The sequence below is a fragment of the Melanaphis sacchari genome, unplaced genomic scaffold, assembly GCF_002803265.2.
Source record: "Melanaphis sacchari strain LSU unplaced genomic scaffold, SCAv2.0 Contig32_pilon_pilon, whole genome shotgun sequence".
Taxonomy (NCBI): Eukaryota; Metazoa; Arthropoda; class Insecta; order Hemiptera; family Aphididae; genus Melanaphis; species Melanaphis sacchari.
This window is the reverse complement of record NW_020271199.1, coordinates 3,652,640-3,793,011: the sequence shown is the minus strand read 5'-3', so window position 1 is coordinate 3,793,011 and position 140,372 is coordinate 3,652,640. Positions and strand designations below refer to the sequence as shown.

The following is a 140,372-nucleotide window of genomic DNA, read 5'->3' as shown; positions in this document are numbered from 1 at the left end:
GCCGCGTTTGGACGCCGCGGCTGATCGCTGCAGAGAAAACGTACCTTTAGTCATAACTCATAATACGTATACAAAATTAAAATACTGTAAAAAATTTATTGACCGATAATAGTTCATTTTATAAATTTCAAGTTTGATATGAGACATTCTGTTCTAATGTTTAGGTTTACAACAAAATATGGATTCTAATGGAGGCAAATTTGATGTACTATACTTATACTTCTATAAGCTGGATGTGATATGCGTCAAACTTCATATATGTGCCCGCTCACGTTCAATAAAATCTTTATTGTAAGATTAATATTTTGTGCCAGTAGAGAGTACCTATTGAGGTGTTCATTGAACATGAGTAGATAAATAATTAATTGTAACGGTTAAAGATATAGTTAATAAAAAGAAAACATGCTTTCATAAATAAGTCGCGGTCGAGAGAAAAAGTTAATACCTACGGGTAACAGTCGGCACTCGGTGGTGACTTCAAGTTGTACCACGGCGGTGTCGCCGTGTCGACCGATGAGAGAGGTCATATAATTTATATTAAATATATTTAAACGATTTAAATATATTAAAATCATAAAAATAGTGATGATTCAAATTATTTGTTATTCATAAAATGATAAGATACTGTATAATTTTAATATTTCCTTTCTCTATAAAATATTAATTTCAAAATTTTTTTTTTTTTTTATTCAAGTATATTATTAATGTCATTTTTGAAATAATATAGTTGGTATTTCTTTGTTATTGAATTATCTTTAATTCATTATTTGTTTATAACTTATATAAGAGTATGTATCAAAGTATATGTTTTTGTATACAATATTCTATGATAATAATCATGACTTGTACTTTTAAGATGTTTAAAACTGATTAAATAGGTCATTTTTATATATTATAATACTAGTATTACTATCATACTGAATTTTGTTATCGATTATAAATTAAGTAATATAAATTTGAAGTATTTAATTTAAGCTTATAAAATATTATACATTTGAGTTACTGTACTTAAAATGGAGGTTGTATTTACATATTTTGTCTCTGTTTAACTAACAAATAACTCACCATAATATATATTCAAAAGTTTTATTTTTGTATATTTAGCTTAAATATTAGATTGCGTCTATTTATCATTAAATTTATAGGTTTGTACGATTTTTTAATATCTAAGTTAGTTGTGAGTATGTAAAATATTAATATTTAAAAATGTTTATAAATCACTAAACAATTAAAATATCGTAAAGTCAAAAAGAGAAGAACAGAGGTTCCTTAAGCAATGTAGGGACGCATCATTGAAGGGTTTTTCAAAATTCAACCTTTAAGGAGGTAAAAGGGTTTTTTTTTAAAGTTTGTATAGATTTTATATGCTATATATACATTTTTTAACCGAATGTTAATCGTAGTATATTACTGGTATTAATAAAACCAGTTGAAGGTTATCTGCGACCTGTGATTACAACACATAATAGGTATCGGCGGTAGATGGTCTAGGTCCAAAGATAATGTGCAATGGTGAAAACGTGCTGCGTTCATCTACTGTCAATTGTCATTCGTAGTGTAGTTAATAACTTTCAACTTTAGATCTCGATTCTGAACATCAATTATACTAATAAATACCTAAAGTTATTTAATTTGTTCTACAAACTCTTGGTAAGTATTTAAAATAAAGATAGTACACACTTACAATATGTAAGCTGTCTTTAAAAAAAAGTGTTATGAAATAAAAATATATTAATATATTTTTGGAAAAATATTTTTTATAGGCATTCAAACAAAATTTTTAATCAAAATAATAATAAATTTATAATAATCACTGAGATATTTTAATACTTTAAATAACCAACAATTTAAAAAAATAACGAGTATATAAGTAGGTACATATGTAATCCTTAATCTCTTAGCATATTTATTATTAAGCTTTTAAATATAAATTTAGAAAATCAAATTCACTCTTGAATTCTTAAAAAGTAATGTACAAGTTCTTCATTTATGATGGATAAAACTTTTTTGATTTATCCTTAGCATGATCTAACAATAACTGACAAGGTTTGAATGGTAGACCATAATCGTTTTGGAATGTTTGCATTTTCGACACAAGTTTATCAGCACCATACCAATCAACCCATCTGAATGGACCACCTGAAAATGGAGGGAATCCAAGACCAAACACAGCACCAATATCACCTTCAGTCTGAAATATTTTATCGCAACAAATATAATAACAAAATATAATATCACAATTATTTTAATATTTTATAATAATTTCATGTTTTTAAAAAACTTAACAAAAATTAAATTCATTCAAAAGTTAAAAGTAGCAGATTTTTCTTGTTTTATAGGTTCAAAATTTTTTTTTTTATTTTATTTTTTATTAAAAGAATATTTACAATTTGTATACATTATTATACAATAAGCAAATTATGAAGGGTTTAAAAAGAAAACAAAAGACATGTAGACTTGAGAGAAGGAGGCAACCGGTGACACCATTTTAAATTTCATTACTCATCAATTGGTTAGTTTAATTAAATATTTAATAGATCTCTAGGTCAGTAACGTTTTAATCGACGTAGTGGATTGATTGGGTTAGTTAAAGAATGGAGATTGGAGATAAGTGGATTTTGATGGTTAATTGTGGCTGTGTGTAGTTTTTTGTAAGATTGAGAGGCTATTCAGGAAGAGTTGGAATTTTCAGGTCATTATGAAGGGACTGATTGCTGACGAACCAAGGAGCACCTGCGATGATACGTAAGTTTATAGATTGGAAGGATTTTTACTATTTTTATGAAAAAAATATTTTAATAATTGTTATCTTTTAAAATGCAATTAAATTAATTTTAGTTGCAATCGTAGAAATACAAAAAATATGAATGTAAGGAAGTTGTATTGCTATTTTAAAAAATGATAATTCTAAACTAAATAAATCATAATATTGATAATTGAGTGTTATTAAATTTATATTTATAATTATTAACCATTTAAAACCATATAAAAACCATTTTATTACGTATTCTTTTCATTAAGAAACAGGAAAATTATTTATTTAGAAATTTACAAGAGCTTTAATTATATTAACTATTTTAGTTACTAATTTATATGCGAGTAAAAAATGTGTATGGTAAGGTATTAACAAATAATAATATATACTTAACAATGTATTCTGTAATAAAAAGTTAATGAAGGTTTATAACAAACAATTGAAGAAGTTTAAACAAATTATAATGATATCATAAACATAGTTAAGTCACACATACCGGATTATTAAGAATTGATTCTTCCAAACATAAAACTGCCTCATTTACAAATCTGGATACCATACGCAGTTGTTGATTTTCAACAGACTGTTCTCCTAGAGGCTGAAGCTTGAATTTTTCCAATAAACTGATAGCTTCAGTATTTTCTGGTCTACTTTTGGTACCAGCTTTGTACACAAAGTAACCTTTACCAGATTTTCTTCCTGAAATTATAAAATAAAATTAAAGTAAATACAACTCGCAAAATATTTTGACATACATCTTTTATTTTATTATTTTTATAATTAACATGTCAGTGGTTTAGTCCAATGATTCTCAACTGAGATGCTGTAAACTAAGATTAAGGATGTTTCAAAAATATTAACATTGGTACATATTTTTTAGTTTATAAAATTAAATAAATAATAATAAATTAAAAATATTAGGAATAAAGCCTAAATATTGCATCATTAATGCTTAATTTGTATTTTGTTCTTATTAGAATATTTTATTACCTATATCATTGAATTCTGAGTAGAATTAATTATTCTGATTAATGTATCGACTTAACAGTAATGTATTTTTTATTATAAGTATTCAAAACATTATACAGCTATTATTACGGCAAGATCACAAATATATGCAATTATATTTTATTATAATTAAAATTTTATAAAAATGTTTATTTTAATACCCAAAGCTTGGCAATTAAGTAAAATATTCAAGTTTTTTTTTTATTCATATTTGGACTAATTTTAAGCTTTTTTTCTATTAATGATAATTACAATTTTTATGCTTAGTCAAAAGCTATTCAATTTAGAAATATCTAAAAAACAAATGCAAAATTTACTTTGTATTAAATTTGTCAAAATTATGAATATTAGAAAATTTTGTTGTTGTAAAAGTTTATAAGTTAATAAGTTGGTCTTAAAAATATTGAAAGTATATACAAAATAATTTTCTGTCATAAATATTTGATGTTCAAATTTTAAATGGAAAAAAAGAATTTGTTCTGTAAGCTTATACTTATACAGTTAACAGTTAACAGCTAATAATTATTATGTAATATATGTAATATTTTTGGTAAAAAGATCAACATACAGTGTTGCCTATTCTTAGAAAAATAAATTACAAATACTTTTATAAATAAATTATAAAATATTTTTTGACATAAATACTATTTGTGTTTAGAATCTTTGTTTATATGGTATTATTTATTATTGAATTCAAATTTAATACAATATCTATTTAGTGACCTACTAAATGACAAAGAACACTTTAAATATACTTATACAGCAAAGCTACTTCTCAGTTTGTAATTTAAAAGATTAATAACCTTTATATGTTAACAACACTAGTATGATTGTAATTTTGATATACTTTCTAATTTTTTTTCATACTATTAAAAATTATTAAAGAAATTTTTGTAAAATTTGGTTCTAAGCCATAATGTGCCATAACCCATTTTACTACAATTTATTTTATATTATGATTTATATAAAGTATTTAACCAATAAATAAATTTAAATTTAAAATTATAATATTATTTTGATCATACAAATATATGTAAGATAAAAAAAATAAAATCTAATATATGATTTTAAATAATTGAATATAATATATAAATCAAACAGCAATTTTGCATATAAAACATAGGTAATTGTACATTTATCATCTCATGCAGCTATTAATTTAATTTTTATTATCTCAGTGAATAATCGTATTTTTACTTAAATTTTTTCATTTTAACTACGATAATAAACTTTTAAATTAAAAATTATAATTAGTAGTGTAGTGAAGTCATTTAAGGTGAATTGATTTATACCAAAAAATATAAGAATAGGTTTGGAAAAAAAAAATTTAGATCTTCACCAAAATCTCTTACCTAAGAAACCACTATCCACCATGCTTTTTAAGACATTAAGATCACCACCACTGAATCGTTCACCAAAAACTTTTGCTAAATCAGTTGCAATATGATAACCAACATCAATACCAACTTCATCTGACAATGTTGCAGCACCAACTGGGAATCCAAAACTTTTAGTAATTGTATCTAATTGTTTTGGATTTACACCTTCCTAAAATTGAATTTGATTTTTATTGTATGAAATAAAAGAATTATTATTATTACATTTATTGTGTTAAAGAACCATACCTGCAATAATCGCATTGCTTCAGATAACATAGTACTCAAAATACGTGTGGTATAGAACCCTGGGCCGTCTTTTACAACGATTACAATTTTTCCTTGTTTTAAACCTAAGGATACAGCAGCAGCAGCAGTTTCTTTAGACGTCTTATCAGTCGTTATAATTTCTAAAAGTTGCATTTTGTCAACAGGAGAAAAGTAATGCATTCCAATAACCTAAAAAATAATACTATATGCTTAATTTTGATAAAATAATTATTTTGTATAAAACACATATAAAAGGAATACATTGACATTTTTGGTTTGAACATTTTTTTTTTTTTATACATTAGGACAATGTGAGTTATAAAAAACAAAAAGACATTTATAGAATTTGTATTATTGTTAATTAATAATCAATATTATAAAAATGATTTTATTAATGATCAGCTAAAATATGTTTTTCTTTATTTTTAAATTTTACTTATACTATACTATCTAATCACATTTTGCTATGAAGTTGAATAATGATATAATTTAATAAAACGCATTGTTCATTATCTTGAGATAATTTTATAATAAATTAATAATAATTTTCAGTAAATTTACAGCTTAATTAAAAAGATAATTAAATAATTTTCCAGTTTGTATACTCAAATTCTATTTCAAATATTTAAATTAAAATAAAAAATAAACAGACTTCTATTTAGTTTAATACTTGTTAAAAATAATAAATGGATAAAGTTAATAACAATTAATAATTAAATTTAAGAAAAACTTACATTTTCAGGACGACTACTGCCCTCTGATATTTTTCCAATTGGTATAGCACTTGTGTTAGTAGCAATAATACAGTGTTTTGGTACAACTTGTTCGAGTTCTTTAATAACTTGATGTTTTATCTTAATATTTTCAAATACTGCTTCAATGACGATATCAGCTTTTGAAAAAGATTCATATGATAATGTGCTGGTTAAATCAGATACATATCTATCTTTTTCTATCCTGTAGTAATTATAATAAAATATGTATGATATAAAACTAGACAATACAAACAATTTTTTTTTTTTTAAATAAAAATATGAAATAAAATATTGTAATTACACAATATATATTAATTCATCTAAAAATCTAAGTATAATTAAGAAATTTTATAATTATTTGAAATATTTTTAATATTCTAAGCTCTAATTCAAAATATATAAAATATATGCCATTAGTTTTACAATTTAATAATATTAATAATTATGAAAATATGGTCAATGATGCAAGTTAAAATCAATATTAGGTATTGGGAATAAAAACAACTTAATAAGTCATGTATTTGTAAGTGTTGTAACACTTTATATAAGAAAATGTTCACCCTATAGTTTTAAGTGGACGCTATACAAACATTTGTTGTTTCTGTCTTACAAGTGCGTAACATAGACAATTTACGTTCATCAGATTAGGTTTAGCTTCGTTAGTTTAAAAATTAGAGTAAATCGACCTATAATAAAACTTGATGGTAAAAACATTTTGTGTTTGTATAAGGGTTTTTATGATAATTCAATTTTTTAAATGAGTTATGAACATTTTTAATTTACTATATTTTATATATTCAAAACTCACTAAAAAATTGAACTATAGTAAAACACACCCATATACAAACATGGATAATCTTTTTACCATCAAGTTTAATTATAGATTAATTCACTCTAATTTTTAAACTAACGAAGCTAAACCTAATTTACTGAAAATGAATTTGCTATGTTACACACTTGTAAGACAGAGACAAAAAATATATGTGTAGCGCCCTTTTAAAGTTAATATTTTATCTGTCCTCTTAATATATATAGTAGCTTACACAAAAATAAAAAATTATAATATTTACTCAGTTAATTTCTTGCGTTTAACAGCACCAGTAAGACCTTTTTCAATTTGTGCAATACCTTTAGCAAGACCTTCTTTATTTGTGTCTTTAAGTATTACTTGTAAACCTTTATCAACAGTCACATGAGCTATTCCAGCACCCATTAAACCAGCACCCAGAACACCAACAGTTCTATAAAATAAATAAATTATGATTAAAATATTTTGTACATGAAAAATCTGTTGATAAGCATTAAACACAGTAACAAATATATTAATTATATCTATTAAAATAAATTAATTTTTAATTAATAATCATTTTTTTTTTTTTTTTTTTTTACTCATAATTATGAAACAAATTTACAAACTTTAAAGCAACTTTAGGCTCTCCAAATTTGTTTTTCTTGCATTCAGTTTGTCCTTGAAATAATCCAATTAAACCTTTGCTTTGTGGTGTCATGGCTAATTCGGCAAAACCATTACTTTCTGCAGCATATCCTTTTGTACTTCCTTGAGCAATTCCAGTTTTGATAACTTCAATTATCTAAAATAATCATATTTATTTTAACACTAACTTTTTCACGTATTAAAAAAAGTTTATTTGGTTTTTAAAAAAATATGTAAAATTACTTTTAAAGGAGCAGGATATAGACCTCGAGTCATTTTTAAAACCTTGCCCTTGGCACTATCAAAAAATTTTTCTCGTAGCCATTCTTGTTGTAATGCTAAATCAATTACTTTATCAACTAAAGTCTTGTTTTTATTCCTTTTTGCTAATTTTTGCCCAGAAGCTAATTTTTTGGCTGCATCAACAGCAATTTCTTCTAAATACTCTAATGTTCTGTAATAAATGTAATGTTATTAACAACTAACAATTAGGTATTTAAGTTATTTAAAACTATAACAAAGAATCAAACCTTTCTGTTGGTGTGCTTAAACCAGGCCCAAGAGGAGTTACAAGTTGATCTATCAAACCAACTTTTAAAGCTTTATCAGCTCTATATGATTTACCAGTTAGAGCCATATCTAATACAGTAGGCATAGCTACTAATTTTGGTAAACGTTGAGTACCACCACCACCTGGTAATAATCCTAACATAACTTCAGGAAGACCAAGAGCAGTACTTTTACTTTTTACAGCAATTCGGTAATGACAAGCCATTGCAACCTAAAAAACAATTCATATTATATGACTGATTATAATAGAAACCCATTATAAATTAAAATAAATGAAAATCTGTAAATTTTAAAACAACAACAATTATTTATTAAATATTTATAATTTTTTTTTATATAACTGAATAAATTAACTTAGAAACGTTTATTAATTAATAATTAAAAATACAAATCTTACTTCAAGACCTCCTCCTAAACACGCACCCATAATAGCTGCTACCACTGGTTTTGTTGATCTTTCAACTTCATTGAGCATGCTTTGACCATCACGGGATATTTTATGTACTTCTTCAGCAGTGCGACATGCCTGTAGCATAGATATGTCAGCACCAGCAATAAAACAGTTTGGTTTACCAGATATGATAACACTGCCTTTAATTGTTGGATCTTGAGAAGCTTTATTTAAATTGGTTTGTAATTCATTCATTACATTTTGAGACAAAGAATTTACCTACAATTATTTATAATTAATTAGTTTTTTAACAAACATTTTTTTATATATTTATAAACTTACTTTTGAGTTTGGGGTATTTAAAGTTATAACTAAAATATCATCAATAACTTTTGATGAAGTATGTTTAACATCGTGACTCAATAATCTCCGACCTATAAAAATAATTAATTATTTCCAATAAAAATTGTTAATAAATTTTAATACAATGTAATTATTAGGAAGTTAATTTTTATATTTAAAGAAAAGTAATACATGTATTGTACTTTTATATTGAGGAATAAAATTTATTCATTAAAAAATGAAAGACTAAATAAACAATCAAAGAAATTTGGTAAGGTTTTAAAATAATTACCAATTATACAATAAGGAAAAACATATATTGTAGTATTTTAATTATCGTCATTAAATTATTTATAAATAATATAGTAGAATTTTTATGCTAATATGATTTGTATTATAATTTTAATATATTATTATATTTTCTCAATTATAAAAAAAGTCATTATATTTAAGTTATTGTTGGTCATTAAAACCATTATAAACTTTTTTAATATATTAAATAACTTTTAATTTGTAATAATAAAATAAGATAGATATTTAGTTTTGATTCATTGTGTGATTCACATTAAATGTTTATGGTATTTACTTATCTATAATCAAAATTAATCAAGATTAATTAAAAACATTGATAATTCATGTCTTATACTAGTTTTAACTAATTGCTAGGAATTTATGCATTTAAATATTATTATGGAATAGTTAAAACAATAAAATTAAAAACTATAAATTTGAATTTTATCAAACAAGATTGCTAAATTGTATTAAAATAATAAAATGTTTTTTTCACTTTTGGAAATATAATGCATACCTTGACAAGCTTAACGGTATACTTAATAATAGATTTTGAATATCTATCATAATTTTCAAATTTTCAAATATCTTGAACAAGTCTTTAAAATTTTTAGTAACATTTATAGAATAAAGGATTTAATTTTTGATTAACTTAGTTGTTTTAAAAATTTTAATTTCATAATAAAAATGGACAATGTACATGTATTGATAATATCTACTGTATATCATTATTATATGGCAATTATTTTCATAGTTATGTATTATACTATAAATACTATAACTATTGTACAGCAAGTGAAGAATTAAGATTAATATGAAAATATACCAAAATATTTTAAATTCAGGGTGAAGTTATAAAAGTAATGACTTTTTTTATCTATGTAATATATACACAATAAATAATCAAAAAATGTTTCTTTGAAAAAATATTGTCTGTATAATAGATTAGATTTAATTTAAACTCTAGAGAGGTTAAGACTTGCTAAACATTTTTAAAAATAACTGGAAAAAAATAAGGAAAACTATTTTTACATAAATTTAGTTTTTGAAACAATTAAGTAATAACAGCAACTCAAAAACAAGTAGAAATATAAAATTTGAATTTTATTTTTTAAAAATGTTGATAAAATTATTTTTGTTTGTTCAAAAAGTGTGAACATTTAATACAAGATTCTATAAAGGTTATTCTCATAGAAATATAAAAATATTTTAAATATACAAAGTTCATCAAAATCATAGAAAAATACAAATTATTTTACAGTTGAAAATTTATAAATTGTATTATTTTGATAGTTCAAGTTTGGAAATTCAATACAAGTACTTCATACTGAAACCAAAAAAAAAAAATAAAAATAATTTTTTTTAAAGACATTTTAAATTAAAATTTAAACAAAATTAAATATTTAAACTATTAATGATGTTATTTATTATTCTGTTAAAGTTTAAAAACATTATTCATGAGGATATAGAACTTTTGTGTATATTATTAAATTGTATACACCCTTGGACTAATGTAATATTTTTGAAAAAAATTAATTTAGCTCACTGTATTACTAATAGTAAAAAATATATTAGGTACTTTACCTAATAACAATATCAAAAAACAGCTTAAAAAATGAGATACAGGCTGATAGACTGTTTCTACTCAGATGATCATTGAATTCAAATTTAACATATCCATCACACTGAACTACTTGACACTTACTATGCAATTGAGTAGTAACCACTTATCCAATTTTATTTAATTACATATTTTTTAATAGACTTATACCGAATTTCACAAACAATTATTTAACATTTTAGGAATTAATAGTGATCTAATGGTCTCGTAAACATGATTTAATGGATCATGATTAATGAGCCATTAAATTGATAAAAGTAAAAAATAATAAATATAACTGAAAATGAATCAAAATCAATAATAATTATTTAAACAAAATACAATAATACATATTTTATTTATTTAAAAATTACTTTTTAAAACATTGTATTAACTTATTGTTTTATTATTTAGGTATTTACATAAAATTCTATAGATATCTTAATATCTAACTATATAAATAAAATTATTGTCTCCTTTGTGATGCTATACAATAATTTATTAATGACAATTTAAAACCAAAATAGGTAAAATACTTTCAAAACATCAATAGAAGCTTATATTTTTTTGTTTATCATGTAAATTATTATTACATACAGGAAAGACAGAACCAACAAAATATTAACTTTTTAAAAGCTCAGGACTTATACTAATAATATTACATCTGTAACCATAAAATAAAAAAAATATTGAAGCTGATTTTACTATAATATTACTTATTAATGAAAAATTAATAAGCACATTTTTATTTATAATCATAATTGAAAATAGAATTATTATTAAACTAGTTTCAAGGACTTTTCAAACACAACCAGGAAGTTAATACAATGATTGGATGATCATTTTTAGATGACCCATAAAATCTATTTTAACTCATTAAAATTACCTAATTAATTTCCTAAATCATTTAAACAAAAAAGTTTTTATTTCATTTTTTAATTACAGCATTAATAATTTTAATATAGATGATATACCTACTTACAGAAAACCCAAGGAGGCCTAAAACTATAGAAAATATAAAGATTTATTTAACCTACAAGTGGCATATAATGAGTAAAAAATTATATTATACAATTTAAGATTTCATATTATCACGACTTAATAACTTAATTTACTGTTTGTATAATTGTTTAAGTGCCCAACAAAAAAGTAAAATATTTAAAAAATTAATTGTTCAAATAAATAGTATTGATATTAAGTAGATATGAAAAACATTTTGATGATTTATAGTTCCTTGGACTATTTCCCCACAAACTTTATCCTTTTAAGCTCCTACAAATTAAATTTGATATTATTTTATTGCTTAAATAAAACAATTGTGTATGCTAAGAAAATGTTATGTATTTAATGCCATCAATTACTAAAGGAATATGTAACATTAATTATTAAAAATCACTGAATACATTTTGATACATATTGAATATATTTATATAAATACTTAGATAGATAGGTAGTGTATGGGTATCATTTAGTTTTGTACAAAGTTATGATAATTTTGTTAGGTTTGGCAATTGATTGGTTCAAATTAATAATATTGCAGATATTAGAAAGAGAGCAACAACAACGGCATCTCAATATTATATAATATAGATTATTGTTGTTATATTATATTCAGTCCATAAATACCTGTTGTCAGAGCTCGCTTGACGTTGATCACCGACATTTCGTTCGAAATACCCAAAAGTCTGCACAACGCCATCGTGTATGTGTGTGCGGGCACGCTTAACGATCAAATGGACCGATAGACGGAAAGAAAAAGAAAGCTGCCCCAAAAAGAATTACAGCAATGTCATATGAGACAAATGAAACTGAAGAAAATCACGCACGCACGCACACAAGTCTTGTAACTTTGTAAGACCAACAGCGTTATCATTTATCACACTACACAACAGTCCACATATGCGTGCCGTAGTTGATAATGATAAGAAGAGAAATTTTTATCGCCCTGATAACACACGAACGTGCGTGCCGCAGAAGTCGTGGTGGGGCGAGTGGTGATGACCGACGACCGATGGCGCTGGCATTCGGACATTTGGACGTCTGACTTTGGTCGGCGGCGGCTATCGAAACCAGGAAGTGATGATCTAACTAACGAAACAGTAAACAACAATAATAATGATCGATAATTATTGTCCTTGTCTTAACGTTACGAAGTCCGTCGTCGACGTGATTATAATAATTTTGCCATGGATAATAAATGGTAAACACTAAATAATAATACGTCCCTACCTAATAGCCAATGACTAATAACAATAAAACATAACAATATACCAATAATGACATTAAATTATGTTAATAATTTTTTCGATGAATATTCTTAAAAACAGAATGTTTAATAAATTTTCTTCAATAACTGTTCAAATTTCATGGAATTAGCCTATTATAAAATGTTTTTGAAAAATTTACCCCACTCAGTATATTCTCATTTGCTTACAACACTACCTAGTACTAGTAGTACTTATCCATTAACTTCAGCCTACCATAAAAATTAATAATTAATATTATTTAATATGTGTTGTACCTTGACCGACATTATGTTAACTAGGCACTAGTAGACACTCGCCGAGAAAAGTGATAAACGTTTGTGGAATGTCAAAGAATATAATGATAATCGCTCGTTAAGCATTGATTATTTGATTCGTTCTTTCTGAAGCTATGTCTAATTATAATACAACGACTTAATTTTCACTACTGTCCTTGTTTTTGTACACACTTTAATTCAAATAATTCAAATACCTATGTATTAATGATAATTATAATCTGTAATCGAAAAATGTTCAATTAATCACTCAAATGACTCAAGACGAACTAAAATAATATGCTGGGAAAAATTTTTTTATAATTTTTAGAACATTTTTATTTTATGCCAAAAATGTAGTAAAAAAATATAAAATTCAACAAGTATGTTATTTTTAAATTATTAAAACAAATCCTATTTTGTAAGCTTAGTATTATAGTTTAGTTAAGCGTTTAGTTTCGATTGTGTATCAATTGTGTAGTTTTAGCTACTTGTCCCACAATGAAACTGCTAGTGTTGTTAGTATTTTTTAGCACATATTTTTTATTTTACTCCTTGTCAAAGCGATAAGTGTGACATTATTATTTTTTTTTATTTTATTGATTTTAAAATGATGTATGTTTTTTATACACAATAAATAGTGGAAAAATTCATTAATTTCTATTTTGTTTTTAAATATTGAATTAAATCTAATTTGTATTTTAAAAAGATCAAAATCAAGAAAAAAAAGTTTTACATAAATCCAGTTATTAACAAAATTGATTTTGTTTTTTAGGTGTAATATGAAAACAAGTAATCTCAGATACTTGAATTTTTGTCCAAATGTTCATATTACCTATGTTTATTTTCTGCGCATCATAACATTCATAATATTTTAAAAATATTTCGATTCTTTTTGTGTTATTTAAAGACCCAAACTCTAGAACACGTGTCACATATTATTACGAAGCACTGGTAGTGTAAAAGCCCATGCATAGTCGATTTTGATAAGTGTCGATTAAAGATTATTAATTAATATATTGTTTTCCGTCTTCACATAATATTGAATTGAATGTGTTCTTAGTTCTTATTAAAAAATATTTAGGAACTAATGTCTATAATATGATATTCATTATAATTACTTCTATGTCTACAAGACCTAATCAAAAACATAACTACATTTCAAGGAATAAAAAAAAAGAATTTTTTTTCAATGAAATAAAATAAACTGTAATAATATGTATTATTGACTATTATGTAGGTAATAAAAATATAAAAATTTAACAGTTTTCAATTCATTGTTTTTATTGTTCAAAATTTTTTTCAAAATAAGTAGATATTTAAGTTTATTGTTTATAAACATTTTATTGTGTAGGAACAACAATTTAATGATATTCATTTCACAATGTTTTGATAATAATTTTAAATTAAATAATTGTAATAAGCTTTATTATTATTTATGCGAAAAAAAACAAGAAAATATATTTGCACTCTACGTTAATAAATTAAAAGTTAATTAATTAGTCGATGTACGAGTAGCCTTACGGAGACAAAAAAATATTTTCAAACGTAACTTAACTACGTTAAAAAATATGTGTTCAAATTGATAGGACGCAATAGTTACCATCTGATTCTAGTCCGAGCATTTATCACCATTTAAGTACTTATATATACATGGTATAGCGTAGTACTTAAACATAATAATATATTACACCTATACCTATTCACTGCAGATAGTTGTTACCGTTACGTTTATATTGTATGAGTTTAGGTACACCGTTTACAAGCCGCGTGCAGATGATGAGTAATGTATTATCGTCGCAGGCCAAACCAAAACGATTTGGGGACTGAGATATTATGCCATAATATATATTTTATACCTACGTATATAATATTGTCTTGCCAAGAATATTGAAAATGGGAGTGTCTGCGACGTATAAATACGTGTGTGCGTACTCCCCGGCAGTGTGTCGCGTTGATTTCAGAAGAGCGTATCATATATTATATATATGTTTTAGAGGTCCACGAGTCACGATATACTCTCTCCGAGTTTGTCGCGGCGGTAAGAAAATGATTACCCAGAGGGACAATTTCCGTTTACTGGACGCCAGGGGACATTGATGGGGCGTTTTCTAAAGTTTTTTTTTGGTTTATTAAAGTTCTCTCTCGCATCTTGACAAATGTCCGAACACATTATATATGTGTGTGTGTGTGTGTGTGTGTGTGTGTGTGTGTGAGTTAAAGAGTAAAAACTCATTCTTGTCTGTGAACACGCGCTGCACATTTATATAATAATCGATAAGACAAGTATAACATTGAGTTTCGAACGTGTGGAATAGCGTTGTTAGCAATATGTATACTGTGTACTATGTGTCTATATATTACCTATTATGTACCGATTTAATCTATATTACAGTAAAAACTTGAATACTATATAGTTGAACTTATAGAGTATAGGTTTTACTTGACGAGTATCCGAAGTACATGATTTAATTAACACATCTCTTCGCATAAGATAATACCTATGTTGAACTAATTTTTGACAAAAACGAATCGCTTATACTATAATATAATATTATTGCATAATATATTTTGTACCGACTATATAGTTGTACTCGCAATTGACTGCACTACTCTACTGAATGCTTCTTCTTGTCTGCTTATAATTTATAAATAAATATAATACTACTACTATAATGGCTGTTACTAAGTTTTGAGTAAATATCATATAATAAAATGTACAGGTTCGAGGTATAAATAACTTAATAATTTAGAATAATTAGTTTAAATGTCTTAACAATTTATATAGTGTATTGTAAACAATGATTTGTGTGATGAAAAGTTTCTAATCCTTACGAATAATATTTTTCGAGTATTACAATACGATAAGTAAATTAATTTTTTATTTTTAATGAAGTCAATTTAATCAAAATTAGAACTTAGAATAAGTGGAAAAATAATTGAGTGTGATATATCTAAAAATTATATATAATATATAATATATATATATATATATATATATATAAGTCACTGCAGTAAGAACAATTTATGAGGAATTTCGTATTACATTTTTAAGCTTTAGATAATAATTGAACCTATTGTATACATAACAGTGTTATGGGCTACGAGATATGTTAATAAATATAAGTATATTATAATATAATAATATGTAATATTGCTAGAAGTATTAGCAATAGTAATATAGATATATATAATATGTGGCCTAATGTAATAATATAATATATTATATGTCTATAATATATACGAGATAGTAGATTCATATTTCTATGAATCTTGTTTTAAAAACATCATAATAAACATATCAAAATAGCGGTCGTGTGCCGAGGTCGATAATAAATATATTATTGCATGTCCACGAATTGATCAATTGGGAACAGAAGACATCCTGGAAATTGTTGTTATCGATAAAACAAGTGTGAAAACAATTCCAAGAATTAATACTAATTGAAAGGTAATCGACTACAAAAACAAGAGACTCCTTCGTATATAAGGGAGTTCAGAGACCAACGAGGGCAGATGTACCAGAGCCACGAAGACCTGAGCAACTTCACAACACTCAGCCACTTTTTGTATTAGTTACATGAACTTTATTTATACATAATAAAACATTATTGTTCTTAAGAGTTGTAAATTTCATTTAAATAACACCCTGGATCTGGATCTGATATTGGCACGTAACAACAGTCATAACACTGATTCCTATGTTGAATAACATAATATTATACAATATACATAAATAACATATAACATTTTTATTATTTTTGTTATTATATACTTGTGTTTATACTGTTAATACTTTAATGTAATTTATCGTTTTAATATAACCGAGTTTATTGGTTTATATCGGTAAATATATTATACAGTCTTATAATTTACATTTATAGCCGGCAGGTACGTAAATAATATATATAGGTATACACCTTTACATAACAAATATATATATTAGGGTTGTAGGTATTTTAATTTTTAATTACTACCTACTATAGTAGTTAAATACATTTATCTGAAATTAATAATACATGCGTTATAATAGCTGTAGATCGTGTCACAAAAATATTAAGTACAACAGTGACGCAGTGTGGGTGTGTCTTGTACGTGTCAATTGTATATACTATATAAATACATAAACATATTACATACTATAATATATACATACTTATATATCTATATATGATATATGTGTAGATGTATGTGTGTGTAAGTACGTATGGTTTGATTTTGTACTAAATCGAGACTAATAACCAAACCTAAGTGCATTTGAAAATGACACAACGGGGAATTCGAAGAAAAGTAATTTTGGATAACTAATGGGTCCAAATAATGTCGTTAATTCATTGTGTGTTATATATCGTTTGGTTCCAGCGAGAGGCGTGGCCGGTACATCCTCTCCCGAATGGCCAAAAGCCATTAAACTTTAACGCTTCAAAACCAACAATGAAATCCCATTGCCTGCAGTTTCAAAAGAACGTACACGCGCACATTTATATGTATAAATATGCGTTTCGAACATTTCAAAAAATATAAAACTACATAGTATTATTATTATTATTATACACGAAATAATATAATATATTATTTTATTATATACATGATACAATTATTGTAATAATACGTGTGCATTTCCAAGTTTTCCATTTAACAGAATATTATTGTTATTATTAGGGTTGGGTTAGGACGTTTGTACACTTAAAAATACTTGAACATACACGATGCACACTTTTATGCTAAAAATAGCAACATTTCATTTAGAATATCGAATAATCTATTTCAAAATAATTATTATGTTTAATTTAATAGTAATTAAACTATTCACTAATACAGGAAAATGTTGAGCATTGTATTTATTTTAGAAAAAGTAAGCTTTTATACCAATTATACCATTGGAAAACTAATGTGATTATTATTTAAAATTATATCTACGTTTACAATAAGTATAAATTACTTTACGAGTAAAAACTTCAGAAATTAAATCATTATTGTATATGTATTACAGACTAGTAACTACCAATAACTAATAGCTATGCATAAGTATATAACCAAGTATACATTTTTAAGTAAAATATATTTTAGATCAAATTTGTAAGATTATTGTATATTAAAATAATTACTTGTAAGTTGTAACTATTACGTTAAAATTATAAATTAGTAAATAAGCTATGCTTTGTAGTTTTACAGTATAGTTATAATTATGTTTATTTTTGATTTTCTTAGTTTTTTTATTGCATTTTATAATTGTATTCGTTAATTATTTACTAGAATATAATATGATTAATTCTGACCAAATAACGAATAATTTTTAGAAAGTTTTATTATGAGTTTATTAGTTGAATAGTATTAATAGAGTTAAATGAAAAAATTAAATGGGTATCTTTTATTAAAAATGTAATATACAGTATATACCTATACCTATTTTTGTTTTATCATGTGGTTGTGCAGATTACAGAACAAGTTCCGTAATATTACATCTTCGTATCCATTTTATTAAAAGTTATCTATGATCGCATAATCCATATTGTGTAATCATGTGATGCATACAAATTTATCAAGTCCTATTTCATAAAATGTACATCCATTTTACGCAACGGATATCAGAACGTCAACATTTTTTGACATATTATGTCTACACTCAGCTTAAACTCAATTAAAATAAATTGTAACTTAGTCTAAAATGTTATTTTCATTAATGAATTATATATAACAATCGAAATAAATAAATTCGAGTTCTTCGTAACTGTATCACGTACTTACCTATGTATTGAAACACGTTTGGAGTTAATATAGTTTAATTGCAAATTATAGAATAAAAATTTTTATTCTTTTCCTCCTCCAAGTTCATCAACCATGCTTATGTTTACAGTTTTTTATGTTATACTGTCATACCGTAGGAATACACTTGCTTGTATCCAATATACGACTAGAATAGACCACTAGTAACATTATAATATTTAACAATCCTCTTAAACCCAACAAGATTTGAACAATATTATGTAGTACACCATTGACGTATAAATCAATTTGTAGAATGCACTTGGTTAATTTCATTATAGTTTAGTTTCCATATTTTTTATTTTATTTTTAAGTTCATATAAATTATTAATTTTGTACAGTATTTTTATATAGTATATTACAAACTTAGATAATGCACAAGTACCGCAATTCTTTCTACAGTATGCATGTAACATGTGACGATTATAATTTATATTATATATTTTATAATGTCTATACACAAAACTATATAATATAATAGTTAATATGAAATATTAAAATCTATTTGATTTATTTATAGAAGATACTTAAGAATAAAAATAATATAATCAATTATTACCTAAATGATAAATATTTACAATGCATATTTAAAATTCAAACGTATACATACATATAATGTGTTTATCGCTTGACATTATTTTATTAAAAAAAAAAGAGAGAACAGGATTATAAAAATATTTGTATACTTCCAACATAATACGTATTTTGTATAATATATGAGAATAGGTACTAGGCACGTTTTCTAGTAGAGTGTATTGAATACAACCGTTCAATATATTTTTCATTTTTACATTTGTCTACCATGTTCTAAACTAATCAGTAATCACCAATATACTATTTGTATGTTTTTGATGATAATTGATAAATCTCATCAAAAAAAATTATCTGTTCTATTTGTAAAAATGTATACCTACCTAAATTTAAAGTATAAGAACTTGTATTTGTAGTATTTTTATAAATAAAAATCACAATGTTAATAACTAATAAGCTACATAGTTACGTATATAAAATACAGTTAACTTAATTTGATAGTTATTATTATACAGTACAAATTTCAATATTCTATTATATATTTAGTATTTAAATTTCATATCTAGTCTATCCGGAGATTCAAACTTTCGAAGTGATGACAATATTATGATATAAATTAAATTCGTTGAGCTCAAACTCTTTGGTATTTTTAATAATGTAGAAATTCTTTGTACGAAGAGTTCAAGACTAATAGTTCTTTATTCAAAAAAAACTGTGCTTCAGTCATTCCTGTATAGAACTAATAGGACCAATGTACACGTTGTGAGGAAACAAAAACTTATTTCAAAATTTATTTTTATCGGAGTATACACGTCGTAACATTTAACTTTTGATATTAGCTAGAATACTATAACCATAAAATGAGTAATGCAATTACCTATACTACTATACGAGTGCGGAGTGTTTGTGTGTTAACTGTTAAAATCTCTATTCATAAGAATTGTAAATTTCTTGTTAACTATTATAAAAATATGTACACAAATTGAAAATAGCAAGGTAGGTAGATTATAAATGTCTACTTACAATATTTCTTAAATTATATAGTATGCCTAAATTTGGAAAAAGCATCAAGCTCTAACCTATTTTAAACTCGTCTCAAATAACACTGCCCAAAATAACTTATAACAACATTATATGTATAGGTAGGTGTATGTTCTTATGTCGAGATTTGAATTTATTATTAATATTTTGTGTTTTTTTTTTCCGAAGTTTGCGCTTTTTCATAATCTATAACTTATTTTTTACACGCAGTTTAATATATTTGTACAAAGGTCGATCTCGATGGCTACGGTCCGGATCTGACTACAGAATGGCGGACGTGTACAACTGCAGTCGACTTTTGATTTTGAATTCCGCGTCACTGTCGCGCCGGAGATGCGCAAAGCCTGATGCACATTTCTCCAGCTGTTGGTGTCGGCTCCGCACTACGAACCGATTGACGTGTACCGGTATAGGCACGACAATTTTTCCCGCTCCGCCGCCGACCACGCCGTTTGGACATTTCGAGCGGCCACGCATCGCGTTCACGTTGGCATTGCTCTTTTGGCCATCGTTTCCGCATGCATTTCCGGATAACAAGTTAGCCTTGACCCGTTTCCACTTCGCTCGTCGGTTTTGAAACCATATCTTCACCTGTAGGTGTAAAGAAAGAGAAAAAAGTATCAATTATGAACGAGCAATTACATTATAAATTTAACAGTGGAACATTGTCGTCGAAGACATATCTTAACCTATGCATACACCGTAAAAATGTATATTTTATAAGGTTTAGAACCACTTGCTAAATTTTACCAGTTACCGCCTAAATATTGCACATCTATCCTACGATTATAGCTCTATCAGCGATATATTTAGATTTAAATCGTTATCTCTAATTTGTCGTTTTATTAACGAACTAATTGAGGGTGTTATTGATGTACCTCGTTTGTTAGAATGACTCGTTATTCGTGTTCCTGAGATTGCCAGGTTTAAGAAGTTATCCTACCTACTAATAAATCAAATTAACTTTTTAAAATGTTTTTTTCAAAAGCCGTGTGGTGTTAATTTTAATAAATAAAAAATTAAAAAATAAATATTTTTCATTTTTTGAAAATTAAATGATATTCATTTTGAAACATTTACATCAAAAGTACGCACTACACTCACCTGAGTTGGTTCCGGCTTACAAATGAACAACATATCAAATATTTTATGTTCAACAGTTCCGATTTTGTGTAATAATCTTTAATTATAGAAGATTCCTATTGACTAAAACCTATAGAGGGAATAGAACATTATCTGTGCTTTATCGTGAAATGGAATTTTTATTTAAAGCTAGTTATAAGCTTATTTATAAAATATTAGAATTTAAAATTTTCATAATTCGATTAAAAGTTAAAGTATTGTAAAAAAAATTATGAAAAAAATAAGGATAATTTTCTTACCTTTAAGTTTGATAATAAGTCAATTTATTTAATTATTAAAAGTTACCACTCAAAATTGGAACTCCTGAACCCAAATTTGATATATATCGTACGTTTGTAAACCGAAACAACACTTATGGGTATGCCGTTCTTAAAAAAAAAAAAAAAATTAAGAATCTGAAATAGATAAACAAAATAATATAAATTAACGACAGGGAAATTGTCTGGATTCAAAACTGCTCATGAGTAAAAAAGTAATTAAGTTGTCTGCCTAATCATTTTTCTATGTTTTGTATTTGTTTAATCAACAAGTCCTTAAATAACAAGAAAAAAAGGCAAATTAATGAAAAATAAAAACCACTATAATATAATAAATTAGATACTGATATACATAATATAAGTTTTTGATTAACTTTAAATTGAATAGCTGTATAAAATATATCTACATATAAGTGATGAAGATTATTAAAACTGTACAATAAAATTAGGTTAAAAAATAATTTAATGTAATGATATACATAAGTACAATATTATGCAATCTATTTATAGGTAAAACAACCGTCTCTTAAAATTGTCGAGGCACTTTTATGAGATATTGAATTTATAAAACGTTTATGTTGTTTCCTGACAATCATAATATTAAAAAGCGGATGTCCTCTGATTATGCTAATTCCACCGCACGACATACATTACCACTCAAAGGAGGGTGCAGATCGTATAGTAGTTGTCTGAAGGGTAAACTTTTATTCATTTTAATACCGGGTATTCTACGAGTATTTTATTTATACAATTGTAATAGCAGCTATACAAACGATATAGTATTATTCAGTTTTTATAAATTCTCGTGTTGTGAAAAGTTTAAACATCCTGTAAGGCTGTAAGTCATATATATTGATATGGTTTTGTGAAAGAAAAATAGTTAGTATTTCGAACGTAAAAAAAGCAAATTTATTAGAAGGCGTGATTTTCTAATGTACTCCAAGAAATAATATCACGTACTTCATGTCATATTTCGGCGAATCAAAATTCAGTAGTTATATATACGTTCTTAATGATAATGCGATATAAAATAAAATATATTAGAGAAACATGAGATGCGTTTTTACTATTTTTATTTTACTTACTTATACGTGTTGTATGTACGATAAATGACTGCATGTATACAATATTAGTTACTGAACTAAAAAATTTAGAATCTAAAATACTAAATAATATCTAAAAGAGAAAAAATATTTATATGATTACAGAATTAAGGTATACTACTTAATGTTTATAAATAAGTAAGCCTACGCAATAGATAATAATGGATTATTAAGCTAATTGAATTAAATATAAATATAGTATTTATTACAATAAAGAAGAGAATTCTTATAAACGTAAACACAATCATTATCTCAAAAAGACTTATCATTTTTTAATTAATTTGAAGTTTTTATAAAACAAAATTTTAGGTAATACTGACAATAATAAATAATACTTTTAAATTACAACAAAACAGCAAAACTCATTAGTTTTTGTTTAAATATATGATTTTTTTTTTTTTAATTTGAACTTGAAATGTTTAAAAAAAAATATGCATTGTGTCTTCAAAATTTTTATTGTACTGTAAGTTAAATTTATGAAGAACCGTGTACAAAATTGTCAAGCCTCATAGCCCATAGGTATTAAAGTTAAAAATTAAATGTATTTTTACTAAAAAATAATTTGTTATTTTACGTGATTTTGACGACTTTTGTCAAAATTTGTAATTCAAATACTTATGAAAAAAATATTGTTCTATGTATTTTTAACGTATTCTAATTGTTAGATAAATTGCGATTGTATTACATAATTTTCAAGCTGTTAGGTCGAGCGTAAAAACAACTTTATTAATATTTATAGGAAAAATAATAAATAAATTAAAAAAAGGCGAAAGATTTTTTCGTTTTGAAAGGGAACCGGAGTTCTTGTCTTATGACAAGAGAGGACCCCCCCAACTGTACTTCCTGTGGTGTCCAACTCACCATCAAGCACATCTTCACAGAATGCAGAAATAACCAACAAGAACGTATGGAAACCCTTGGAGCAACCCACTTACACGAAATCCTCAGCCCGGAACCAACCGCAACTCAAAAATTATTTATTTTTCTAAAAAAATCTACCTTATTCAAAGAAATATAACCTGTATATTGTAAAAATGTATGTAAATATGTAGCTATGTAATTTATTTTAGTCACTGTCTGACCAATGGCCATAGCTGCCGCGGTCTTTTGTTCTTCTAATAAAAAAAAAAAAAAAAAAAATAAATTAAAAAGATTCAAATGTTTGTAAAAAGCTAAAATTCAGTCTAAATATTTTGGAAGTTTAATTGTATTTAGAAAATGATTATTGAATTAATAGTGAAATATTTTAAGTTTTTGCGATTAATTTCAACTTATCGAAAATCCCGTATTCTTTTAAACGTGAAATAGCTTATTACAATAGCCAATAGTCAATATGTAAACTGAATACTGAATACTTCTCTCTTTAGTATCTTATTTATAAATAGGCGATGATGATAATTAATAGTTAGAAATAAATTATGTAATATGTATAGTATGTATCATTAAACAAATAATGAAAATTATGCGTTTTCTGTCAACATCAAATTCCATGTGCTCTAGCTTATAAGAAATTTTTTAATAAATATAAAATTAAAAAAATATATGTGTTATAACATAAATCTTAAATATTTCCGACTTAATTGTACAAATGCTTTAATTAGAAGTTTGTTTATGCATCAAATTAACAAATTATTTTCAAAATTCTTAAAGAATAGTATCTACCTACTCAGTGCATGCTGTAACTTTTATACACTATACAGACACAGTATATAATAGAATACATCATTTATAGGTATGCAATATTTAATTTATGAAAATAGCCTTATGTATTTTTTAATAATGTTTAGAATTTAATTATCATTAAGGTCTGTTATATTGAGGTTTTCACTGTTTGAAATTTGAAATATACGCGTTTGCATATACCTACATCACGTTTCCAACAGCTGTGATATAACATATAGTTGGTTTATTGTTCATTATTTAATATAATGAAAACTCGATTAGTTGTCAGTAGAGTTTTTAATGTAGTAATGGTTGAAGATTTTAAGACAATAAAGAAAAAATACGTATATGTAGTAAATGTGTGATTTTACTAAGAAACAAAATTAGGAGCAGTCATAAGATTAACGACCAGAAATATATATAAGAGGCGTTTTAGTTAGTTGATTAGAGTCAGATTAAAGGGCTTTAATGGAGCACTTTAGTTGCTTAGATTTATTTTTATTGTAGTATCCTTAAAAGCTATTTTATTTTTAAACAAATAAATAGTAATTTATACGTAGGTTTCTCAACATCTTTATTTTACATTTTTCGAACAACTTTTGCATTGGTTAAAGTTAAAAGTATATGATGTCATTAATTGTACCTATTTTTTTTAGAATAATAATATATGAAATAGTTTTAAAATTACTTATACACTTATTAAAACGATAACGTTTAATATTTTAAATTACAAATACATTTGTAATTATGTTTATTTAGATTAGATATTGATCATTCTTTTTTTTTATTTTCTTTTTTTTTTACAATTATTATTAAATACAATCTGTAATTATTATTTTACAATAAGCATATGCGACGGAGATAATAAATAACATGGCTTGAGAGACAGGAGATAAGAAACCACTCATTGGAGGTACTTAAAGGATTAGACATTTTAAATTTTTTATTTGTCTATAGTAAGTTATAAAAAGTTAAACCCTATTTATATATTATGTCACAAAGATTAAATTGTGACGTATGTCTTATCTGATTGTTTTCAAATTCAAAACTGATTTACGAGATGAATATATTTATCTGTAAATTGTTATACGTATGTACCTGCCTACTAACTTATTTTATTTATTCGTATGGTATACAGTTTAGTTTCTTAATAATTCGTCATTACATAATATCACATATAATATGCATGTCTAATGTTCATTCACACAATATATACTACCTATGTGTTAATTTGTATAACATTATCATCATTTATAATATCAATATTACATAAATATTATTACCTGAACTTCACTTAGCTTTAATGAGTTTGCAATTTCAGATCTTTCAGTTAGGCTTAGGTATTTTTTAGCTTGGAATTCCCGCTCCAATTCTAAAAGTTGACCACTCGTGAATGCTGTTCTTCTTCGACGAGACTTGTTTTCATTTGAAGACTGTGCCATTGAATTTTGTTTTGTTTGTAGAATTCCATTATCATTTAGGCATTTTCCTGGAAATATTTAAAAAAATAATTATTAAAACTGTATGTTTGTTATTTATATATATATTTATTTCATTGTGTAATAGTGTATAGATAACATGGTTGGAATTTTGGACACGAGGATGTAGTTATTTTTACTCCAAAAATAATCTGGAGATACAAAATTATAATTCCCACACTCGCGTAATTTATAAAAATGTTAATACGATTTTGTGTTACAATAATAATAAATTTGAAAGCGATAAATTAAATATTAGGTTCATTAAATTAAACCATGCAGAAATCGTTAAAAACCGTGTTTTCTTTCATTTTTCAGAATTTTTTCTAGAAAAGTTCTGGAGTGATATAAACGTACAAAATTTTTGAACCTAATTAAACTTTTAAAACTATTAATAATACAGAAAAATAATCTATTTAATGGCAGATTTATATTTTTTAGATTTGATTTCAGGTTTTTGAAGGTAGTATTAGAAACTTTTTTAGAATTTTGTTTACTAAAATATGTGTTCACAGAAACAAAAAAAAATTTTAAACACAAGTAAATATTGTTGTGAAAACAATAAACATTTCTCGCTTGCATTAAAACCAAAAAACGACAAAAAAAGATCAGCCCAATCTTTATTTCTCACCTTTATAGATCCATGATTCGTTATGCCAATTAAGTTGTTAATAGATAATTTGAATAACTAATTCATTTTACCTACAACATTTTTCATGGCAACGATAACACTATATACTATAAAATAACTAATTTTGTTAAACTAAAACTCAAACACATTTTTATCTTTATTTAATAGACATTTTCTTTATTGATTTTACTATTATTTGTTTTTCATTCATAGTTTATTTATGATTTCAAATAAATAACTATAATGTGTCTATTGACTGGAAATCGGGTAAGTATCCGGTAGATTATTTTTTTCAAAGAGATAAATTTACTTTGGCATAAACAATTTGGGGTTTTAAATTTTATTTTGAAAAGTTAAATGAAATATTGATCAATTTTATTTATTTAAACCATTTTTATAAGCAAAATATAATTTAAAAAATTAAAATAATCCCAAAATTTTATATTTTATACAAGTTTTTTCAACTATAGGTTTGATGATAATGTATTTATGATTCATATATTTACTTAATCATTAAAAATACAATATATTATATATTATTATTATTATTATGTATAATTATATTGTACAATATTATTGTATTTTATTTTCTTGTTCTATAACAAACAAGGAGCTTATAATAAAAATGTATTTTTTTTTTTGTGTGTTAAGTGAATGAGAATTAATGGAATTCAAATATTTTAAACATTTTTATTTATAGTTAATAAATTTTAATAATCAGGAAAATGTTTTTCATTGTTTGATGAAATTTGATTGTTGTTAAAACTTTACATAATTTGATTGATTAATTTGTCTTTCACAGTGATTATAGATGAAATAAAAGAAGATATGTATTGAACTTGCTTAATGAATCAAAAATGTATATATGACTTTCAATTTATGAAAATCTTTCAGCATCTAAGTCACTCTCATAGTCTTGTTTGTTGTCAATAAAAATTTAGTCATTTAGTCATAAAATGGTCGATGGCTGAAAGACGGAAGTGGGTGGTAAATAAAATAGAGAGAGTCATAAAAATAGTCAACAATAGTTGACCATATGTGGGAATATTGCGTGACCAGGCAGTAGTCAAAAATATAATATTAGTACAATAGACATATTATTATAGAGAGCAAACTATCCGGGAAACTGAATACTCGAAAAGAAAAACATTTAATGCAAAACAATAAAATTTAGATATGTAGTTTTTAGTTTTAATGCATATTTTTCCAATTTTATAAATATTGAATAAAAATATTTTTAAAAGGTGATTTAAATTTTTTTTTAAAAATATATTTTTAAGTTATAAATACAAGAAATATTTAAAAAAATAAAAATAAAACAAAATATAATAATAATTGTATATATGTTAATATATAACATTTTTAATAACAAATATATAAGCTTTCATATATATCAACACGAAGTAAAATATAATGAATGATCGAGTATGTTATAAAATAATATTTTAATTTATAAACAAAAAAATTAGTTTATTTAGTATCATTATAATAATTTAAATAATTAAATTTATTTTAGTTATCGAGAATTTTGTGCAATAATTAGATATTTCAACCTTACATAACTTTTCAGGTATCTCAACTTTCATAAAACTGGATTATTATTCAATTCAGAATAAAAGTGTTTTTCTTTCATTAATTTTAATTCATTGGATTTAAGCCATTTAACTAAATGGTTTCATCCAAATGTTCTAATGACACACTTATTTTATGAAAATAAATTCATAAAATACGATAGTCAATATGTAAAATAAAAATAGATTATGTTTTGTTGTAAAACGAATGTTGTAAAATCGTACGTTCGTCTACCAAACATCACACATTCAAAAAACGTATAATTTTTTCTCAAAAAATACTTGATTGGACATTTTATTTGCCAAGAATTTTTCAAACTTTTGCTTAAACAGTATCTATAAGCTCACACTAAAGGTATACGCATAGCAAGAACGTTTTATACTATACAGTCTATAAACCAATATACGGGCAATACGTCACGGATGAAACGCGACGGAAAACACCGTTAGAAGTTTTTGCAAACATTAAAGTTTACCTATTAAATATGTTGAAATGTAATATAATAACACGAGAACCACTAACCAAATTTTAACGAGTAGTTTATCCAGGTATGGATATAATCGGTATAAATCATAATAGGCTAATAGCCAATAACTAAGATTACAAACTCACCGAACCGCGAGTCGTCGTCGACATCGTCTTCGTTGTCCTCGTCGTCGTCAATGTCCCGGCCATTGTCTCTCGCGCAGCCGCCGCCGTTGTCATCGTCTTCGTCATCGTCATCGTTATCGTCGTCGTCGTCGTCGTCGTCATAGCCTCCGCCGCCATCGTTGCCTCCATCGGCGACGGCCGACGTGCTGCAGGCGTTTGACGATTCGCGATTTCCGGCGTTTCCCGAGTCCGCGTCGTTTTCGGTGGCGGCGGCGTTGCATCCGAAAGCGGCGGCGGCGGAACGTCCGCTGGACGTCGCGTACATTGCCGCCGTGGTAATCGTGGTAACACAACGGCGGCGGCTGTGGCGGCGGCGCCCCGGCGCGCGACCGCGTCGCCTCATGGCCACAGTGACGCGGGTCCGATGACTTGCCGACGGCGGCCGCGGCGGGCGCGGCTGACTGCAGCCGTAACACGTTCAAATAATCAAAGTTCAACATCGCGACGACGGTTCTAACGCTGACCGTTGCTGCAGCTGCATCGCGGCCGCGTCCGCGTAATACGGCGCCGGCGGAATGTTCGCGTCGGCCACGGGCGGAGACGTCTCACCGCCGCCGCCGCCGCTGCCGCTGCCGATCAAAGATTCGATGGAGAACGATTGGAATGCCGTTTGGTACTTGCGACTCATTTCAGCCGCAGACTCGCTGCAGCCTGCGTCCGACAGAGGCCCGGCCGACGACGACGACGGTTGCACTGCCGCACGCGCACCAACACTGCGTTTGTCAGCCGTTGTCATGTCGGGCGGGTGGTCTTCTGCACAACTTATGATGGTTTAGCCCACCTTGAACGATATATTATTATTATTATTATCATCATTATTATTATTATTATTTATAAACGTAGCTGGTGTACGATAGGTACCGTGCGGGGAAAACTTCAATAACACTATTGATTACTGCAAGCGTATACAAACCTATAATAGTTATAATAATATAATATAATACGTACATGCGCGTATTACTGCGTAGGTCAAATTTTTAACGCACCTCTTAATAATCGTCAGAGCCGTGGGCCGAGAAGTTAATAGTCTTCCGTTTCAACGAATTCGAAATCAGCGAAATTCGATTAAAAAAATAATACTATTCTAAGCACGGGATTTTCGACTTGAGTGTGTATAGGTAACTGTTTTTTAAATATATATTTTATCGCGTGTTTCTTGTAATATTGTTCTTATGTTTTTATACTACTTTACTAATTATTAATCACTAGGTACTATTTACTAGGTATGTCTATTATGTTTTTGAATTATAGTCAAATATGATGCAGTTTTTGCTGGAAATACCAAAAATGTTATAACATTTTAAAATGTATACTTATTTCTGAATTGTACCTACTCCATCAATCCATCATCACCGATAAGAGGATATCCCCAGTGGTGAGATGGGTCATACACCTATGTTATATTTATTTACTTATTAAAAATTGTAATTTCTTGGCCAAACCTGATACTCTTTGAGTTATGAGTTATAGGATATTTTACTACACAATTATTTTATACGTTTATCGTAGCATTCTCTTTAACTATAGCGTAAATAACGTTTGATAATATTATCATACAGTCTTGTGATATAGGTACCAAATATAATTTCTAATTTTTGTGGTTGCTAAAAAATATATAAAGTTATCAGAGTAAGGTATTTAGGAGTCATTACTGATTAGAATGTACATTTGAATAATAATGGTTATACGTTTAAAACGTTTAAAGCCAGTTATTTTTAAAATATACAAACAATATGCGCTGTACCTACACTATGTTATGTATAAATCAATTATTCAACATGGCTTAATAAAATTATGTAGATAATACAGATAATGCAATAAGATTTTTGAAAATACAACAAACTCATGTAGTAAAATTTTGTTTCAGTAAATATGATCTAAAAGGCTCTAAAAGTATTATCAGTTAGGTTACTGTATAAACAATTTTATAAATTAAATATATCATTCATTATATTAGTTTTAAACATGCTAGTATGCATGAGATTAGAAATTATATAAAAAGCTTTTGTAAAATATTTTCTAGATTACTTAGGTTCGTCCAATTTTAATGTAATCTCTTAGTATTAAAAAAAAATATATATATTTATTTTAGAATTTCAATAAAAAATCTATTTGTGTAATAAAACTTTATTATAAACTGGTTGTTAGGTGAACTTTCATTTAAAATGTTTAAAATAAGTTGTATACAATTGTATATATGTAAATAATTTCAAAATTTAAATTTAAGTACGTTTATAATTTATTTATTTGTTAAATAGTTAATGTCAACGAAGGGCAAAAATACAAATAATATAATTCTAAACAAATCATTATATAATATTTCGAAGAATAGGTACATTATAATTAATCATCTACAATACATTTAAAACATAACGTTTTAATTTTGCCTTATCATCTACAAAAAATTCAACATTCTTTAACACGTTACATAAATTTAATATTCGATATAAAGAACTGCTTAGTACAAAATTGTTAACTTGAGCTTTAATATAGAACCCGTAGAAATTATGAGTGAAATTGATGGTACGCTAAATGAAATATTTTGCAATAATTACGGACTGTTGGTGAAATCATTCAAAAGTTTGTATACGAAATATGCATCTATAAAATTATGTCTAGATTTCAATAAGGTCATATATGTATTAAAATGCCGCTCTACTTCCGAAATAAGAGAACTATCCAGATTAAATTTAAGCCTATTATACGTAGGAAATGTCTTTATACTTTTTCAATTTTATTTAGCCTATTTTTCTATAATTCCAAGCCACTGTACCAAATTTGAGCCCAGATCGGGCTAATGTGTTATCCAAAATTTTTAACAATATATATTTTTAAATTGTTTACCATTCCGTTTAATAAATCCTAAATTTCTGTAAACTTTTGAACATTTAGTGCTCATGTGTGTATTGAAAGTTAGATTAAATGATAAAAAATTCCCAGGTTTTTAATAATTTTAACCACTTCTAATTTTAGACTATTAATAAAATATTTATTATATATTTATGATTATGATAAAAAAAAAATGTGTGATATTTGTTAATGTTTACACATCAACTATTATTTACACTCTATTCAATAAACCAATATAACAACTTATTTATTCCATCACTAGCTAAGTTTCTAGGGATTCATTTTTTTTTTTTAATGCATTTTACTTTAAATATTTAAATGTAATGTATATTAATATATTATATTATTATAAAAAATTTTGAAAGAAAAAAATAAATATTTTTTCAAGTAATTTTCATTTTTATTTTGTAAGTCTATTTCATCTTATTTTTTTATAAGAAAATACAGGTATTAATATTTACATTTCTTTACATAAGAATTTAGTTAATTTATTAGTATATTTTAGCAATATACTCACCTATAATTCAAAAGTTATATTATTATATTTATTTTTCATGATTTCGTATATTTTAGAATTTTTAGTACAAATACCTCTACATTTTTACTGTAAACGGCCCTAACGCAATGGATTTCGAATTGTTGTATAGTGGACTAAATTTACATTCCTGATAATAATAAATAATATACCTACCTATAGTATAATAAGCAAAATATCATATTAATAATTTTTAATTACAAAATGTACCTATTTAAATAGAAAGTATATGGTTTATTAAAATTATATTATATATTAGAATAATAATAATAATAATAATATGACAGCACTTATCTGCGAGGTGAATATTAAGTGCATATACATCGCAGAACATTAAACAATACTTGAACGTACATACGTATACATTTTTACGTTACAAAATGTTTTTTCTAATGCTTATACCGCAACGATTGTAATGCTATTATAAAATCAACATACGACATAGCAAATTATCAACTACAGTAGATACTTTACATATGGTAAATTTCATAATGTCATATACATTATTGTTGTTATTTAAAAAGAACAATCAGATAATTTAATAGGTAGTTAAGATGTAATTAAATAATAAGTATACATACTTTGCAATGGTTAAATTAATCTTCATATCTTTTAAACTTTATGTAGATAATAAAAAATAACAATTGAATTAATTTTTCTAAACTAAATCATACTTGTTTATAGGAACTTATACGTAAAAATAGATCTCATTGTATCTGTGTACAGACTACAGTCTACAGATGTAATATAATATATTATATGGTTCTATGTAATTAATATTATTTTCTGATAACTGTTTTTATTTCTATACTACAATCGTAGACCTTATAAAATATTATAAGGTCTATAACTTTAATGATGTCCTACATAATATAGAATAGGTAAATATATCATCACTATAAAATAATAATTTATGTAGTTTTATAGTTGTCATTATAATTTGTAAAAGTAATTAAAATATTAATATAATTTAATTGATTTTAAGTAAAACTTAAAACAAATAAATCTATTTGTATAGATAAATATAAAAAAAATCTGTATTTAAATAGAGATTGATTTAAAACCCTTGTATGATTTTGATTAAAAAACAGATTGTTTTTATAAGAATCCGTGAAAATAGAATTCTATTTGACTTTAATTATTGCTTGAAATAATTACATTATATTAATATTTTGAATTAATTACTTATATATTCATAATAAAAAATAGCTTGAAGTCATATTATATCATATAACTTTAAAATAATTTTTAATAATAGATCCCTATTTAATATTTTATTTTGTATAGAAATTATAATAATGTATATATAATTTATAAAAGTGATATGAACAAAAAGGTACTTATCACATCTTTCTCTTCCTCTCTCGCTTTCTCTCTCTCTCTATGTTTGTATATTTATATATTATATGTACCTGCTGAATAGCCACGAAACTTTCGATGCGGCGAGTGAAGTCTACTGCACGGAACGATGAGCACCAGTCAAACGCACTAAGGTTAAATATTTATTATTACCAACGAATAACGATGTACACTGTTACAATGTTACAATGTGTGTATCAGACACCCGCGGAGGAGTTCGCTAACGTCACTGACATGTGCAAAAGACTTTGAGCGAATTCGCGCTAACGGGACGGCGAGCGAGCCCACGCCCACCCTGTGCGATCATGGCTCGCAGTCATTGGTCGGTTTCCATGGCCCGATATATTATGGCATACCTGTATTATTATAATTATATTAATGTAGGTGGGCCTAAGTCATACAATTTAAAATTATTATATATACTGTTTTGACGAAATCTCTGTCACGGTGACGTGATATCCAATAATATTTAATATTAATCATATATTGTATATTACCTACGTCATATTTAACAGCTATAGGTATGTCATTATAGTTTAATCGAATATAATATAATTGGTCGACAACACGATGATAAGTATATGATTTATTATAAAATATATAAATATAATACATACATGTGTTAGATTGTTACGGTAAAAGCAAGAATACCGGTAAAATTTAGGATTATAATGGGAAAATTTTAGGTTTTCCCGATTCCTGTCGTAAACGTTCGAATTTGAGATTAATTTTTACGGTTTGAGTTTTTACAAATGAGATTTGATAAATCATATAAGATAAACGATCAGTGTTAGTAAAAGTCTGAAATCTTAAACCAGTTCTATATTTTTTTCACTAGATTTATACTTGTATATAGTTACAAAATACAATATCATACATTAACTTAAGAAAAATAAATATTTAAGTGGGTATACTCAGTACTGCGTTGGTTATTTATATTATTATTACATGTTTATTACATAAGCTTAACTATTATTATTTAAATGTATTAGACATATTTTTGTAACAAAAATTATAATTTATTTGCATAGACTTGGCCATTGTAATATTTTAATTTGTTCAGTACATTTTTGGATTAGTACTTATACAGATTTATAATACACTTTTATTCCTTTCAAGTAATTTCACTCTGTTGATTCATGTTCACTAGTTAGAAAGAGTTTGTGATATTGATTGATGAATGTTTGACTAGAATTATTGCCGATTTAAAAAAAAAAATTCTTTGCATAGTATGATAAACTGATTCCGCGTGAAAAATTTGAAAATTCCCATTTTTTCCCGTAGATAAAAGTTCTCATCTACAATTTATAACACTGCAGCTAGTAATGTGCGAATATCAACTTTATTTCATTCAATTTTTGGAATTTTAATTTTGACTGTTTTTCCGATTGATAAATTTAGCGTTTGTTTGATATTGTTTTAATTTTTCTGGCGTGAATTATAGTTCAATAATAATCAATAATATTTCTTCAAATCTATTTTGATTACTATAAAGTTTCACCAAGTTTCTTACCAACTTCGACTTCTTTATCTATCTCACCTAATTAACTGTAATGTAATTTGGTTTTATAACCAATCTCTAAATATCTTTCTATTTTAGTTTAAATAGTTTATTTTTTGGAACAATTGAACTTGCTAATTCTATTTTTATTTTAATCTCAAACATTATTTCATACATGAAGAACGTTAGATTCCTAAAACCGTTATAATTATAAAACATATATTAAATATTTAAATGTAATATTTAATCATTATTCAATAATAATTTAATTTTAAATGCAATCACCGAAATCATTATTAATTAAATTAACTAACTGTATTTATTTAACTGAATCAATATTAATAATTTCTTTTTTGTATTTTAAAATACCAACTTCAATACAATAAGTATATGCACGATGCACCAGAACAAAAAGTTCCGTTATTCATAGCTTCTATAAATTTTAAAGACTGACCATTTCATCGTTTTATTTGTCTTTATTTACGTAGTCACAATAAAAATAAATCTTTTAAGATATTTGCCAAATTTTAAATGGACTTCACTGAATCAATTTAATTTTGAATTATTTAGCTGAAAACTGTGAGGTAGTTTTTAGAAGCAAATCGATTCTAGTTGGTACTTTGGGAGATTTAAAAAAAAAAAAATTCCAATCTATTAATAATCGAGAAAAATAAAAAACGCAAATTTTTACACCAAATCAGTTTTTGATGAAATTGATTTTTTTTTTTTTGTTACAATTCTAAACCAATAACCGTAAAAACTTGAAATTTTCACCAAGTGTATATATTGTTATTGTGTATTTTTGTATACATAATAGTATAATATTTCAAATATTTCAAATGTTTTTTAGGCTTTTTAAAAGCATGAGAAATTTTCAATTTTTTTTTTTTTTTGTTTATACTGGTAAAACATTTTTCACTAGGTAAAATTCGTAAAAATGTAATACAAGATTCCGCATAAGTTAATTGACTTTTAATACTACATGAAAATGTTAAAATAGTTTCGAAGAATTAAATTTCTTTACCAGTTTTCTTATTCGCTTCATAGATGAAAGTACCTACTAAGCAGAATTTATAGGAAGAGTTAATACCGCTATAGTGATAATTATACTAATGTGTACTTATTAGGTTATATGTTTTTTTAAATGTTAAATTTAAGCCTTCTTGCACAATCTAAGTTTTGCCACGAATATTTGTAATAAAGTTCTTTGTAATAGTCATTTTTGAATTTAGATTACAAGAATTACATTTTTTTAATAAATGCCAAAAATAATTTTAAATCTAAAACGAGAAGTTAAACAATTACTCATTTGAAAATCACTTAGTAGTGTTCAATAAAAAAAATTATTTTCATTGATATTCATTATACAAAGTTATCAATATTGATATCCATTTCAGAATATGAAATAAAAATATTTTATTTAAATTTACCATAACTGAGAACTATATCTATAATTTTGAAGTAATTACCCAATAATTAACTATAATCCACATATAATCTTTATCTGTATCAATTTCAAACTTATACTTCACGTACTAGTGGTAATTAATAATACAAATAACTAAGTTCTTTTAGTTTGTCTTTTATCTAACCTCTAAATATTTTAAATTTAATAGATGGTATTTAAAATAAAGTAAAAGGTTGAAAAAAGTATTTATTTTGTTCTGAAATACGTTGAATCAAGGAAATGTTGTGCTGTGCAGCAACATTAAAACAGTATAATTAGAAAAGTATTTGACGAGATTAATTAAAAATTTAATAAGGTAAGCTCACTCAGCATCCCCAACTTATTAATTATTATTATTCTTGTCACAAGTTTTACATGCAAAAGTTTTTTTTGAAAATGATAATTGTAAAAACTAAACTTAGTAGCATCTATAAATTACGATAATACAAGAACTTTTAATTTTAAATTTCTACAGAATAACAATTAACAAGTTGCATAAACACGTATTTTGTCAACGAAAAGTTAAATACAATTAGTAGTTAGTACCTCATAGGTACCATATTAGTATATTATAATAAATATACAACAGTATTACATACATTTAAATTAATTAATAATATGTTATTACCTATCTAAAAACGAATTTGACTAGTGCTTGGCACTGCCTGTCCTAATGTATATTATAATACGTAAATTATATCTTTATAATATTAATTATATGAATAATCTGTGCATAATACACATAGATGATAGATACATTAAGTATCTACCTAGGAGTATGCTACAAAATCAGTATTTCAAAATTGCAAAACCTATGATTCAAATATAACATATTAAGATATAATTAAAGCAATATTATCCACGGAACGTGCCTAATAAATTATTACAATCTGTATGTGCCTATATATATTTTTAACTACTATAAATTTAATTCAATTTTATATCTTTGCAACGTTATCAAATTCTGTTTAATGTACATACGACACATGACTTATAAGGCCCTGTACGCAGCTATGAAGTTGCGTAATTTGTACCTACCCTTCTATATACATAATATATTGTTCGAGTGCATATTCTTTTTTAGTGTGTTTCGCGATGGCAATAACCTAAGTTCCGAGCATATTCATTACTATTAAAGGAATACGATAACACAAAATATTCATACCACGACGACAGCGGTAGTGGCGCGTTTCGAATCGTTGTGATCAGGGGCGCGCTTAAGTGTTTGACGACAGTTCTTTTCGCATTTCCGCCCCTCGACTGCCCTTATCCATTCCAACCACAATCATGACTGCCTTTCCACTCCTCGTATACCCCCTCCACGGGGCCGCTGACGCAGTCGCGTGCACGCGCCTCAGCCGTCGTTCCGGAGTTTTCGCTCGGTTGCTCACGTTATATTCTCGGGGTGGTTGTCAATGCGTCAAACTATTACGCGTTTGACTCCATTAACTCGGCATTTGCATAATAAACTTGCCGCCGCCCGATGCATTTACATAAACGTTTATACATCTATACATATACACAAGTATATAATATTAGCCAAACACGTGAAATGTATCACGCATAATAATTTATAATTTTCGTTCCCAGAGCTCACAAATATCTACACAATATTATATATATATACATATAAATATTATATTCAAATGGTTATGAATATTATTATCGCGTATAATAAATTGATACCGTAACGACTTTAATTGAAAGTGAGTGCTCGCGAATAATAAGCGAGCTTGGCTGATGGTTGGGTATTGTGGGAGGAGGGTGTAGAATATGACAATGATTATGAGGAAAAGGAGAAGACTGAGGGTAGAATATTAGTAGTAGGAGTAGCGGAGTAGTAATAGCAGCATGAGCAGCAGCAATATAGTAGTATAGCGTTCAAGAAGGAAGCAATGGTGGATGAGGACGACGAAGACGACCGCATTGTATATAATACATAATATTTTTGACTGTGCGCGCTATGTATAATATATCATTATTATATTTATACATAACTAGTCGTATAATGTAGTTGATTCGGTGTGGTGATGTGGCACGTGGCGACAACGGAAGTGATTTGAAGTGGCGGTGGTAGCAGTGATCCTGCATGACCCGCCGCCGCTCAACGTCACAGTCGGAGGGGAATTATTGTTACAATCGAAATCCGTCGCAAAGGCTTTTCGCAAAAAAATAAAAGAACGAACAATCGTAGACATAATGGATAATAATTTATGATATAATTGAAGTATTGTAATCCGGCGCCTCGTGCTCCCCTCGCATAAGAAAAAATGGTATTCTGTTACGCACGTTCTAGCTACAAAATTTGTGATGAAAATACGATTGTTATTATGGTACTATAATAAAAAAATACTATAATATTATTTATTAAATCTAAATTAATCTGTTTACTAAAAATTATAACTTCGATGTAATGTTTATTATACTAAATATTTTTCGTGGTTCATAATAATTCTAAGTATCTACATATTTTCAAAATATAATAGGTATTATTTTAAAATTGGATGTGATAAGAACATTATTTTTTTTTTATACAAGTTTGATTTGCTCAATTAATTATTTAATTATTGAATGGAACTCGGAAGTATTAGAGGTATAGCGGGTGTCATGTGTAATCGCAGAAATAAATAAATTGTGAATTTTCTACCTTCTTTCTAATTACGCAAATAAAAATAGCTGTAATTGATATAAAATAATTTTTGCTGATGATAATGAGGGTCAGAGAATTTATTATATTTATCATTTTTAAAAATATCTTTCCAATCAGTTATACTGAAAATAAAGATAGTACATTATGTCATTATATTATTACCTATGTGGTTTTTAACTATTTTCTCATTACGCATTGACCATTGCCTGTTTATATTTTCCTATTCCGTTGTAAGTAATATTTAGTTGTTACGATTAATGAATGTTATCGTTACATTTAGTAAAAATTAATCATTTTGCATTAAACTAAGAATAATAATAATATTAAACAGACGCTATCACTTTAATCTAATTATTTGTATAGCTTTTTAAGGGTTGTCATTAGATGAGCAAGTGAATATTATCTGCAGCTGTACGCCTGTACATTCCAAGTCGAATGAGGGTCATTGTATGATTGTGTTAAATTTGAATTCTATGAAATATAACTGTATACGATCGTAAACGGTCTATAATATCATAAAGTATCTTTCATGATATTATTTTTAAAATAATTTATTTTACTACCAGTGTTACGGTAGTTAGTATAGTAGGTATGTTATGTTGAAGTATGAGCATAAAATTCTAAATTTATTTGTTTTGGAATGATGATCTAATAAATATTATTTTTCAGAAGACCAAGATTTTTCATAGACGAAGCAATATATATAACCTTCCGATCTAATGAAAATACGTCTTTATTTTTATTATAAGGAGCAATTCAATTTGAAATTTTACTTTTTAAAGTTGATTTTATTTTAGGCATGCTTTTGACGTTGGTATTTAAAAATTAACGGTGAACACATACACTGTGCAGTAATACAAATAATACAGACACAGACACACCGATGTCTACGCTGATTGGCTTTTAAAGCTGCGATAGTGCAACCGGATGATACTAATATTATCCATATCGTCTATCGGATACTACCGATGATAATTAAATAATGTGTATATATTGAATAATAATGAATAAAAATTAAATTCTTAATAATGGCTTTGTGATACAATCAAAATGTATCTGCTCATAAAGAAAACTGGGTAAGTCATAGTTGCAATTTTAAATGATAAAAATAACTAAATTAGATATTTTGTTCATTTAAATCCACGCAATTGTAAAAAATTGCATTATAAAATTAAATAGGCAGAATACTAGTGTATAAAATCGACTATATATTGCAAAAATTGTTCCAATATCAATTAAATCCGATTTTTAGTTATAAGTTATAATTTAAAAATACTTATTTTTCCTAGTACCTACTTACCTAATAGTATTATTTTTTTTTTAATATTATGTACTTACATTTTTATCAAATTATTTTTAAATTGAAATACAACAGACTATTTGTATTTAGTTTTCATGTGTTAGGCTTAATATTGATTTTTTTTCTTCATAAAATGTTAAACTTTATATAATTATTTGATATACATAATTTATTATAGGTGCAAAGATTATAATCTCAAATATCTAATAATATGTTTATTTTTATTAGCATAGGTACCTAGGTACCTAAATAAAATACCAATATTTAAAAAATATACTGTTTATTTAATAATTTACTATAAATTATAATAGGTATTTCCTTTAAAAAAAATCTAGAATCTATAGACTTAATTTAACATTGCAGTATTGAATTATGTTTTCTTTTTCTATATCTATGTGTTATGAAGTTATTTCAACAATAATTATACACCAAGGGAAAATAGTTAAACCAGCCTTATGAGATTTATTATATTTACAATGGAATAAGTGGCATTTGGCAAACATACCTACTAGGAGATGCAGAATTTAACTACTTACATATCGTAAGAATAAGATTGAAAAAAACTGGCATTGATAAAACAAAATGTTACCTATTGAAAAAACAGTAGGTACACTCGTGAACCATGAATTTTTCTTACTCTACTTTATCTCATATCATAATTGTATGGATAGACATTATTTTGAAACGTAACTATAATGGTTTAAATAAAATATAAATGTGATGATCAACGGAAATACAATACTGAATACATTATAGAATGTTTAAGTGAAACATACACGTGACGATTAAAGGCAATGTTTCGAAAAAAACAATACACTTGGTATCGAAAATTTGCTATATTGCATATAAGACGGAGATAACATAAGAGGATTCCTCTTAAAAACCACTCTATCTTGCAATATTTTATTTTCTGTGTAGTTCTAAAGATGACATTAAACTATTGAACATAAACAGATAAAGTTTTGGTCTTTATTTATGTAGTTAGACGAATAATAAATGTTTGATGAAATGATCATCCATTTTTATATCGATAAAACTATAACCATATACTACTACGTATTTTGATAAATTGTATATATATTAGTATATTTATGTGACATACAGATTTAAGTAATTTAACGTTTATTTTACTTTAATACACAGAATGTATTATAGTATTAATAATTATTAAGACTACTGTATTTCTAAAAATTATATAAATAAATTATAATTATAATTTGAATAAAATTTTTAACTGTATCGTTGGGCGTTGGTCATTCACATGATTACCAATATTTTTCCCGAATGAACTTTTTCCTGAACGGTATATTTTATACGAAAATCCGAAACCTTTAATTCCCGGACGACTTTTTCCCGGCGGTTATTGTTCCCGAAATAAAATTTTTTTTAAATTTAAAAATGTTGTTATAACTATGAGCTGTAGTGACTACAAGTATGTATTTTCTATACACTATATTTTATACCTATAACTAAAATACAGCTATTGCTATACATTCTAATCTCGATCTTTACTCCGCTCTTGGTGAGATCCGAAAAGAACAGCTGATGTAGAGATAATGATCACGGAGCTGCAGAGTCTAAGACGAAAAGTAAGAGATCTACTTGCAAAAAGAGAATGGCAGGATTTTCATAAGTGAATTACTACTGATTTTAATACACACCAGCCGACAGCCGTTACAATTTCCGAGGGCAATCATGAATAATATTGTTTTGTAAGTCACGAATATTATATTATTAATATTTTTGTGTAGGTATTATAATTTATCGATTTTATAATCGATTCGGGTAAAAGGTGTTCGGTAAAAAAAGTTTCGGGTCTACGGACTTTCGGAAAAAATGCCATTCGGGAAAAAGTTCATTCGGGAATTTTGATTCGGGAAAAACGGCTGGTACCCATTCACACACACGTATCGCAACAAAACGTTCGACATGACCTGATAGCGTTCCATTTCCAGACGGAGGTAGAACGGTATAATATAGTGTGAGCGAATACCAGGGGTTCATGAAGAGTGCGCGTGTTTTTCGCCAAAATCGGGCGTTGTCGGTCAAACGATGTGGTAGATTTTCCTTCACGTTAGTACGAAAAAGTCGCTTTGACTTTTGAATCCCTACTCCTTCATTCACCGATTTACGTTGGTATTTCTATTTCAAACATTAATATTATTTACAATTTTATTTTATTCATTTTATTGTTTTCGGTTTCAATTTTTATTGAGAATTTTTATGACATGCTTTAATCAAAAATTTGTCAATTATTATAATTTTTAGTGTTAACTTGCCCCGTATAGTATGTATATATAGGTAGTATACATACTAATTTTACAAGATAGGTACTGAATTCTGTAAATACTGATAATTGCTATATATACCTATACTAAAATCAGAACTATGATAAATTTGAATATTATGTTTATCGTTTTAAATTTTTAGAAATCTTATGTTCTGAAAGTACCTACATAGCTAATGTATTGTGTACAAAACTTAATTGTGTAAGTACATGTCTATAATATGTTTATTATAGTAAACAATAGGTAATAGGAAAATATTAGGTAAAATAATATGTTGTAAGTCAGTGGTCTCAAACATACGAACCCCTTCTATGTGGCCCGCAATAAAAATACATTTTGAACAAAAATATGAAAATAGTGCAGCTTAAAAATAAAAATAATCAAATATTCAAGCTATTTTTAAATTTTAATTATAATTTTTTTTTAAGTTAACGATCATTATATTTTTTCAATGATAATTTTGTAGTAATAAAAAGTAAACAAATGGATTTTGTATGTATTTTTGCCTTCATTTTGTCTTTAGTTTCTAGTGTATAAATATAAAAGTGACACTTAAAATTTGGCCCGCGAATTTTTTTTGAAAAAATATATGGCCCGTAGGTAATTTGAGTTTGAGATCACTGTTGTAAGTTTTTCCAAACACGAATACAGACAATACAGTAGATACTGTATGATGTATTAGAACATTTTATTGGAATTTATAGTAGGTACCCAACTACCCACTCACTAATAGCTTAATTAACTCTAAAATCTCGGGAAGAAAGGAGAGTGAAATACTATAATGTTCGTAAAAATAAAAAATTCACGGTGGCTTTAAATGGATTTCATTGGTTATTTTTAATATAAATAATAATAAATAACAAGATGATTATGTTTACTTTAGTTTAATTTTAGATTCTGAGTGGAGATGTATTAGTTTTTAAATTTTAAATTTTTAGGTGGTAGTAATGATAATATAATGTACCTTTTGGCTATTATCATAGATTAAATATACTAGTATATATTAGTAGATTTAATCTATGTTATTATCCAAATTAGTAATTACTAACCGAAAACAACTCTGACTTGATTTTTTATGGTAAATATTTGATTTCATCAAAATTTAAACTTAAAATGTCTATGAAATAAAATTGTGTAATAATTTTTACATCTTTAAGTTTAAGTAAGCACTATACCTGCTTACGAAGAAACTTATATTACATTTTTAAGCCATAGTTATTTAAATTGAACATTTTATACGTTTTAATTTACTAAATAATCTACTAATTTTCATGAGTTTGTTAAAATTTTAATTTTTAAACGTTTGTATAAAAAATAAATCCACTTACGTAATATTCTTAATACATTTTAATTAAGAGGACGTTACATTCGCTTGCGTTGTTTCTGTCATACAAACACATAGGATAGTAAATTGTTTGATCTGAAGATCCACTTAACATTCTGAAGCTGATAATTAGTATTATTAACACCTACACATAAGGGCGTATTAAAGGTTAATATATGGAGGGGACAAAATTATTTTGCGCCCTTGGTTTATTTTATAAATATATATATATATGTATATGTATAAAAGTATGAACAACTTAAAAAAGTTTTCCTCGCTACGCTTGGTGTTGCAGTTGATCATTTCCTTTCATACAAATATTATAACTACGTAAAAATCTTTTTTTTATACTAAATAGTTATCGTTTATTTGGAACAATGATCTTTTTTTTTAATAGTACTGTAAGATGGAACGTTTATAATTCATTAACTAATATAAATATTAATTAACTCCTATATTTTTAGTTATTTATGGAGTATATATTAAACATTGATTTGATTTTAAAATAACTTTTCAACCTCATACAGCTAGAAATGCAATTGATTTGATTTTATCTTTCTTTCGCTTGGCCAAATTTCAAAATTTTGCGCTACTTAGTTTTCTTTTTTGTTCGCAACACCCGAGACCCGACATAGTTTATAATAATTTATTACAACTCAATAATAAAAATATTTATCTTTATCTGTATGAGCATTTGTCTTGAACAAAAAAAGCAAAAGAACGAGAATTTAAAAGACAATATGTATTAATATGTTTATCATGCTACTGTTAGGTACCTAATAATCTAACATAAAGGTAGGAAATATATTTAGGTACAGGGCATTAAAATGTTTTTATTAAGTTATGAGTAGGTATAACATTAAACTACTATTCAAAAACTTTTTTATTCATTTTAAATTTCTTATTCCAAAGCAAAGTTTGTTTAAAGCGTATTATTTTTTTTATTTGTAAAATCTAATATATAATTAAATAAGCATAATAAGCGTGAGTTCAGGAGAAAAAAAATATTTTAGAGTTGAATGAATTAAGGTGCTTCTCATAAGTGTAAAGTGACACTTAGTTTGGAAAATATCAAGAATAAAAATCGAATTTTTAATGAATAATTTTTGAGTTTTAAGTAGTTAAAGAATAGATGAAAGAAGTGGAATGGCACAAGGATATTGCTAAAATTATAAGTATACTAACTCAATTTGACTTTAAATACAAGATTTATATACTAGATACTTAGTACTTAGTAGTAAAATAATTATAAAATTATTTAAAACAAATAAAATGACTGTAACGTCACATAGAATTATCGATTATAAATTATAATAAATAATAATATTTGAAACAAATTAGACAAGTTTGATATATTATCTTCCAAAATAACATTTTCAACATCTGACTACGAGTTAGATCCTTACAAATTACTTTGACTCGAGTATTGTATTCTAAATTGATCTTAAGTAATTTTGGAAATATAGGTCAGGGATAGTTTTCAGATTTACAAAAAATATAATTTTAACTTTAACATAAATAAATAAAAAATGTAGAATTGAATGAATATATAATTATGATAAAAGTGTTCTATACTGTCTAAAAACTCTGACACATAATCCCTAATATATAAATGTTTTGAATTTTATTTTAATATTTTTAATATAATATGATTTAAATATATAATAGTTTGTCATTAAGGGATTTTATTAACAATTAAAAAAATAAAATACAGTTATTGTCTTAGTAAAATCCTACTGTTTATAATAATTAATAATTTTAATTTTAGTTGTGTTTAACAAATATAAAACATTAATACATCTATTATTAACTGACTAATATATTATATGGCTTATAACAAATTTGTATATGCAACAGAAATATATTCCTTAATATTTTAAGCTAGCTAGTAACTACTGTAGACAGTCCGGCTCGATGGTTTTCTGGGCCCCATGTATATTAATTATTTATAAATATTTATATTTATTTTTTTTTTAGGAACTTACTATATTTTTATATATTTTTGTACCGTCATCGATGATAAACAATTTTACAAATGCATACGTGTAATTGTATAGCTATTATATATAATTTGTGTACTACTGAGACAATATTATTATGTTTATTAATAGATTAAAGTGGTATTCGTAATACATAATTTGTGGAGCCCCTCACAAGCGCGAGGCACTAACTGTAGATATGTATTTAGAGTTGTCTCGTGCTAATAAATTTACATCTATAAATAACGCTGTTAATTATTTTGTTATAAATTAATTTAACATAATAACATATTTCAGTGTTTATGAATTTTAATAACTAATCTAGAAAATATATAGAGCATCTTTGGGTAGCAAATTCATACCCTTGCTATACATAAATTGAATAATAGTAAAATTTGTCAATTCAAAGCATTTGAAAAGATTTCAAACAAATAATTCATATTTTCTTAGTCGTTATGTAATGTTTAAATTAAATATGAAATCTATTGATGAATGAATTGATTTAATAAACAAACAATATTTCCACAAAATTTTAAAACTGAAATTTAAGTGATTACAATACTTATTTTTTTAAATTGTTGTATGTTGATAAATTGTTTATTTCATTTTCTGTACAGTTAATTATTAACATGATAATGACAGTGTTCCATAAAAAAAAAAAAATAATAATAAGATAGTAACAAAATTTTTGATGATGAAATTTGAATGTAATGATATGTATAAATCCAAAATTGCCCATTTTATAAGTTACATGAAGTGTTATATATGATATTGACATAATATTACTATTTTATAAATTATTATAATTATAATTCATCACAATATAACATAGTAAATGCTAAAAAGAATATCTACTTCAGAGTACAAAATATAAAAATGGATCACATCATTAAAAAAAAGGATACTCCAGAAACATAAGTTTAAATACTTGAAAAAATAAATGCATATTGTACTGATTAAAATATTTATTTTAAAGTTTATTACTTATTTAATATGTCTTACTTTAAAAAAATATTATTTGTGGTTGCATACTTTTAAATACTTTTAATTTATTTATTAACTTTATTTACATAAATTATTACAAACTCATTTTGACAGAAAAATATTATACAAGAATAGTTGACAAAAATAATTTTGTAAGTGAATCAAGCAAGTATAGAAATATTTAACTATAGATTAAATTTTTTTTTTTTTTTGTACACAGTCATGTAATAATATATAATTTATAAATATATATCATATATGTATATACTATATATACTCATAATTGAAAAAAATATTAATATTAAAATTTACATTTTTTTTTTTTAGCAAACTGTATGTTTTGTTTATTTATTTTGTTTAATTGAATTTTGAACCTATTGGCTGTTCATGAAAATATGTTGCAACCATTAAAATAAATAAAAATTATCTATTTGATGAATTATTTGTCATACTATTAGGCAACATAGTTATTAGAATAAAAATATTTTAGGCAAAAAATTCAACACAAATACAATACACTTAATAATCGTATATTATTCCTATTCATAATAAAGTAAATTAACAATATCATTATAGTAGCATAAACAGAATGAGAATCAATATATTTATGTACAGTTTATTTTTAACCTAAATAAATGCTTAATTTTTAGTATCTAGTAGGTATTTTTATAAAACTAAATAAAAAAAAAAAACATCATATATATTTTTATTATATAACATCAAATATCTTATTTATATCAGATGAAAAAAAAAAAAATAATAATCAACAAATAAAATTTATATTTAACATTTTCTTTTGAAAATAATTAGTTAAGTATGTGGGTACAGTGGAATTTATAAATGATATATTGTTAATAAAGTAACACAAGGACATAATATTGAAGAAAATGATAAACAATATCACTATATCCTATATTAGTTTTTAATATATAATTGTTAACTTAAACTTTTTAAATTTAGGATACGTTAAATAATCAAAAAAAGAAAAAAAAAAGTAAATAAATAAATAAAATAAAACAAAAACTTAACAAAAGTGTTATAAATATGGGGTACTTAATATCAGTTTGAATTATCTCTTTGTTATGATGCACTCATTACAAATAAAAAATATAGTAATCTTTAGAGGGATATTACAAAAAAATAAAATATTGATATTATGTCAACTTTGTTTGGATGTTTTAAATAATTTACACCTGAGTATGGTTGCAAATACTTCAAAACATTTTCATACAGAACACGGATATTACACAAAAATAAATTAATTAAAAATTATATAAAGGTAGTAAAATGGGTTTTAACATAACTGTGTTTAGATTTACCATTAGAAATTTAAAAAATTCAAAAAAATTCAAAAAAAAAAAAAACAAACAAAAACAAAAAGAATATAGTAAGATAATACAGTTCTATCACCAAAACAATGGTGCAAATTAAAGTTAATTTTTTAATGTTCGGACAGTTCATAACAGATCATTTGATTTAAATATACTTATACAGTTATATTAACTTCATAACTGGTTAGTACTTAAATGATAATTGATTGTTGGTAAATATTACTCAATATTTATAACATTAGAGACATGTCAAAAGTAATATTAAATCTTAAATATATATTTAATATATATCTGTATATATTATACTGATATAGGCCAATAAGTTTTCATATTTACATATTTTTTTTTATATATCATTGATCCAAGTTTTAGATTTCAATCACTAAAATAGGGAGAAGCTGATAGTCTACTTTGAATACTTGTATAATATATGGAATTATTCATAATAATATCTAAGAAAGTCATCGTAATTTGTTTGATTTTGTTGAACAGGTATAGTAGTAGAGAAGAAGGGTGCATTTTTTTAAACTATAATAAATCTATTTTACAATAATATACATACATTTTAAAGAATAATTTTATTGAAATTAATTTTTGAGCTTTAGAGAAGAAACGAGAACATTTCCAAATACTCTACATTATCACAAAACTGACAAAATCTATAATTATAGTCTTGTACACCACACAAGTTTGAATTAAGCTCTTAACTTATAAATGTTTTTAATTATAACCAATTAATCTTTAATAAAAAATATATATATTATCAAATTTATTAAAAAAAAAAATTTGGAAAATTTGAGATTGACAACTTTAAAATTAAATATAATTGTATTAGTAACAAGTCATATAAAACATGGCGTCTTTGTTTTATTAATTATTAGAATAATATTTAAAGACAAAAGTAAAACAAATATAATTATATATACTTTAATAATAAGTTATCATAAATTTTAATACATAACAATATCAATAAGTAAGGACATCTGAATAAATATTTTTATCATTGGAATTATACAAAATGCTTTGATTAAATGTTTAATAATTAATATGCTATACTTAAACAAGGCAACTTTTATTTAATATTTTAGGTATTTACATACAGAAAACCGAACTAAATTAGTTTAATAAGAACTAGCTTTCTAGAAAATTTTATCTTAATGATGTATTACTTAACTTTTTTTTTTAAACTTTGTTTATTATTATTATTTTTACTTTATAATATATTTTTATGAGTTATAATTCTTATCATAAATAATAAAATAAGATCAGTTATGTAAAATGTTTGTATAATTAATGAGAAATTGTTTGATTTGTATTTATGGTTACTATCTACTATCAATAATATTTAAACTTAGAACTTTAAAAATACATAACAGATGTTTGAAAATTACCTTATAAGTACACATGGTAATCTTTAGGGTGGGAGTAAAATCTATATACATTTTATTTTAAATTTATGATTAAATAAACTAATTAAACATGAGGTTTAAAGTAATTGTAATGTAATATATGTAATTTTAATTTTAATGGGTTTTGTGTAATTGGAATTTTTATGGTCAATGAAAGTGAACAATTAAACAAGTTATGATTTAGTATTTATCCGTAATGTTTGTCAATACTTCAGTTTCAAAAAAGTCAACTTATACATATATATAACAATATAATTAGGACTGGAAATTGGAAAAAAATAAAAATTAAACAAAGTCAATATAGGCAATAAGTCAGTTGAAAAAAATAATAATAAATTTTAGTCTAAACATTTCACAAATTTACGAAAAATATCTGAATAAAATTTAGTTTGTGTTACAGTTTAACATAATATTTTTAGTATCATACTTTGAGCTTTATTATCGAATAAGACACGTTACACAAAGTTTAGAAGGACCAATGCAATCGTCATGACAAAATGCCCCGCATTTTTTACATACTACCATAGCATTAAGACTACAAGAGCAATCATTAGTAGTTTGTTGTGACTGACCATAGGTAGATACTTGTATACCTACACTTGCTGGTCTTCCACCATTTAATATTGGAGCTATTTTGTTATTGGTCGGAGGAGCACTAGATGATCGGCGTATGCCTGTTATTCCACCTGACCTCTGAACCAACAGGTACTGTCCCATTTGTTTTTCGGTTAGTTGCTGTTGCTATAAAATTATAATGAATACAACATTGATTTCATAGAATAATTTTCTTAACAAAATATATTGAAAAAGGTTCTTTTTTTTTTTTGTAATTAAAAATGAAGGATACAAATAATATTACATTTCAAATTAATTATAAAATCTAAAATATTATTGAAAACAAAAAATGATTATAGAAGAAAAAGTTATCAAAATATACATGATTCGTTTTTTATAGCTGAGTAATTATCTTTTGAGTTTTAATTAGAATGCAGAAATATTATTTTAACAGAATTGAGAAGCATTAAATAACAATTTATTAAAAACAATATGGTAATTAACAAGTATATTACTTACATCAGATGCATATGGTGGTCCAACAGACATTGTTACTGGAATGCCACGAGAAGATGTAAACACATGTCTAACAACCAGAGGTTGTGAACTGTTTGTGATGTTTATGTTTCTTACTGGTTTTGGTCCATTTCGTATACTATTATTAAATTTAATTGATTATTTAATCAATTCTCAATAATTTGATATTTATAATTAAAATATTGTTTTACTTACAAAGAACTCTTGCCAATTAATACTGAAGGTGGAGGTTTTAGTTGACATCGAAGTTGATTACGATTAGGGCTATTCTGTATAACAGCTTGACATATTTGGTAACTTCTTTCTAAATTAATAGCACCAGGTGGTTGCTTTAATGTTGATCTACTATTAGTTCTACTTGTTGTACAACTACTTGAGCTCACCTTAAAAATACAAGTAATTAAAGTTTCTGATACAATAAAATTAATACATCAATGAAATGGTAATGTAAAAATGTATATATCTTACTTGTGATTTGATTGATGACACATAAGTATGGTGAACTGGACGATCTGAAGGAGCTGCAGATGATATATTAGATATTGTGTTGATAAATGAAAAATCATTAGGAATATTAGACTCTAGAGGAGATTGAAGTAAAGGAGATATTGATAGAGATGGTGTACTGGGTAATGGTGAACTGTTAGAAGAAGTAATAACAAGAGGTTGAATAACACTAGGCAATCGAACTACCACAGGTGGAGAAATAGGTTTTGGAAGTTCTTGTATAACATTCATATCCACATTCATATTGCTATCATTTGGCTCGTTTGATGGAATTTGATTAGTCGTCGAGTTAACATCCTCTATTTTTGGAGTTAAAGTGACTGAAAATATATTTGCACACGTAAAACAGTTTATACATTTATAAACTTAATAATTTAAATTAAAATATACCTTCCAACTCCAATTGGACTTCACTTTCACTTTGTTCTTTTTCTTTTGAAGTAGAAACACTATCATATTCTGGAATTAATGTGCCCAGATCATCATTCATTAACGAAGACCAGTTTTTGATCACTGATGTTTCATCTAAATTAACATCATCGATTTTACCAACATCACTTAAAAATTCATCTTTCAGTGGAATATCTATTTCAATGTCTTCATCCTATATTGAAAAAAAAAATGAAGGTTCATTAAATTATTAAAATTATACAATTTAAATTTTCATAAATCTAAATTATTAATGCAAAATCATTTAAAAAACAGGTCTACATTTTTTTTTTTTTTACATATTTTAACATTTTATTTCAAATAAATAATATTCTGAAATTAATTAATTGCCAATCTTAGATACAGAAAATAAAATACCGTGATTATTGACATAATTTAGTTTGTTTTAGTTTCATAACATTGAAATAAAAAAATAAAATATTCTTTTTAAATCAGTATTATCATGCTAAATCATCAATATTTATAAAGGATATATATGTAATAAATAGACTATTTACTTTTGGTAAAACCATAGCCTCTACTAATGGTTTTATGGTAGAATCAGTCGTGGAATCAACAGAATCCCATGGTAAATCTAAATTTTTATCTTCACTTTTAATGTCATCAGATGATGAACATGTAGTTGGTATTGTTGTTGTTGCTGTTGTTGTTGTAATTGTAGTTGTTGTCGTTGTTGTTGTTGTTGTCTCTTTTGTTGTTGTAATCGTATTTATTGTTACATCCTTGGTAACTGTAACAGCTGGTGGTGTGTTTACTGGAACAGTGATAGTTTCGGTTTTTTTATGCTTAGGATTACGCCAGTCAGAAACAGCAGCATTTGAACTTGAAAGTCTATTTTCACCCCATATGGGTTCAAAATACTTAAGCTGAAATTAAAAACACAACATATTAACTAAAATTATATTAAACCCTACTACTTTAATAAAGTAAATTCTAAATTCGTAAATTATATGTAATTAATTATAATGTTATGTTATCATATATCTAACTTTAATATTGCATAATCAAAAATTAAAACAGTATACATTTTTCATAAATATTTTCAATTCATAATTTTTAGTTCATAATTAATAAATCAAATATTATATATTAAAATGTGCATAAAAATAGTAAAAAAATTAATCGACAATATATTTATAAAAAATACAGATCATATTATTGATTTAATACAATATAGCTATAATTTTAACTTTACATATATTCTTACTGCTTTAAATACCTCAGAATTTTAAAGTTTTAAATTCTCCTAAGATAAAAAAATTTGTTAAATTTATAACTTATATGAATGGTAAATGTTCTAGTGATTTCTATAAGAGAAATACAATAAAATAAAATTGTTACACATTCTCCATTAAATTTTGTGGAACAGATTAAACAAATAATAATAATAATAATAATCCTGTTTAAGTGTAACATAATTTCAAGAGCATGATTTTATAATTGAATATTTTTCAAAATATCATCTCAATAAGTTTTTGAAAATAACTTGCAAATATTCTCTGTACTCTCTATACTTTTAAAAATGGAAAAAATTGTTTTTAAACAAAAAATAATAAATTTTAACAAAATATTAAGCTTTAATATTTAAATTAAATCATGTTCTGTTTTGTTTATTTATCATTGGATGCATAGTTAATCACTGAAAGCTAGTTAATAGTTATAATTTGGTAAATACTTATAGCAGTGGTCGGCAATAGGCGGCCCACGAAGGAAAAATAATTGGACCACGAAAAATATTTATTATTTTTAATAATGCTGGTTTTCCGCACATAATATATATTTTTATCTATTTTATGATGTGGTTAGAGATTACGATGGTGTTTATCGTTTATTGCTATTTACAATAATAGTTGCGATAACACAACAATTATTAACTAATATCTGAGTTTTTAGTTTTTACTGGCCCTCGAAATATTTTTTTTTGATTTTCTAAACCTCCATAGAATTTAATTGCTGACTCCTGGTCTATAGGTACCTCAAAATTAAAATTAATAATGATTGAAAATTAAAATAAATTGGCATACTTTTCTCATAATTTACAAAATATTCCTAGATATTCTAAAGACACTTAATTTTCTTGAAATAGGTAAGCAATAAAAACCATTTTCTGTTAGCTATTTATTTAATGAATAGTTATTGTCTTTTACTCTCATTACATTGCATATACACAATGAAGATAATTTGATAAAATAGAACCTTCACACTAACAATAACATTCATAATATACTTTTAATTATTATTATTTAATGATTTACTTTGAATGGATCTAGTTTGCTTTTTTCACGATCAATGTCCATTTTCATTTTTTGTTGATTTTCAGGTGTAAATTCTCCTTCTGATAATCTATCAGTCCATTCAAGACAAGCTTGAGCAAAGAACTCATTATTTAAAACAGATGAGTTTAATAATGGCCTATAAAATAAAAATATTTTATTTTAAATCTATTCAGTTATTAGAAATATTTAACTTAAGTAGACAAACCTAAAATCAGATTGAGTATCATTTAAACTTTCTCGATCAACATGTGGTAACAATTGAATAAGTTTATGTTGATAAAGACGAGGGAGCATTGAAAAAGTTTGTTTATTCAAAAGTGATCTTAAATTGACTTGTGCAAGAACAGAATCTGGTGTTTCTAAATCAACACAACCTTCAGCCTTTGCTTGTTGCAATTGAGCAGCAGCTGACAATCGTTTAGATCCAGGACGTTTACGTGGTTTTACCAAACTAAATCCAGGAATAGATGATAAAACTTCTATCATTGTAGGTACTCTAGATTCGTCTTCAATAGCTGTAAAAACACAAGTAAATTTATTAAAAATAATCTGTCTTATAGACAATAATAATTTAAAGATTACAAATATAAGATTTATACGGTAAAATTTGACTTAATAAGATATCTTTTTCAACAAAGTGATTGAGTACTGGAAAAAAGATAGTATTTCTAGTGTATTTTGACCTATAAATAGAAGATTCTTACTATTACATGTATGGACAGCAATATTTTTCCCTACTACTTTGATAACAAACAACAATCTTAGTTCAAACTCATTTATAATTTCATATATTTATGCATACTATGGCGTAGACGCTACCAGCTGTGACAACAAAGCATATAATTACACGTCATAATACAGATTATGACTGAGTACCTACATAGATAATTTTAGAGAGCTAGACAATCTTATGTATGTATATCTGTGTATTTTATAAATATTAATATATTCAATAATATTATTTTATTTTTTTACCATAAAAATATAATATTTTCATTAAATAGATATGCATGTGGCTTAGAATATTATCACTGTCTAAGATTAAGACTCTGAAAAATCAAAATTGTAATACATTTATTGAGCAGATATCTGATAACATAGCCTTAAAAATGAATTTATAGAACAATTAACTCGAGCATAGCAAAAAATCCCTGAGATAATAATTGTAATTACCAAAGAGAAATTGATATGGTCCATATTTTATAGTATTTATAGTTTACTTCATGAAATGTATGACAATTAAATGAAATAAATTTTATTATAGTAATATATATAATCAGATATGCATATAATTTTGGTATTTTTTTATTAAAAAGCAACTAATTATTAAAATAAGAACATTTAATTTCTAATCTTTATAAAAAAAAAACCTTAATGATTTATTTGGATGTAATTATATACAAAAGTTGTGTTTTAATTAAATAAAACATATAATATTTAAGTTTAGAGCTCAATCAAATCCTCAAATCTCAGATTGCTCCAAGCTTAAGTTCATTTGTCTTTACCAAATAGTTTCAGTTCCATGGCACATGTAACACAAACAATATTCTTTACAAATACCTTAATATACAAACTTTCATTAACTAACTAGAAAAAGTCACTGTTTTTATTCCATTAAAAACCTCAAAATCAACAAAACTTTTTAATCAAATTTTTTTTCTCTTAAACTATTCTCAACAACCTGAAAAGGCGTCTTGAAAAATTCTGGCTTAGAAATCTACCTTAGATTTTACAATAAACCTGTTGGATAGTACTACTGGATGCCTCCTTCTTCATTCCAATATTTTTATTTTTACATAGCTTTCATTATAATTAACCAATGTACAAACTCTCGCAGATCTAGACTTTACTTGAATAAAAATAATTAACTAAAAACAGGCTAGCTATCGTGGAGAGAAAATTATTCAGAAGGATTTACAGATAAAAAAGAAACAAAGATTAAGCATGCAAAATTAGGTCTAACGAGTAATTACAGAAATGATTCAGAAATCAAATGTAATATAAGAAATATGACACAAAAGACTAAGTTGGTTTAAAAAAAACAAGAAGAAACTAAGACAAATAGGGACAGACAATGTTAATGAAGTAGCTTTGGATGGAAACAGATGGAAAGAAGATGAAACACTAAAGCAAGGAAATAAATAAGAGTGATTCTTAAATAAAGTTGATAAGTGTTATCTATAATTATACAATTAGCATATTAATTTTCAAGGTAAACAATAATTATATTCTCATTATTGACGTATACACGACATTCCGTTCAGTTATTCTAACCAAATGTAAAATATAACAGAAAATAATCAATAAAATGTTAATAATATTTTATAATCTGAAATCTTTGACGTTAGTGTAGTATTTACTTCTGAAAAGTTTAAGTACTGAGATAAATAATTGATACATATGTCATATTAAATTAATATATAATACCCTGAATTAAAGAGAAAGTTTAGAGATTAAAAGATACAAGATAGCAATTGTACAATTGCATATCAATAATCTAACTTAATTTAAAAAAATGGTTGAAGAATGTTCCAAAAGTACAGATAAGCAAAAGTTTTATCAAAATTTAGTATCTGATTGAATTTTACGCGAAACAGAAATGGAATACAGAATTAATATTATAATTGTTATATATCAGCAATAATGATATATTGTTAGTTGTGCAGTAATTAGATTTGTCAGAATAAAGCATTGTTTTTTTATTTTTTTATTTGAAGGCGTAAGTGATATCTTTGTCTTAAAATACATGTTATATATCAAATCTAAGTACTATATTCTTATATCAAAATAATTTATTTGCTGTAGCTGTTAATATTCTCTAATGTAAAATTTATAATAAGTTATTTTTCTCTAATATTAAATATTAATAAGTTGTAATAAGAATTGAATATGTCAAATTAAATTTTATGTTTGTGTAAGATAGTGACCCATTCTGTTCCTCTTAATCATGATTAACAGTAGCCTTTATAAACATAAGAATAGTTAACATATCCTTTATAACATTTGATAGTAGTAAAAATAACAAGTTCTATATAAAAAAATCGAATATATTATCATACTTAAGAATCAATAAAATTAAATGATTAGGACACATATGGAAAACCGAAGATGATGTACTAAAAAAATTACTAATTTAAACCATATACAAGAAAAAAAAAACCACTAGATAAATACTTAAATACGAGAAAATATGGAAAACATTTGGACAGTGAATAGAAATCTGTAAGTTAAATTGGTATTCAATAAGAAAAGCTAAAGAGAACTGCTTGTGGTAGCTCTGGACTTATAAAAGCCATTAAGTTAATAAATAAACATTTATGCTTTCTTTAAATACCCTACTGATTTTTTTTTCACATAATGAAAATTAACTTAGATTATAATATATCTTTAAATTAACTTTACAGATATTTATTTAAAAATATATCATTTTTATAGCACCACTAGACTATATTCACATTCAGGCCTAATTAACAAAATATTTTTATGATAAAGAAAATTCATAAATAGTTTAACTAGGAAAATTGAAAAAATATTGAGATACAAGGAGTGATACTACTGTCAAATAAGATAAGTGAACAAACTAATTAGTTTTGACATTATATTATATAAAATATTTAATACTTAGTCTGACTTATAAAAAGTATAAGTATGAATTAAATTATTATATTATATTTACTGTTTATCTGATTGGAGGGAAGTATAATTCTTGGAACAGGAGCAACATTTCCAGCTGCAATAGTAGTGTTTTTGCGTCTCCGTTTAGCTTGTTGCCGTAAAGCATGTTTCATTACTGTTTTTGAACCTGAACTCTTTGCATTAGCTCCTCTAGTTACTTTTGAAATGCTCCAAATATTATCATTTTCATTAGTTATCTTATCATTTTCTAAAAAAAATTATTTAAAAATTGTTAGTATCATACTAAATACAACTTACTATATTAAATATCAGAATTTCAGAAAAATAATAAACAATTAAATAATTGAACAGTATTCATAAAAATACTTTAATCCTTAAAATAGACTTCTATTTTTTATTTCATACCTTTAAGTTTTTGAAGTTTAACAGGAGTTAATGATGTATTAGAATTGCCGGAAGAAAGAATTGTCCTTTTTCTGTCCTCCATTTTATTCATTTCATAATATGATATATACCTAAAAAAAAAAAAAAACCATAAATATATTATTATTTCAATCAATACAAATTATTTTTGTTAAATTTATATGGATACTAAAATATATGATAACATAAATAGGTAACAGTAAAAACTTGTTATTTTAAAAAATAATAAATAAAACTATAATGTTTTGTTTTACTTCTTTTTCCCTATATATTTTTAGTTAAAAACAGCATCATAAACCAAAAGTTCCACAAATAAACAGTGATTAAAAGATAATATAAGATAAAAAAATTAATATAAATGCAATAATTTTATATCATTAAATTGTTAAAAAATATTAAGTTATTTTAAGTTATAACCTTTAATATGTTTAATATTTTTAGTTATTACTGGTATTAATGATTTTGAAATAAACCATACATATTATATCATAAATAATTAAAGGTTTTTTTGATTTAACTTAATTTAGTTAAGATAAATAGTATGTATATTGGAATATTTTATTTGATATGAACTGATCAATATACAAGAATAAAAGAAAGACTTAGTGACAGTCACAATAAGCCATTCAAATTTTTTAAAACAGATAAATATTATTTCCTGAGTTTAAATTGACCTTAAATTGAAATATTAAAAATACTAAAATCTAATTTTTAACTGCAGCAATAATATTGATTGTATTTATACATCTATTAGTATTATACATGCAATATAAAATATCATGACATTGATTATCATATAATAAATTAAGTATTGATATTTAATTTTTAAGTGATTAGAACAATAAATGTAAAATAAAGTATTAATATATATTAAGGTTGGAATTTTATAACAAATACAAATTTCTTATGATGCTTAAAAAATAGCAGAGTATGCTTAAAATGACTTTAATGATTCAAAGAACTAAAATTAAAAATTAATTTTGCATACATGGTGACTTTTAAATTTAAGAATTATTTTTGGATTTTTTGAATTTTACTTATTTTTTAATCAAAATTATAATATTTTGACAAACATATTTTTGAAATATTATCAATCAAATTTTCAAATAATTGTCAATAAAATTATTTTGATCGGTTAAAAGCTTAAAAATTGAATACAAGACTCTACATAAGTTGTTCTTGTGAATAAGTAAAATATTTATAAACTTTATTATTTTTAGTTATGGTTTATAAATTTAATACTAAGTTCCTTATGAATAGTACATAGTTCATATTGAAATCAAAAAATCTAGAAAATAAATATGCATAATTTTTGTTGTTGTAGACATTTTAAGTTTTAATTTGGACAAAATTATGTATTTAAACAAAGAATTAGTTATTTTGTAATAGTTCAAAAACATTATTCATACGAGCAATTTACCTTTAATGTATATTATTATATTTTATATATTCAATATTTTCAATAAAAATTAATTCAACCTACTGTATTATTAATAGTAAAATAAATTATTATACTCAATTGCAATAAAAAAAAAAAATAATAATAATAATAAAATAAATATATATCATTAAATATACTTAGTAATATACATAGAGCTGATAGATTACCTCGCTCAGAATAGTATCTATAATTTTAAAAAGGGGCTTAAATTTAAAAAAAACATATAATTTTTAAGTTTTTAGATATTTAAACATTATATCATTTTAATATTTTTAAATGTTATTTGTTTGTTTGACATTTTTTAACATTAAAAATACATAGAAATTGTAATTTTTTTTTCTTTCTAGAATCTATTGTCAATTGTTGCGTAATTAATCACACTATGGTATATAAAACTAAGAACTTTGAAATTTGTAGGATTTGTTGGTGAAGTTATTAAGTTATATTAAGTCATTGTCATAAACTTATAACTTATTTACCAAATCACACAAACCTAGTTTTGCGCCAATTAAAAAGAAAGTAAACATGATAATAATTAATTGAGTTAGAGAAATAAACTTATATATTATGTCAACACATTCAATATTTATAAATAAAACGGCATTAAAATATTTCAGAAAATATAAATCGTTGTAACTATAGATTAACCAACATTGAAAATAACATCAAAATATATAAGGTTTACCTAAATATTGAGTAGATATCATCATTTTCATCATATCAATATGATGTTTATGATGTTAGTAATAAATAATAATAATAATCTCACAATTATCATTTTAATTCATTTATTATCTCGACAATCTATTAAGAATATTTTTGAATAGTAAATGGATTTGATATTGATAATATTGATGTAAATGGATAGATTAAAAAATTATATTTTTGAATGAATTTTAAATAGATAAACAGATGATAAATTATTTCAAAAAAATGTTTAGCTTTTGTAAATTATCAATGCAACACTAAGCATTCCTTCAGAGAACTAATCTATATAGTATATATATATATATATACGTTATTATAATTGTTTTTTAGGTTTATAGATATAGAACTAAAAGCTTTCTTATAATAATTTAAGATTCATTGATTTAAGTTTTTGAAATAATTTTAGAAAAAAAAAATGTATTATTTAGTTATTTCTTAGTTCTGATTCTTGGTATATTAATATTCAATTAAGTACTTGACTGAAATTTAAAATTATTACTTTAGCCTTCGTTTTTAATTAAAATAACAACTCGATCACAACATTTAAAGTATAAAATGAATGTAATCTTTTGAACATAGTTACTCCACAAAATATGTAATTAATACAACTCGGTCAGATCATCTTAGCACTCAACAACCATAACAGTTAAAAAAAAAAAACAGAGGTTCAAAAACTATATTTTTTCAACATAATATGGTTTAAGAACTATTGGTTTCTTTTGAAATTGTAACAGTTGGCGAGTGCTAAGATGAACAGGACGGGTTATATAAGCAAATATATTAAACTACTCAGCTAAGAAAGGATGACGTAAATTCCTCAATGCCATTTTGAGAAAAAATTAATTTTCATAGATTTAGTAGCCCTATATTTACAGATATAATATCTTATAAATTCAATGAAATCTGCACTTTATATTTTTAACTACTTGTTCATCAAGATATTCTAATTTTAATATTTATGGTATTATAATAAAAAAATTATTAATTATTTAAAACAGTTCACTTAACAAAAACATTTTAGGTAATTTTGTTTTTTTTCCAAATTAGCAAAAATAGGTAATATTTTTAACTGAAACTTTGTATTTTTACAACAAAACATTATCGATGACTTAACTAAATATATAAGAAGCATTATAGCTACAGTTAAACGATAACCAGTTTCCTAAGCAATAAGATTATAAGTAATTATTAAATAAATGTACACTGAATTGAAAATTTAACATATTATGGTATTTTTCTTAGCAAATGATGATTACAGCATTTTTGTTGAACATTAATTATATAGGTACTTAATTCCAATTGAGGCAATCTTATTTGCTTATAATGGCAACTTTCAATATAAATAACCTGTTATTAATAAAATGGGGAAAAATTTGTATATTACATGAAAAAGAGTATATCTATTGTTTACTTTTTTCATATTACAGCATTTTTTTTATAGCAGGATAATACATGTATCAATAAAAAAGAAACAATAAAAAGGCTAATAATTCGATTAAATTTATTAAATACTGACACGAATAATAAAAAATTGATTAAGTAAGGTAGGTATCAATTTTAAAAAACATTGAGGATTCAAAATCAAATAAATCTAATTTGAATACAACATACACCATAGCCAACACTGAAGTTAATCAGACTACAACGAGATTATGAAAACTACCATGTCCACAATAAAACACCATTAGAAAACCGGACTTCTTAAGAAAAACAATATTGTTCACAGTACGCAGCAAAGACAAATATGTGAGAGGATAAAACAAGGCTACAATATTGTTATGGATACTGACCTTTTTTAAGCGATGTTTCTTGGCAATAATTAATCGTATGTACTCGTACAGAAATAAATAGCTGTAGTGTCGGAGAAGTATCGTCAGTGGCTCGTGGAGCAGTTGTTGAAGTGGGTGGTTTTCTAAAGGTTTCGATAGAGTGGTTAACTACGGTGCTCTAACGACGACCTGCTCGCGGGACAGACAGCGACAGAAACGTCTGGCCAAGCAAACAGACAACTACACACGTCGTCGACAATGAGACCGTCGTCATACGTATTCTTGGCGGCGACAGCGGTGTTCGTCGTCTTTACCTTCTTCTTCTTCCTCCTCCTCGTCGTCGTCGTCTTCGTCTCCTCGTTCGCGCCGGGTCCGTCGTTTACGCATTTCGTCGACAACCGTTTCCCGAACGCTGAACGCCGTGGGCGCAGTACAATAACAATCGCATATTACTGTCACCGGGCCGCGTCGTGATGAGACGATATCGACGAGAGCGAAAAAAATAAAAATGCAGAAGACCGCACGAAAACCGCCGACAAGAGAACACAGAAACCCAAATACACGACACTTTATCGATTTATAATAGTGTTACGCGGTACGCCGATCGTCCGACGCCGTGGCGACTACATGCGCGCGTAAATACACGTACGTTATCGTTAACGGACGCGTTGCCGTCTCGACGCTTCCTCGCCACCGAAGTACGCGACGCGTATAGCGTAATGTCGACTAATTAACACTGTACGAGATATTTCACAATATCGCCGTCGATGGAGGACCGTGCGTACGTGCGTGCGTGCGCGCGAGTTCACTGTGCGCGTATATATTATTGTGGTAATGTACACAGATGGTATTTATTATTTCAACAACAATAATGATAATAGTAAAAGTATATATGCGTTAATATTATAATGTACGATACTGTACGTTGTCGGATGTTTAAAAAAAAAAAAAAAATAGTAATAATAATAATAATAATAATATTATCTACGCGAGTTATCAGCGAACGGGCCAGTGGTCACAGACGGAATCGCGGCGGTGGTGGCGAGAACGTCGTAGCTGCGTACAACACAACCACTACGGATGCGGGCGGTGGGGGTAATCGTCCGTGCCGTCGGTGTTTGTGTGTTATTATTATTATTATTATTGTGAAATTCCGCCGTAGACGTGTGCGCAGCGCTCGACGTAACGACCGCTTCAGCGGCGGCGATGATAATAATAATATTATTATTGTATACTGTTGCGTGCGAAACTTGCGGCGGCGGCGATTGCGACCGAAACGATCCGAGCGGAGTCGGTTGGCGTTTTTTTTTTTCCTTCTTATATTATTATTATTTCGTATTACCTACTTCGTCTACTCGCCAATACAGTTAAACATATATACATATATATACACGCACACAGACATATATATATATATATATGATATAATGTATATAAGTATATAATGTATTACATATATGCGTTGAATTATATCACTATAATTTAATATACCTTTGGCACGACTTTTATTCGTATTTCGTTTTATTCTCTTCGTTATTATTATTATTATTCCTGGTAAAAATTTTCTGCCAGTTTTCCATTCGCGTAACGTTTAAATACGCAAACGGTCGCCGTACACATAAATAAATAATAATTTTAATATTGTCGCGGTCTTTTCGGCGGCGTGGCGACAAAAACCTATTGCCGCCATCCAGACGCGCCGTGAGCTCGTGACCTCCTCTGGTCCTCCTCCGCCGTCACCGCTACCGACACCGACGCTATGTGGAGGATTCGCGAGGAAACGTCGACGGATCGCATTGCGCTCAACCCGCTCCCCGCCACCGCGGCCGACACCCCAACCACCATCGCCGCCATTCGGTCGGACTGTTTGATTTTACCGTACCTACTTATCTATATAAAAATATTATGTTAATACTTATTTGAGTTATTATCATTGCACGACAGAATGGAAAAAAATTAAACGTACACCGTCGTACACTCGTATCTACTATCATACCGAACACCAGAGATCATAATAATATGATTCTATAATTTATTATTATTGTAGGTACCTACAATATGATGTAGATGAGCTATACGTGAGATCAAAATATTCCCAATATTTGTGAATTTTTCTGATAATTGCTACAGACTACGTACACACAATCGGGCGAAGAGCAATACTTCAATTAATAGACAATTATTTTATTATTTTAATAAACAGTTCCTAGTTAACAATTATAACGGTGGATTTTAATGATTGTTAACAATATTGCTATACGCGTTATCGGAAATGGCTGAGGTCGCTCGTCTTGATTCAATATTATGCCGTAATGTGTAATCATTTTACACCGCGCGCCGTAACACGTAAATTCAACACTTCTCGTTCACGAACTCAATTAAACCGAATATCGATCGGTCGAATTATTAAATTTCAACGCCTAACTGGCTGGTTCGTTCGCATAACCTAGTTTTATTCAAATACACGCACCTATGTAGGTGACTTTTATATTATATTTAAGTCTCAATAAAACCTTTTAGAATGAAAATTATTTTAAAGTCTACATAAGTCTACATATGAGTCTACGTTATTTATTTTATTTTGCATATGAAATCGGCTATTAAATCCTAACTTGTAATACTAAGCAATATATATATAAAATATTAAATACATAAATAAGTAAAAGAATAAATACCTATATAAATAAATTGGAGTTATAAATATAAATATAAATAACTATGATTATATATGTAAAATATGGTTAAGTAAGTTAAATATAAATATGAATAAGTATAAGTAATAAGTATGTTAATGAGTAATGACAAATAAATAAGTAAATTAGTTCACGTTTAAATATATTAATTGTGTTCTGTAAAATTTTTGAAAAATATTTGTACTGACTTAGAACTGTAACAAAATATTCTATAATTATGTTTAAAATATTTTTTTTTATATTTTGAAAAATTTGATTGAAATTATGTTTAATACTGTTTCTTAAAATAAAATAAAATAATTATTAATGGGATATATTGAGTTTAAGTATAATAAATATTTAAATATTTGATTCAGTTTTTACTTGTTCATAACAAATACATATAGGCTTTTGTGTAATAATTAAGTTTAATTTCTTTTATTAGCAAAATTGTGTATGAGTATATCATTGACATCTGGCAGGTTTAAAAACGAAAGCCTAAAATATTTATATTTTTAATATTTTCCAATTTCATAATTTTTATTTTTGTAGTTATTTTATAGGTAACTAGATCCATTGATTCAATTTTTCTAAAGCACGCTTGTCTAGTTGTCTCAAATGAAATTGATGAATGATGGTCAAACTTTATACACCGCAACGTGAATTTTCTTTACAAAATTAGTTACATAATTTTAAAACATAAATTAAGTTTTTGACATTCTAAAATGATTAATCGATTCATACATTATTGAATTTTTACCTAATAGTAAACAAAATATATACTAAAGGCGTAAGTAGTTATTATTTTTATTTCGTAGAGAATAAATAATGATTAAATTTATTGTATTAGGAGGTTTTTAATAATCCCTTCATTATAAATAGTGGTATACATAATCAAACATTTTAAATAGCATATAAAATATTATATATTATTGTCTCATCATTGATCAACAATTTTTTTATTTCTCTCATATAGGTAATTTCATTTAAAACAAAGTGTAGTACAAAACAACAAGTAAGTATTTAATAAAATGTTAAATTTGTAATTATTACTATCAAAATTCAATGGTACAAATAAAATCTAAAATTCCCGGCCTATAATAAATGTTTCATGTTAATATATTATTATTTTTATCTGAAAAAAAAATATGAACGATATCATGTAGTTGCTTACAGATGTCCATGTACGTTTTACAGTTAATGTTAAATTGTACTCAAGATAACTATATGCTTCAGTTAATATATTTTTTGTTTCCCAATCATGGACTCTATTGTTAATATTGTAATATTTTTCATTCAGACAAGACCATTTTTCTTCTTAAAAAAAGGTACATTCAATTTTTCACCACTTATTTTTGAACTAGAATCATATCTATTTTCCACTAAATATTATATTAGTTTTTAAATGCTAAAATTATTTGTTATAAATATTTTATGAATGAAATTATTATACAAATTAGTTAATTTGTATTCATATAGGTACCTAGTATCTATATAAGAGTATAGGCAGTATAGCACTCTATATAATACATAGGAACCTAATTAAAAAAATAACAATAATTTGATATTATAGTTGAAAATATTATTATAAAATAATATTTCACTACTTTATTTAATTTTAATTCATTTTGTATTTGATGTTTACCAATACTTAACAATAATTGAATAATATCAAACAATATTCTTAGCCAGAAAATGATAAGTAATAGGTATTTATTTAAATTAATAAGTGTACATAATGGTTAAAATTTGGTTTTTTTTTTTTGAAAATAATGAACAGTGGAGGAGTATGATATCCCACTTTGGAGGAAAATGGCTACAGCTTTCGTTTATACCAAGAATTCGATGGATTTGGATTAAAAAAGCATACACAAGAATAATTCTTATTACAATTATTGTATTAAGTATTAAAGTGACTTTAAATTTTTGCAGTTTAATCGGCGTCAGATAACATCAACAAAACGTGGTTAACATTATTCCCTTCAGGCTATAATATTATTTAAGCTGTCGCTTACAAATCGTGCTACAGTTTAATTACTGTTTTTTTTTTTTTTTTTTGAACTTTCAATACTAAAAGCAATGATTTGTGAAGCAAATCAACATTTATTTTTCAATAGTAAAATTCTCTTAAAATTTTCTTCGGGATCAATAATTTTATCAACATGAAAAAAAAATATACTAGTTACCAATACCATTTCTTGATGGTTATATAAGGTTTGTATGTAAAATAAAAAATAATGATAATTAATAATTCTTCCTCAATGTACTCATTAGGTAATTATTATGATATGTTTTCAAAAAATATTCGACATTTCTATTTTTTTTTAATCTGTGCATCTGTAATATTATATAAGGTAAAATTAATGTAAGACAGAGTTCTTTAAAAAAATTTAAATTGATTTCCAGTTGAAATAGATGTTAACTTTAAACATCACCAATGATAGGCCCATAGGTATTATATATTATAAAGTATCAGCTAGTCCTTTATGTTTAACGGAAAGGCTGAAACGCGTATAACATATGCACGAAAAGGTGCTTTTGTACTGATTGAAACACACTCAATTTACTGTTGCTTTTTTATTCACTACACCAAGTAAGTAAAAAATATAGTTTCTTACGTATTATACTATTATAGTTGTTATATTGTGACTAAAACATTTGACAATCACGTTTTGGGGTACGTCACTGCTGTAGGTAAGACTTTTTAAGTACAAGTACCCTACTATTAATACTAACTATATTTTTATAGAAATATTTTTTATATTAAAGAACTACATTGACGAGTGTTTTTAATATTTTAGAGATAATATTCATAATTATACATAAGCGCTGTTTACCTTAACCGTTTTGGCCAACTAGCACATGATTTAACAAAAACCTTGATTTTTATTATAAGTGTTTCCTAGACTTAAAAAACTATGTACATACATACATACATACATACATACATACATACGTACATACATACATACATACATACATACATACATACATACATATATACATACGTACATATCCTATTTCTTTATTATTGGTGAATTATAATTTATAAAAACTCTAATATAACTATTAACAAGCAACGACGACGATCCTATAATAATGTATAACTCTACAATCACATAGAGCTAATAATATTCATACAAGCTGATTATGTACAATCGACTATTATTATATAGCAGAGCAGCTACCTACTTGTCCAGCTTTTTAATTTATTAACAAAACTTAATATTTTTGATTTCTAATTTAAATTAATAATCATATATATTTTTTTAATTTAAACGCTTAAGTATTTGCAACAGTATATTAATTATTTTATTTGTAATTTTTAAACATATATTTAAGTAGTAAAAATGTAGTTTATCCTTTTTTAATCATAAATATGAAAAAAAAAACATGAAGGTACTTACAAAACCAAATCGTGGTCTACGTACAATTATGTATAATATATATTGATATCAAACATGCAAAAATCTTTGAAATATGTAATTATATGCAATTATAATACAATTTTTTTAATTGAATCATGTCAAATTTCTGTTACCTCTACTAATATTTAATTTTATTAAAGTATCAAAAACGAAATGTGCTGTCTGTTTTCAAAGGATTATGATACGCCGACTGCTCATAGAGGTTGATATACATTAAACACATGTGTATGATTATAGTATATAGTGATATAAAAACGGCGTCATAGTTAGAACAGACCGATTTAACATTTTACACAGTACGTGTGGTTGTCAAGTAATTTGTCAAACTCGGTATCGTTATATTGAAGTAATATCTTGTTATCAAATTTTAATGCTACACAGTATTTAATCGCAGAAAAATTTAAGCGCTGATTTATTTTATTGAAAATTATTAGTTACAATCTTTAATTTAAAATTAATATATAATTTTGCTACGAATGTAATCACGATAACTATTTTAGTAACTTATATAAGGGAATTAAGAGTTCCAATTTTTAATACCAGGTACTAGGGTAATGTTACTTGATTCCTTTTAAACTGACTTTTTTGAATAGAATTTTTTATAAAATGCTGTAACTATTTTGTAACCAAGAATATCCAAAATCCAAGGTTCCTGTCATTACTCAAATCTTCTAAAAATAGTTTTAAGTGTCGTCAACATTATTAACTCAATAACTCATGTCTGCCATTAGTGTATAAAATACTTATTATATAGTGTATTAATATTTATTATTTATAATTTATAATTGGCTTAACTAAATCTCATTTAGCCACTTAGGGGTTTCTTAGTTAAAATAATAAATATCGACTTAAAGACGTTTTTATTATAGGATGTGTATCAATATGACGACAGTTGAGTATATATTATTATGTAATTATCTATTATTTATTGTTTTTTTTCTGAAAATTTTCCCTTCGTCATTCTTAACTGATTAGTTTATGTCTTTATTCTACTGTTGCAGTGCTACATAAGTCTACAACTATATTATAGATTAAGTATTGTAAATTGTTCATTAACATCAAATTATTATAAAATATAAAATAGATCTATTTAAATATGATGAAAACAGTCTGATATGACCACGTCTTTAGTTTAAGATTTAGTATATCCAATGGCATAGTCATGTAAGTTTTAAAATACATTCAAAATCATATATCTTCACAAACCAATAGATAGGTTTAAAGATACAATGTTACCTCCAATTAGAAAACACTACGGTTTATTCAAATTTTACTTACGTGATGTTAATGTTAACAAACTTTATCCCAAGTTTTTAAAAATGCTAGAAAAGTAGTTTATTAAAGCATTTTTTATTATACTAGAAAAAACGATCACATAAAATCAAAATTAATAATAATTTTAAAATGGAATATTTTTTATAAAAATTTAAGTTCCAATTTTAGTTACGACTGTTTTAAAATATTTATATGATGAGTTTTGGTTACCATAATTCTAGTTAATTCTAGTTTGAGAATCGATTCTTTTTGATCTGGTTCCAGTTCTCGAAAAAAACTAAAGTATTTTAATTTGAAATTGGAATGCTGAGTAGGTGTAATAACTGACATGTGTACATAAATATTCACATTAATATTTGTGTAAATGAAATAAAAATGTTTTATTCTTTTTTTAATTTTGACAATCTGGCTTAAAAATTAAATTATCGTATTTTTTATTTTTAGTTTTAGTTATAATAACTATGCATGTATGAAAATATAAAGTTTCTATGATAACAATTGTTTTTAATAAATTGAGTGGTGCCAATAAAAATTAGATGATAGCTTGTGAAATTTTTATTTTTGAAAAATACTTTGTTCAAGCATTTTACAAAACGCTCAGTTTTTTACTTGCCTATAACAATTATTATATTATAGCGTTTAATGTGTATTTTGTAATTTATATCATCATTTCCACACCCAGTGATTTTATTGATTAAGTATAAACTACAGACTACAACATATGTGGCTGACTGATTATAAAACTTCTTTTAAGGTGATAATATTTTAAATTACTTGGTTTAAGCGTGTATTATAATTTTATATTATAATCATAACAAAACTATTGTATAAAAACTTTATTTAAAAAATAAAACCACTTATTTTTACAATTGAGTTTATATATTATATAGTCACTTTTATGTTATAAAATAAATATATTTCTTATAAATTTGGTCACTAATCTTGTAAGACTTATATCTATACACATTAAATTACAAAATTTACTTTCATAAATTTGTTCACATAAATTATATTTATAAATAAAATTACTATATTTACAGCGCTTCAGAGAAACCTCAAAATATATTATCACAATAATGATTACTTTGATACAAATACCCAGCCAAATACATCGAATAGATTTTTACCTGAACCAGTTTTAAATTCAATATTTTATATTGTTCGTAAAAATGCCTTATTACCTTAAAATAATTAAGACATTTAATATGAAAAATGTAACATAGTATTAATAGTATCAATAATATTCTAATGAAAATTGTTTTATTTCAGGAACACAAACAAAAAAAAATTGGTCATTATATACTGTTATTATTATATAAAAAATATTATATATTTAATTTAAACAAATTATAAGAAAAAATTACGTTATATGTGTAATTAATCTAAAATATAAATTGGGTTTCTCTGGAACATTTTAACTTACCATAGATACTAGTTATGAATATAAATAGAATGAGCACTGGCTAAAATGTGCTACATCTTATAAGGATATAAAATATTATTATATATTTATAGTAAATATATAATAGAAATATATTTATTTTTATAATTAAGTTATATCACAATACATAAATTATTAATTAAATTTATATTAACAATAAATTACAAAAATACTAATAAATTAGATAATCAAAAAAAATGAATTCCCATTATTTTAGTGTATCTAAATATAATTTTTTTAAAATACCCTCAAAATATATTCGATTTCAAACTCCTAAAACTACAAATACTTTCTTCATGTGAATGTACTTGTATATTGTAAAAGTGAAATCAAAACCAAATTTAATTATGTTTTGGTAGTAAAAGTTATATGCCTATAAACCAGTTAACGGTAAATTGTACTTACGGTATCATTTAACAACAAATATACCTATGGATATAAATTTATTAATATAAAATTTATTATAAATTATAATAAATCAATAGACATAAGCTATATATAATAAAATAATCGTCCGATAAATATTTTTAAAATATTCGATTAAATTGGTATTTCAGTATTGAAAAATTTGTATGTGGTTTTTAATTTTATTTAAATTTTCTGATGGAACATTTACCATAATTGTTTAAATTGTTTAAATTGACTGTTAAAACATGACTTAGGGAAAATTAATAAATTAAATCAGTGATAAAATTAACATCCACTATTTGAATAGTAAAATGTTATGGAAATTATAAACACGAATAAACAATTAAATAAAATGTTTAGTTCTAATAATAACTAATATTTTTGTCTTCAGTTGAAATATTGTGTGTCAATCAATTGAATGATATTATTTTTTGATAAATTATTTATATTCATATCTAATGTTATACAAAATAAATATTTGAATATTTTTTATCTTTGATTTAGTCTAATAATTATTATCTTTTTCAGTTAGTATTTATTTAGTAATAACTATTTAATCGCAAATAATTTTAAGTATTGTGGGGTTTGAAATAAAAGGAACATTGTAAATCGTAACAATATTGTGTCCTTTGTGTAGCAAAATCAATTCATGAAGGTTTCTGTCAAGTATTACACTGATGAACAATTCAATAGTTCAAAGACGAACGTACTTCCACGTGAATAAGAATAATAAGACACACATATAGTAAAAACAACTATAACAAGTATACAATGTGTGACATGTCGATCAATATCTAAAAAAAGATGTTCTATTAAATTGCATCCGTTGACATAATAGTCTACAGAGATCTATAAAACGGCTGTGTTCGTTGTAAATAAAACATCTTTCCTATTAGTAATAAATGTATACGAACAAAATTAGAAACTATTCACACTGATCGATAACACTTAAACTGACTATTCCGCATGATGTTCTTTTGTTGCAAGTCGTGCGAAAAAAACATACTATGAGTACTGTATAAAATCATTAGGAACAAAAAAAAATTGTTTAAAAACTGTGGTTGTATAACCAACCGACTTGATAATGATATTTTGAATGGAAATGTCGAGTGTTGCGTTTGTTGTATCCGTTAAAATTGCAATATCTGATTGATCCAGTCTTTGAACTTAGAAATTCTAGTGTATACACCGGGTTGATTTGGTTCAGCACATCCAATACCCCATGATATGATACCGGCTAGTAACCATCTCTTGTCCGGTCTTTGGATTACCATCGGTCCACCAGAATCACCCTAAGGACATGACATTTTTTTTTTTAATTTATTGGAATTAATTTTCATATTTTTTAAACCATTCAAACATTAAGTTATGGTATAATTCTCACTTCGCACGAATCAAAACCTCCTTTTTTCCAACCTGCGCAGATAAATATATCTGGTATGTGTTCAATATATCCAGCTGCGCGGTACATAGTTTCGCAGACAGAATTGTTGATCACAGGAACTGTTACTTCTTGTAGAACACTAGGTAGAGGTCCGTCTATTGATGAAAAAGAAATAGATTTTATTTTATAAAATGTCGTTATTTTTTTAATAATAATATAAACTTTATGAAATGATCAATAAAATACAAATATAGCATACTATATAAAATTTTAAATAATATTTTATTTTTAAATTAGATACAGTAAAATGTATTCAATTGTGTATTGCTATATATTTGTATACAATATTAAGCCCTTGTTTTTTTTTTTATGTTATAATTTAAATGTTTACCTTCATATAATCTTCCCCATCCGGTGACATAGGCAGAAGAACCTACAAAATTTGAATCGTCCTCAGGAACGCAAACAGGTATGATATTAGGTTGAAACTTTACGGGTTCGTAGAACCGTAAAAGGGCTAAGTCATATTCAAAAGTTCTGGGATCAAACTGTGGATGTGATGCGACTATTTGTATTCTTCGTTCTTCGTAACCGTAAGGTTCTTCTTCCACTGACAAATCGTGTTCACCAAGTCTAAGGAGTAAGTCACTCGGAGGAACGCTAAAATGATTAGATTCAAAAATTAAATCAGTATAATTGTAAGAATACATTTAGTGCAAAACATAAAACCGATAAACCTATCTTATATTTTATTTACTTTTCAACACAATGTGCAGCAGTTACAGCCCAATTTTCGTTGAATAATGCAGCTCCACATTTATGTAAATATGTAGATGTCCTCCATTGTCTTAATGAAATCTTTAACCAAAAAAAAATAATTTTATGGGTTATATTTCATCAAATTTTATTCTAAACTTTTAAATTGACTCACCTGCCATGGCCATTTACCAAAAGAAACTTTTTCACCTCCTACAATTCTAGCCGTCGGGAAAAGTCGTCTTCCACAAACTTTTTTCATGAAAGTAAAGATTTCATCAATTATTTTCATTCATATCATAAATTATAATATATAATATAAATGATTAACATACCGTCTTTGTAGTTGGACATATTGAGGGGAGCACTTCCGGGTTCGACGGATTCCGTCGAAGTCGACTGCGTAAGCATTGACGACAATGAACTCGATGGACTTGGCGTGCTACTGTAGGTCGTATCGACAACGTTTGAAGTCATAACGATGTCATTATCGGATGGACTTGGTTGTGTCGTCGGCTTGGACATCATCATCGTCGACGAGTATGTACTAGAACTGCTCTCTTTCGGCGGCGTGCCGACGGTGTTGGGTTCGTGTGTCTCGACTGGAAGTTTGACCCAAGAAGGATGTGTCGAACCATCGATGACCGACGGTTTGTGCGTCACTAAAACGGCAATAACACAAACATATAGTATCGATATCATAAAAATAAAAAAAATAAAAACGTGACTGCAGCCCGGGAAGACCTTCAAACAGAAAACTCACTGCTCGGCGGCGGCGACGACGATGACGGCGACGGTGGTTTCGTGTTTTCGGCCGGTACAGCGGGAACTTTGTCGAGCGTGGTCCAAGTGACCAGAGTCGGCGAGGTGGACGTGACGGTCGTCATGCTGCCGTAGCTAGGCGTCTGACTCTGGCCGTTGGTGACGGCCGCGGTGAAATTGGCGATGATCTCGGTGACGTTATCGACCGTCGTGCGGGTCGAGTACGAGGATGCCGCAGTCGCGGACTCGGCGGTGGACGACCCGAACGGTTCCGGTTTGCCGGTGGTGGCGGGTCTCGGTTTCGGCGTCGTCGCGACCGGCCTGGTCGCGGTTTGCGGTTTGACTTTTTGCGTGGGCGCGGCGGTCGTGGGCGGCGTGCCCGCGGACGCCGTTGTCGACTTGTGCGTGGTGCTCGACGGTTTCACGACCGGTTTAGTGGTGGCGAACGTGGCCGTGGCGGCGGTGGAGTTGTGGTGCGGACGCATCGACGTGACCGCGGTGTACGGGCGGCCGGTGGTCGTGGTCGCGGGCTTCGTGGCCGGTTCGTGCGAGTAGCCAGCCGTCGAGCTGGGAACGCTGAACTGGACGGTCGGTCTCGCGGTCTGAGGCTTTGGTTTTTGGGTGGCGGCCGCGGTGACCGACGCCGCGGTGGCCGTGGCCGTGGTAGCCTGGTCCCTGATCGGCGGCGGTTTGAATGAGGTTGGCTTGACCGCGGGCTTGGCCGTGGAGAAAGTGGTGGACGGCATCGGCTTCGTCGACTGCGATATCGTGGTCGAGTACGAAGACGCTATCGAACCGGTCGGCGGCGAACTGCTCATGGTGCTCGCGAACGTCGGCTTCGTGCCGCTCGGACCTGACATCTCCGTGTACTGGGTGCGCGACGTGGACGTGGTGGTGGACGGCGTGGACGACACGGCGAACTGGCCGGTGGGCTTGTACGACTGCGCGGTGGACGGCGGGTAATTGGTCGAGCTCGGCCTCGGCGTGCTGTACCTGTCGGTGACGCTCGTCGTCTGCTGTTGCAGTGGTGCGCCCGTTTTCGTGTCGATGGTCCCGGCCGGGCCGGCCACTTCGTTGTTGTCCACGCTGTTCAGGTAGTTGTCCGGTTCGATGGCGGCGTCGATTTCAGCGACCGACTGGGTCTTGCAGCAGCTGCCGAAGTAGAACCGATCGATGCAGGTGCCCAGGTGCGTGCCGTTCGCTTTGGCGCACGAGTAGGCGAACATGCACACGCCCGTCTCTCCGGACTTCCGGCTGACGCATGGCAGTTGTCTGATGTTGCGCCCGAAATCTGCAACACACGATATCATTGTTTATCTATCACGGTATATAATAATTGCAAGATATATTATATAAATTAGGTATAGAATCGATATCGAAGTGTCGATGTATAGGTAATGCGTGATGTTTGAAATTTAAAATCGAAAAGCTTGACTGTAGACACCGCCCTGCGTGCTGTACTACGGTAGATAGATGTCGAGTGTTATATTGCACAATATAATATAATATAATTTATGTGTTTTTGAAATTTTAAATTTAACGATAAATCGTTGTAAACGAAAAACGATTCTGAACGCAGATTTTTAGAATACGATATAGTACAGGCAGGTATTATTAAGTAAAAATATTTAATTATATCATATTATTTTATTAATTTATTTTAGTTATTAATTTTACTATTAGGTTGAATATTATTTTTTTATCAAAATCATTGTATATATTAAATCATTATACGCGTATTGATATTACATAATGATAATATTATATCATCGTTATTATTTTTTAAGTGAATACTGTGACTTAGCGTAGAACAATGAAAATAGATTCTTAGTTTAAATGGACGAAACTTAGAAATTAAATTTCATTTTTGATACAAAGTATATAAAAATAAACTTTGAAGCTTTAAATTCGAAGATTAATATTTTTGAATTAAAAGAAAATAACTTAAACTATTATACTTTGTTTAAATGTCTAACTTTGTTAATTACTAGGTATATGAACAACTTATGCTGAACCTAGCATTCAATTTTCTAGCCCTTTTTATCCAAAACCAAGGTAGCATGTACAAAAACCAAAAAAAAAAAAAAAAAAACAAATCTTAAAAACGTAAAAATTTCAAACACTTATAAATTTGTAAATTATTATTTTATGTTTAGTAAATGCTAATTTATATAATATATATTTTTTGTGAATGAATAGTTATATATTTTTGAGTTATAACAAAATACAAAATCAAAAACTTATTCTCCGTAAAAATGTCCGTATTTTTTTAAAATTTTTTCTCGATTATTTTTTAAAGTATTGGATATTTTCACCCCCAAAGTACCAACTACGAAAAACCCCCTTCAAAATTGAAAATCATAGCAATTTTTCTATTGTAAAAGTTGTCTTCAGATATAAATATAAAAAAAAAACTATGTATCATTGTAAAATATTGTATAGATTTTTCCGCTCAGAACTTAAAACTATTAATATATTATGTAGTAATAGTAAAACACATTAAATTGTTATATTACCATAACAAAAAAAAAAAAAAAACAATTAGTACATAAATAATAAAGAGCTATGAATTATAATACACAAAAAACAATAGGTCCTCTTACTCATCTTTTACCATTCAAATTACGTGTATCAGGGGATTTATCTATCTGTGTATCAGCAATGTCATAACTCATAATGTTGTACGGGATTTTTGTAAGTTCACGGCCGTCTTTTTATACGGCCATATTCTATAGGTACCGTGCGATTTTTTTTTTTATAGTAAGAAATTAACTTTATTTTTTATTACGTGTATTAAAATTTTAAGACGTCACAGCTAAAAAATATTGAACAACCTACTGCATTTATTAATTACAAGCCGTATTGAAAAATAATCTAAATTAAAACCAATATAATGTATAGGTACCCACTTATATCCATCTAACGTCTAACATCTAACACATATAAATATAGTCATGTAGATATATAATATTACTGTGATAGACGTAATATGGTATTTATATTTAACAGAGATGAGCAATTATTACATTTATGATGCCAATAATAATTATTTATGGCGTTAAGTTCATCATAAATTCTATATTGCGTTCAACTTATACCTGCTATGACAAATTATTTTTAATTGCACTTATAACTGGTTTCGTCTTGTGAATAAATGCTGGTTAAACTGGTCAACCTTATAAAAATGTGGGAATTTTAACTTTACTGAACTTTATGTATGCTATGTGAATTCTATATTAAATTAAAAAATTAATAAATAATGAAATGGTTTAAAAAAAAAAAAATAGTGTATGTGACTTGTGTGTAAATGTTTTATTGATCATAAAGCGATTAAAGGTGAAGAAAAATTTTTATACGAGTCATCCAAAACATATAAAATTAAATAATGAATAATGATAATAATTGAAATTCAAATGTCTATAAAATTATGCTTGTATATTTTTAGATTTTTTGGTTTCAGTATGAACCAGTTATGAGGAATTTTGATTTAAAGTTTCAAGTCTTAGCTATAAAATGTGCACATTTTATTAATTTTCAATAATTGTAAAACAATTTACAAATTATCGTGATTTTGTTAAAATTTGTTCTTAAAATGCTTAAAAAAAAGTAAATTATTCAAATATATTTAAATATTTTTATATAGTTACAGGAAAAACTTATTTGAGATATTATATTACATTTTCAAGCTTTTTAACTGGACAATTAATTTTCTTTCATATATTTTATGCAGATAAAAAAAAAAAAATTATTTAAAATGCTTATAAATAACTCAAAAATTATTGTTTTTATTGAGTATAGGAAATGATCACATAAATATTTTAAGTATTTATCTGTTATCATTAGTTTTTAAATTATAATAAAATATCAAGTCATTTGAGGAAAAATATAGTTATTTTACGAGTAAGTATCAAAGGTTGTAAAAATTTGATCTTAAAACGCTCATAAAAATTAATGTGATTTACCAGTAAACATTTTTTATATTATAGGTAAAAAAACCCATAAAGAATCCTGTATTAAATTTTTATATCTTAGATTTAAAAAGAAATATGTTTATGAAATACAAGAATTAGAAAATTTTCCATTTTTTAACTTTAAATTACATTCATTTAAAAAAAATATTTCAACTAAGTATTTTTGATATTTTTTAATTGGTAAATTAAAAAATTACGAGGAACTTTTTATTAAATTTTTAAGCATTTTGACCCAGCAAACAATTTTTTATCGACATTTGTAAAAAAAAATATTCAAATTTAAAATACATGCAAATAGGTCAAATGGTATTAAAATAATTTGAAAATATTGCTGTAAAAGAAAATTTTAATTTGAGCATTTGATATAAATTACAGGTTTTAGTTACTCTAAAAAAACAAAATCAATTTTGTCAATATGTTGCATTTTCATACATGCTGGATCACGAGAAATTCATGTTATTAACGATAAGTAGGTACCTATTTAATAATTAACTTACTATATACAAGCAACATGATTATAAAATGTAAATTTTTGGTTTTGTGATGATTAGAAAATAGAAATCTATACCTACTAACAGCATATACAATAATATTATCAAATACTTATAATATAGATTTAAAATGATTTTTATTTAATCATAAATAGATCAATATTGTTTATGTATGGTTTAATAATTTATTATATAATATTTAGTTATTATTTTCAATATGGTATAACGTTAGATAGTTTGCTAAATACTCGTAATAATACATTTAATCGAAGATAAATACATATCTATAGTTGTCTATTTAACGTTTATTTATAATAGCGATTGATCTATCACGTATCTATCAAACATTTAAAATTGTTATCAGGTAACAAGGTATTATTTTAAGCCTATTACTCATCTGTTTGCGAGTCTTTGCGACTGTAGAAAGAATGCTGTTTCCTTTATCTTTAATCAGGCTACCCGTGTACAAGTGGTGGGTCTGTATTATACTATTATTATTATTACAAATATTTATATGTTGAAAAATGTTCATAAAACACTGATACACACATAGAAAATACAGAATGATCAAGTCAGTTTTGGGGCTTTGAAAAAAATATTCTCATAAACGTATTTATAATTTTATATCATATGTTCATGAAAGTAATTTTCTTATATTGTGGTTTTTTTTAAATTTTTTTAATGACAATCTAGGCATTTTTATATAAACCAGATACAAATATTTTTATAAAAACGTTCTTGTATACATTTTTAACATTCAATTGATAGCTTCTTTTTTTTTTATATATAAATAATAACTGATTCAAGTTGATAATACTAATGGGCAAAGGAAAATGAATACCAAGTTGTAGTGAACTACTTTACTCATATGAACTTAAAAAGTAAAAAAACATACTTATATTAATTAATAAATATTTGTTTGATATCCAATACTAGAACGGCTATGTTGTTAGATGTATTCTACTTCTAATCACGAAGTTAAAAACATTGCAGATGATTATTAAAAACTAACAAAAAATAAAATTTGAGAAGTATTATATACTTATTTAAGACCATTTAAAAACATTTTTTTTTCTCCAAAAATACAAAAGTTGATTTGGAAAATAATTACAGGAATTATCGTGGTTAAATGGATCACCCTGTATACAGATCATCATTATAGATACACACATACACACGTGTATAATATATACATATATAGGTGTAGACAATGAGCCACAGTTGTGTCTGGCTAGTTTGTAGGTCAGTAGATTGAGTGTACGCGCGCGCCAGCGTGTGTTTCGATTAACAGTTATCTTGTCTTGTATTGTGCCCACAAAAAACCCGTACCCATAAAGGTAGTGGAAAAACAAGTTTTTTTTAATGTATGCGCCAATGTTCAGCTTGCATTGTGCGCATAGTTGTTTGTTGAACGTGATTTTATTTTGCCTCCGAGTAAAATAAAAACGCAAGACGTTTGTCGTTCTACTTAGGTGTTCGATTGTCACTGCAGTTGTTACACATTAAAATTAAAAATATTAAACTACCTATCCATCATCTTGGTCTGTTGTGTATTATCTGTGTATTATGATTATAAGTACGCGTTGTATTCACACGACTCAGGATTTTTTTTTTTAATTCATTTGTATTATTGATCGTTTTATTTTTATACAGGAAATGTTTTTTTCGTAAAAAAAATCTATAAACATCACCCTAGTCCACAAGTGTAATAGATACACTATCCGAGTATGAACTTAATAAAGTTAACTATTCCCTCAACTGGATAAATTGATTGGGACAGAAATATTTTAAAAACATAATATAAACGTAGTGAATTGAAAAAAACAACTATTTTATAGATAGTGTGATTTAATTTAATGTAAACTGTTAAAAAAACAATTTTAGATGCTTGAATGCGTAAAAAATATGACTTCTGTGACTAATATTATACTATAGGCACACGTTAAAAAGTATCTATGTTTGAGAATAGTACATACCTATATTATAACAGTAATGACTCATTTCTAACTGTAAAAATAGTTTGTTCATAGTGTTTATACCTTTCAAAGACTATTATTCACTTCATTATAATATGAGTTAAGTAGAGAAAGTGTCATCAGGGCATCAGCTATACCTTTCCTGAAAAGTCATTGAGTTTATTATACTCTAATGTATTCTAAAACGATCGTGACCTTATACCATTTTCCTGATTTGGTGTACAAAGATTAAAGATAAAATATTTGATTTTTAATAGGTAGGTATCGATAACGTTGAGAATGATAAAATATAACACTCTTCAAATTAAATATTTGTTTGAACTCGCAGCTGCTGAAATAGATATACTAAGTGTGGAGGTGTCGAGTTACATATTGAATTGTTTAAGACTATTTTTTTTTTTTAAATATTATTAATTAATGAGTTGTTGCTAATAAACGTGAATGGTTTTACCAAAAGATCATTTTCTAAACAATTGATGTTTAACCCGAAATATAAAAATGTTTTTTGTGTTTCCTTTTAATCTTTGTGTATTTATTTTTAAATAATGTTACTAAGAATAATAGTTATGTATAGTACATATTATGTTTAAAATAGTTTTAAAATTATTTCTGAATTATTTTTACTGTCACCATCATTAAATAAATAAGTTTTGGTCATTTATTAGTTTTAAAAATGAAAATATTTTTTAAATATTGTTTATTCCAAATTTAAATTTACTAAAATTATGTTCACGCATATTTTCTTACATATGTGAAGTTCCTAATAGTTTATATACATAAATTAACGGTTTTAAATGATATAAATAGAATAAAACATATAATTATCGTAACATTTTTCGTATACTTTAATACCTCTATTGGTTTTTAATTTAGGTTAATAACCCACGTCTGATAATCTAATTGCAGAACGATTTCAAATTAAAATATCCGTTAAGTAATAACTTATAATAATTTTGTCTTAATATGTTATTTAATTTTGTAAATTTGTTAAAATAAAATTATATTACTTTATTATTATTAATTTTCCTTCTTCGATAAGTAACTATTTATTGCGCAAAGGCTTATAATAAGTAAATAATATAATTTTTTTTTAAACAACATTTTTACTTTCTAACAACTAATGTATGATTTTATGGTTATCTAAAATGATTATGATTAGTGTTTGCACTCTTAATGATTAAAATATTACCTGTAATCGTAGTTGGTGAGTCCCACGAGGGATATGATTTCACTAAACTTTGGCTGATGATCAATCCAATTATAGATATCTTAAGTAATAATGCTTTATTGTGTGAAGACTTCATTGCTGAACAAATGCCATGTCTCTTCATTCTAAATATAAAAATAAAATTTTTAATAATATAATTTTTGATTTCCAACATTTAAAATAATATTATAATAATTAATATGGTATTAAAGTGAATGTCATAGAATAAGCACAAACCATAAAATAAGTTCAGGATAATGAGTCCGTTGAAATTAATTATTTTGCAAAGACCAATTATTTTTATGTCTATTATTTATAGTTGAATTTTTATAAATATTCAATATTTAAAATCCATATTTTAAATGTTTATTTTTACAATTCTATTAACATTTTAGTTTTTACAAGGCTTTACTTATTTTTTTTATAATAATAATATAATCAATATCTTTATTAAAAATACTAAAATTTAAAATGCTAATAAATTACTTAATAAATAGGATACAAATTTATAGGAATGGATGTCACAAAAATCAAAAGTCGTAAATAGAATTTATTTTTGTAATTATAATCGTATACATTTATATCATATATCTAATGAAAATGTTATTAGTATAATATTATGTGAATGCGTAAGAGTATAGAACAGTGATTTTTTATAATATTACTAATATGCACCATTTTAATTTGTCAAGAGTGTGGTACACATGATACTTCCTCGTATACAATGTATACTTAATGTTATTGATGCATTCATAATTTTATACGTTATTAGTAAAGCGCGGATTTCTATGTTATTACATATTTTTTTCCTTTTTACTTTTTTGGATTTTTGTCTGTTATTTTCACTAATCATAACAATTTGAATCTAATGATGAACTTTTTTTTGTATATTTCTGCATATTTAATTGTTATTGCATATTTTTAAAAAATTCAAAATGTATTGCATATTAAAACAAAAATTTAAAAAAATTGTGTAAAATAACATTTTGTCAAAAAGAAGTATTAAAAATAATTTTGTTGGCATTAAATAATAACCAAAGCGCGCGAATTATTAATTTTACAATCGATTATTATTTTCTTTTTTACTTTTTTAGAATTTTTTTTAGTTATCTTCACGAATCATAATAATTTGAATATAATGGTGAAATTTATTTGTATATTTCCGTATATTTTTACAAAATTCAAAATATATTATTACATATTAAAAATAATTTTTTTATATTCTTAGTTTATTTAAGTAATTAATTATTGTAAGTTGTTTAATTTGCGAATTTTATATAATTAAAAAAAAATCTTGCATATTTGTTGTATATTTGTATGATTTTTACTGCATATTATGTTGCATATTTCGATACTTTTTAGTACATAAAAATCCGTGATCTAGTTATTAGTTAATAGTTTTAAGTTTATATACATGAATAGATATAGTAGATATCCACGTTCTATTTGTTACATATCTATAGTGCGTATACCTATAGGTACTCTATCCTATACAACAATGTAAATACGTAAGTTATTAAGTTTATGTCATCTAATACAATGTAACAACATTTTATGTGATAATTAAAATATTGTTAATCTTATAAATACATACCTATAATATAATATATAATGTATACTATATTGCAGCTAAATAACTTCGATTATCCTAAAAAAATGGTTAAATTTTAATTATTTCTTTAATCATAGTAACCATGTTTGAATATTTATTGCATTCAATACTTGAGTGTGCAATTAAAGTGTATTGAATTATATTATGACGGAAAATGTAAATTAACAGAGGGCGAAGTGTCGCTGCATTCACACCATAAAAATAGTCTTGGTTAAAAACATGAATATATATTATATACATTATTTTTTTAGTAATACCCGGCGATCCATTTCTGAAAAATAACGCGTCATAGATACGAAAAAAATCTAGCGGAAAATCAATTGCATCCTTGATCTTTTTCAATTAAAATTTAAATCATGCGTAAAATGTAAGTCTATATAAAATGTAAATCCTTATTCTTCAACAAAGTATTTGAAAATAGAACAGTGGTTATTTTTTTTATCTATTTCAACACGATTTACTCTTCTACGATAAGACATACCTATTCCAGATTTTGGTAACATGGTGGTGCATACAAGTACAAGAACTTATAATAATCATTATAGCCTATTTATTGTATAAACATAATATAATTAAATTAATCATAATTATACATTATTTAAATGCAGATGCAATAGAATTTTCAATTGTATTTTAGTTTTTAAAAATGGCATGACAAGTAGGTATACGTATACTATTATTATAAATAATAGCAAAATATATTCGAGATTTTAATTTTTATTTGAAGAGAATATTTGTATACAATACAATATAATAGTTGTATAAATGGTAATATTTTTAGTAATACAGTGAATTAGGTAAGTAGGTACATCATAAAATCGATTAATTAATAATGTACCTACGTAAAATTATAATAAAATTATAATAAATTTTAATAATAATAGTTTAAAAAAAACACAAATATATATTTATAAATTTACATGTCACATGTTTTGGGTACAAACAACATGACCCATATATTTGTATAAATGTATATTAAAAACCATATAATTTAAATTATATTTGACTTATCTGCCTGATAAACGTTACGGTGTGGATGCCTGTGCATAATATACCCGTTGATCATCATTACCTACCCGTATAATATGTCGTATAATGTATGTACAAAGATAACGTACTAATTTTACTATAGTGGATGGTTTTATAATAATACGAGTATAATATTATTATTAGTTTATGTTTCCGTTTAATATACCCTGAAGCATATCTATGCCCAACAACTATATCAATTTATAATTTGGCCTACAATGTAATTTTGAATTCCAATAATAATGAATATATTATAATATTATATTATATTATGTTATGTATTAAACAGAAAAATTAACGTTATATTAAACTCAATCATCTATAATCTACATTATGTCGTATACAATTTTTTATCTATTCAATAATAAATGCATTAAAGAGAGTTAAAGCACGTGATAATTCTGAACAAACAATTTAACATCAACATTTTCAAAGGTTAAGTTAGGTTAGGAAAATTTAAATAATATTACATTATATTCGGTATATTTTTCTGTATGGTTATAATAACCATAACCGGATCTAAGGAGGGGGCAAACCAGGGAACTTGCCCCAGAAGTCGGGGGGCGTCAAATTACCAAATAATAAGTGGATACATTAATAATTTTTATTCTTTATAAATTATAATATAATGAATATTATAATACAAACTGCAATATTATCATTTGATTTTGGCTATGAATACCTCCATTTCCTAAACGGATTCTTTGTGTGTATCAGTAATATACATATATTCGAATTAAAAAATTTTTTAGGAAAAGTTAAGCAACAATTTGATTTGTATTTAATACACATTTTTTCTAATCAAGTATCTAAGATTTTTTTTTCCAATTTTTTATTATTTTTTTTTTTTTTTTGAGTAACTGGTACATAAGTGTATAACAGTGGCATTATTTAAGGGGGCTGAATCATAAGAGGGCGCTAATTTTGTAAAATATGCTAGATCCGACTCTGATAATAATTACATTATAAATATAATTAAAATATAAGCATTTATAAATATTTCATAATTTGTTTTATTGAAAAATTGATCATGTTTAAGTTCATAAAATTAAAATATATTTGAATACAAAATTGAGATTAAAAAAAAAAAAAAAATTTAACCAACTAATATGAAACCTTTTTTTAAATGTTTTAAAAAAAAAATACTTAATCTATGCGAGCAGTCTAATTTTAATATTTATTTTAATTTGTATTTTGATTTCGAAAATCAAGTTTAAAAAAAAAAAATAATATATATTATTATAACTGATATTTTTTAAAATCATTTATAGTAAAGACGATTATTTGTATATTTAATTTTCATAAATTCAACGAATGTTCAAAAATACCAAATTCTAGTCATGATTAATAACGTTGCTTGTAAGTAGTAATATGAGATTCAGTATAGTTAAACAAACTTTAAAATATGTATTAACGATTTACCAAACCTGTAATTATTACTCATAAATTATGTACCGTTAATATATATAAACGAATATTGGTACAACCATACATTTTATCGAAAAATATAAGCACTGACCATAAATAAGTTTTATATTTATCAATAAATGTAAAATGAATAGCAATAAATAATAATACCAATAATGACAATCTATTGGTTTCTAACAAGTTATATTATGTTTCAGAAATAATATATATCCATTCTGTACACGAGTTCTGCGATGATACAACAAGACACGCACGAAGTCAGAGAGCGATGCCCGAGTGTAAATTTTTTTATATATTATGATATTATATGCGTTGGTATTAGATATACTAAATTATATATGACAACGAAAAAAACCGCACCGAAAAATCGTTGTCTACAAAATTCGTGAAATCAAATAGGCATTCTCGTAATATAATATGTAATTTTATATCATAATAATGCCGAGTGGGCGGATAATACGTAAAGTTACTAAGTGATTATCACTGGGAAGGGACATAACATTTTGCAATTTAATGTCGCACGTGGTTGACAAAAATAAGAACAAATTTAAAAATCAAATTAGTGATTCTTTATTGATTATAACCCAGCTCGTACGCCATTGTGTACAGAAATACAGAAACATATCTATTTAAGTTCAAGCATGAATGAGAGATGTCGACTGTGGAAGGAGAGAGTATATTCATCAACAATCGGTATATTGGTCCCTTCAAAATTTGTAAAATAATTTTCTTTTGCAACCTTTCGTTAGATTTGTAGCCTGAAGGTTAGGATTTTGTTACTCCAAGATAAATAAAAATATGAAAAACAGATTTATAAGTTAAAATCCGTTTAAAATCGGTACATTTATACTTACTACTTAGACAATAAATAATAAGCACTTTATTTCTCATTTTATAATGTTATAGTGTTTCAATGTTTTATATGAAAGTCTTCATAAAACCACCCTGAAGATCAAACTCTTTAGTCCGCCAACAATATATTTAGTATAATATATAGGTAGTAATTATTAGTAAGTATCGTCGTATCGATATATCCTAGTCAACGTAATGTATGCATCACGTATTTATTGTTTACAGAATAGTCTGGAATCGACTTTCCATAATCGTATTATAATATTAACGCATAAGCTTTGGATTCCTGATCGATGATTAGTCATGTATTAGTATGTGTTAAAATCGTTATCACGTAGAAAGTCGTAGTAGTATATAGTAAATATAAAATAGAACGCGTGGTCGTACCAAATCCTGTATTTGAATTTAATTTTTATGTCACTATTATTCATACGAACGGAAACGGTGTAGTGCAGACGTAATGTACATGTTATGAGTACGTTATATTATTATATGACTAGCGTAGGTTGAATATTATTATAACAACCTATATGGTATTTCTAGGTCAGCAATTTAAAACGGCGAAAGTTTTTTTGCAAACAGAGGTACGTGTTCAAAAATTTAAATTTATTTTTTCTCGGAAATATAACCCAAGAAAAATTCAAAACGTTGTCGACTCGTGGTCTACTGCTATTACTATTTTTGGATATTGAGTCACAAATTTGCATTATCTACCAATTTCTGTCGTCTGTTTGTATATTATATATTTATTTCACGAGAGTCGTAACTGTAAAATAGTTTACACTGGCGTGAATGATCGGATGAATACTAATTTTTTCTGCGGTTAAGTTAACAGAGAAATACGACCAATAAATTGTATACGATATAATCATTCGAATAAAATGAAATATATAATAGGTACGTGAAAAATATTCGATGTTTTGTTTTATCCTTCCTGAAAGTTGATCAATCAAAATTTTATTTATAATTTAAATACTAAATCTGTTATTCAGTTAGATCGAATTTCAACTTATATAATAAATATATATATGTATTTTAATTTAGTGGGTACTAACAATTTTCTTCGTGATTATATTAAGTAAAAACTTATCAAAAAACCAATTTGGGTCAACAGAAAATTATTTTGAAAAATATTAATACTATACAAATACTAGGCTTAGTTATAAAATTTATACATAATAGTATATAATTAGAAGATCACTAGTAAGAAAAAATAGTAGAAAATAAATTAAAATGAATATCGATGATGTACCTACTGATGTATTTGTTTGTTGGAACCTAGGTGTATTAAATAACACGGGAATGGTTTGTATAATTGTATCTATAGTTTATATTATTTCTATTAAATGAAGTTATCTTTTGTAGGTGAGTTGATCCTCAGAAATATTCTCAGAAACATATTATTTTGAGAATAGCCACTATTGTTTTATTGATACAATCAATAAAACGTTATCAATTTTACCGTTTAAAAAAATAGTTTTACAATTGTATATAAATATATAATAGTATATACAGTACTTATATGTCAGTATATATAGGGTATAAAAAATAATTTGTGAATATAGTAAACTGGATTGATTTAAAAAAATATTGTTGATCTACCATATAGTAAAAATATTTAAAATGAAGAGTCGTTTTCGGGTAAATTTTACTAATGTTTTTTGTTTAACAGTAAACGCTACGATCTTATATACTATAATAGCTGTTTTCGCTCCGCGTAATATTGTTACGTCGGTCAATTTGATATTTTTGTAGAGTTTGCCGTTCGCTACAGCGGCAATTACCTACAATACCTATAAGCACAGTATGTATATATTCGCCGTATACAGTAAAATCGTAGTGGCGTACATACATAATATATATCTAACCTATTATATTACAATGGCGTTGCGGACCAATATCGACGATCGTTCGGAATGTTAATGGGTATAATATTATGTGTACGTGTTGGCTGCACGAGATCCGAGAGGAGAGGTTATTCCTATATATAATATAATAATTATTATTATCGTAAAGAAGGCGAGCCGTCTGCCGAAGCAGAAGTAGCGGATACATCGGATACATATAGCTGATAATTATACGCGCGCGGCGTGGTCGACGAGATTGAAAAAGAAAAAAAGAAAAAAAGCTCTCTCTCCTCTTTTTTATGATATAAAAACACAACTACGTTAAAACGACAATAATTAATATTGTCTAGGCTTGTATGTAATTATCGATTTACAAAAAATAAAGAAAAAATACCGTTGAAATCGTATTAATATCGGAAAATTGCTGAAGAACGCGTGCTCACGTACAGCATAAAGTGACAAACGTGCGCGTTACATGCCACATCAGTATTTTATTGTTATTACTCACACTGCAGCAGATAGGTAATTAGACAATGTTAAATAAGATATGTAAATGTTATTATATCTGTATACATTAAACTCATATTATAATATTATAGGTACTTACAATATACGATAGACGGTTTGGTTTCGTGATCCGTAAAAATATAAACTATATATGAATAAAATAAATATTTTATATATAATATTATTATAATATGCGTTATATGTATAACACAGTAGCAAGCTATCTGTACATATATGCAAGATATATACGTACACAGCGGAGGAAAACACGTTTTACATATTATTATTACTTTTTTATTGGGTAGGTTGTGTGAGATGTGTGTGTGTGTTTGTGTAAAGACGCACCTACATAAAAGCGAATTATTATGTTGAACCCGTCACCCAGATATTTGTATAAACGCTTCCAATGAGTGTTATGCCTGCAGACGATAAGCCTCCCAAGAATCCATGACTGTATTTAATATTATATTTAATATGTATAGGCATTAGGAAAGTCACGTTCGTAAATCACCACTGGTCGTAGATATATTACAATCAGAAACCGAATAATATCGATCATGATAAACAATATAGTATTATCATTAAAGTATAACGATCGTTTCCTATGTATCGTATATTTGGTATACTAATAATTTGACAATATGTCAAAATTACAGTGTTTGCATTTTTAAATATTATTTATAATAACAATTTTGCTTCTTTAACTTAATTCTACTGTTAGAAAATTATTTCTCCCTCCCATCTCATTGAATACCATACATTTCTGCTCGCACGTAGAATTCGGGTTCATAACAACTATCCAAGATATATGTTTGAGTTGAGAACATCATGGCCACGTGTTAAACGTGCAGTAAAATCTTTGTTAGGTCAGGGTCGTTTAAGTCTCTTCGAGACATTTCGAATATCCGCTATACTATATAATATTATGGGATAGCGGCAATACAACAGACACGTGTATTGCTTAGACAAATTAAGCACTTCCGTAATTTTTTTATAATTATTTACTATTACTAACAATTAATATTAATATGACATACTGATTATATAATAATATGAATATTATGAATTTATAACGCGTTATTTATCGAGATAAATATACTATATTAGTAATTTTATTATCAGTTATTTATGCAGAATAAACGCATTTAAATAATTTTCTGTGGAAAAAATTGTTATATGTAATTTTATTGTATCATCATTAGTCATTAAAAATATATATGTTATGCTTTTCGTGGACTTCTGATTATAATAAAGAGAAATTAACAAACTATAAATATATTATAGAATATCATGTCATATTAGTTAGTATTATTAAAAATACCTTACGTATCGTGTCCTATAAGCATACCTACATTATTACATCGGTGACTAATATTTCCCCTTATTCCATACTATTATTTCTAAGCTATAGCAGTACTTATTAAATATGTAATTTATGACATACTTTGAGGTACCTACTTATTTAGCTCTTGTAATTTTGTCCAGTGAACGTACGTGTATCGACGTTAAAAAATATCTCTGAAAATTTTTACACAAATATATAAAACACTTTCAATAATTAAATACATTGATGTGATACCGATAGATATAATATATTTATACGTATTACGTAAAATATAGAATACATCACTAATTTTTTTTTCATAAAATAAACAAAAGCCATTGTACGGAATTACCACATAATAATAGTATAATATTACTATATAATATTAAAAATTAAAATATATATTAAAATAGAATTCGTCTTCGTCAGTGTGCCATTTAATTTACATATATTTACACTGAATTGAAAAGAGTGATCCGTTATGAGCTATAAACCTACCTTAAATAAGTGTTGTATCTATGCTATTAAATAATTTAAACAAAAGCATATTTTACTTTTTTATATTTTCAAATCGAAAAAATTTAGTGCTCATAGCACATATTATTATTTAATGGGTGGACAGACTAGTGGCTTGAGACTTGTTCATCAAGAGTCAAAATCTCAAGGCAGTCAGACCACCAGTGACTAGAGAGTAACAATAACAATTTTTATACTCGTTGTATGACTTATAATAATATAAAACTGTTTAATTATACACATACGGAACAAACAATTTCAATTTGTCTGAATTCTCTGCGAATATGATACAGTATAAAACACCCGTATAAAATTGTCACACCATAATGACCAAAATAATTACGTGAATAAAAATACAATAACATAATATAATATGTACAAAACTAAAAAAATGCACGTATATTTATATTTTATGGCATAACGTAATCCATCGTTTTGCCTTTAGACAAAAATAAATAATCAAAGGATGGGGCTTAGCCGTTCAACCCGTCTCTAATAATAGTAATGATTGTTCGACTCGCTTATTTTTGTATTTAATATATTTTTTTATACTTATAAATTATAACTAAATACTTAATAAGCATGGAATTTATATAGGTATCTATTTAAAATAATCTTTGGTTTAGATTCTTATAAAAATATACGAATGCTTGTATAATAAATTCATAATTCTTTTTTTATCTATTATTCCGTAAAAGCGCTCAATATAATAATCAGACCATACCTTTCTACAATGACATCTCGACACGCCCGCTAGCAAGCATCTAATAAACGTGTTAAAATGGTAAAGGCAAGGTATACATTTTAATGTAGGACACTTATAACACGATGTAGAACCGTGTAAATGTGGGTATATATAGATTGTTTTGATGAGAATTTTCGAAACTAGGAAGGTCTGCTTGATCATGTATATATATATTATATATATATAGGTTTATAGATTATAATTTATAGGTACGCATATAATCGTATAACGGGAAAGCGCGATTCGCTGCAGTGCACGATGAAAACGCTTTTTTACCATCGAGACGATCGTGCAGTAATCCCGCATTGTTTTATTCAAAGTTAATTTATCTTTAACGAATCGTAATACTCGTATTAATATTAAATTCAAATACAATAATCTCCACAATTAAAATACAAAAAATAATTTATTTTTCTAAAACTTAATAAAGTTTCAAGATAAAGTTATATAAATGTTGAACTTGAGTTATTCATAATGTATTGAGCGTATTAAAAGAAATCGGAATTTTACATTTTTACCTACCTTTTAGAATATTTACTTCTAATAAAAATAAATTTGTTCAAATTTTCTACGGTATTTACGAACATCACTCTTCAATATAGACAGAGTGATACTATGAAATCACTTCACCAATTTAACACACTTTGAATTAAATTTGTACATCACGAATAGCAATGTAGCCCTTCATTAAATATATGCTTTCGATCACTTTATCATGATAAAGGAATAATAGAAAACCTAGTTGTTTATCCTCTTAATGAATTTCAAAAAAACTTACGACTTTTAGTAATATTAATTTATAATGCTCGTGTTTATCGTGAATAATCAGTATAATGTATATAAATCAAATTTATTTCGTATTTTAGACTCCGATACTATAAAAAAATTTTAAATGGGTAGAAAACAATGTAAAAACATTATATACAACACATACTTATAATTTTTTTTTAAGGACAATGGCGATGATACCTGATTGCTATTATATAATATGATCATTTATACATGGTTCAAACTTGAAAAAAATATACTTCCCAAAAGCCATAGTCAAAGTCCACCTATAGGTTTATTATATATATAATATATATGTCTCATACTACAACAATGGTATAAAGTAAAACTTGTTAGCCGCCTAAAATAGCGACTTACCTATAATATAATTAAGTATGTATATATCCGTCCTGTACGGCTGTACTAGGTAAGTATATTATTACGATCGCGCGTACAGTGTGTATCACAGTACGACCGCAGCGTAAATCATATAACGGTACACGTCGAAAAGAAATCTCAATGACCTTGTGGCGTTGGGTCGTGTCCGCGGTCCTCTTGACGCAGTCGTGTAGAACGTAGTTATGTACAAAGTAACTCGCGGTCGCGCCGAAATCGTATACGTATACAATATAATTACTATATATACGTCATTTATACCTACAACGTAATGACAACGATGATGTACATAACACATAATATACCGTACAGGAAAAAACGCATATTTTCCCAATATACCGTTTGTCGAATAGATTGATAACATTAAGTATATTTATACTTATTAGTACAATTATTATTAACTGGTAGATGAAATATTTGTTGGCTGACTTAGAGATGCTATTGTGAATCAGTCTCTTATTATCTAAAAAGTTACATAGTATTTACATATTATGCATTAAACAGATAAATGTTAAAAACGATTTATGATAAATATAAAAGAATATACCTGTCATAGTTACGTGAAAAAAGTATTCCATAGAAACTATGGATGAATTGATTTTATTATAGGTGCATCAATACATAATTCAAAATATAAAACACCTATAGTGTATTTACATCCGTCGAATGATGATAATGTCGAAACTAATAGAAATGCAAATTTTAAAGTCGATTTTCAACTAATTACTGTTTCATTTTTTAAACAATCACCTCTCATAAAAGAATCATCGGCGTCATAATAATGATGCTGATCATGATGATCATCTGGATTGCAAAACTCGATATTTTTACATTGTAAAAACATTAAGTTTCGCGATCTAGTATTTACTATTTATCTGTGGTATATACGCGGAAGCGACGGCGACAATGACCGACCGCCGTGCCGTCAGAAACGGTTCACGCACAGCGTACAAACGCACGCACAAGTACCATCTCCCCGAACGTCTTCGCGTTTATATATATAATTAAATATCATTAGTTCTGTGTAATCGTACCTATAATAAGCATATAATACATTCTCGTATCTATATACGCTAAGGTAGGATTTCCGATACAAGTAACTATGTGTGTATACCTAGTAATTTCTCTTAGTGACTTAGTATGAGATATTACGCACGCGCGTGTATGTGTATGTGTATGTATCTGCGTGAGTATGTATAATAACGGACTCGAGCGAGTGAATAACGGTCGACGTATAATCCTGTTTGACTAGAATCTACAAAACACCCAGCGTTTTATCATTATATATATATATTATGTACTATTGTTAAGTACCCATCATACACTAATTTGATTTCCTCACTGTTATTTAATGATTGTGCATTTTCTTTTCATTATTTTCTTGAATTTTTGTTTACCTTAAAGTAAATACCCGATGCGCCCGTTCATATATTAATGCATGTTACAAGTACATCATACATTCATAAATAATATCGCTATATTCATCATAAGCGTAAACTATATAGAACGACCAAAGCGAAATTACTTTAAAATAACAAAATCAATACCCCCTGTTTTTTTTTAAAAACATTTATTGAATAAATAATAAAATTTTTCCAACAAAAATTAAGTGTTAAAACGATTAATGAAAAATTAATCTTTTGGATTCTGTATTTTTTGTTGATAATTTTGTAAGAAAAATAACTGTGATTAAATTACTAAAATTTGATAATGGCCAGTTTCCTTATTTTTGATGACTTGGTTGCATGCTAAAAACTGGGTAAAAATTTAAGAGTAGTTAAGTTGCTAGTATACTATAATATTTTAACTAGCAACTCACTTTTATACACAAAAAATATTTAGCGATAAATGTTAATTGATATGAGGTCTTAAATATGAAAGAGTTCAATAATATTGCTAAAGGGTTACAAAAGTTAAACAAAAATACTATTAAACCGCGGAAAACAACGCAATATACATCGTTATGGTTAAAACAACGGATTTTAGGACCGTATAGTATATAAATATATCTATAATTATCAACACGATTGTAGTCGTAGAACATCGTACGAGACGAATTTATTTCTGCACTCGCAGTGCCGGGCTTTCATGATTTTAGATTTGGAACGGCTTTTAGTTGTTTCTTTCCGGGTGGAACAAAAAAATTTATCGAGCGTATAGTTCGTTGACCGGTCGTTAGATCGAAACATGCCGATGACAAGGACGAAATATATAAACTGAATAAAAATAAAAATATGTAATTTACAGATGAAATTTGCAATTTTCTTGATGTCTTAATTTCCCAAACAGAGCGGTGGGATTTAGTTTTCATGGCATTAATATAAATTAGTCGAATTATTTCATGGAATTTTTTAATTGTAATCGTGCATATATTGTATACTAAAGTAAATTTTGATCGAATTTGAGAATCAGATGGATAGGTGTTTCAACAAATAATATTCAGTTCTGTTAATATATTCAATAATAGAACAAACATTTTTTTTCGTCGATCTACTAAATAATTACTAGGTACTTTTGATTTGTGCGGTAATTTTTCTTTTTTTTTTTAACAACGTTTAACACGCTTTTTAAAATAGTTTGAGTGTTCGATGACGACTATTATTTACTGACTTATTTGATACGGCATAAAATAAATTCGGCATTCGATGTCTTCTTTGTCTTCGCTCAAAATAATTGTAATCTGTGTTAGACTCAGTGTCGGTTTAATGATCTATAACTGAACGCGGATGTCGAATAGAGGTACCTACATACAGTATAGTACACTACTTTCCTCTACAAGAGAAATCTCATTCAATATTTGTACTCAATTGAATATCATAATAAAAAAAACAAATGGATATGCGTTATTGTTAACGGGTGAATATTATAATATATGAGTGGCCGCCTATTACACAAAGATTATTATTGACAATCATGTGATCGAACGTATTTTATCTTTGGACTGAATTTAATTTGTGTATCACAAAAGCGTATTTAAAAGTTGGGTATATTAATTAGCACGATCGCTAAAATCTAGACTACTTATTATAATTATGGATTATTGTTTCTATAATAATAACTATTATTAGAAAATATGATTTCTATTTTTTTAGCTATGTATATAAATATATAATTGTATGGATTAGAAACAAACATTATATAGAACTCTAGTTTCCAGAAGGCATGTTATTGTTTATTGGACAGTGCTATAGGTATACTATTATTGTTAGGTATCTAAAACGGTAATGGGTTGTTAAAATTAAAATTTTTGCTGATTCTTTGTGATGGAACTAGGAAGTTCTTATCATTTTAAATCTCACTTGTTTAATGTTTTACATAAGTATCCTAGATAATCTTAAGAATAAAAATATTACCAAAGTATAGAATCTAAAAACTATATCATAATCATATAACTAAATTTTTTATAACTAGCTTCATATAATTCAATTATTTTTATGATATTATTTAAATATAAAAACTCTTACTAAGGAAAATAATTTTATTCGTTTTAGTTATTATTTGCTGTGTTATATAATATTACACAAAAAGATCTTTATATTATACCTAAATACCTAGTGGATATTTTCCTTAATTTTTTTTGTCATAGAAAAATTAAAATAAATACCTAGATATTTAGATTTTAAAAATGCGTTGATAAAAAATGATTGGAATGTAACAAAAAAATAAATATTCTACCAACACATTATTATGTTTTTATGAACTTAACTGAACTCCTGAGTTATCAAGTCATGGTATATTAGAAAACCACATCATGTTATATTATATCTATTAATTCGTTTTATATATATTTTAATAGTCTATACAATAGTATTTTTACGGTAGAATAAAAGTTTTGTAAGTTCATCAATGATAACGAAAACTAGATTAACTAAGTATTATTATAACTATAAATAAGGTGTGTATTCATTGACACCTAATCGTTTCTATTTTACTTATTTAATATATAATTAAGTACACTAATATCTTTATAGATAATATATATTAAATAACATTTATTTGTTCATTAAACATAGAAAATCATGAAACTTTATTTATCGAGCATCTTTCAAAGAGAACAGCCTACCTATTACATAGTTAATAGGCATATTAATTAAATTATCATAATAGAAATATTCGTTTTAATATGTTTTCACACAATTTAAATACAATATTGAAATAATCCTTATTTTCCTTACTTTTCTGTAGGTTAGGTAATATTCAATGATAATAAATTTACCTTTAGAAATACAAACTACTGTTCAATGATTATAAAAAAAAAAAAAACTATTTTTTCTTATTCAAACGATTTAATATAGTTTTATTTGTTTTCAATTTAAGACTTTAATATCCGTTAAAGTAAAAAAAAGTCGATTTTAATCAATGAAATGTATTTAATAGTATGTTTACTTAATTATATTTAGCTGTTTTTCAATAATAAAATTAACATTTTATATTGGTTGTTATGTATTTATTTTCATCATTTAAAATTATCCATTTTAAATTTTAATACTATATGGATAAATTATTATGATAGTTACTCAAAATGATATTTATGTTTATTATTTTAATAGTATCAAAATTAAATTATACATTAATATTATATAATTTATATTTACAGATGAAAAGTTTCTGTTGTATATTTTATAAAATAAAAGAAAGGATTATGACACCAATGAAAATAAAATTGTTCGTCAACCTTAAACATATTAAAAGCTAATTAATTTTAAAAAAATAATTGGATGCTTTAAATATAGTTTCAATAATTTCATTGAAACTTTTATCATTAGTGTACTGTATACATCGGGTCAAATGCACAACTAGAAAAATTTAGTTTTATAACACTATTTTAATGTTATAAGAAAATTAATAAATTTTAAGAATCATGTATAGATTAAAAAAATAAATGCACAATTATTTTTAATAAAAAAATATTTCTAATTTTTTTGCTTAATTTTTATTAATTTGTTATATTAACAATACTTTTGATCCTATTCTCGCTAAAAAAAAATATTTTACAATTTATATAGTCAGCTCGATATACTTATATTGAGAGTTTTATAGAAAACTCTTATTTTTTTGCACAAAGAATTCTTATTTAAAAAAAAAATAACCACGATGAATGGGTCATTCTCCTGTCTACAATTACGGCTACTAAGGTCATTAAAAGTGACCATCTAAAATACAATTTCATGGTTGATGCTTGTCGAAATGGTAATGGTAATATGTTTCTTAATATATTTCAATTTGTGAATAATTTTTTAATGACTCCATTATTTATTTTGTTATTAGTTCGAAAAGTTCAAGAATATTAATCGTTACCTATTATATATTTATGTGTTAATTATTAAAGCTATTGAAGAATTCATACAAAAATTCAAAAAATATAAAGTGTAAAAAAAAAAATAATTAGAATTCTATAATATATCGTGTTTAATAATTCGTTTGATATATAAAGACCAAGTTGGTATTTTAATTTGTTCATTCACATTATAATACCATTATATTTTACTCGTGTGTATATTATATTTAGCTTATAAACACTACTATAGCTATAACATTAAATAGTTACTAGCTGTATAAACGACTTTATTAATAACTACCCTTAATAAAGAAAAATGTTTACCTGTAGGAGTCGGTGTGTCTTCTAATCTCGCGATAAACAATATTGTAGGTAGATGGTTATTTCGGTAGTTTCGAAGACTACTGCACCACAGCGTATATGTATTTTCAGAGTGTACTTGAGTATCGATCGATATCAGCACAGTAGCGTAAATTGACTAATAATGTTTTCTTGTTTAACTGTCGTTGATGTCTCCTCAACCGCATGGCGCGGTTCGTCTCGACATGATAGTCATTGATGCATAGGGATAGACGATCGTTCTGTTTTTTCAAACCTAACGGATTTCATAAATTATACCATTAAAAAATAAATATTTAAGTTACAAAATTAAAAACACTCGAAAATCTTTGTATTATACACTTGAATACCAATGGAACCTACACGGATAAAAAAAATAAATAATTTATTTATAGTTTCTACCTCATTTATATTATGTTTGTGATTTTAACACGACATATTTGCTGCAGGTTTGAAAGAATTTAATTCACCCGATTCTCGGTCATAATTAATGTGAAATTAAATTCCTGGTGTGTATAATATATGATAGGCATATTTTCATTCGATAATATAATAAAACATTAATTGTATATTGTCGGATCGTTCGAAGTCTCGACGTTTAATCCGCACCTCAATAAATATAATATGTATTCTGCGACTTACCTGCACGCGGAAAAATCGACGTCCAACAGAACTGCACCGAATCGGTATATATTATACTATTATTTATAAATAATACCGGAAAATGGCACGATGCACGCGCGACTATCCGGCGTTATGATTATTACGTACGATAATAAACCTAACAATAAAATGTATAGATATTTATTATATTATAATATTTTTGTTATCGTCGAAACGGCGCGCGATGTGTACAGACGTGAAAAACCTCGGACGTGCGCGTAAACGGTTTTCTTCAAATCTAATAACGGATATTAAATCCTAGACCCGCGTGAACGTGCGAAAAACGAAAATGAGTAAAAAATCAGACTCAGAAGACGGTACGTACAAGTGCGCGTGCAGAAATCGGCGACGGCGACGGAGACCGAATCAATGACCCGTTGTTCCGGACGGACCGGTGGCGATTGTGTGACGCTGCGGCGCGGCGAACGATAAGTACAGTGTATTCTACCGGCGACTCGCGTATCGTGTGTGCGCGGACTGCTGCGGCAGCTGTGCAACGATGTTTATTCTGTTATAGTGGTCGCGCGCGCTGCAGGATCGTCGACGGGAATTATCGTTACAGCGGCGCGTCGCTTTCCTTCTGTGCACGTTTGATGACCGACGGCGCGCGCGGAGTCGTCGTCGTCGTCTCCGCGGAAGACGATGGAACAGGACGTATATATTATTATACACCGCTGTGCAGCAACTGGCGAGGGGAGGCGGAGGCCGCGTCAGCTGATCGCCGCCCGCGCCCAGTATTATTTGCCCACTCCTCGAGCGCAAGGTTGCGGCCGCGAGCCACTGCAGTAAGTAACGAGAAAACATATTATACCGTAGGTAGGTAGGTACCTATACCTATATAATAATATATTGATACGAGATGTGTATGATGACGTTTATGCGGCGGTGTTCTCGATTCATTGCCGCAAACGTGGGGTTCAAATTTAGCCCACTCCCCCAAATCCGTAAAAATATTGTGACGTATGTCTTATTCCGACTGTCCGCGGGATGGTGTTATACGTAGTAGCGTCAAGTTCGTATCAAAACGATGTTACGTACCCCATATAATAATGTAAACATTGAAAGCGAACCGCGAAGCAACCATCAATATGTTCCAACGCGCTCGAAAATAGACTGCTCCGCGTCTGTACATAAATAATGATATGTGTCATTATAATCTATTCTGTTAAATTTAACATTGTAATTCATAATTAATAGCAAACTTAATATGATATAATATGTTTATTTTCTAGAAAAGTTTTTGTAAAATGTTGTTATTATTATTTAGACCGTTTGCAAGGAAGAGGGTTAGGCGCATATAGGATAATTAATTTCGTCAAAAAATTATAGGACTCACAAGTACTTTTCTTGTTGATTTGATTAAATTCAATGCAATAAGCATATTTTAAACATACGCCCGTCGTAAACTTTTGATATTTTATTAAAAAATAATAGGTATAACATGATTCTCGAGTAATTGGGAAGTAAAATTAAAAACTCTTAAACAGCAAAAAAGAGGTCTTGTCTACTTTTTTGACCGAACATACTGTAAATTTTGAATTTTATCAGAAGTGTTGTCATATTAATTGATTTTCGTCTTTAAAATTATGTACAACGTTCCTAACACCTGCGGATTCCTCTAAGGGAGTACCTAGGTACTTTGTAAACTAATTTTATTTATTTATTTGTTTTGATCTCGTATTTAGATTTTTTTTTGATTCTTTTAGATATAAACTTCATTCATAAATCATTGATAATATATTGTAAAAAGATAAATTTTAAAGGTATAAATTCATAATAATAGACTATTTGATAACTATAATACTCTATAACTACTGTAATTAATAAGAAAAAAACTACAAAATAAATGAGGTTCATAACTTCTGATAGACTATATTGACTAAAGGACATAACTCTTGTTAATGGGTCATTTTCTATTACTCTGGTTTCTAGATATTTTATTCTTACTGAAGCTAAGTAAAGTAGAGTCTTGTGATCAGGGTTTTCCCGGGATCCGAAATTTTATATCGCACCACAATCCGGATGAATCCGATGAATCATTCATTACATAAATCAAATAATTAAAAAATTTACTATTAGTCATATTATCATTACCTACTTTCACTAAGTGTAGAATGCAAATACGTATATTAAATACCATTAAATTTCAAATTAGGAAATGGGACTTTAGTTCGATCTAATATAGCATGAGCATTTAAAAAATAAATAAACATCACTACATATTTAAATAAATAAACTTAATACAAAATATTTTTAACAATTATTTTAAATTATGCGAGTATCATCATATTATAATACTAATAGTTTATATCTTGTAAAAAAATACTCAAAATGTTAAAATTTTTAATCAGCAATGAAAACCATGCCTAAATATCATACCTCATAGGTATCATTCAAAAATTAAGTGATTAAAATAATTTTATTTTTCTTTCAGTTTCTAAAAATGTCATAATATCCTTTTCAGTATATTTAGGATCGATGAGTCTTTTATCTAGTTGTGTTCATAGACATAATAAATATATTATATCATAAAATAAATAAAATAATATTAACACTGGACATGCTCTGTTTCACAGAACATACCATAACTTATGACATGAATCGCCAAAATACTGACCATGGTGTCTAAGTATTATGGTAAACACAATAATGTAATTTTGGTAAACTAAATTCGTAGCATTGAAGACACACAATATTACCTATGTACATTTTTTCTCTATATTTACTACTCCAAAATATTTAATTTAACTACTGCGATAATTCGTATAGACTTTTTGGTGGAGGGGCTCTAATTGCATCATATTCGTCGTCATCGTCGAAATAATATAATATTCCGGTAGATATACTACAGTCGCGATTATGTACGCGCACGCACGCACAAACACAACTCACATATATATTATATTGTATTAATAATAGCAATACACACACACACACACACACCATGTACTTACGTACGTCAGTTCGTATATAATAATATAAGACATTGGGTGTACGTGTTTGTGTATGTGTGTGTGTGTGTGTTCTCTTCCATTGGTCGCTTGTATAGTAGGGGGAATGAACTTTTCAGACAATATACCGACCGCCGCCGCAGTCATCGCTACTGCGATCGTCTTGTAACTGCGTACCTGTATACAGAATCTATACGCACTAGCAACGACCAAGACGACTTCACACACAGACACACGTACCTACTCATTCGCGTGTAAGTATACTTGTGTTCTGCTTGGAATCATCTCGCGAAAAAAAGAGACGACGGGCACAATAAAAAAGTTATAGATAAATAAATGATAAAATAAAAAAAATCTCCAAACAAAATGCACACAACCGACGCAACAAGTACCCATGTACAATAATATAATATATATCACGTTATAACATTGTATACAAACCGTTTGCATCGCGTTCTACGAATTGCCGTACGTTGTATTTCTATATATATATATGATGTATATTACATAATCATATATATTATATTATGTAACGTAACACATTATTCGCAACAACCTTGCGATAAATCACCAAGGGTTGATTAATTATTAGCAAATGCATATTGTTTTATATTTGGGTTCTTTGAATTTAAATACCGAACCTTCCGTATTTTGATCAGTATAAGCTAACAAATTTAAATTGATTGCGCTTATTTGTATCTATAAATTATTAAATTCTCTAAACATGTATTTTTTATTTTTTTTGCGTAATATAGTAATTTATATGCACTACGTATGAATATTTCATAAAGTTTTCTGTAATTGAAGTAAACTGTAAGAGATCATTTAGCAAAATAAAAATTTTAAGATCATGTCTCCGTTCTAATAATTTATATCTAGAAAGCTTAGAAACATCAATAATATTATGTTAATAAAGCGATAATTGTTAAAAGACTTCAATATTTCTCTGAAGTTCAATAGTAGTTTAAAAACACCACATGTTTAATATATAAAATGTTATCCTAAATGACCTTAACTTATATTATATTTTGTGTCTAATCAAAATTGATAATAAATTGTTTACACTATATAAACATTGATTTATTTTCCTTATTTAAAAATAATAACTCGATAGAAAATAATTATGGAGATATAAGTAAAAGTTTTTACCTATAAACTAACAATATGAATTAATATAATAGGTTTAGATAATTAAACTTAATTTAATAAAAAATTGTTTAGGTATTTAATGGGAATTTTGCATACATATATATAAATTGATAATACCTAATTATTTATTTAAGGGTTCGCCAAATTACAGTACTTTAATTAATTGTAAAAATGAATTTTTGTTTTAAATTATTATATTCTTCGACAATACAAAACACTTATGTATTATTGTATACTGCATGTAATTTTATAAAAAAACATTATTATTAAGTAGTTTTGGGTCGGTATATTTCATCTCTACGTGGACTAATATATTATCAGTCCGTTTTTGATTCATTTATCACAGAGAGAGGATTTAGGAGGTTATTCCGTCTATATACAGAGCATTAATAATTATATACCTACCGGCTACCAATTTATATTTTCTTGAGATTTAAAAAAAAATGAAAAATTGCTATAATATTATTTAATTGTTCAATGGAAAGACGAAAGTATATTTGATATAATTATAAAGATAAAATATATTATAAAAATATAAAACTTCTGTGATATTCATTATATAATTTCAGAATCAGTAATTAGTGACATTATTTTCGGTTATAGTAAAACAAAAAACATAAAAAGAATATTATTATTTGAATTTTTTTTTATTTATCCTATTTTCAAATGTATGATATATTTTTTCAAACAAAAAATAAATTAAAATTTTAACATTATTATGATTTTATATAGGTAATTATTCTTTATATAATTCTATTCCTATCCACAAAAGAAATCTTTAAATACACTACAGTCTATAATCTATAAATGCAATAATCATATTATTATTATTATAATATTGTACAATATTAATATTTGTTTTTCTTACTCTTCATAATAAAGTTCTTTTATGTTAGGTATGTCTATCTTTAAAAATATTTATTTTTGTTAACCTTAAAATTATTTTTAAGGTAGGTAATAAATAATAATAGGACTATATAAGTTGTTATTATTTGGTGCTTTTTTAATTTAATTGAGATATATTGTTTTTGGCGTGTCGCATTATAAGAAAAACTGACGTATAAGGAAATTTACGACTGTGAATATTACAGAATTCTGCTCTGTAATATAAAATAACCAACAAAGGTAATTTAATTAAAATATCAATAGCAGACTCGTATTTATAGGTGAGCAAGAGTGGACAATTTTTTCTGTTTGAGTGTAGTAAATTTGTATGACCTTTTTTTTGTTTATACAACTGTAGTAGCTTATGTATTGAATTCTCAAATTTTAGGTATAAATTTAAAAATGAACTATGTTTATTTTTGTTAAGATAATAAAATGTTGGTCTATTTCTTCACTCATTTGACATAAAAGGTATAACTAATTAACTATTTTTTTTAAATTTAATTTTTATGTATCGAAGTACCTACTCTCAAAAATATCTTGCTTAGGATTATTATTATTATTATACCGTATGTTCATCAATTTAGAGAACATTGAATTTCTCGCCGGATAAAATTGGAATAAATCGATTTTTTTTACAATCTAGTCACTAGTGATATATAAATACACATTTGTAAATAAATTTCAACATTTTTATCATTTCGGTATGCGCATACGCAATAAAAATATTTATTTTTTTAATAGCGAAACCTATTTTGAACACTATATTCGGATAGGCTTAATTTTTTTAAGTAATTTTGATATATCAACTATGGTTCTAAATTAAAAATTGACTGAATAAAAGCCATTTATTTTTTAATAAGTAAATACATTTTTACGATTCATTTAAGTGCATGAAATCATTTATAATTATTTATTATTGGTTAATTTTTTAATGTTTTTTATTATTATTATTATTATTATACATGTTATAAATAAGACCTATTTAATGACCAGCAAGATCTCCAGATAATTCTCCATTTGATTTTTTTTATAGGGAATTTAAAAACGATAGTTTACAAAGATACACTAGTCGGTCTTGGATATTTAAAAAGCAAAATCGTGGTTGCGTGTATTGTGTAATAACATAACTAAAAGTCAGATATTGTCAGCAACTAATAGATGATATCTACAACGACTTCAATTATGCGTAGAAAATAATGGAGGAAACTTTGAACAATTTATTTAATAAATTGTATGATAATAAAATTATTGTTATAAATAATATTTAATAAACAAATGTACGATATATATACCTATATTATGTAAATTGTATTTATAACACGTATAAAAAAATAAAAATAAAATACGTTAAAACGTTCAAAAATTAACCAAACGTTTATACACTACTTTTATTTAAGTTATTAAATGTAATTATACACAATTATGGTAACATGTCAAAGAGTTTTACTTATTTATTATAATAAATAAATAAATAAATATGAAATTAAAAATGAACGTTGTCATTAAAAAATAAAAATTTAATAAAAGTCTTAACTATAAAAATCGTTAAATATAATTTTAAATATTGTTTTGTAAAGGCATAAAATGTATACAAAAATTATATTTTTGAAATTATGTGTAAATACTCAAATTGATCGATCATCTTATAAATAGTTATATATAACTGTACTAAGTAGGTCCTCTACCTAATTTATTGATTTAAAAAATGTATTTTTGATAACTATATAACTAGAAATTTTATTCTATTAAAAATTGAAAATTATTAGATACTAAAAATATATTGATAGTAATGTATTTTTGTATATGATCGATTTATTGTTACAAGCATTCAAACTCAATAAATTATAATAACAATTTTAAAGGGCTAAGTAGACAATGTCCATGATTTTTCAATACACTTTAACTATAATTATTAATTTTATTAGCAATACCATTTTGTCCACACTATTTCGACTCTATACTAATATTAGGTACATAATTCTGACTTACATTTTATATACTAAGTGGAGTGATAATGTATTCATTTTAAAATGATATGTGGTTTTTTTAATTTTTTTTTTTTTTTGTATCTGTCATCATTTTTTGGGACCTTATTTGATTTGATTTTAAACTTTAAGTGTAGTTTCTGATAGGAAATTTTAACTTATTAGTACTTTGAAGATCAAAAGTAAAAAATTTCCAATACTTAACAAAATAATTTAGTAAAAACAAAACAAAAAAAAAAATAAGGAAAAACGAGAATTTTTACATAAACCCGCAATTTGATTGAATTAATTTTATTTTTTTGGTGTCACTTAATAATGAAAAAATAAATAACCATAGACATTTTTACTGAATGTTTATTTTAGTATTTTTTATAAATGATAACATTTTCAGAATATTTTAAGCCGAAAAGTTACATAAAACACTTACATTGCTAAAAAATATAAAATAAATGATTATATGTGAATACATTTTTTATGTGGCGCGTGGGTTAAAGAAAAAATTATTAATAGGTAGCTAATGCACTAATATAATTTAACGAATATAGATTTGTTGAAGATCAAGAAATAATTACTGTCACCATTTGTCAACAAATAGTAAATGTATTCCAATATATTATAATAGTTAGTTAGTCAGTATTTAACTAATTTATGCTTAATTATTTTTTCTAAATTTTATTAGACGAGAAAAATATTAACATGAAGGTCAGCGGTATATAAAGTTAACATTGTATAAAATGTACATAGAGTATGATAAATTATATAGCCAATTTCATCACTTGTACGCCTACCAAAAAATTTTTTTTATAGATTTTGCAGAAAACATACTGCGTGGAATTGGCTATAATTATTAATGTCATCATTAATAACTTATATAAATAACCTATCTAATTTGTCATGGCTTATATTATATAGGTACCTGCAGAGTGCAGAACTACCTTAAGTTAATTTACGAGTAATATCAGTACGGCAGTACCCTTATATCAATTTTTTCTTGTCAAATAAAATTAAAAATAGGTTACCTATACATTATTACTATAATACAATCATAGTATTATACATTATTATTAAATATTGATTATACCGAATAATCACAATAACGACGATGGATAAATAGACAATACAGATTTAGCTAGGTACTACCGAATCTAGGACATTTTTCTCGCGATAATTTTTTCCTATATAAATTAGTAATAGCATGTTAAAGCATTCATTTATACATAATAAAACATACTTTTTAATATATACTAAATTAATCCTGTAAGCAGATATATCGTGTGAAAACAAAAGATTAAAAAATAGTTATAAAAGGTACCTATATAATGGGTATTATATATATTAATATGCATCTATTACTCATATGTTACCTAATGATCAAGATTCTGTTTATAACTTGTGATTTTAAATAATTTAGAATTTTATTTTTATCAAAATTATCACCTTATTTCCAATTTATCATGAAATGAAATCTAACAATTTTAACTTAATAATAGATCACCAATTAGCAATCGGTAGTATACCATCATAAAGATTACATACCTACACAGATAAATTAATATAAAATGTAAGAATTAATCCTCGACACTAGTATACTATTATTAAATTATATGTTATGGGCAATGTATAGGAAATTGGGTATTGTGCACAGTACTCGAACTGTACACAATGCTCGATTTAGTGTTCAAAGTGAAAATAAAACACATTGTTTAGACATCGTTTACAAAGAACGAATCCGTGTAGGACAATATGAACTACCAAATAAAAATAACTATATTTCTATTGTAAAAAAAAACAATATATTAATTAATTATTTATTATTTTATGTTATCATCAAGTACCTATATTTATTTATTTCAGCACAAACTATACGTACCTGGCACTTCCGAGTTATTTGTACAATTAGGTACCCGCTGCTTTGCATTTATACCTAACATTTTGTAAGACAAAAATACATCTGTCGTTCCTTTTCCACCTTAGTGACAATTGTGACGAATAGCCTTTCTTAAAGAAATTATGTTTTGATTAACTTCGCTGATAAACATAATAGACTTCAAGCACAATATTTATTGATTTTGGTTAATTCAAATTATAACTGTACTTTTTAATTTTTATAAATAAAAATAATATTGAAAACGTTCACTCCAAGTAGTACGAACACGCCGATTAACACAAGTACCAACATAGTGACATATCACTCAATTTATTTAAGACAAATACCAAATACCAATAGTATTACCGGTAAACGAAGACCATCACAAATTCACAAATCACAATAACTGTTATTAAAATATTAGGTATCAGTGAAATATAAGATAGTATCATAAAAGCAATATTCAAATACATATCACCAAATTTAACCAATGATATTACTACTGAATTATTTACATTGGTATTTTAAATCATATTAAATCTAATAGAGCGTAGTTAAAATATTTACCAGGTATAGTAAAATATTATTTCTATAATTATAATTTAAAAACAAAAAAAAAATTGTTTTTAAAAATATTTGGTATACCTAATATAAAATACAATGTATGTATTGTATCTTTGATAAATTATTTAAATAGTCAATAAAGTAATAATTTGTATAGTAAAATTTAGAGTTCACATTACCCACAACTCAAAAATACGTCGGCCAGTTCAAACTGCCCAGTGATTGTAATGTAATAAAATAACTAATATCTATGATTACCGCAGATTGGTAGATAATAGTAAACAGTAATTAAATACTTTTTATACTTTGTCTAAATTTGGCGAGCCTTGTTTACAGTGACCGGCCACTTAACTTTGTCCATAGACCGTAATACATGAAATAGAGTTTTATTTTTTATTAGTTTTTAGTGCATATAATGGAAACGTCCTACTCCGGGGGGGGGGGGGGGGGGGGTTTCCATACCACCAAAAAATTCTTTAAGGAAAATATCCGTATGGCTGTAGATATATTACTGTGCTGATGCCGATCGGAAAACCAGCTAGTAATAGATAACTGCAGATACGTTATACGTACGTTTTAATTTCCTAACACATAGTGGCTAATACCAGTAATAGGTACCTACTTAAAATTTATAAGAAATATCAAGTGCATAGGTACATCTATTTATTATAAGATAGGAATTTTGATGTAATGACGATTTTTTTTTCATTTGTAATTGAAAAATTTATTTTAGGTATTAATATTTTTATTTTGCATTTTTGAAAAATTCAACTAACAAAACATTTTTTTTAATAACTTAATTTTGAAGAGGCGTAAATGTTGTAATACAATAATTGTATTAAATGTATTGTTTGGAATGAAAACCCGCATAATATTGGTGGCTCGTGGTTATTGATTTATTGTTATCACATCACAGAGATTAGATAACAAGGTGAATGTTCTTAAAGATGATAAAAATATAAAGTACAATATTTGTGATATAATATTAATTACAAAACATAACGATCGAACTAAAAATGTATTAAATCGAACAATAAATCTATAATTATACGTCTTGTAAACACTAAGAATAAAAGTTATGTATCTATTTAACAGTCAAAATCTTACGTTTGTGAATTGGAAGCAAAAAATGTGGACTTTCATTTCCAATTTTGGATAAGTACCCAGTTTGTTGCAACCATCGGTAGGTGTATCATATTATGTTTACTATAGTTCTATTAACTAATAGCTAATATAGTAATATGCATGAACAATTATACTTTAACAAATTTATTTGTAAATCATAAAAGTGTCTAGAAAATTATTTAATCTGTTATATGTATTGTTATGATGTGTTCCTTGATTAGTATCATGTTAAAATATTATTTCTTTTTACAATAACACAGTTATATGTTTGTTCCTGTGGGCTGTGAGTTATTAAATTAACTCTGAGTTATCCATAAAAAATAACTGTTTTAGTCTAATTAAAACTATACAATTTTATTACTTGTAGGTAATCAATATCATTTAAATTTTCTAATTACAGAATATGAAACAAATTTTTAATAGTTAAAAAAACAAAATTATTACTAAAAATGAAATGTAGTAGAACTTTTCGTTCTTGTATAATATATGATAATAATAATCAAAACTGACTCGTATCTGACTATTGCTGTCATATTTAATATTAAAATGTATTTTTTATTATTTAATTCTTTCTTCATGGTTTTGCTCATTTTATTAAATAATATTGCCTTCTTTAGATTAATAATTTTAGTGACATACTCTTATAATTAAGTAATTAAACTTGTTTTCTTTCTATTAAGAAGTAAAAGTATAGTTTATTATTTTACTATAAAATTATTATTTGAATAAAATTAATTAATTAAATTCACAATTTTTTATTTAAATAAAAATCAATTTTTTCATTAATAATTATCATTGACTAATTAATAATAATGATGTACCTACAAATTTTAACATTTAAAATAAGTTTGAAATAAATTATGACTAGAGCTCAGATTTATATGCACTAAAAAGTATCAAAATATACTATATAATATCATTGATTATATAATATTATATAATCAATGATAATATGAATTAAAAATTATGAAAATATTCAAGAATTTTTTTTTTATTTATGTAAAAATATAAAATTCAGAAATTAAACCTCTTATAATAATTAACTACTTAAATATTTAATGAAAAATTTTTGCTTTAATATGCAATACATTTCAAATTTTGTAAAAATATGCATAAAAACAAATGTCACCATTTGATTCAAGTTATTCTGATTCGTGAATATAACTGACAAAAATTCAAAAAAATGAAAATAAAATAATATGTGATTGCATAGAAATCCATGCTCTAATTATGATTTATACATTACACTTTTATTTATTTTGATTCTCTAAGATTGGCTAAATAAAAATTAAGATTATTTTTTATAATACATTATGTTTCACGGTGAACTAACAATTACAATAACTTTTGTTCTATTAAATATTTTCAACTTTTTTATTTTTATTATCAATTGTCATCAGCACTACATTTAAATTAATTTTTCGATTTTTTTTTTTTAAATTTTTTATATAACATTAAGAAATTAAAAAATTTCTTTTTTATATTTAAAAAAATCAAAATAATCATTTTTTTGATTATAATTTTTAAAACATGTTCACAAAAAAATGAAAAATGTTCAGCCGTTTATTTGATTTTTTGAAGTTTGCACTATTTCATATTATTTTAAATAGATTTTCTGAATAATTGATAATTAATAATTGTTGTAATACTGATAAACAAGAAATAAATTTTAATTTAAGCAAACTTTAAAAATTGTTTAAAATTATTGACTTAACCTTAGTAAAAGTTTTTGACACCAAAATGTTTCTAAAAATTGGATTCACAAATTAGCTATCTTGATTGTTATTAATATAAAATAAAAAATTTTTAACTTTTGTTAGTTTTGCATACATAATGTTAAAAAAAAAAATCGAAAAAAAAAGTTGAAAATGTTCAATAGAACAAAAATTATTGCAATTATCAATTAATCGTGAAACAATCTGTATATTGAAACATAAACCATCTAAATTAATTATCAAATAATATTGCTTTGAAACAAATTGTGTTATACAATTTATGTTACATTTTCTTTATTTTTTAAGATGCTTACTAAGTTTTAACTATGTATAGTTAACTTAATATCTACAATTAATATAATATTATATGTCAAAAGGAATTTGAAAAAAAAATTTGAATCATGATGGGCACACTAACTGGGGATACTTCACGTCGTCGAATAGCAGCACTGTCATTTTTAACGAATATATCTCTAGATGGCACTCATAAGGATACTAACAAATTACTTTTCATCAAAAACAATATGTATCATCATCAAAAGTCTGAAATGGAGTTTCCGTCACTTCCTGACATAGGAATGACAAATGAAGAGAATACATTCAGTGAAAATGACATCATCTTGAAACAAATGGATATTGAATTTCATGGTCCTGTAAGATTGACAAAAACACGGTCATTAACATCCACACCAATAAAATTAAATACAAATGATAAAAATAGTATTGATAAATTTTTTGAATCGGATTCAGATAAGAATTCTGGAAGAATACCATTTCGTGAAAGGTGATTCTATTGTTTTTTATGACTAATTATTATTGAATATATTTTTCAATAAAAGAAATTAACATTTCTAGACTTAACACAACTGGAAGTGATGTAACTATGGAATCAAAAAAAATGGCTGCCTACTATCGTAAACGCATGATTCCTCAATCTTTATTATCTGATGATAAAAGTAACATAAATTTCAGCAGTTCTGAAAGTCTTGGCTTAGGTAAAAATATATGCTTATAAAGATATTTTATATATTTTATAAAACAGTAATCATTTTCAGTCACAATAATATTTAATTATACTCAGTTTTTTTAAAGTATATAAATAATTGTATTTTTATTTTATAAATTTCAAGACTAGTTAAATTTATTTCTTTATAATTACTTAAACATATAGACTTCTCAGGATTGTTTTAAAACAATACTAATATATTTACCATACATAATATTTGAAACCCAAACTAAATTACCTGACTGTAATTATTATTATTGTAATAATATTACATAAAATATTTTGTGGAGTGTTTCATATCATTATTCACATACATTTTAACCAAATCGTATTAACATTTATTTATTAAATGTTTTTTATTAAGCAGTATAAATGGTTGCGAATAAAAGTTTTAAATTTATTATTCTGAACCAAGTAATCTTTTGATTATATTCTCATCGTTAAAAAAAAAAAATGTTATTGTAGTATACTTATTTATTAAGGAGTTTAAATGCTTTATAAGGAATTAAAATTTTAAAATATATGAAATAATAATTTTAAAAACCAACTACTAGTTTCTTAAGAATATATCTTTGTTTAACTAATTACAATGTCTGCCTAAGTATATTTGACAAGTATTAATTCAATTTAACTACAGTTTAGAAAAATTTTAATGAAATATATTTAGTTGAATAATGTTTTACCAATAACAAATGATCAAAATAATTCAAACAATAATAATTTATTATTTTAACGCATTAAACTAAGCTTTAAAATGTCAATAGATTTAATAATTTCTTAGTTGAAATTTATACTCATAATGGAATTTTTTTGATATAATGTTGTATAAAAATAAATTGATTTATTAATTAAATGAATGATAATAGATAAATATCAAGTATTAGGCTAAACTAAAAATTATTTGATACATATTTAACTAATGATTAATTAGTTTGTATAAAAAATTACAGCTTTATATAAAAATAGTACTTTGCTTCAAGAAAATAGTTCTTCAAATCAATCTATGGATATTAGAGTTGTACGTCCAACATTACAACATCGATTCAAAAATGAACGTTTAGTATTAGTCACTCCACAGAAAACTCCATTCCTTGTTTATTCGCTAATACCATTCAAAAGATCTAACAGAACCATAATGTTTGTACCAAGTTTTAATAATTATGCAATAAATATTCAATTATTTTTTAATTAATATAATTGTAGTGTGCGATGTGAACAAAAAAAAGAACCAAATCGTAGAAGACAAACATCTGGAACTCGCCCTTTATCTGCTGTTAATGATATAATTGATGCGTTTGATCTTTTTGGATTAGAAAAAGGCAAAGATGGACAGGTACTGTTCAAAAAATAAATAATTAATTAATTAGATTATTAGGTAATATTTATTTTAATATTTTCTTTAATACAATAAGTATAAATTTTCATTTGCCATTATTATGAAGCTTATCAATATATTTATTTTTCATACTTAGGTATAATTAGTTTTAACTTTCATGGCTTGTACCTCAAGTCAAAATATTTATTTTTTTCTTGGTTTCACCAAAAATTATAGGAGAATAAGTTTCAAAAATATTTCTGAGTTATGTATAATTTATGTTATACTTCAAAGCTATAGCGATATTACACATAATTTTTCGATAAATGTGTAAAACGTGTTGTATTATTGTGAAGCTAATAAAAAAATTAGAGTTTATATAAACCAAAAGTATGATAAATTTAATAATTGTCATAAGTTAGTATATATTTGTTTAGAAAAACATTTAAGCTTTTTGCAATACAGTTGTTGTTCATTTAAAATATTATTGACATGAATAAGCATGTTTGTAATCTCCTTATAATAATAAATTTTTTGTATGCTTGTGCATACTAAGAGGATTTTACATATAATGCTCCTTGTGCTTACTGCAAATTTCACCAATTCACAAACTGTTATTAATGCCTATAATAATACCAGTATATAATTGTTTTTACTTATATAATATACTTATAAATATATGCACTTTTTTATAGTAAATAATTTATTAATTCATTTTTAATCTAAAAAAACAAATAAAAATATTTAAATTGAACTAAGTAAAATACATTATTTTAGAACAGGTGTAGAACAAAAACAAATACTTAGTTACTTACATTAAGTTACAAAGATTGATGTAATGTTATTAAATAGAAAACATATGATTATTTTATAATTAACTTAATTTACTTAATAAGATTTCAATATGTATAGTTCAAAAAAAACTTTTTTGATCATCATGAAACAATAGTTAAATTATTTATTTATTTTAATACTTACATTGAATACATTAACAGTGTTTCCTAACCTATGGGTGGTTGCTGTTGGTTTACCAATTCTCTAGGAAAATATCTTAGTAATAAAAAATAAAAATAATATAAATTGAAAAAAATTCTCAAGTTACATTTTAAATGATACCTGTATGTTCAATAATGATGTGAAATAAAACTAGTCTAGGATATACTCGTAGGTACCCTTTATATTTATTGTAACTTAAATATTATTTTAGAAACGATAATGGGAAATTTGTAATATTTTTGATAAATTTGCTAATAATTATAGTTTCATTATGTCCTTGTGCCATATATACTGATATAGTTATATGTCAATTGTCCATATAGTTGAGTTGGAGCAATACATTAAAACTAAGAGAGTAAAAATTAAATTAATTTTATTATTATATTATGTAAATGTATATTTTATTTTTATTTTGAAATATATCTGAATATTTTGGTTTAAAAATAATCTTTATGGTTAACAAAATGAAATATTCATTATTTAGTACTACATTATATATTAAAATAAAATGTTAAAATTACCTATGCTCTATAATAAAAATGGATATTAATGTTGTTACTATATTGTGGAATATTTGATTATTATTTATTTATTTTTTTTTGTATATTTTGGAGGTTGCCTACCCAATAAAGATTAAATTTGTTGGTATAAAAAAGGTTGGGAAATACTGCACTAGATTACTAGAACACAAAAAATTCTCAACTGGCTAATAATCAACTTCTTAATTTTTTTTATCAAATTTTAAACTGCTTTTTTAATTGTATAACATTTACAATAATTTGTGTTGTTTATTCTTTATTCTTATGAGTTCCAACAAAAATCATCCAATATATATTTCACATTCATATTTTGTTTTTACACTAAACTCAATTTTAACATATAAAATAATAAAATGTCATAATCGCTTATGTTAAATTATTTTTTTTATATATATTCATATCTATATTCTATAATATAACATTTTTAAGTAAAGTTTAAATTGTATTTTGTTTAATTTCTTAAGAGGAATATCATTTTATAATACAGAATTATTTAAATTTATGTTAAATTGTTTTTATTTAAACTATGATTTCTAATCAGATCACATTTTTTTCTTTATATTTTATAAACATAATCTAAACTATTGTTATTAAAATTTTTTGTTTTTTATTCTTAATACTCTTTTTGAATTACAATTTTAACTTATCTGTTGTGACCTTATTATTAATTTATAAGAGTATCGGTTATTTCTATGATAAATAGTAAGGTTTTAATCGATTTTAGGAAATATCATACAGCCATTTATTAGTTCCTTCGCGAATTGTTGAACCCAAGACCCCAATTGAAGATATGATGTTAGATACTATTCAGACAAAATCGCATACTTTAAGCAGGTAAATATAATTAATTCATAAATAGTTGTGGTTATTATAATATTCTTATGTTCTTAAATTATATTTAAATTATGTTAACATTAAAATTGTACATTTTTACCAAAATAAACTTGAACATTTTTATCATTCATTTTTTTTTTTTTTAGTCAATTTTTATAATATTAGAAAAACATAAAACTAGTGACAAAACTAAACTGTGGTTCTATTTCTCTATTTTACCATACAATATTAAACATTTTTACAGAAAAAAAAAATGTTTTTTTATAATAATATAAAAATATATTAACTATAAATTTTATTACTTTTATTATCTAATTTATAATAATATATTAATTGTAGTAATTCTGTGTTATATATTTAGTACATACTAAATTTATTTAAAAATGTATTGGAAAGTCTTTATATTATTTTAATTTATTTTTCTTATTAATTGTTTAAGTTTACTTCATTAAAACCTTTAAAACTATTTATTATAGATAGTTATTCTCGTTATTATAAATTTTAAATAATTAAATTTAATTATTAATTTTGTTAGCATTTAAGCCATTTATAGATAATTTAATTACATTAAAATATACTATTAGAAATAATTTAAAAATAATAATTAACTTTTTAATTTTTAACTATGTATTATTTTGTTTAAGATGTATTTCAGCTGATGTTCCTGAAAATGCAGTAATTGGTTCTGGTACTTACAAAATGTGCACTGTTCAACCATCATCATCGCCTCCACAAAGTGATTTGATAAAAGGTAATTAATAATCATGAATAATTGTGTAATGAAAATGTCTTATGAAGTTATTTTATTTTTTTTTTTAACACTTAATTTCTAATATATATTTTTAGTTACTAATACTGAACAAGATGAAAATGGAACGGCCTTGTTTTCTCCAAATATTCTTGATGACCCTGAGTTTTTTGCTGGAAAACATAGAACACTTTTAACATTCATATCTTACATGGTAAATATATTTTGGTTTATTATTTTTTATATTTAGAATATTGTACTGTTAACTATTTGTTTTACTTAAAATATTATCTAACTATACATTCATTGTAATATTTTAAAAGCTACATCCTTATGACTGGTATACTTCGCCAATGTTTGATACTAGTGATTTGTGATTTATATCCTTTTACAATTATCAATGGCTCATCAATGACTGTCATTTAAGTCAAAAAAACCAAATCAAGATCAATATATTAATGAATATATTTTTTAAATTTACTATTTTTCAGAAAATTTGATGTACAAATTACTTTTTCATTTAATATTTTATACACTTTTAACAAGTACGCATATTGTGGCAAATCAAATTTACGTATATAAATATTAATAATTGTTAAACGTAATTAATAATAAGCTGCAATCTTAAAATTAATATTAATATTTAAATTTCTAACTATATTCTATCTAATAGAGAATACACTTATTTGATGCATTCCTACTGACATCCTGTCATCAAGATTTGTTTCATTATGGCAGGGTTTTATGTAAAAATATGTAGAAAAACCAATTTTAAAAATTAAATATGTTTCAAAATACTCTTGTATTAATAGGTATCTATTATTAAATATAAATATAACATTAATATTTTATTGTTTGAGCTATTTTGAATCATAACAGAAGTTTAAAATACATCTATAATATTTGTTGTATTTCAGACATCAATTATTGATTATGTACGTCCAGCCGATCTTAAAAAAGAATTGAATGATAAATTTCAAGATAAATTTCCACATATTGAACTAACATTAAGTAAACTCAGAAGGTAATTGATTTTAAATTAGAAACATACACATCAATTAACATATTATTATAATTTATATTGGTTTATTAAATATTTAAATTTTCATTATTTTTTTTAGTATTAAACGAGAAATGCGTAAAATTACAAAACCAGATGCTACTTCAGATTTGCTAACTATAGCACAGGCCTACGTATTTTTTGAAAGATTATTAGTCAAAAGTTTGATCAATAAGGAAAATCGTAAACTATGTGCTGGAGCATGTATTATTTTGTCTGCAAAGTTAAATGATATGAAGGGTGAACCTTTAACTAATCTTATTGAAGTAAGTTACTCATCAAACTGTAACGTCTTAATATTTTTAAGATCACTTATTTTTTTTTTCTTATTTATTTATTTAATACCGCAGAATAATATTTAAGCCCTTAAAACTTTGCATTTATATCCAAATTAATGTTATGAATAAGGCTATAAATTAAATTATTATACACCAATAATTTCATTTTAAAGTCGAAATTTTTCATAAATAATTTTAAGATATTCTAAGTGGGAAAAATTATTTTACACATTTTAGATGTTATTATATGAGTAGACATTTATAAATTAATTTAAATTGTGTTTTTTTTAAATATTTTTATCAAACATTTGGAATGAAATGGTTTATTTTACTAAATTTTATTAGTATACAAATATCATATTATAGTAAAAATATGAAAAGTTAATTTTACATAAACTTTTTTTTTATTAAAGTTTATCAACATTTTTCATGATATTTATTTTTAATTGTTTAATTTTTATATTTAAAATATGTCATACATACTTATTATTAGTAGCATTTTAGATGTTCATAAATTATGAATTTGAATGCTATACATAAGATTGTCTACTAAATAATCAATTTAACTTATTAATAATTCATAATATTAGAGTGAATTTCTGTATTATAAAATTTAAAGTTAAAAATCATTATCTAATTTATTATACGTGGTTTTTATATTTGTATTTTTAAGCAAGTTATAAATAATAATGGATTTAAATAAATTTTTCTCAATGTAAAATTTGGTATTTTATACATCAATAGAACAATAATAGTACATACAGATACACTACATGTTATTAATATTATTTTAATTCGATCATGTATAATTTAGTTTATAGAATTTTAAATATTATATATATAATTAAAAAATACAGTAGAACCTCGATTATCCGGGGTAATGATGGGGAGACGGTCACACGGATAAATGAAAATCACGGTTAATCAAGACTTTTTATAATAATAACATTTTTTATTTAATTATAATTTATAATTAGAAAAACATAGGTACAATTTCATAATAATGAAATTTTAAAAATTTTGATTCAATTGTAATTAGAAATATAATAATCGATGTACAATATTGCTTATCTTCATATTATTATCGTCAAAAATGTCATTAATACGATTGTCGATATCGAGTATTATGTTTATAAATTTTCTGAAGAGTGGGCACGGTTAATCACAAATACGGATAATCGAGGTTCTACTGTACTAGTCAAAATTGAATTTAATATTAATTGATGATAGATATTCTCAAACGTGAGTGTGTTGTTAGCTTTAATTTTAAATATAACTTCAACATAAATCTATTGAATTACTGATATAATTTTGTTGTATTAATATTAGTTTTTTCTTTTAATTTTTTATTTACTAGTTTTAATTTAATCATATCCTATTTTTTATAGTATTTTAATATCTATACGATAACTAGTAACAAATTTTAATTATTTATTATTTACTTTTATTTTTCAGAGAACTGAAATAGTATTTCGTTTGAGCAGAAAAGATTTAATGGTTTCCGAGTTTGGAGTATTAGTAGCCTTAGAGTTTGGCCTCCATATACCTATTCATGAGATAATGCCTCATTATCAGCGACTATTGTCTGAGTCATGACATAAATACTTAGCTCTAGATATTTTAGAATTGAGTGAAATAGTGGAATTTATTAGAATGAATAAATCTAACTACTTTTAATTAAATGCTTTGTTTGCAATACTTTTATCACTGATCTGCATCATGCATGTTATTTATTTTTATAGTTAAATTTGTTAGATTAACTTGAGTTATTATTGTAATTTAATTTATAATTCTATGTTTACATAGTAATCCTGAATAATATTTGAAACTGTTACCAAATTTTTTTTTTTATGTTAATTATTTTTACTTTACAAGTATTACTATTTATTTATTTTGTAGTTGAGAAAAAAAATAACATTGTTTTATTTATTTTTAATTCATTATAAGTATTTGAAAAAAAAAACAGTATCCAACAACAATAATAATAAATGAAAGGATGTTAAAATATTATAGTTTGTTGTCATTGTCATTTATAAGTAAACCATGGTAAATACATGTACACAGAGATCATACAGTAAAAGAAAAAATAGTATGATTTTCGTTTGTGTGCATTTATTATGTTCTATAAAAGCTCAACTTCTCAGACAAAATAGGACAAGAAATACAATTGACCTTGTGGTATATTTTTAAGATAATTTTACATCAATGTATTAAATGAAGAAATTTTTTAGCAGTAACTATTTGTATACTTTATTGTGTTACAACAAATTTGTACAACAATAATAGTTCTTTTTAGCATTTAAATAAATTTTTATTATATAATTTAATAATAGATATATTTTAATCAAACCTGATAAAAAAATTCACAATATATTATGTTATTAAAAAACATTAAAAATATCTATTTTGCCAGTATGATGAAAACAAAAAATGTATATTTTTTATGTACCTAGTATAATCCTGTAAATATTTATATTCAGTTTCATTGTCTAAATTCTAGCAATGAGCAACTATAACACTTAAAAAGAAAATAATTAAAGTTGAATTTTTTAATGTTACATTTTACTAAACTAATCATTAGGGCTCAGATGTTTATAAAATTGCATATTTTTTCTATTTATTCAATTTAATGCTAACCTGGATACAAATTTAATTCATGTTACACTGAATCAAATAATACTATTTTTATTTTACATATTTTGCATATTTTATGGTTTCATATTTTAATTTCATATTTTGGGATTTTACAAATAAAAAGTATATTTCAGTACATTTTTTTTTTTTTTAAACAATTTAAATAACAAACTATACAATTAATTTCATAATTTGTATGTATAAATTGTATAGGTGGTAACTACAGTCTAAAATCTACCAAGCATTGATGTAAAATATAAATGTTTATTATTGACTTATCGTGTTTGTTCGGAGTTACAGTACTTTATTAGACAAGGTCTAAGATAACATCAGTCGATGTAGAACGAAGCTTTTCACATAACAAAAATTTACTTAACAATAATAGACGCAGTTACAAATTTGAACAAATTAAAAAAATTGTAGTAGTACAGTATAACGCTAATAATGGTAATACCTAATTAATTAAAAAATAATTTAAATTAAAGTCAATAAAACGCTGTGTAAATTTAAAAAAATGTATTTAAAATTGTATAAAAATAAATAATAAATTTTTGTGTGCATATTTTGACATTTTTATTGGTTAAATGCATATTTTATAATTTTTAGCGCATATTTTGATTGTATATTTCATAATTTTTTAATGCATTAATGCATGTATATTACAGTAGTTTTAAGTGCATAAACATTCAAGCTCTACTAATAATGTTAAAAAAAATGATAAAATTACTCTTTACAACAGTAATTTGATGATATAAATTGTTTCAGTAAGAAAATAGGTATGTTTGTAGAAATAGGAATAGTAGTAATTCCACTAATACCTAAAATATTTTAATTTATATTTGAACAAATACTAAATTAAGCTGCAGAGCCTATACAGAAACTGTTGACTAATATAAATGATAAAGAAAAAATATGTTTTGTTTTTTTATTTAATTGTTTTTAAAACTTTGGTTTCAAGAAAAAATCTTTAATAATAAACTATATTACATAACTTAAATGCCAAATAAATTATTATTTAATTAATAAAACTTAATATGATATTAATTTGTATAGATAAATAAATTAAATTTGATTTTGTGACTTTTTTTTAGATTTCATATTTCTTAAATAAAAAATAAAACTATATATATGATAGAAAATCAGAATTATATGGTTTATGTGGAAGTCATTTAGTCATATCCACATGTGTTGTCTTAGTCTTACCAACACATACCATACCAAAGTATACTTTCAGCAGTTCCAATTTTTGTGTGTTTAGCTTAAGTATTAGAGTAAAATGACCTATTATCAATTATCAAACTTAAAGGTAAGAATATTATCTATGCTCTCTCGTTGGTTTTTTATGGTATTTTAATTTTGAATTATGTGTATGTAAAGTATTATTATTTATAAATATTTAAAAATCGTTTAAAGATTTAAGTATTGTAAAAAACGACAAGAAAACATAGATTAGGGATGTAAGTATGTTTTTACCTTTAATTTTTACAACAGGCTAATTACTCTATTACTATTTAATATTACTAATACTTAATTTAGCAATACAAAATCAGAACTACTGAGTATAAGTTTTGGTATATTATGCATTAGCAATACGTAGACACTTCATCCGGTGCGACACAATTAACTGTTAAACAAATCTCTGATGAGTTGAAAATATTATGCTTTTTAAAATTAATAAATAATAAACCAAATTATCAATCTGCTGTAGTAATAACTTAAAAGTTATGTTATACAATCATGTGCAGCTATACAATTGTAAAATGACCTGTATACATTTTTATAATTTCATTCTATTATTAAGTAATAGGTACACTATTTTAATAACTAATGTAAGATTGTATGATTGTTTTATAATTAATTAACCATCAAAATTATGTCACTCGTTGTAGATTTAGATGGTTATCATACAATCATCATCTTTTTAATAAATGTTGAAAAACTTATGAAGAACCTTGTATTAACTTTTAAAATTTTAGATATACTCGTAAATAGAAAAATGTTTATAAATTTATAACTACAAAATAACTTGTGTTTTTCAAGTAATTTTACTCAAACATAAATTTTTTATTGATATTTATGAAAACAAATAAATAAATAATTAATACAAAATTATTTAATTAAACTATAAATATCGGTGTTAATTATTTTTTTATAATTTAAGAGCATATCCATGGGTATTTAAAACTTTTACGTATATTATATTACTGTTATACGTAATAACAATTTTGATTGTTTTCCGGTTTTTACAGAAAGATGTTACCTATTAGATTTTGAATTATATTTGCTGATATATACTATGATAATAATTAGATACCTACTAATAATATAGTAAATGCAAGAATTTTGGAAAAAATATATCAACCTACTATAATACTACAAATAAATTAAATTACTTTTATAGTTACAATAATAGAAATTCGTTTATCCGTCACTCGATTTATCATCGTTCTCTGTTATCCATCATCGGACTCTGTCGAAAAACAGTCTAAAAACCACCAACTAGCCACTCAGAAGCAGAAACAATGTTATAAAAATGTAATGATTGATTTGAAGTGCAAAAGGAGGCAAATGCAACACAGGTCTTACTTCGTAAATTACGATACATGTCCGCTCAAAAAGCTTGTGCCTCAAAAAAATTACATATTATATTATATTATTAGTATTTATTATGTAATACATATTATTTTTGTCTGCGAATCAAATAGTAAAATATATACGTTTATTGAAAAATTTCTGTAAACCGTCTATTCGATTAACCGTCCGTGTCGGGACTGGGAAAGTGACACTTAAACGAATTTCTATTATCATAAAAAAAAAAAAAACATATCACTTGGCGATGTAAACTCAGAGCCCAGAGGCCATTCCCATTCAGAATCAATTTTCATATCCAATGATCTATTATTGAATTCAAATTTAACGCATCCATAATTGATAATAGTGATCCACTGGGCACCTAATGTACAACAAAGCTGAGATCGGTATACCTGTTTGCTTATTTTTTTAAATCTTATATTAGGTATATTAAAATAGTTTACTAGCTGGTAAGGAAACGATTTATCGTAGCTGAAATAAGTTTCTCTACAAAACTACCAATACTTAGTATAACCTTTTGAACATATAAATATTGAAATCGATAACATAATTTGTTATTTTGGGGATTCAGCAAATAAAGTGAGTGACCCGATGTAAGATGTCGAAAAGTTAAATATTACCCTAATTTATACCTTTATCTATAGGCATAATGCTAAAAACTTTATATACCTATATATATATATATTTAAATTTAACAATAGATAAGTTCATTGTACCTAATATTAACTATAAAAAAGTTAAGTGGATATTCAGATCGAACAATTTTCTATCCTATATGTGTTTGTAAGACGGAAACAATGTACTTACAGGAGTGTAGCATCCTCTTAAATTAAAATATATTGAGGATACTAAATGGATTGTTTTTTTATATAAGCGTTTAAAAGTTAACAAATTATTAGCAAATTATTTAGTAAATAAAAATGTATAAAATGTTCAATTTAAATATCTATGGCTTAAAAATTAAAAACAAAGTTTCTTCATAAGCTTATTGAAAATTAAAGATGTAAAAATAATTAAACAATTTTTTTCATAGATATTTAAAGTTTAAATTTTGATGAAATCAAATATTTACCATAAAAACTATGAATAACAATGTTAATTAATCTAAGATATTCTCTATTTATATCATGTACATATTCATACCATTTTAGGGTATTGGTATTGACTTAAATATTTATAAAAATAATATAGTATAATGTTAATAAAAATATGTTTTACTTATTATAATAAATAATAATTAGAATCATTTGTCAATTGCCATACATGGTATCATACATTTGATATATTATATAATAAACAATCAATATATTGTGTCTTCTAACCCAGGCCTTTGCTTATTTTTATTGTTATATTTTTACTTCATGTTCATAAAGTCAAGAGTTGTTTCGGTTAATAATGTGGATAATAGGTAGGTACATTACATTATTATTATTACTACCTATTTACTACCACCTAAAAAATTTAAATTTTAAAATCAATACATTCATCGCTCTACTTAGAATTTAAAATGAAACTAAAGTAAACATATCACAACATAACAATCATCTTGTTATTTATTATTATTTGTGTTAAAAATAACCAATGAATTCCATTTAAAGCCACCGCGAGTTTTTTTTTTATGAACATTATGGCATTTCACTCCCCCTCCCTGAGATTTTAGTGTTAATTGAGCTATTAATTAGTGAATATCAAATTTCAATAAAATGTTCTAATACATCATACTGTATCTACTGTATTGTCTGTATTCGTTTTTGGGAAAACTTACAACATATTATACCTATTGGCTATTACCTATTGTTTACTATAATAGACGTATTATAGATATATAAACAAGTCAAGTTATGTATACAATAGATTAGCTACGTGCTTTTAGAACATTAGATTTCTTATAACTTAAAACGATAAACATAATATTTAAATTAATCATAATTTCTAATCAGTGCATTATCACACATTGGGGCACAATGGCTTATAAGTTATAATCATCGTCATTCGTCACTACCGCCGTTCCAATTTACTGACACCGATGGTTAGGCATGAATGTAGGTACACGTTCGTCGTGTTATATATCATGAAACGCATTTTCATTATTATGGAAAAGCTATTCAAAATGAAATTATTTGTATAATTGGAAACTTACCGAAACAATATACTAGACTACTAGAGCGAGTTTAAAAAGCAAAATATTATAATATTTTGTTGGATTGCACTCAGGATATAGTCACGTTGAACAACTTTCTTTGACTTTAAAATTTTAAAGAAAGTTTTACAATGTTTGAATTGATAAATGACTTATTTGGCGAAGGAATTTATGAGACTATGTAATAATGTTTAATTGTAAATTAGAATTAAGTAACAGTATATGTCAAGGATAAACAACAGGCCGAATATGAAGGGTAAAAATAAAGGCGTATAAACAAGAATATTATGAGCCAATTCTCGAGCTTTTTTTATGCCATGTGGTTATCATTTACTGAACTTAGTTGTTGGAGATAGTGTTTTTTGTTCCATTAAGTCAAAAAACTTCATTGGAGCGATTCAATGAATATATGTGTTGTTCTCTGCATCTGTGGGTCATTGCTACATCTTAAAAAAACACATTAAATTTTTATCTGTTAAACCATTATGTGAGAACTCGATGGGAATGTCGAATAGATTGTATTAATGCGGTTAAAAATAAAATCTCATAAATAATAAATGCACTGAAAGAATTAACTGAATTAATAACAGTGTATAATAATAATATAATAATCTACAATAATAAATTGTCTAAAACAATAAAAATATTATTTAAGCTACATTTTTAAGGGCGCCTTTTAAAAATCTGCCCGGGCCGTCAAAATAACTCGGGCGGGTACTGGATTCTAATTCTAGTATAGATATGTACTAAATATAAATAGCAATTAAAGTATGTCATAAAAAAATTTTCAAATAATTCAAATTAAAAACAACAAAACGAATAAAACAAAATCATAAATAATTAATATTTGAAATGAAAATACCTCCGTAATTCGGTACGCGAAGGAATAGGGATTCAAAAGTCATAGCGACTTTTTCATACTAACGTGAAAGAAAATCCACTATCGTTTGACCGACAACGCCCTATTATGGCGAAAAACACACACTATTTTCATGAAACCCTAGTATTCGCTCACACTATTTAATATTTATGACCATCTCTGCTTGGAAATGGAATGCTACCAGGCAATGTCGAACATTTTTTTGAAGCGCCCTATTCAATATATTGCGATACGTGTTTGAATGGCCAACGCTACAATAAAAAAAATGTATTCAAATTGGATAATATTATAATTTTTAGAAATATAGTAGTCTTGATAATTATCAATAATATTATATCTTCTGAGTATATTTGAGTAAAATATACGTTAAATTACTTAAATCTAAATAACTAATATACAATTTATCAAAATACGTAGTAGTATATTTGTCTCGATGTAAAAACGGATGTCATCTCATCAAACGTTTATTATTCGTCTAACTGCATTAATAAAGACTAAAACAAAGTATCTGTTTATGTTTAATAGTTCAATGTCATCTTTAGAACTACACAGAAAATAAAATATTGCAAGACAGAGTGGTTTTTAAGATGACGACACACCCGCACGTGTTATCTCTGTCTTACATGCATACAACATGGCAAATTTTCGTTCAGCAGAATCCATTTTATGTTATTAACTTTAATATTAGAGTAAATTTACCTATTATGAAACTTAAAAGTAAGAATTATATCTAGGCCATCACATAGACTTAAAGTTTTAATACTTAATATAGCTATAACTCAGTTTAAAATTAAAATATCAATAAAAGCCAATGTGAATGGCCTAGATCAATGTCTTGTAATACTTTATTTTCTGTGTAGTTTTAAAGATGACATCGAACAATTGAACATAAACGGATACTTTGTTTTGGTCTTTATTTATACAGTTATACGAATAATAAACATTTGATTTTGATGAGATAAACATTCATTTTTACATCGAGAAAACTATAATCATGCTAATACATATTTTGATAAATTGTACATTTGTATATCTATGACATACGGATTTAAGTAATTTAATTTTAACGTATATTTTACTCTAATACACAGAAGATATAATATTATTAATAATTATTAAGACTACTATATTTCTAAAAATTAAAATTACCCATTTTAAATAAGCTTTTTAACTGTAGTGTTGGTCAATTCACATAGGTACACATCACAATTTGAATAGTGCACTTCGACAAAATGTTCGACATGGCCCGATGACGTTCAATATTTCATAAATAAGGGTAGTGTATACCAGGAGTTCATGAAAAGTTTGCGTGCTTTTCGCGGGTGTGGCTTTCTTTTAAGTGTACGTCGCGCCCGCATGTGTTGTCCCCGTTTTACACACGTACGACATACTAAATTTTCGTTCACCAGTTTCAATGGTGTGTTCCCAATTTTCAAATTAGAGTTAATTGACCTATTATTAAATTTTTAGATAAGAACAATATCTCTGTTCTTTTGCTGGATTTTTATGATATTTTAATTTTTAAATGAATTATGAGCATTTTACAGTTTTAGTGTTTTATCTAGCTATAACTCAGTTTAAAATTAAAATATCAATAAAATCCTATGTCATGGCCTAGATAAAATTCTTACATTTAAGTTTGATAATAGGTAAATTTACTCTAATATTAAAATTAATAGCATAAAATGGATTCTGCTGAACGAAAATTTGCCATGTTGTATGCATGTAAGACAGAGATAACACATGCGGGTGTGTCGTGCTCTTAAAAAATCACTCTGTCTTGTAATATTTTATTTTCTGTATAGTTCTAAAGATGACATTGAACTATTGAACATGAACAGATACTTATTTTGTTTTAGTCTTTACTAATGTAGTTAGACGAATAATAACCGTTTGATTAGATGACATCCATTTTTATATCGAGAAAACTATAGGTAGGTACTACTACTTTAGATAAATTGTATATTAATTCATTTAAATGATACACAGATTTAAGTATATTACGTATATTTTACTCTAATATACAGAAGATATTATATTATTAATAATTATCAAGAATATTATATTTAGTATATTTCAAAAATTATAATTACTCAATTTAAATAAACTTTTTAACTGTAACGTTGGCCATTCACACACATATCGCAATTTTAATAGTGCGCTTTTACAAAATGTTCGACGTGGTCCGATTTTCAGGCGGATCATAAACAATAGTGTGAGCAAATACCAGGAATTCATGAAAAATTCGCGTGTTTTTCGCGAATGTGGCGTCCTTGTATCTGAGGGGAAGAAGTGCCAATAGTATCGTTTTGCCTCCATTTAAAGTTTTAGTTCAATTTTTATTTTATTGTAGAAAAATAAAACGGCATAATGCATTGTATAATAAATAATAATAGATTTACAGTTTTGAATGCTTTATATTAAAAATATAGATTAGTTGACGTTAATCGAATAATTCACGAATTTGATGAAGGTGCGCCCATCCATTCGAGGTCGTCAATTTCTGTTAAAATAAATTAAAATGTAATACGTGTAATTTTCAATCATTTTGATGAATTTTATATCTTTTTAACAGTTTTATAATGAAAAATAAAAAAAAATTTGAGTTATTAAGTATTATTTATTTGTTGATTTACTAATGCACTTTTAGTTTTAATACTGCCCCCCCCCCCCAGAATTGATTACAAGTTACGCCACTGACTAACAGGTTGCAAATTGCAGGTGTATATTTTCTTAAGATAATGTAACCTATATACGCTATAACCTATTCTAACTTTTCTTACAACGTCATAGAAATTTAAAGAAAGATCAACTTAGGAAGTTAAATTCTTCAACTTTATTACTATACGTATATTAACACTCTCCTGCTTTTAATTATATTACTACTAGCTTTAAAATTAAAGACAGAAAAGAACTTTTGTGTATTTCACTGGATCGTCAAAATATGCTAACTAAAATACATTGCAGGAAAAATAGCCTTTGATTTAAAGCAGTCAAGATATTTCGAATATTTAGCTAGCATATTTTTAGATTGACCCTTCAACGGTAATACTGTTCATAACTCCATAGACTAAAATACCGTATTCGTACTAAGATATTAAAATGAGACCAATAACAAAGTTTAATCGATCAATCTACATTTTAGGATTAATTTTTAAAATTTCTCAAAATATTTAAATCGAGTTTATAGAACTTAAAAAACAAAATTTGAAAAATTGAACTGATCGATCTCAAGTACGCATAATAAAGAATTAAAATTTATTTTTAAAACTATCATCGCATTATTCGCATTACTATATAGGTTGAACGGTATGATTGATAAAATATTAATATGTTTAGATTAAAATAATTATTGACTATCACCCTGACATCATTTACTAAGAAATTTAACATATATGTAAAATGTGTAAAAAAAATTGTGCCTATGCAGTTGTAAGATTTATTTATGTTGAATTTTGTATTAAATTTTCAAGTTATTTGACCTAGAAAAAAATGAACTGACAATTATTGAAAAATGACTAAACATTTCTCATACTTTTAATAGCTTAAAAATATTTTGAACATTTTATCATGACGTATAGAAAATGCAAATATAAATATTTAGTGAAAATTTCAAGTATTCGCAGTATCTAATTTGATTCTTAATTATAACAAAATAGTAAAATTAATTTGAGGAGAAATATTCATTCAGGTAGGTACCTACAGATGAATATCCAATCTCGTAAAAATTTTAAAAAATTTCACTTTCCGGTAATTTGTTTGTTACAGGTAGTTAAAAGTTATAAAAAAATAATTTCTAACCTAACTATTAATTTTTTAATTAGTTAATATCTTTTTTTTTTTTTCGTGTTTTAACCGACGGCGTCGCGGGGACAGCTTTCGCATTACTTCCGCGAAATTAGTTAATATCTAACTTTACCACTTATTACCAGTATTACTAATTACTATTATTAGTAATATAATTATTAAATTTTAAATTCCACTTTCATAAAATATTAATACATGAAATTGAAAGAGATATTGTAAAAGTGTTGTTAAATAATACAATAATTATAAATATATTTTAAATATAATTTTTTATATAAATTTTTTAAAAATTTTATTTTTATTTTGAGAACCATTGTGTATTTATGTGCTACGACACAATCAGAATAGGTAGTACCTTCTTAAATTTGGGTTTGGGATATAATAAGACTAGATACTTGAATTTGGTCCACTATCCTATACACTACAAATTTACGTAAGCTGAATAATTAGTAATTTCATGTTGTTAGATTAATATTAGAGTAAATTGGTCTGTAATCAAGCTTAAAGATAAGAACATTACCTAATACCTGTAAGTACATTTGTTTTTATGATATTTTCTTCTTAAGTGAATCAATTGCGTGATTAATTTTGCAGTGTTATAAGGAATTTAAGTATTGGTATTTAAATATATTTTTAAGTAATAAAAATATATGTATTTTAGAAACCTTCTATCTATCAACGAGTATTTTGGTATGTTATTTTAAATGCTATTTTGCTGTATTAAAATTTATTTTAAAAACATTAAAACATTTTTTTTTATTTAAAAACATTAAAATACATTTTTTTTTTTAATTTCAGTGAAAAATAATTGAAATTTTTATAAAAATCAACACCCATAAAATTTTATCTTTAAATACATAATATAATGTACAAAACGTTTTTTACTCAAAAATTTCATGTTATTACTGTAAAATATTAAGATATAATTCTAAAGCAAAATTAATCATTTGCATTAGTGATACAACACGTCAACACATATAAAATCAAAATAATTATTTACCAAAACCAAGACCAGGCCCTATTTTTATGTGCACTACGACACACAATGTGCACCACGAATGTACAAGTGTGCACTACGATTTGAACGTGTGTGCTCTATGGTCTATAAAACAAAAATCAAATAATATGCCAACTACTGCCTACTAGAAAACAGAGCCGTGCCGTTAAGATTTGGCGCCCAGGGCAAAATTAAAAATATTTGCCCCCTATTTTAGTTATCATTATGCATTTTATTCATATTTAATTCCTATTTTATTGAATTTTTTTTTTTTTTACAACGTATTTTGAACATTAATTTGATAAAAATCTGAAGTTGATTGCAATAGTAATTATTAAACAAAATAATTAGGTATAAAATAATTAAAAATTATACTATATTATACATGTTATATTTACAAACGTATATGATACGTATCATATAGGTTCATAATTTAAAACTTAATTTTCCTAGACTTTTTTGAAGCAAAATCTTCAATCACGTGTTCAAAATCAATATTTTTTGTTATTTCATTCTCAATTGACAATATTGCTGAATTGGTTAATCTCTCTTGAGACATGGTTGAACGTAAATATGTCTTAATTAATTTCAATTTACTAAAAAAGCGTTCCCCGGAATTTTGTAAATTTAAATTTTACTAAATTATAATTTCTTTCTATTAATTTTCAAACATTGTTATCAGACAAAAGTATTTTGTTGTTGTATTAAATTATTATGTACGTATATATTTATGTAATACATTTCTTTTTCCAAGACAGTAGCGAAAATCAAATTTTCGTTTAAAGCAGTAAAATTAAGTGTGCAGTCCGAAATTTTACAAATAATAAGGCCTGACCAAGACTACTATAGGTATTGTCATACCTATTACCTTTACTATATAAGCTGTTGATTTTTGTGTTAAGTCCTATCACCAGCAAAACTCACCTCAAATGAACTGAGGTTTTTTAAATGAATAATTTTTACAACATTCAGCAAAGCTCATTTTACCGTCGGACTATTTTATTCATGTCAAATGTATAAATGGTTAATACTTCTTTAAACTTTATATTGGCTAAATTAGATTGTAGGTGTGAAAATAGCATTGAGTATCAAGTACCTATTTATCAATTAATATAAAATATAATTTATAATTATCATAATAAATTGATAACTAGATGTATTTGATTTATTAATAGTTAATACCAAGCTCAATTTTTGTTTTTAAATAAAATTTATTATCAGATCTAGACTATATAATATTATGTCCATCAACTACATTTTAAATAAAATATTGTTTTACAAAAATGTTTTTTTTAGTGCACCATTATGTATTTATGTTAAGCTACACTTTATGTCATGGATTTTAATTGCCAAGTATGAAATTATATATTGGCCATGTGATGTTTATATTTCAATAATGTATTAATTTAAAAACGACCATAAAAATATTTCAATTTATTGAAATTACTCTACATAAGCTGAGAGGAACCAAAACATTTTATTTTAAACGTAATATTAGTGTAGAAAATAAGCACTTAGAATGTTTTATATTTGTGTATAAACATATAAATGATAAATTCCCTTAATAACCCTGGTTTTCAAATGAGATCACCTTGCTTTTATTTTAAATTTTAGTTTTAATTGTACAATAGGATCTTAATAATCCAGAAAAAAATTTCAGTCTAAGTGTAATCAATACTAGTGTTTCATAAAATGTACAGGAAGTTGTACAAGGGTTAGTTGCTAAGCAATTTTGTTTTACCAACCATTTTTCAGATCTGATAACTATATAAAGTTCTTCATTAACTTACTTGCCTTTGAAAATATTTCTAAAATAATAAAAATAAGACGTCTATTTTAATATTTATCAACTACTGTCATTAAACAGGTTGAAATTCAAATTTTGATTTGTACTGTAATACTTATGAACATTTTCCAAAAAAAAATTCAGTTTTCTTACAATAAAGTTTATTTTTCAAAACTTATAAAATAAACTACAATATAAATTAAATTTTATACAACATACATTTTTTAGTTTTTTTTTTTATTATAATATAACAATACATTGGAGAAATCATGTAGGTTAAAAAAGAATTTATTATATTCTACGTTAAGTAGTTTAATACATATAAATTTAACATACTATGAATAATACTACATATTCTTTTTAGATAAAGTAATTTTTTTAACAAAACTTGTTATGAAAATATATTATAATGTAAAAGCTACTTTTTAAAACATTAAAAATATAACATAGTTTAATTGAATGCAAATTTCAATAAAATTAATAGTAGTTAGGTACTATTTAACACAACAATAGGATTCATACAAGACGTAAAAAAACTATTTAATTTTACTTTTATAATCCACAATAAACAATTTACATAGTTAATGATTTTTTAAAATTGTTAATTGAAGTTTGAAAATAAAATACCAGCATGAATAATAATGTTTTAAACAGTTATTTAACAAAACAAAAGATTATTTATTCTTATATGAAGAAAAAAACAATTTTGTGACATAAATAATGAAGATTTTAAATTGATACACAATTCAACAAAACTTCTGAAGATTACAATAGAGTTATTACTGGTATGAAGTCTCACATCGTATTGAATTAAATTCATTATTTTTGAAACGATATGAGAGTTCATACCAACAAAAAAACTATTTTTAATTGCATTTTTCAAGTGTTCAGAACTTAATGATTTTGTTCTTCTCTGGACGAAAATGGACTAATGTGAAGTACTAAATTTCAGTTTATTTTTTCACTTGATTTAAACATATCACCTGTAATTAAATACTAGTTATTGGATATAGATAATGTAGGACCTACTTAAATAAAACAAATATGGAACTATAGATAGATTATGGTGTTAATGTATTAACATTATTAATTTCTCATTTTATAAATAATAAAATAACAGTAGAGTAACGATTACAATTTAAATTGGTATATTTTATAATATTAAGTAAATACTCTGAAAGAATATAAAATTAACAAAATTGTTTTGAAGTTAATGAAATCCTATCATTTCTTTTTCTTAGTCGATAAAAACTCATTTTATTAATAAAATTAACTTAGAATTGTGATTTTATAAAAACAAAAATGTTTTCTTCAACATAATTTACACAGTTGTAGCTGAGAAATCTAGAAAAATACCATTTAAAAAACAATAAGGGATAGACATATTTATAACATAAATAAATTGTTCACAAGAAGATACTTGGTGCATTTGTTAAGTTGGTCCCTATTTTTTTTTTAAAAAAAAAAGCTAGATAGTAAAAAATTTAGAGTATAAAATTTATATTTTATTATTGTTAGAATGCTTGTATTAATTTTTCTTGGGACTTAAGCCCTACCATGTGACAGTGATTGAATATATAACAATTTTAAATAAATTAAATATGCATAATATACCTACTTACATGTATACATTTAAACGAGCGGAATCATAGACTCATGAGTCACTATTGCGGCAGCAATGAACAGCAATCAGCACGATCACTGCAGCAGTGCAGCGGTCTAAAAAACTACAATATTATTAGCGAAAAAACTAGCGACTAAGACGTTATTAAAAATGCGTAATCAATCATCAAATAATCTAAGTACCTAGCTGCCAAACTCGTGTTTCCTGATCTAATCATCAGGAAAAATGAAAACTGTTAGAAAACAACAATGTTTATCGAGACCATTTAAAGATTTTAAGTTACGAGTAGGTATGTTTGACAGTTAGTAGCTGACTTGAGATCAAAAAAATGTTGGCATACGGGTGGATTGTCAAAAATCGTCTAGTTGGACATCGCGAATATATCAAACGTTTATCACTTCAAAAACAAAAAAATAAAGTAAATGGTACTACTTCGGGACTGACATAATACGAAGAATACTGATGCGACCGAGTAATGAACGACGTAATGGACTTTGTATGCACCACACCCTACGAATAAGTATCTACTCTACTTGCCCGTCCTGCCCATTACGGCGATCGACGAATAAGCAGCGGCGGTCTTCGGATAACCTCAAAAAAAATTGTTTACAAGCCGTGAATTTGAGCACCGGTACGTTTGTCGGGGAAGTTGTATAGTCGGGTGATAAAGAAAAACTGTCGGTTTAGACTGTAAACAAAAACCACAGTAGCTGCGCACAAATCCCGTGGCCCAGGGAATATTACGTTCGGACAGTTGGTAAGGAGCGAAGTTTGTAACGTTCGTTCCGATATTCGACGATTATGGAAAAGAGGGACGGGACGACAGCTGGTCCGTGCTCCATACAAATTGAGGGTGCAGCTAGGGTGGTGTACTTGTGGGCGGGAAAGGGTGAGGAATGCCACCTTGCCGAATTTAGGAATCGATTTTTATTTGTATTATTCACATATTCCACTGTTGTCTGTTTGTTCCTACCGACTACCTCTTTGTAATGCACAGTTTTAAACATTTTAACAAAATATAAGTATCTATATTATGTACCTATACTTTTCCATATCTAATAATACTGAATACCTATATTTATTTCTAAAATATTTGAAAAATGCAATACGGCCCTATGCTCTATCACAGGCATGAAGTTCATCTTAACATGAAAAAAATTTGAATAATGTTAAACATTAATTATTTACTATTTATTAGTGTAGTCCAGTCGTATATACATATTGTGTTGTTTTACTATATATATTTTTATTACCTATCTACTTTATACAATTCAGTAATCTCAACCAGTTTTTTAGTAAATTGTTATATTACGTATTATATGAATAACACATTGTATACACAGCTGACAGTGGCGTATATAAGTTTTCATTTCGAAGGGGACCGATCATATATTCGTCTTTTTTAATGTGTCCTTCGTCCCCTCCCCCGCCATAAATACACTACAGACAACTAATACTATTGTTAATTATAAAATCACTATTTCCTCTTGTATAAGGTTTGATTTCTTTATCGATCAGAAAATTCAGTAGTTCTGTATGAGAACTATTATTTCTCTCTCCGTTATGTTGACTTAAAAGTAGGTATATCTATAGTATTTTTTATGATAATAGAAATGTAATTTTGCCTGTATTAATATTTCTAACATTAATGTTATTTACGACCAGGCCATGTGTGCAATTGTTCCATGTATTAGATCATAAATACTGATTTCGTGAGTAGCTCGTTATTGAGTAGGCACTGTGAATGTGTTGTATTTGATTTTGAATTAAATAATAAATTATTGTTAAAAACGTAAAAAGATGGACGATGGACTGAACAGAAGAAAGTTAAACAATTATTTAAAAAATGACATTACAATTTTAGCAGATGTTGATATTTTCCGATTGTTTTAAAAAATATAAAGAATTTTCATTCAAATTTACTCTGAGATCCCATTTATCACAAAAACCTCCATCAAAGTTGATGCTAAGTACACTTTTTTCTACTAGAAAAAGTGTCTTCACTCTTCAGACACAAGAATAAAAAATAAATACACACATAATTGTAAAATAAATACATTCAACGCTCTACAAACAATTTAAAATTATTATTAACTCACAAAACCACCCAAAATATTTATTGATTAAAAAAAAAAAAAAAAAAAAAAAATTACCAGTGAAAATGTGAAAATGTAAAATTTTTAAAAAATAATATAAATATTTATAATAAAGTTTAATTAGCCTTAATTAGCCAGTTTGCAATTATCTATGTGAACATGACTGAATATAATTGAGATTTTAATACGTATTGCTGATGTAAACTTACGTTAAAAATGAATAACTTAATTTACAATTATTTGTGTTAAAATTGAGAAAATATCAAATAATAATTAGTAAGTACCTACTTATTAAATATGTTATAATATTATTATATGGCATATGTTTATATTTTTAAATAAAATATATAGCTTATAACAAACACATACCATTTCTATGGTCGATGTAACAGTGCACAAAATAATTTTTCGTGTGCAAAACACAGCACGTAACTAAGCGAGCTGCTTTTATTTTATCAATCGGGTCCACGACTGTTCCCGGTCCGCTTGCGCGAGCTAATCGTATACAAAACGTATTATGAGAATATACGCCCCTAGTAATAATACCGCGATTTCAATGTCAGATGTGGCGGCTTGCCGGTTTATTTGTGTGCAAGCAATCATTCGTGGATTTATATACCAGGAATTCATGAGCAAAACGCGCCGGCCCTAGAATGTCGCTGCGGACGGCTGTTGTTCGCGGCACAGTGTACTGTACTGCCTAACAATGTTCGATTTTTTTCTCATTATTTAGTATAGGCAGTATTCAGTTGGGTAGTAGATAAACTTGTAGTAATGTTGAACACTAGGTAATCACGCACCAGTGCATCACAGGATGTTGGTTAAATTCATAATAATAAATTGTATTAAAAAAAAACTTGATATTCATCGTAATATTACAAGTTACAACAGCACGTACGTGCAGAAGCAAGATAAACAAACATTATAAACCTAAATTAAAACTATATTTATTTTCTTATTATTTAGGTACATAATATATAAACTACTATTTTTTCTGATAGCCGATAGTCTTAAGGACTGCATTATTATTTTATTATTTTATTATAACAGTTGGCAGAAATTAAGGTGCTGAAAAAACGTCGCACGTCCCATACAATCATCACCATTAACTAAATATGTTCGTTAAAAACTAGGTATGTCGCGCGGACAGATTATTAAGCAAAATCGATTTTTATCGACATTAACAGAATACGAGTATAAGCGATGTTACACAGTCAATGTTCTCTTATTTGTGAGATGAAAATTGATTCCGAATTAATGATATAACTGAAGTGAATTTGATTGTGTGAAATGGTTTTTTTTTGAAACCACTTAGTGTGAATAGTAACAGTACAAAAATGATTTTTGTAGTATTTATTTTTGAAGCTTTTAATTTAACGGAACGTGACCGGTGTGTGACGAAAACAACAAATATCCCAGCAATCGCTCCCGGTATTATGGGGCCCTGGTAACTTGAGACCGTGAACGGTCATACATCGGATGCACAAGGTCATCGTAGCCTGACCGGCGTTTTCTCAAGTGCGTTTTTTAGATTATTAAATACACAAGATAAAGCCAGTTATAAGCTTATACCATTATAGCCACGGCTCATGCACACTGATCGATGTACGCGTCTATGTAAAACCTCTGTTAACCCTAGTTGTGAAATTATTTCATCGTTTTAATTAGTTTAAAATATAAAACAATGTGCTAATTAATCATGTATGTTAAATGGTAACAAATAATAACTATAACCATTGTTAATCTTGCTGCGTTCTCATACAAATCGATGTGTCACACCAATTTTTTTTTTTAGTCGGCGATTCGAGCGTGAAAAACGCGCGACAAGCTCAAAATCGATGTGATATCTCGATTCGTATGAGAATTTTGCAAAAAATACAACATGAGTGTTTATTTTTACATTTAAGATAATTTTCTAGAGATAATTTGAAAAAACCCAGATTTTGAAGATAGAAAAAAATGTTCATTGGCCCATCAAAGTGAGTACATGTATACTAGTATGACCTCATTCGTTTCAGAAACATCCTGTATACTTATACATAGAACGGAGCGCACGACTGTAGTTTATATCAGCGGTTCCCAAACTTTTTTGATTCATGCATCACCAAAACAAAAAAATTCAATCGCTCCTCTTTCGGATGAATAAAATAAAATCTTTTATTAGTGTATAGTACTATATTAATAGTTATAGTGAATAATATGTATAATACCAATGTTTATATCGCGCCTCACAATTTGAGAACCGCTGATCTATATTCTTTATGCCTTACATTATTTACTTTATTAGTTGATTACATATCGTAAATCGTAATAATTGGTATAGTACATAAAATAAGATAAGTTAATTATATTTTAATTTATAGTATATACATTATAACTGAATAAACTTAATATTGTAGAACAATATGTCAATAGGCTATATTTTAGTTACTAACTCTAAAAACATTACCATACGTTATCGCTAGGAGTTATATAAATAGGAGTAGAGTTGTTAGCCTAACTATACAAAACAAGATTGGCAATAATCCCATATTGTAAGACTATAGCTTATCATAGACAATGTCACAGTCACATTGCCGCGAGTACATGGTCATTCCCAGTTCAATTAGAGTTAAAATATATATTTACTTTTTATATATTATATTCAATTAACTGTTTTAATTATCATTATTCAAAATTACAAGTGTTTTTTTTTTTTATCTACCTTTTTCAACAACGCAATAAGTCCATATTGAACGTGCCACGTCATTTAAATAACTATTGTGGTAACCGATCACCGTGTATGTACAGTGATCCAACGATCCTACTCAAATTTAATGACAGATGTGAAGTTTCAATTGAATGTATTTTTGCAAATTTTATTTTCCTATAAACACTGCATTTAAAATGAAATTTTGAACATAAATTATTGTGAATGCATATTTGCATGGTTTAAATAAAACATTTACGTGAATTATAAATGATTAAAGAAAAAAAAATAAAGAAATATTATTCATTAAAAATGAATTATATTGGTTTAAAAGCTGCGTTCATTTTCATGAAACTATAGATCTAAGTGTTTTAATTTTGATTAAATAACGGTCCAACTATTCTAAAATCAATAATACGTATACAAAAAGTAAAACTTTGTTTAAAAACTTATGTTCAAAACCAAATAGCTTAGTCGAAAATCATTAATTTGGATATTATATTTTGTTTATTGGGATATAAGAGTTCGTGGATGTGGGAAACGATGTGTGTATACGCTATTAGTGAGAAAAAACACAAGGAAGGGCAATAGAGGTGGTGATAATGTGAAAGAGAAAAAAAGTCACTT

At 25.8% G+C, this 140,372-nt stretch overlaps 5 protein-coding genes across 7 annotated transcripts; 1 reads left to right on the top strand and 4 right to left on the bottom strand.

The window, feature by feature from the left end:
* Positions 1-1,866: 1,866 nt before the first annotated feature.
* Positions 1,867-12,661, bottom strand: LOC112596574 (trifunctional enzyme subunit alpha, mitochondrial). The gene is made up of 12 exons (XM_025342331.1): positions 12,420-12,661; positions 8,903-8,994; positions 8,567-8,839; positions 8,130-8,380; positions 7,843-8,053; positions 7,581-7,756; positions 7,235-7,405; positions 6,144-6,366; positions 5,389-5,598; positions 5,116-5,311; positions 3,252-3,454; positions 1,867-2,191 (listed from the first exon to the last, which is right to left on the bottom strand). The coding sequence occupies exons 1-12, from the start codon at positions 12,490-12,492 to the stop codon at positions 1,988-1,990; spliced, it is 2,283 nt and encodes a 760-aa protein (XP_025198116.1). The 5' UTR covers positions 12,493-12,661; the 3' UTR covers positions 1,867-1,987.
* A 7,513-nt stretch (positions 12,662-20,174) lies between these two features.
* Positions 20,175-34,085, bottom strand: LOC112596568 (homeobox protein unplugged). Its single transcript, XM_025342324.1, is given in 6 exon segments — positions 20,175-21,240; positions 26,098-26,303; positions 29,108-29,397; positions 29,399-29,586; positions 29,589-29,927; positions 33,944-34,085. Coding segments are annotated over 5 exon segments (1,308 nt in total). The 5' UTR covers positions 29,883-29,927; positions 33,944-34,085; the 3' UTR covers positions 20,175-20,910.
* Positions 34,086-50,266: 16,181 nt separating this feature from the next.
* Positions 50,267-63,296, bottom strand: LOC112596597 (polycomb protein Asx). Of its 2 annotated transcripts, XM_025342356.1 has the most exons (11): positions 62,427-63,296; positions 58,470-58,579; positions 58,105-58,311; positions 54,634-54,943; positions 54,408-54,564; positions 52,650-53,018; positions 52,093-52,306; positions 51,664-52,022; positions 51,391-51,578; positions 51,178-51,313; positions 50,542-50,844 (listed from the first exon to the last, which is right to left on the bottom strand). In XM_025342356.1, the coding sequence occupies exons 2-11, from the start codon at positions 58,558-58,560 to the stop codon at positions 50,542-50,544; spliced, it is 2,334 nt and encodes a 777-aa protein (XP_025198141.1). In that variant the 5' UTR covers positions 58,561-58,579; positions 62,427-63,296. The 2 variants fall into 2 exon arrangements, with proteins under 2 accessions (XP_025198142.1, XP_025198141.1); XM_025342357.1 differs by lacking the exon at positions 62,427-63,296 and having other exon boundaries at positions 50,267-50,844; positions 58,470-58,560.
* An 8,842-nt stretch (positions 63,297-72,138) lies between these two features.
* LOC112596521 (serine proteinase stubble) lies at positions 72,139-100,079 on the bottom strand. Of its 2 annotated transcripts, XM_025342242.1 has the most exons (11): positions 99,460-100,079; positions 98,803-99,073; positions 90,910-90,969; positions 82,159-82,301; positions 74,533-75,822; positions 74,105-74,431; positions 73,945-74,021; positions 73,771-73,871; positions 73,405-73,673; positions 73,014-73,168; positions 72,139-72,921 (listed from the first exon to the last, which is right to left on the bottom strand). In XM_025342242.1, exons 4-11 carry the CDS (start codon positions 82,298-82,300, stop codon positions 72,760-72,762), a joined length of 2,523 nt encoding a protein of 840 aa, XP_025198027.1. In that variant the 5' UTR covers position 82,301; positions 90,910-90,969; positions 98,803-99,073; positions 99,460-100,079; the 3' UTR covers positions 72,139-72,759. The 2 variants fall into 2 exon arrangements, with proteins under 2 accessions (XP_025198027.1, XP_025198026.1); XM_025342241.1 differs by lacking the exon at positions 90,910-90,969 and having other exon boundaries at positions 99,460-100,078.
* Positions 100,080-109,857: 9,778 nt separating this feature from the next.
* Positions 109,858-120,262, top strand: LOC112596531 (CDK5 and ABL1 enzyme substrate 2). Its single transcript, XM_025342263.1, has 11 exons — positions 109,858-110,067; positions 112,102-112,508; positions 112,580-112,719; positions 113,681-113,867; positions 113,934-114,063; positions 116,305-116,414; positions 117,059-117,165; positions 117,261-117,376; positions 118,080-118,186; positions 118,284-118,488; positions 119,956-120,262. Exons 2-11 carry the CDS (start codon positions 112,126-112,128, stop codon positions 120,094-120,096), a joined length of 1,626 nt encoding a protein of 541 aa, XP_025198048.1. The 5' UTR covers positions 109,858-110,067; positions 112,102-112,125; the 3' UTR covers positions 120,097-120,262.
* The last annotated feature ends 20,110 nt before the right edge of the window (positions 120,263-140,372 follow it).

Coding starts and splice junctions, on each gene's coding strand:
- LOC112596574 (XM_025342331.1), bottom strand. CDS start 12,492: ATGGCGTTGTGCAGACTTTTGGGTATTTCGAACGAAATGTCGGTGATC. Junction 7,406..7,580: donor GAGCCTAAAGTTGCTTTAAA/GTTTGTAAATTT, acceptor TTTATTTTATAG/AACTGTTGGTGTTCTGGGTG. Junction 5,312..5,388: donor AAGCAATGCGATTATTGCAG/GTATGGTTCTTT, acceptor ATTCAATTTTAG/GAAGGTGTAAATCCAAAACA.
- LOC112596597 (XM_025342356.1), bottom strand. CDS start 58,560: ATGAATAAAATGGAGGACAGAAAAAGGACAATTCTTTCTTCCGGCAAT. Junction 51,579..51,663: donor TGTCATCAATCAAATCACAA/GTAAGATATATA, acceptor TGTATTTTTAAG/GTGAGCTCAAGTAGTTGTAC. Junction 50,845..51,177: donor GACCACCATATGCATCTGAT/GTAAGTAATATA, acceptor ATAATTTTATAG/CAACAGCAACTAACCGAAAA.
- LOC112596521 (XM_025342242.1), bottom strand. CDS start 82,300: ATGAAGAGACATGGCATTTGTTCAGCAATGAAGTCTTCACACAATAAA. Junction 75,823..82,158: donor CTCACCAACTACGATTACAG/GTAATATTTTAA, acceptor CGTGTGTTGCAG/ATTTCGGGCGCAACATCAGA. Junction 74,432..74,532: donor GTCGTCGCCGCCGCCGAGCA/GTGAGTTTTCTG, acceptor TTGCCGTTTTAG/TGACGCACAAACCGTCGGTC.
- LOC112596531 (XM_025342263.1), top strand. CDS start 112,126: ATGATGGGCACACTAACTGGGGATACTTCACGTCGTCGAATAGCAGCA. Junction 116,415..117,058: donor AAATCGCATACTTTAAGCAG/GTAAATATAATT, acceptor ATTTTGTTTAAG/ATGTATTTCAGCTGATGTTC. Junction 117,166..117,260: donor ACAAAGTGATTTGATAAAAG/GTAATTAATAAT, acceptor ATATATTTTTAG/TTACTAATACTGAACAAGAT.